This window comes from Microcaecilia unicolor, chromosome 4 (genome assembly GCF_901765095.1).
Source record: "Microcaecilia unicolor chromosome 4, aMicUni1.1, whole genome shotgun sequence".
NCBI lineage: Eukaryota > Metazoa > Chordata > Amphibia > Gymnophiona > Siphonopidae > Microcaecilia > Microcaecilia unicolor.
In genome coordinates this window covers 37,756,561-37,900,739 of record NC_044034.1, presented here as the reverse complement: position 1 = coordinate 37,900,739, position 144,179 = coordinate 37,756,561, and the positions used below count along the sequence as shown (strand labels likewise).

Here is a 144,179-nt window from a genome sequence, read left to right as displayed (position 1 = left end):
GAATCCTATTATACAATACAATTGTACATGAAACAATGAAAAGGCTAATGATAAATGAATAACCAATTCAGGGGAGAATTAGTTGCTTGAGTTAGGGTTGTTCTTTGTAAGGGTCTGTTTGAAGAGGAATGATTTAAGGATCTTGCGGGATTTGGTGTATTCTTGTATGCGTCTTATTTTGGGCGATAAGGAGTTCCACCATTTGGTTCCTAGATATGAGAAGTCTGTAGAGTGAACTGTTATGTAGATCACTTTTTTTTAATTATAATTTTCAAATTTACATCCATGTTACACATGTGAAGGATATTAGAATTATTATACAGGATTACTCCAAGACATTAACAAAAATAAACTATTATTCTGCTTACATTGACCACAATAATTGGACAAGATACTAGGAATTAACCATCTTAAATTATGAGAGGAAAAAACTAGCTGATATTACTAGCATATTATTCTGTGTAAAGATTCAAGTGAGACCAACACCTCCATCCACCTCTTTAGAAATTACAAATTTCTGCATTTTCTCAGGATCAAGAAATACATAATTAACATCATTTAAAGATACAAAACATCTACATGGATACTTTAATACATAAGTTCCGCCTAATGCGAGTATTCTTGGTTTTAATACCATGAATTCTCGCCTTCTTTTTTGTGTTTCTTTATTCAAATCAGGAAAAATTTGTATCTTGGCTCCTAAGAATTGTGCATTCATATGTCTAAAATATAAACGAAAAATATTATTCCTATCTGGTTCCAATGCAAATGTCACTAGGAGAGTTGTACGTTGAGTTGTCACCTCCAAAGAACTTTCCAGGAATTCCGTAAGATTAAGTTCAGGTTGAGAACCTTGGGAGCGAGTTCTGATTCCAGTGATATATTGAGCTCTGACAATTGGTGGATAACCCTCTGTCGGAACTCCCAAACTTTTACCAAAATATTTCTTTAACATATCTATTGCAGGAATCAATGGTGACTTAGGAAAATTAAGAAATCTTAAATTATGTCTCCTTACTTGGTTATCAAGGTATTCTAGCTTCCTAGCTAGAATTGCCCTGTCTTTAATCATAGTTCCTGTTAAGTTCTGCAATTTTTTGGTCTCATCTCCCTAGTATTTCAGATTTTCTCTCATTTCCTTGTATTCTCCCAGATAGGAAATTCTGTTCTTGTTTTAAATCTAAAAGTTCAATTTTAATAGAATTTGTTACCTGGGTGAGTAGCATCCCACAGCGTCTCCAACGTAATTACAGCTGGTTTTAAACCCTCTCGACTTTCCTTAGAAGCAGCCTCCAGATCCAGGGGAAATACAGAGCAATCAGCCCTTGTATTACCAGGTTTAATCGATTCTGGGGTTGAGGTAGCGGCAGGGCCTCCTCCAGCCACTCGAGAATTCACCACTTCGGAAGATTTCTCTTGCGGTATCTCTGCCAATAGCAGGCTGCTTCTGGGTTGAGGGGGAGCTGTATTTTGAGGCGGGCTTAACGAAGCCGCCACTATGCTTTGGTCCGTCTGACCAGCATCGGGTCCCATCAGCGTTGGCGTTTTGTAGATCACTTTTTCACAATTTGGGAGATGTAGTCTGAAATAGTCTCTCACCTCATATTTAGCGTTTCTTTGAGGTAAGTTTATTAATGGTACCACATAGTCTGGAGCTGTGCCATTTAGCATTTGAAAGATAGAGATACATAATTTGAAGGTGATTCTCGCTTTGATGGGAAGCCAGTGTAATTTGATTAATAAAGGGGAGGCACTTTCAAAATGAGAGATTTTGTATATGAGCCTGGCTAAAGTGTTTTGAGCTATTTGGAGTTTTAATTTTTGTTTAACAGGTGCAGCCGGCATATATGTCATTGCAATAGTCAAATTAGGATAAGATTAAAGATTGCACCAATAATTTGAATGTTACTGATGAGAAATAGGATCTGATCCTTTTCAGTTTCCAAAGAGACCTGAAAGATTTTGTGATTACTGAGGAAACTTGAGAATCAAAGGTTAAATATTTGTTTATAATTACGCCTATAATTTTCAGAGTATTGTCGATAGAGAATGAAGTGTCATCTATTGTGAAACTGTTGTAGTCGGTTTGGTCAAATAGGTTGTTGATGACCATGAATTTAGTTATCTTTCCCCCTAAACCAACCTCTCCTCTTCCCCCATTCTCTATTTCTGTGGATAACACTCCCATCCTTCCTGTCTCATCAGCTCCTAACCTTGGGGTCATCTTCGACTCCTCCCTCTCCTTCTCTGAACATATTCAGCAGCCTGCTAAAACCAGTCATTTCTTTCTCTATAATATCACCAAAATTCGCCCTTTCCTTTCTGAGCACACTGCCAGAACCCTCATCCACACTCTTATCACCTCTTGCTTAGAGTATTGCAACTTGCTTCTCACAGGTCTCCCACTTAGCCATCTCTCTCCTCTTCAATCTGTTCAAATTTCTGCCGCACGACTTATATTCTGCCAGTGTCGCTATCCTCATATTAGCCTTCTCCTCAAGTCAATTCACTGGCTCCCTATCCGTTTCCGCATACAGTTCAAACTCCTCTTATTGACCTATAATTGCATTCACTCTGCAGCTCCTCAGTACCTCTCCACCCTCATCTCTCCCTACACTTCTCCCCGGGAACCCCGTTCACTGGGTAAATCTCTCTTATCTGCACCCTTCTCCTCCACCGCTAACTCCAGACTCTGTTCCTTTGATCTTGCTGCACCATATGCCTGGAATAAACTTCCTGAGGTGGTCCGTCAAGCTGCATCTCTGGCCATCTTCAAACCTAGGCTAAAAGCCCACCTTTTTGATGCTGCTTTTAACTCCTAACCCTTGTTCACTTGTTCAGTACCCTTATTTTATCATCACCACTTTAGTAATTTCCTTATCTCTTATTTGTCCTGTTTGTCTGTCCTAATTAGATTGTAAGCTCTGTCGAGCAGGGACTGTCTCTTCATGTTCAAGTGTACAGCGCTGCATGTATCTAGTAGCGCTATAGAAATGATTTGTCTTTATTTAGTTTTAGTTTGAATTCTGAGGTCCAGGTTTCTATCAAAGTTAGGCCAAGTTTTGCCTTTTGTAAGATTATTATTATTATTATTAGCATTTGTATAGTGCTACCAGACGCAAGCAGCGCTGAACACCTGACACAGAGAGACAGTCCCTGCTCGATAGAGCTTACAATCTAAAAATACAGACAGACAAGACAATTAAGGGCGAGGGAAGTACTGGGTGAGAAGGAACAAGGGGAGGGCAACTGAGTAGTGGCTAGGAGCCAAAAACAGTGGTGAAAAGGTGGGTTTTCAGCTTAGATTTGAAAACAGGTAGAGATGGAGCTAGACGTACAGGCTCAGGAAGTCTATTCCAGGCATAAGGTGCCGCGAGGGAAAAGGAACGAAGTCTGGAGTTAGCAGTGGAGGAGAAGGGGGATGACAAGAGAAATTTGTCCAGTGAGCGGAGTTCACGGGGAGGAATGTAGGGATACCTTGGATGTTCTTTTTAAAGGATAAATATATGGGGGGAAAAAACCCCTACTGCTCACACGTTACCCAACAACATTAAAAAAAAAAAGAATAATGATCCATTAAAGTACATAATACCCCTGCAACAGTGGCCTGGGAGGGCCTGAGCTCATTAGATCTCAAAAACTAAAGGGCTCTTTTACCAAACGGCAGTAAAAAGTGGCCTTAGCGTGTGCTTAAGCGGCTCATTTCTGCACACTGAGGCCATTTGTACTGTGTGGGTAAAATGCCCAATTTTTCTATTTTTTTGAATTGATGGCTGTGTGCTAATTTTCCCATTAGTGTGTAGCAATTAGCACATGGATCCCTACCACCACCACCTATTTTGCAGGGGGAAAGGGCTTACGTGCTAACCACATGCTAATCGGTTAGCATGTGGCAATGTAGCCTACTCTCCACCCCAGATCCACTTCTAGTGTTTAAAAAATGTATTTTTTAGTACCTGGCTAGTGTGCGTACATGGAAAAATTACCAGAGGACTCCTGAGCACGCCGCTCGCGGTAAGCCCCTTTTCGCTGCAGTAAGCATACATTAGTGCTTACCATAGTTCAGGAAAAGGCCCCTAAGAAAGATTGTACTTGGATTGTGGTGTGGGCTGCAACCTGTATCGATTTCTGGCAAGAAAGGTCACAAACACCATGGTGGGACTCTGATTGCTTTTTTTTAAATTTGTACCCTGTGCTTTCTTACTCATGGCAGGCTTAGGTATTTATTTGTACCTGGGGTGATGGAGGGTTAAGTGACTTGCCCAGAGTCACAAGGAGCTGCCTGTGCCTGCAGTGGGAATTGAACCCAGTTCCCCAGGATCAAAGTCCACCACTCTAACCACTAGGCCACTCCTCCACTCCTAACCTAAAGGCCTAGCTGGTCTGTGTAAATATCAAGATGTTCAAAGTGCGTACAAAACGCAAGAGTTACATAAGAAATGCAGTCAACCCAAAACAAAACCAAAAGCATCACAACTACAAGATCCATACTGCAGACATAAGTACATAAGGGTTGCCATATTGGGAAAGACCAAAGGTCCATTGAGCCCAGCATCCTGTTTCCAACAGTGGCCAATCCAGGTCACAGATACCCGGCAAGATCCCAAAAATGTACAAAACATTTTATACTGCTTACACCAGAAATAGTGGATTTTCTCCAAGTCCATTTAATAACGGTCTATGGACTTTTCCTTTAGGAAGCCGTCCATACCTTTTTTTTAACTCTGCTAAGCTAACCGCCTTTACCACATTCTCTGGCAACGAATTCCAGAGTTTAATTACACGTTGAGTGAAGAAAAGTTTTCTCCGATTCGTTTTAAATTTACTATATTGTAGCTTCATCGCATGCCCCCTAGTCCTAGTATTTTTGGAAAGCGTGAACAGACACTTCACATCTACCCGTTCAACTCCACTCATTATTTTATAGACCTCTATCATATCTTCCCTCAGGCTCAGCCATCTTTTCTCCAAGCTGAAGAGCCCTAGCCACTTTACCCTTTCCTCATAGGGAAGTCGTCCCATCCCCTTTATCATTTTCGTCACCCTTCTCTGCACCTTTTCTAATTCCACTATATCTTTTTTGAGATGCGGCGACCAGAATTGAGCACAATATTTGAGGTGCGGTCGCACCATGGAGCGATACAAAGGCATTATGACATCCTCATTTTTGTTTTCATTCCTTTCCTAATAATACCTAACATTCTATTTGCTTTCTTAGCCGCAGCAGCACACTGTGCAGAAGGTTTCAACGTATTATCGATGATACCGAGATCCCTTTCTTGGTCCGTGACTCCTAACGTGGAACCTTGCATGACATAACTATAATTCGGGTTCCTCTTTCCCACATGCATCACTTTGCACTTGCTCACATTAAACGTCACCTGCCATTTAGACGCCCAGTCTCCTAGTCTCGTAAGGTCCGCTTGCAATTTTTCACAATCCTCCCATGATTTAACGACTTTGAACAACTTTGTGTCATCAGCAAATATAATTACCTCACTAGTTATTCCCATCTCTAGGTCATTTATAAATATGTTAAAAAGCAGTGGTCCCAGCACAGAGCCCTGGGGAACCCCACTAACTACAATTCTCCATTGAGAATACTGACCATTTAACCCTACTCTCTGTTTTCTATCTTTTAACCTTACAGGCTCGATTTTCCAGGCCTGAATTCAAACCCATTTAATTTTGGACAAACAGCAACAAACCTCCAGCAAATTACATTTAACAATAAACCCTGTTCATGAGGCTTTCTCACACTTCAGTGCACTTTGGACAAATAACTACCACTTAAGTCTGTAACTATTTCCAAGGAAGTTTTCATCCATCATCAACCAAACCAGGGGTCAGGAATGTAAAGTGTAACAGGCAGCCTCGGTGATCTAACAGATTTTCTGTCATAGCTGGAGACAGCCTAGACACAAATTTCACCGCTGCTCACTTTTCTTTGCCTACAAGTCTACATCTTTCCCACAGGGCAAAAATGGGTACTGAGAATTGTATAATCACACTTGAGCAGTAGAAACGGAACTAAGGAGCCGATGATCAAAGGCAGTGCGTTTTTTTTCTAGCAAAAAAGGTGCCAGTACTCAAATGCTAAGCCACCCTTCAGGAGTGGGGTGATCACTGAGGGACCCACTCCCACAATGGCCAGTCCCCCAGCAACCAGCCACAGAATCTATGACAAGGCAGAATTGGTGTGTAGAGCCTGAGCTCTTTCATTAAAACTCGGAGTCCATGGGTCAATTTTAGCAGACAATGGAAAAGGTGCCGGTACTCAGTACCTCCCCCCCAAGTACCACCTAAAAAAAAGCCCTGATCAAAGGTAAATGCAGGCACTAGAGTCCAATAGTGCCGGACTAGCCCCCATTTACCTTCTCACCTATGATCAGAGCTCTGTGGTATTTTGCCCCTATGATCAGAAAACAGCGCTCTGATCATAGGGGCAGAATAACACCTTAACCCTACAACAGCTCAGAGTTGATGTTAGGTTTATGGCTCCCTCAACTTCTGCCCCTCCCCCCGTCAGTTAGGCAGCCCGGGCTGTCACTGTCAGCCTGGGCTCCCACCGGGTCCTGGGGGGTCCATTGGCCACCCCAGAGCCCCCCCAATCGATGAGGCCCTGGTGGCCTAGTGCCCCCTAAGCCCCCCCAGACAGCGATACAGGGCTTACAGCCACTTCGTAAAAGACCCTCTCCGTAAATAGATGGCGATAAGGGCTCCTGTGGTAATTGCCACGTGCTAATTGGGAAATTAGCACGTGATCATAAAAGGAACATATTCAAATGTGGCCATTTTATCGCCGTGCTAAAAGTGGTCACAGCGCATGTGAAACAGCGCTAGCCCCTTTTGATCGCGGCTTAGTAAAAGGGCCCCTTAGCTAGTATTCTGTAATGGCAGTTGGATGCACAACTGCCATTATAGAATTCACGCTTCGCGTGTATCATCCCTGGTGCCTAAATCTCAGCAAACCTTTGAGAATTAACCCCTAACTGCTTAATGCACTTTAGTAAAAGGGCCTCCTATGTTAACACTTTACAGATAGCAAAAATAATCCACAAGAAATTTTTCTGTCAGCTCCACGTTATGCAGATGTGCGTACCTTCTCTTAGATTAAAAAAAACCTCGAAACTTAAAGAGCCTGGGGAACTGAGGAACTGAGTTCGATTCCCGGCACAGGCAGCTCCTTGTGACTCTGGGCAAGTCACTTAACCCTCCATTGCCTGCCGCATTGAGCCTGCCATGAGTGGGAAAGCGCGGGGTACAAATGTAACAAAAATAAAATAGATACTATTGGAGATTCTACATGGAATGTTGCTACTATTGGAGATTCTACTTGGAATGTTGCTATTCCACTAGCAACATTCCATGTAGAAGGCTGTGCAGGCTTCTGTTTTTGTGAGTCTGACGTCCTGCAGGACGTGCAGGACGTCAGGCTCACAGAAACAGAAGCCTGCACGGCCACATTGGTGATCCTTCTACATGGAATGTTGCTACTATTGGAGATTCTACATGGAATGTTGCTACTATTCCACTAGCAACATTCCATGTAGAAGGCTGTGCAGGCTTCTGTTTCTGTGAGTCTGACGTCCTGCACGTACCTGCAGGACGTCAGGCTCACAGAAACAGAAGCCTGCACGGCCACATTGGTGATCCTTCTACATGGAATGTTGCTACTATTGGAGATTCTACATGGAATGTTGCTATTCCACTAGCAACATTCCATGTAGAAGGCTGCGCAGGCTTCTGTTTCTGTGAGTCTGACGTCCTGCACGTACCTGCAGGACGTCAGGCTCACAGAAACAGAAGCCTGCACGGCCACATTGGTGATCCTTCTACATGGAATGTTGCTACTATTGGAGATTCTACATGGAATGTTGCTATTCCACTAGCAACATTCCATGTAGAAGGCTGCGCAGGCTTCTGTTTCTGTGAGTCTGACGTCCTGCACGTACGTGCAGGACGTCAGACTCACAGAAGCAGAAGCCTGTGCGGCCACATTGGTGTGACTCTGGGCAAGTCACTTAACCCTCCATTGCCCCATGTAAGCCGCATTGAGCCTGCCATGAGTGGGAAAGCGCGGGGTACAAATGTAACTAAACTAAAAATAAAATAAATAAAAGACGATTTCTCCTTGAAATTCCAAAAGCATCAGTGGACTAATGAAGAGTGGTTCAACCTTAAAAAAATATCGGCTCATAAATAATGGAGCAAGATGCTTTCTCTTTCCAACAGTCACGGGTACCCTGCTAAAATTCACAGGGCTGCCATAAAAATGCCTATTAAATCTCCTTTAAACTCCTAAATAAACAGAAGTACAAGGAATGCTGTAGCTTAAACAATGTGTCCTAGAGCTTGCTTTCAGTCAGGTTTGATTTGTTGGGGATTGCATCTGACAGGCACTTTGAGACATTTTTTTTTTTTTTTTAATTCCTGTCCATATCAACAGCCTTTGTTTGACCTCCAACACATCCCTTGCTGTTCCACAGGGTTGCTTGGTAATTGGGGTATCCAGTAACAGCTGCAGTCTGTAACACATTCTGAAGACTGAAGCAGGATCCTTTGCTCTTACTTGTAATCTGCACTTACCGGTACATTTGTCTGGAATGAGAAGCAGGGTTGTCTGCTCTATTTGCTGTCAACTTTCTTGCACAGTCGTTGGCCTGTCATTCTAGAAATGTGATATGAAAAGTTAACAAGCAGTGCAGTGGTATAATTTTTTTTCAAAACAGAAAAACTTGCAAAACAGAAAATGTGACAGGTTCTGCTCTAATGGCCTTCAGGACAGATGTCTTCTCTTTAAAAGTATTCTCCCTTTTATTCTAAAATCTTTTGCAGATTTTTTCCAGTTTCTTCTCTTGCCCCCTTTTCTGTATATTATATTCTCAGTCTGATCAGTAAACTACATAGAGTTCTTTTATCTCTTGAAAATCATATCCCCTCTATCAACTTCAATGCTTTGCATATAATTACATTAATTTTACTCTTAGATAATTATAAATAATCTATGCAAAGCATTGAAGTTGATAGAGGGATATGATTTTCAAGAGATTACTTAATTATGTTGCAGAAAATTAGAATAACTGCATGGCTAATAAAGCAATTTGTTTTAAAGGACTTTTAAATTTAAAGCAACAAAAATCTTTATATAGCGTTCATAAACTATGCAGCAACGTTGTGTCTTTACCTGTTAAGAAGTGTATCTGAAATTTGCTGGTCATGTTCTACTTGTTCAGTAAAGACTGTAATTTCACATTCAGTCTAAGAGCTGCCAGATTATTTTGTATTTATGGATGGCACTCGCAGCTTTTCCTTTCAGAAATGTTCCTTATGGTAGGGGTGTTTGTCAGGTGTATGTGAGGTAGGGATAGACTTAGGGGTCCTTTAACTAAGGTGTGCTGAAAAATGGCTTACGGGAGTGTAGGCGCGGGTTTTGGGCACGCCAATCCATTTTTCAGCGCGCCTGTTATAAAGGACTTTTATTTTGCTGAACATGGATGTGTGGCAAAATCAAAATTGAGACCTTACTGCCAGTCATTGACCAAATTGTGAAGAATTCGGGCGGTAATGACCTACTTGCGTCAAATGCCACTTGGTGCGCATCCATTGCGGGCGCCCAAAAATAAAAAATATTTTTCAGATACACGTATCAGACACATGCCAAAAATGAATTTACCACAAGAGTCATGCGGTAGTTGGGTGGAAACTCCATTTTGGCATGTGTTGGGCGCATGTAGATGCTTACAAGGCTTAGTAAAAGGGCCCGTTAATGAATGCTTGTTCAGTCCATACAAGCTGTCTCCTGTTCTTTGATCTTATCCAAAAGAAAGGGGGGAAAAACCCTAGTCGACAAAGTACAAAACACAACCAAAAAAGAAGAAAGGGTGGACCAGTGGTTCCAATGAAGGATATTTATTAAAAGATCAGTAAAATGACAATGATGACGCATTCTGCGTTTCGGTGCAACAATGCGCCTGCATCAGGAGTCAAAACAATGTCAATGAATATTATAAGTCCAAAAATGCCCGAGTACGATGCCCAGTAAACAAATAATACTGCATCAATACGCCGAAAGTGTTGTGCATGCGACGCTCAAGCCAAGCCTCGTCAATGGTGAAATAAAATAAATACCCTTCGTTGGAACCACTGGTCCACCTCGTTCTTCTTTCACCTTATCCAACAGCATAAATTAAATACCGGTATTCTGACTATGACACAGACATGGGAGAGGAAGGAGAGACAGTTAACTTGACTCAGTGTTGCGCACCAGGCTATAATTTTCTTCATCAACCTAGATTATCTGACTGTGGGGGGAAGGTAGCAACAATATTGGTCAATGCACTCTCGATTTGACAGTTTTTGCACAAAGACAATTGCAGAACACTGAGGGGAGCATTCTATAAATGGTGCCCAAAGGTAAGTGCTGGGAAGATCTGCACTGAACTAGTAATCTGCAAAGGAGGTTCTGTGCAGAGCCTCCTTTATAATATAGTAGCTTAGGGTCCCTTTTACTAAAGGCTTGCCGTGTGGCAACCCAGAACTGCCACTGGCCCAAAGCGGGTGTCGACGGTAATTCCACCTCCCCCCCCCCCCCAGTGTGCATCATTTCCAGCACTAGCGGAAATATTTGAAAACTATTTCCGCAGGGTGTTACCCAGCGGTAATCAGGCAGTGCCACGCGCTGCCTGGTAACCACCGGGTTAGCGTGGGAGCCCCTATGGCCACTTCAATGGGAGGCGGTAAGTGCTCCCTCCGAAATGGCCGTGTGGCAAGTACGAACTTACCACACGTCCATTTCTTTTTTTCTGGCTTTTTACCCACTGCGGAAAAAGGGGCCCTGGTGCACAGCAAAAATGGACACTGTCACTAGCGTAGAGTCCTTTTTACCGCAGCTTAGTAAAAGGGTCCCTTACTGCAGATCTCGCCCTAACTTTGGACATGGCATTTATGCCTTCTGAAACCTGGTATAAATAAATGCTAGCGCTACAACTATTGTCGACTGGGGGCTTATGTAACCCTATTCTATAATGTTGTGCCTAATTTCTGGGAATGCCCCGACCTGCCCATGCCACTCCCATGGCCACGCCCCCATTGAGTTGCGCATGATAAAATGTAGGGCAGATCCACGCATGTACATAAACCCAATTGAGTGCCAATGAACACTAATTAGTTAGTTTGCACGTGGACCTGGGATCCACACCTAAATTTGGGCTCCCAAAGTTTGGTGACCTATATAGAATCCAAAGTCTAAGTACTACAGGAACCACATAAAAAATCAGTAATAACATTAACACCCAGAATCACCTTGTTATAAATGAAATGATCTTAGGTCCGGAAAATAATTCTTTCAATCTCCAATTTTAATTCAATTCTTTCTTCATTACAAATATTTATATACAACTTTATATATCAACTTTTTTATTTTTAATTGTAGAATGTGCTTAGAAATCAACAGAGGAGTTCATCGTTATCCAACCAGACCATCATCAAATCAATGTATCTCCATAACTGATATGCCGAGTCAATGTTTTGAAGATGGAATTGCTGCCACCCCAACATGGATCCACGTTTCACCTTTATCAGCTTCCTCAGGGGGAAAAGTATTGATGCAAAGTAGACAAAATCAATATAAATTCATTAATATTAATATGTTTCCAAAAATTCAATGCCATGTACAAATATAAGTTAGAAAGATATCATGGCTTACAGGGAGGGTATTTCTTTACTTCAAAATAAAAAATGCCAAGCCTCACTTTGACTCCATTAAATAAACATATTGATGTCAGACACCTGACACCAAAGCACAAGTGTTATCTCTTACAGATATATTAATATGCCATGAAATAAAATACAAGGTGGCTAATGATGGATGAATTTCAAGGAACAGAAATTAATATTTCAATTAGATTCCGTGACATCAATGTATCTAATGAAGAGTTGGAGTGGATGGAGCAAGTTTAAAGAGCTGGATCAGCTTTATGTCATTCTAATGTGAAATAGATGTCAGCTGACTTGAATATAAAAGTAGTCAGGAACATGCTGCCGCCATTTTGAAACAAGGAGAAAAATGGATGAACTGCTCACTAACTAATATATGATGTTTATAGAGTAATTTACTGTGTCTCTGAACATCTGGACTTGGAAGATTGGAGTCTTGGGCTGAATGTGTCTTTGCAGGCACCTCATCCCTGACGCAGATTGTCAAAACATGATATCATGTGTTGGGGTGTTGCATCTGTACGGACACTATTAAGATAAACCGCGTAGTCATCATTGATGGCTCCATTTACGGTATATCAATCGCTGTACATAAAAATATATATATAAAGATAAGTGCGCATTGTGAAATATTTCATGGAAACGCTGCAAGTGGAATTAAGTCATGTTCAATTAAAGTTTAAGTAAAGTTGTATGAAAAAAATTTATAAAATGGTCCTATGAGAAATATGGTGATTGGCTGACATAGTTGATTGGTTAAGCCCATGGTCTGAGGCTCCAGTCTAAAAATAACCTACTTCTTTCAAGGGGAATTATTATAACATGTTCTAAGGGTGATCTCTCCTGTATGAAACTATAGTTGTTGTACCACATATACCACAGCTGATAGCGATATTTTATATCATATTCATATCATATGCTATGATATATCTCAGAGGAGGAGGGGAACATTGATAGCGAGTAAAATGCTATGGTTTGTGGCATTGTTGGATTGTTGGTTTAATCAAGAATTGACAAAATTATAAAACCACTCTTCCAAGTCTGAATGAAATATAATTATGAATTTTTGGTTGGTTTTGTGGCAAATTGCAACTGCCCTATCTGTGATGCCAGTATTTGATCTTGAAGAACTGTATCCTGCACGAAGTGGCAGGTGCAACTCTGGCCCCTCTTCTTGATGTCAACCAAGGAGAGGACAAAATACTCCAGAATCCACTATGATTGCAAAGCTTTATTTCAGCATCCAGAAGGAAATCAGATTGACCTGACATGGCCATGTTTTGGCATAATATGCCAGCATTATGGGTCAAATTATTTGATTTTTTCACCTTTTAAATGTCTAGAAATGATCAATAGCTTGGTTGCTACTTTGCTTCAAACATTGGGTGCAGTAATCACTTTTTTGTGATTGCATTTCTCTGCTAAGACCAGTCTTCTTTTCTTGTCATCTTGGGATCTTGCGGTTAGACATGGGAGGGAATGGCTTCTGGCTATGATCTAAAAAAAGGGAATCTTGCATACTCAGCTATCCAAGACAGTCAAGTATGACTGAGGAATACACCAGAAACCATCTTCAGTAAGGAATGATATACTATAGGCAGTCACGCTCTGTGGCTAGAAGCTGGAATGCATCTTAGGTACAGTTGTGTAGCTAGGTGGGGCGCAGGGGGAGCAGTTGCTCCCCCAAACAGATTTTTAGAAAAAATGGTGCCTATGCGCATCATGCCAATATCTTTCTCTGCCCCCTCTCCCCCTCCCACGCAAGTCTTGCATATTTTCCTGTCTCTTCTGCCCGCTCTTTCCTGTCCACGTGGTCGGATTTACTGCCCTAAAGCGTTCTCCCTTTGGCACCAATGATTGACATAGTCAGCCTTCTGCCAGCGTCGGGGCCTCTCCTCAGGCGCGTTCCACCTCTGCGGAAAACAGGAAGTTGCAATAGAGTAGGCAAGACGCGCCTGAGGAGAGTCCCTGATGCTGGCAGAAGGCTGACTGTGAATCGCCGGTGCCAGAGGGAGAATTCTTCAGGGCAGTAAAAATAACATAGTAGATGACGGCAGAGAAAGACCTGCACGGTCCATCCAGTCTGCCCAACAAGATAACTCATATTTGCTGCTTTTTGTGTATACCCTACTTTGATTTGTACCTGTGCTCTTCAGGGCACAGACTGTATAAGTCTGCCCAGCACTATCCCCGCCTCCCAACCACCAGCCCCTCCTCCCAACTATACGGTCTGTGCCAGAGCCGGTGGTTGGGAGGAGGGGCTGGTGGTTGGGAGGCAGGGATAGTGCTGGACAGACTTGTACGGTCTGTGCCAGAGCCGGTGGTTGGGAGGTGAGGATAGTGCTGGGCAGACTTATACAGTCTGTGCCAGAGCCGGTGGTTGGGCGGAGGGGCTGGTGGTTGGGAGGCGGGGATAGTGCTGGGCAGACTTATACGGTCTGTGCTCTGAAGAGCACAGGTACAAATCAAAGTAGGGTACGCACAAAAAGCAGCAAATATGAGTTATCTTGTTGGGCAGACTGGATGGACCGTGCAGGTCTTTCTCTGCCGTCAACTACTATGTTACTATGTTACTTTTACTGCCCTGAAGAATTCTCCCTCTGGCACCGGCGATTCACAGTCAGCCTTCTGCCAGCATCAGGGACTCTCCTCAGGCGCGTCTTGCCTACTCTAATGCAACTTCCTGTTTTCCGCAGAGGTGGAACGCGCCTGAGGAGATGCCCCGACGCTGGCAGAAGGCTGACTATGTCAATCATTGGTGCCGAAGGGAGAACGCTTTAGGGCAGTAAATCTGACCACGTGGATTTACTGCCCTAAAGCGTTCTCTCCCCTCGGCACCAATGATTGACATAGTCAGCCTTCTGCCGGCGTCGGGGCCTCTCCTCAGGCACGTTCCACCTCTGCGGAAAACAGGAAGTTGCATTAGAGTAGGCAAGAAGCGCCTGAGGAGAGTCCACGTGGACGGTACTGTGGACAAGAATTACTGGGCACACCGAATGATTCAGTCAAGTATTTATCTGGCACCCTCTATTAAATCATTTAGTAGAAGCATCACCCAAGACACAGCAAGAAAAATTAGTGTTATAAAACAGGTTTCACCTATTAGCTAGTTCTATATTACCAGTACAGATTTCTGTATCTTAAAACCTGTTTTAACCTCATCATACTAACTCTCCAAAACTAAGGGTCACATTTCAGTTCGTGCATCACTGCTAGAAACAAGATAGGATAAGGGGGCATGAAATAACAGCCTTAAGGTCAAGTCTATGGTGTTAGAGGGCCTAAACTGCCAGCGTGTGTTTAGTGTTCCTCTTCTAAAATCAATAAAGCCTGTGATCGTGCAGACTGTCCGTCACACAGAGCTGATGTTGTGCCAGATACAGGGAGTGGTGTCTGATTTCAGAACTAATACCTGTTAAACCCACACACAGTCATGAAGATGTGAACACGCAAAGGGGAAATTCAGCTCTTTTACTGGCAGTAGCGGGACAGAATACCATTTAGCAGCCAATAAAAACAACAATAAAAATTGAATCGAGACATTTAAAAAAAAAGGTCTAAAAAAAGTTTTTGCAAAGTCAAAGATCTTGGCTTGAAGATAATCGTCTCCATACTCATTTTTTTTGAAGATTACCAATAGGACAAAAATAGATTTATTCATGATTCTTCCATAAAAGTGACCCTCTCCCCCCCCCCAACCCAACACCTTTCATGTAATTTGTCGAACATATCTTTATAGTTCCTGAACACTTTGGGGTCAAACTGCCTGTAATATTACTGTGAAGCTAGAGCAAAAGGGTATCTGAGCAAAACAGCAAATGAATACCAGACAAATCATCTTTAGAATACGAGCAGGGCTGTAACTAACAACAGATGTCTCGCTCAAATGTCCTACCCAACGGGTAATGTACATTCTATCCAATCCCAATTACACACAGAAGAGCAGTGTTGCAGACACGACATGCTGAGTGTGCATCATATTGCTATATGAGACACCCTTCCCATATTACTACATCATGCACCTGTCTAAGTACCGAATTCTACTGCTACTCAATAGCACCAGTGAAATCAGCCCTGCTCTCCGCCTGCAGTCATGTCCAGCAAGTGCAAAGCAGGCATAACCAACACAATATCACTTGTCTCTCAGAGTGTAAAAACTCATGTAACCTAGGTGCTTGATTATCCCAGTACATAAAAATCCTCATTAAAAAATATAATGGGCCAATCATGAAAAGCACTTATCCAGATAGTGCACTTGAAAACTGATGGATAGGTCACTTATGTGTGTCTGGAAAGTGGTGGCCACTATCTGGATAGTGCTGCAGAGCAAATAATTAGTAACATATATAGTAATATAGCAGATGATGGCAAATAAAGACCTGTACGGTCCATTCAGTCTGCTCAACAAGATAAACTCATTATATGCGATGCTTTATATGCATACCTGACCTTGATTTGTCCTGACCACCCCAGCACTATCCAGACAGCGCCAGGGTGAAGTGGGAAAGCAGTATGGGCATTGTACCTAACTATGGGGTCTTTTTACCAAGCTGTGGTAAAAGGGAGCCTGTGGTAGCATCAGTGTGTGGTTTTTCGTACACTGAGGTCCCATTTTACCGCGGCGGGTAAAAGGCTGTCTTTTTTTCTGGAAAATAAATGGCTGTGCGGTAAGTGAACCACTTGCTGTGTGGCCATTTTGGGAGGGAGCACTTACCGCCATCTATTGAGGTGGTGATAAGGGCTCCCGCGCTAACCCAGCGGTAACCAAACAGCACGCAGCGCTGCCTGAGTATTGCCAAGTAAGCACCAACACTACAAAAATAGAAAATGGTACAAGCTGGGGGTGGGAACTACCCCCGGGCTTCTGTGGTAGTCCGGTGACAGTTCCGGATTGGCACGCAGCAAGCCTGTTTGCCGCATGTCAACCTTGTAGTAAAAGGGCCACTATATGCAGAATGGCAATATTCAGTCCACTATCCATAAAGATATCTGGATAAATTAAGGTCAACGAAAATGTTGTACTAAATTTAACAGGATAGTTATATGGATAGCAGGTCTAGTATCGCTGCTTTCTGTATAGTGGTGGTGCACACTGCTCTATATCTATGTAGATACGGATAGTGATGTCTAGTATTGCTGCTCTCTGTATAGTGGTGGTGCACACTGCTCTATATCTATGTAGATGCGGATAAATGTTTATATTACTAACACTCTTCCACTACTCATGATGTATTGTAAGCCACTTTGAGCCTGCAAAGAGGTGGGATAAGGTGGGATACAAATGCAACAAATAAATAAATAAATAAATAAATAGTGTCGCTGCTTTCTGTATAGTGGTGATGCCCTCTGTATCTATGTAGATGCGGATACTGATGTCTAGTATCGCTGCTCTCTGTATAGTGGTGGTGCACACTGCTCTATATCTATGTAGATGCGGATAGTGATATCTAGTATCGCTGCTTTCTGTAAAGTGGTGATGCCCTCTGTATCTATGTAGATGCGGATACTGATGTCTAGTATCGCTGCTTTCTGTATAGTGGTGGTGCACACTGCTCTATATCTATGTAGATACGGATAGTGATGTCTAGTATTGCTGCTCTCTGTATAGTGGTGGTGCACACTGCTCTATATCTATGTAGATGCGGATAAATGTTTATATTACTAACACTCTTCCACTACTCATGATGTATTGTAAGCCACTTTGAGCCTGCAAAGAGGTGGGATAAGGTGGGATACAAATGCAACAAATAAATAAATAAATAAATAAATAGTGTCGCTGCTCTCTGTATAGTGGTGGTGCACACTGGTCTATATCTATGTAGATGCAGATAGTGATGTCTAGTATCGCTGCTCTCTGTATAGTGGTGGTGCACACTGTGCTATGTCTATGTATGTGCGGTTAGTGATATCTAGTATCGCTGCTCTCTGTATAGTGGTGGTGCACACTGGTCTATATCTATGTAGATGCGGATAGTGATATCTAGTATCGCTGCTTTCTGTATAGTGGTGGTGCACACTGGTCTATATCTATGTAGATGCGGATAGTGATATCTAGTATCACTGCTTTCTGTATAGTGGTGGTGCCCTCTGTATCTATGTAGATGCGGATAGTGATGTCTAGTATCTCTGTATAGTGGTGGTGCACACTGCTCTGTATCTATGTATATGCGGATAGTGATATCTAGTATCGCTGCTTTCTGTATAGTGGTGGTGCACACTGGTCTATATCTATGTAGATGCGGATAGTGATATCTAGTATCACTGCTTTCTGTATAGTGGTGGTGCCCTCTGTATCTATGTAGATGCGGATAGTGATGTCTAGTATCTCTGTATAGTGGTGGTGCACACTGCTCTGTATCTATGTATATGCGGATAGTGATGTCTAGTATCGCTGCTCTCTGTATAGTGGTGGTGCACACTGCTCTTTGTCTATGTAAATGCAGATAGTGATGTTAAATATGTATTGCAGAGGTTTGCTATCCCGCCAATTGCACAAATGCCACAGAGCAACTTACTATCCAAACTATGAGATATCAGAGAAAGATAGAAATTACAGGAACCATCAAGGGAAAGACAATGAAAAAGTGAAAGAAAAAGAGATTTTGGTAAGGCAGGAGGAAGCGAGAGGGGAAAGAAGGGGACAGCAAGTAAGGAAGAGAAAGAGGAAGGAAAGCACTGCTGAAGAGATGGGGACTATCCAAAGGTCAGCTGAAACAGCTAGGTTTTTTTTTCCCTTTAAAGTATAAATTATATTGTATACTAACATAATAAAACAGACATAACTGCACCAGTACAATAGTACAACCTTCTCACACATCAATAAATCAACATCAGTTGTTTGAGAAAGCAACATACTATACAGCATGTACAAACTCGATCCCCTCCCCATCCCCCTCCTTTCCCCATCCAACAGGCATAAACGTATGAGGTACAAACTAAAAATGTATAACATCTGTAGGGCTGCGAGAGATATCCTGGTAAACCATATACAACCCCTCCCCCCACTTCCCCCTTAGGATGAGAGCCCTCTGCAGGATTGATAAGGATTTCCATAAGGAGCCCATGGAGTCATGTTTCAAAGCAATTAACTTAGACATCAAGCAAACTGAAAGAGACAGGTTTGGGCTCAAGCTAGTTGTCCAGAGGGAAAAGAATTCCAGACCTGGGGGCCAGAGAGCAAAAGGCTCATGTTTAAATATTGACCGGATAGAATATTGTCCACTGTCTAAAAGTTTTCTTTTGCTGATCATGAACAAGAACAGAAGTTGTCTGTAACTCACCAATACCTAACATGTACATGATGGGATGAGAGAGATTATTTCAGAGGCCAAGAAGCGAGAAGTTATTATCAAACAGTAAAAAGAGAGGAGTATAACAAGTCAGAAAAAGTAATAAATCTGTTTACAGAAGCGAAAGCGTATCAGATATTATCAGAATAAAAACAGGTACAGGAAATAGGACCTGAAGTATGACACCTAGAAGAAAACAAGCTGAAATAAACTGCTGACTACACCCCTCATAGACCTGATTAACTTGTTGTTAGAAAGAAGAAAGATACCAGGGATCTAGAGTAAAGCAGATGGATCCTCAGGAGCTTAGTCAAGATCGGGAGGCGGGGCTGGTGGTTGGGAGGCGGGGATAGTGCTGGGCAGACTTATACGGTCTGTGCCAGAGTCGGTGGTGGGAAGCGGGACTGGTGGTTGGGAGGCAGGGATAGTGCTGGGCAGACTTATACGGTCTGTGCCAGAGCCGGTGGTGGGAGGCAGGGATAGTGCTGGGCAGACTTATACAGTCTGTGCCAGAGCCGGTGGTGGGAGGCGGGGCTGGTGGTTGAGAGGTGGGGATAGTGCTTGGCAGACTTATACGGTCTGTGCCAGAGCCGGTGGTTGGGAGGCGGGGATAGTGCTGGGCAGACTTATACGGTCTGTGCCCTGAAGAACACAGGTACAAATCAAAGTAGGGTATACACAAAATTAGCACATATGAGTTATCTTGTTGGGTAGACTGGATGGACCGTGCAGGTCTTTTTCTGCCGTCACCTACTATGTTACTATCCAGCTTATAATTGAAAAAGAAAAACGCCTATACTGCGACCCAAATCGGGAGATAGACGTTTATCTCACAAAAACAAATAAAGCGGTATAATCGAAAGCCGAATTTGGACGTTTTCAACTGCACTCCGTCGCGGATGCGGACAAAGTTGATGGGGGCGTGTCGAAGGCGTGGTGAAGGCGGAACTGGGGCGTGGTTATCGGGCGATCAGAGATGGGCGCCTTTCGCCAATAATGGAAGAAATGCGTTTTTAGCGAGAATTTAGGGCACTTTTCCTGGACCCTGTTTTTCCACGAATAAGGCCCCAAAAAGTGCCCTAAATGACCAGATGACCACTGGAGGGAATCGGGGATGACCTCCCCTGACTCCCCCAGTGGTCACAAACCCCCTCCCACCACAAAATATGCCGTTTCACAACTTTTTATTTTCACCTTCAAATGTCATACCCACCTCCCTGGCAGCAGTATGCAGGTCACTGGAGCAGTTATTAGGAGGTGCAGTGGACGTCAGGCAGGTGGACCCAGGCCCATCCCCCCCCACCTGTTACACTTGTGCTGGTAAATGGGAGCCCTCCAAACCGCCCCCCAAACCCACTGTACCCACATGTAGGTGCCCCCCTTCACCCCTTAGGGCTATAGTAATGGTGTAGACTTGTGGGCAGTGGGTTTTGAGGGGGATTTGGGGGGCTCAACACACAAGGGAAGGGTGCTATGCACCTGGGAGCTCTTTTACCTTTTTTTTTGTTTTTGTAAAAGTGCCCCCTAGGGTGCCCGGTTGGTGTCCTGGCATGTGAGGGGGACCAGTGCACTACGAACCCTGGCCCCTCCCACAAACAAATGCCTTGGATTTATTCATTTTTGAGCTGGGCGCTTTCATTTTCCATTATCACTGAAAAACAAAAACGCCCAGCTCACAAATTGTTGAATAAAACATGGACGTCTATTTTTTTCGAAAATACGGTTCGGTCCGCCCCTTCACGGACCCGTTCTCGGAGATAAACGCCCATGGAGGTAGACGTTTTTGTTCAATTATGCCCCTCCATGTTAGTCACATTTCACAAAAGTGAGAACAAAGAGGTGACAGGTAATTACAAACCTGAGAGCCTAATTTCAAAAGATGTCAAAGTTATGGAAATAATACTAGAGAAAAGGATAGTGTAGTATTTTTTTTTTTTGGGGGGGGGGGGGTGGAAAGGAAATGACAGAATCCTGAACAACATGGTTTTACTGGTTTGACAGCTTCTCAAAGAAACATGATCACAATCATTGAGGACACAGTTAAGTAGTAGATCAGCCAATATCCACTACATCGCCTATCTGGCCTTCAGTACGGTCTTTGACACAATGTTCCATAAAGAAGAATGACCAATATGAAAACAGGACAGAAAATTGTTAACAGGGTATGAAACTAGCATGAAAACTAAGTGTGTAGGGGGAGGGGGAGGGAGTTATCAAGGTGCACCTTTGATTTACCACAGGAGTCACATACCCATGGTATCTCTGTACTACAGATTAGTGACTCCTGTGGTAAAGGACTAAGGCTGCCAGCAAGCCATCTCACAAACAGCATTAATCCAGAGGTCCAGGAATATCAGGCTGCTAAGCCATGAGCCAATGCTCTCAGGCCGGAATAGGGCCCACTCCAAACCTATTGCCCTTCCAGGGCATTCCCTTCCACATAAGACCTTCCACCCCCAAAGTTACCCCCAAACTGACTAGTTCCCCCTAGTGAAGGGGCTCTGGCAGAAGTGCTCCCCAGCCACCCGAACCCCTCCCCCACCCTCCAAAGGCCTCCCCTGGTCCTACCTTAATAATGGTTAGTAGTGTGGGCAAAAGCAATAGCCACCCACCCACTTCTGCCTTCATTAGCACCAAAGCAAAAATGGCACTGGTGACTTCTAGCGGTAGACTCATGGTACTACACCAGGGATCATGTTTCTGCATAAGGGCATGCTGAGGTGTGCTATTCACATAACCCCCAATATTCAGCCAGCAATAGTCAACATTTTTTAAAAATGCTTACCGTCACCATCTAAATTAGCCCTCAATATTCAGTGTTGGGTCATCTCCAGACACTGGCACTGAATATTGGGGGCTAATTTTGGGCGAGCTGGGAACTGGAGCTTATGAGGGCCTGGTTGATATTCAGCTGGGGCCTGCATAAGAGAGTTATGCAGGTCTCAGCTGAATAGAGGCCAGGACCCGCATAACTTTGTTTTTTTGTTTTTCTGACCCCTGATCTCCCCCAAAAGCCCCCTCTCCTCTCTTCCCCTCTCCCAGCCCATGAGTCAGCTACTCCTCCCACCCCCATCCTGGGAATGACCCCCCACCCCCACGGTTAAGTAGAATCCCCTCAGGCCTACTTTTCCTCCCTGGTGATCCAGTGGGATCTTTTTACTCTTACAAAAAGTAGAAAGATGAGGGGACACTCAAGGAGGTTGCATGGTACTACTTTTAAAACAAACAGGAGGGAATATTTTTTTCACTCAGTGAAAGCTCTGGAACTCATTGCCAGAGGATGAGATAATAACGGTTAGTGTATCTGGGTTTAAAAAAGGTTTAGACAAGTTTCTGGAGAAAAAGTTCAAAATATGCTATTGAGATAGACATGAGGGAAGCCATTGTTTGCTCTGGGATTGTTGCTACTATTTGGGTTTCTGCCAGGTACTTAGGACTTGGATTGGACACTGTTGGAAGGATACTGGGCTAGATGGACCATTGGTCTGACCCATTATGGCTATTCTTATTTATTTATTTATTTATTTATTTATTTATTTATTGCATTTGTATCCCACATTTCCCACCTCTTTGCAGGCTCAATGTGGCTTACATTACATCATGAATAGTGGAAATATGTAAGGAAATATACATTTAGTATTGCATAAGGATCTTGGGTAACATGATAATGATAAAGCAGGATGGTAGAATAACAAGCAAATATCGTGAGGCAGTTCTGGATATATGTGTAAGGGTTCATATTTGTTGATCTTTGTGGTATGCCTTGTCAAAGAGATGGGTCTTCAGTAGTCTGCGGAAGTTGGTTAGTTCATAGATCGTTTTTAAGTTGCGCGGCAGCGTGTTCCAGAATTGAGTGCTCAAGTAGGAAAAGGTTGACGCATGCATTAGTTTGTATTTTAGACCTTTGCAATTGGGGAAGTGAAGATTAAGGAATGTGCGGGATGACTTTTTAGCGTTCCTGGGTGGTAAGTCTATCAGGTCTGACATGTAGGCTGGAGCGTCTCCATGAATGATTTTGTGAACTAGGGTACATATTTTGAACATGATGCGTTCTTTAAGTGGTAGCCAGTGTAGTTTTTCTCGTAGGGGTTTAGCACTTTCATATTTTGTTTTTCCGAATATGAGTCTAGCTGCAGTGTTCTGGGCTGTCTGAAGTTTCTTGATTATTTGCTCTTTGCAGCCAGCAGAGAGTGCGTGCAATAGTCTAAATGGCTGAGTACCATTGATTGTATCAGGTTGCGGAAGACGGTCCTTGGGAAGAAAGGTCTTACTCTTTTTAATTTCCACATTGAGTGGAACATCTCTTTCGGTCTCCTTTCTTCCCTTCTAGCTTCTACTCCTGCTTTCCAGTCTCCAGGGGTAGCCATGAACATCAAGAGCCTTTGCTCATAATTAACATCCAAAAAAACCATCCATCTTTCAGTCATTTTCAAACAGGAAATATGTTGGGGTTTCCTGTTTGGAAACAAATAAGAATGTCCAAAATGAACAGTGATTTTACAAACTGAAACATCCAAATTATGAACACCAAAAATCCAGGGACAAAAATGTCTGTTTGGCAGCATTTACAGAAATGGCCACACAGACATCGTTGTAGAGCAGAGGGGCAGCTTAGTGGTCAGTGCAGTGGACTATAAATCAGGGCTCCCAGGTTCATATCCCCCTAAATGCTGAGCCCTCCAGGAACAGGGAAATACCTACTGTATGTGACTCTACACCACTTCAATAGCCTTCAGGCTTGCAGGTGTCATAAATATTTAGGTGCTGTAAGTATATATCTATTTCTGGAAGGCTCACAATTTGAAAGAAAAAAAAAGAGAGTTTTACAGTCTACTGCATTGACCACTAGGCTACTCCTCAGACCTGTTTTCTGTGTTGTTCAGAATACCAATAATATCTGATGCTGTCCTAGAGCCTGGTATTCCTTTCTGGTTTCACTTTCAGGGGAGACGGAGGAGGGCAGCAACCACTGGGGGATTCATGAGGGTGTATATTCCTTCCTATGCTAGGCCTGTTACTAAGGCCTACGCCTGACATTGCTCTGTTTGGTTCTCACATGTTAGCCTAATAACTCTACATATTTGTAACAATCAGTGCTTTCTCAGGAGCTGAGAACAGACACTTCAAAGATGCACATTTGGCTGGCGCTGAGTATGCCTTTCATATATGCTGGATATAACCTTGGGACGTGGTGAGAGACTGAGGAGGATACAGTGAGCCTAAGGAATGTTTCAGTCTTGGGGTGCGAGGACACAAGGGTATTGTTATATGTATTTTTTTGCTCTGTGACTACAGACACGCAGAACTGATGGCTGATTAGCCAATGGCCACCGACTGTCCACGTGCAAACACGTCAGGAGAGACTGGAAGAATACAGGAACAATCCAAATATGGCACAGGCTACTTTCTGCTTTGCTGCTTCTAGTTTAGGGGAAATATTTTTTCACTCAATGAATAGTTAAGCTCTGGAACTCTTTGCCAAAGGATGTGGTAACAGCGGTTAGCATATCTGGGTTTAAAAAGGTTTGGACAAATTCCTGGAGGAAATGTCCATAGTCTGCTGTTGAGACAGACATGGGAAGCAACTGCTTGTCCTGGGATTTGTAGTATGGAGTGTTGCCACGATTTTGATTTCTGCCAGGTACTTGTGACCTGGCTTGGCCACTGTTTGGAAAACAGGATACTGTGCTCCAGTATGGCCACTCATATGTTCTTATGTACACCAATGCAAAAGTGGCATAAGTACCAGCACATAGATTTAGACACAGAGGGGCATATTCTATAACAGTGCACATACATTTTAGAATGCTCATGAAATGCCCATTTCCCCACCCCCTTTTTTGGCTCCACGCATTAGAATTTAGGCACTGTGCGTTACAGAATAGGCTTAACGAGTTATGTGCCTAAATTATAATTATTGCCAATTAGTGCTCATTATTGTTCATTAAGTGCTGTTAAAAACTCTGATTGGCTTGTTAAGCCAATTAAGTTGTGCACGCTTTTATAGAATACGCTTGAATTTCATCGTAGAACACTAGGCGCGATATATAGAATCCCGGGGAGAATGTGTGAAATTTGCACTAGAAGGCATATATTCATAAGGTATATGATATCCAGTGAAAAATAAATTTCTTATGTTGGCTAGAATTCTTGAAAATTAAAACTTGCATTTATCTAGAGAACAGCTTTTCATCCTTAACAGGCTTTGGAACTCACTTCTTCAATTGCTCCAATATATGTAAGGCATATAAATCAGTTTCATATTCTCTGCTCCCCATACTATGAGCCTTTTAATCCTCGGGTGCTGTAAAGCACTACTGCAAAAGGTTCTATTGGGACAGCAAACTGTAAACACAGTAAGAAACAGCCTGACCTAGCTCCTTCATAAAAGAGCAAACACATCCACATCAGCTGACTGTAAATATTGCTGATATGGGTTTAATATATATTAATTACCAAAGTTATGTAACAAGAAGAAGCTCTATCATGTGATCAGTTGAATAATGACTGTTTATTCAAGTCTCCTGATCCAGCAGTTCCCTCCTGATCTTTTGTACTTGGAGCTCAATTGATCCAGAGCTGGCTTCTGGTATTACAAGCTCTCATTTGCGACTTTATCCCCCAAATTCTATAAAAGTCACCAAAAATTGCACATTCAAATTTGGGTGTGGGCAATTTAATTGAATAACGAGCTAATTAGTGCCAATAATTGACTTTACAAGCAATTACTGGCACTAATTAAATTCGATTGCATTTTACGCAGGTAAATTTAGGCGCGGTATCCTCGCTTAAATTTTACGCATGAATCAAAAAAGGGGTGGGAAAATGGGTGGGGCATGGGCAGAACGGGGGTGTTACTAGCATTTACACATGTTGTTATAGAATAAGGGGGGTTATGTGCCTAATTTAGGTGAACCTTTTTATACCATATTTCACACGGTGCAAATGGCTGTGCTTAAAGTTAGGTGTGACTCCTGGGCATAAGTGCTATTCTATAAACCACACCTAACTTTAAGCATGGCTTATAGAATAGCGCTTTTTCAGCACAGATTTTTTAGGCACCATATATGGAATCTAGCCCTGTGTGTCCTTCTCCTACCTAGAGCAATGGAACCCTGGGCAATATAGTGTAAGATGGCACCCCTTCCCTCTGCTTTCTCAACAAATTCTCTAGTCCTTCTTCCCATCTCAACAAGGCAAATCTTCTCTGTCCTTCCCCTCCCTTCACTCCATTCTCTCCCCTTCTCTCACCTCCCTTCCCTCCAAACATACTTCCACCTCATATCACCTCCCTTCTCTTCAAGCATTCCCTCATTTTTTCAGGGTTAGTGGCAGTGGGAGCTTTGCAGACTTTCCTGGGCCCCCAGGAAGCACTTTTGTGGGTTTACTTGGGACCTCCCTCCTACCTTTGCACAATTGCCAAATGGCTTCTCCTTCTACATACAGAAGAGGATGAAACATGACTCCCTTCTTCCTCCTTACCTCTGACCATGACTATTGTCCCTTTACTCAATCACAGCCCCTGCTAGCTGCTATTTCTCTTGTGCAGTTGCACTGGTGGTCACTGGTGACAGTCCTCTTGGCTTTTTGGCCTAGGCTGTTATCCCACTCCTCCTTGCAGCCACCTTTTCTCCTTGCACCACTAAGGAACAGTGGGAAAATATGATCATGTAACCCCACTTCTTAAATCTGCACACTTATTGACTTCAAGATACTGCTCTTAGGGGGTCTTTTACTAAAGCTTAGCTTGAGTTATCTGCAGCAGGGCCCATTTTATTCCTGTGGGCCCTGCTGCAGATAACTCGAGCTAAGCTTTAGTGAAAGACCACCTTAGCCTTCAAGATGCACATTGCAGGAGAGCCCAAGATTCTTGCTTGTCATTTGACGCCCTATTGTCCTTCCAGATCCCTCAGATCCTTGCAATGTTTACTTCAAATTCCCTCCATTCATGCCTCTCTCATGCCACCATTAGGCGCTCTGTCTTTTCTGTGCATGGTCCTGAATTATGTTTCTCTCTCCAGGAATTTGCCTCTGCACTCAGGACCTTTCATTTTTCTGATGTCTCTGGTCCATAATTGCATGCTGTCACTGTACTGGTAGCAATCCTGAACTGCACATCCGCTGTCTCAAGTATCATCCCCCCACTCGATCACCTGTGGCGCACCTTTAAAGGTAGGACCAGGGAGGGCTGTAGTGTGCGGCGGGCATCCAGGCAGAGCCTCTGGGCCCTTGGGCACTGCCCGATTTCCCGAATGGTCAGTCCGCCCCTGCTCAGGGGCCAGGTCAACGGCAGCAGCAAAAGCAGCATTTCCTTTCTTTTGGCTTCTCTCCTTCTCCTGTACCCTCTGAAATACAGCACCCTGGCAAAGCCCCAATCACCCCACCCTACTTCCAGCCCTGCACTTAGCATAAAAACTGTAATTTTTTTTTAAAAAATGCAACCAACTTGCAAAATACAATGGTTTTCAACACTGTGGATTTCTAAAACAGTTTTGGATTTGGATCTTAGATTTAATTATCTACCTTTTCCAAATCTGAGTTCAAGGTGAGTTACAGACAGGTACCAAGGTTTGTCTAACTGGGAAAGCAAAATGAGGTGGGGGTGGGTTTTATTCATTTTCCTAGGACACTGGCTGCCATGGGAGCAATGCAAATACATCAAACATTTCAAAGCACATGGAACCTTACTTCATCTACTGGTAGCCAGCTTTAAGTCAATGTACATAAGCTGCAGGGCTCTGCTTGGAGCTGTCAGCTGGCAGACCTCCACATCCTTGTCTCATCTGTGTTTTCAGTAATGCTCCGCTATCATGAGTGAACTGTTTTCATTTCTTTCCTTTTTCATAAACAATCATTTATTTAAAACATCTGCCAAAGTTACACAACGTTATTTGGTCAGTTTTCAAGCCGTGCTACCAGTGTTACATTTCAAAAAGGTATACTTTATATACAGTCAAAAATCAAAATAAAAAGGAGATTTTAATAATTTGATTTCTAGTGACTGATCCACCCTACCTGTTGGTTGAAGTGGCTTTTTGTTTTTTCTGTTCCTGTGCCATAGGGCAGAAGAAAACCTTAAACGGAAATCTGGAGAAGAATGGTGGAATGATGATGCAGATGATGCTGGAGGAGTGGCTTAGTGGTTAGGATGGTGGACTTTGGTCCTGAGGAACTGAGTTCAATTCCCACTTCAGGCACAGGCAGCTCCTTGTGACTCTGGGCAAGTCACTTAACCCTCCATTGTCCCATGTAAGGCGCATTGAGCCTGCCATGAGTGGGAAAGCGCGGGGTACAAATGTAACAAAAATAAAATAGATACTATTGGAGATTCTACATGGAATGTTGCTACTATTGGAGATTCTACATGGAATGTTGCTAGTGGAATAGCAACATTCCATGTAGAATCTCAAATAGTAGCAACAGTGGAGGAGTGGCCTAGTGGTTAGGGTGGTGGACTTTGGTCCTGAGGAACTGAGCTTGATTCCCACTTCAGGCACAGGCAGCTCCTTGTGACTCTGGGCAAGTCACTTAACCCTCCATTGCCCCATGTAAGCCGCATTGAGCCTGCCATGAGTGGGAAAGTGCAGGGTACAAATGTAACAAAAATAAATAGATACTATTGGAGATTCTACATGGAATGTTGCTATTCCACTAGCAACATTCCATGTAGAAGGCTGCGCAGGCTTCTGTTTCTGTGAGTCTGACGTCCTGCACGTACGTGCAGGACGTCAGACTCACAGAAGCAGAAGCCTGCGCAGCCACATTGGTGATCCATGTAGAATGTCAAATAGTAGCAACAGTGGAGGAGTGGCCTAGTGGTTAGGGTGGTGGACTTTGGTCCTGGGGAACTGAGAAACTGAGTTCAATTCCCACTTCAGGCACAGGCAGCTACTTGTGACTCTGGGCAAGTCACTTAACCCTCCATTGCCCTATGTAAGCCTCATTGAGCCTGCCATGAGTGGGAAAGCGCGGGGTACAAATGTAGCAAAAAAAAAAGTGTAAATTCAGAGCAAAAGCTAAATAACTAAATTATAAAATAATGAGTGGAGTGGAACAGGTGGATGTGAAGCGTCTGTTCACGCTTTCCAAAAATACTAGGACTAGGGGGCATGCGATGAAACTACAGTGTAGTAAATTTAAAACAAATTGGAGAAACTTTTTCGTCACCCAACGCATAATTAAACTCTGGAATTTGTTGCCGGAGAACGTGGTGAAGGCGGTTGGCTTGGCAGAGTTTAAAAAGGGGTTAGTCGGTTTCCTAAAGGGCAAGTCCATAAACCACTACTAAATGGCTTGGGAAAAATCCACAATTCCAGGAATAACATGTATAGAATGTTTGTACGTTTGGGAAGCTCGCCAGGTGCCCTTGGCCTGGATTGGCCGCTGTCGTGGACAGGATGCTGGACTCGATGGACCCTTGGTCTTTTCCCAGTGTGGCATTACTTATGTACAGATGCAAAGTGGGCAGGAGAATGGGTTGTTATTCCCCTGGATTGCCAATGACAGACAGAGGTCAGACAATTAAAATGCTGGACTGAATGCCGGACTTTTCTATACCAGAAATTTTATTTTGCATGTAATATACTTGTTTTCAGCATATTACTCTGGTATTGAAGGTTTTTCATTGGCTGCATGTGGAGAAAAGAATTCCTTTCAAGACTTCGCTTTTAATTCATAAGGCCATGAAACAAGAATCTGACTTTTATTTGGGGACAGTTCTTAAGATCTGTCCGTCTAATAGGATCCTGAGGTCTTCAGGGACTTGTTAGTTAACTGTTCCAGCTTTGAGAAAGATTCATTTTGAAGACACCAGGCAAAGGGCTTTACCTGTACAAATTAAGATAATGAATGATAAACTCAATTTTAAAAAACTGCTAAAGACACATTTGTTTTGTGAATCTTTTTAAAATTGATTTTTGTAACGTTTTCCCGGTTTATTGAGCAGATGAGTCAAATGGCAGAAGTTCTTTTAAGAAATGGTTTATTTTATGTATAAGAATGAATGTTTTTTGTTTTATTGTTTTTGTTAATAAGATGCGATTCATGATTATGCATGTGATTTTGTTATTTATATAGTTAATTATGCGGAATATAAATTAATATACTAAACTAAACTAAAACATAAATGATGTAGGGCAGTGGCGTACCAAGGGGGGGCGGTGGGGGCGGTCCGCCCCAGGTGCACGCCGCTGGGGGGGGGGGTTCCGCACGCCTGTCGGCTCTTCGTTTTCATGCTCCCTTTGCCCCGGAACAGGTTACTTCCTGTTCTGGGGCAGAGGGAGCATGAAAACGAAGAGCCGGCAGGCGCGCGGCACCCCCTCCAGCGGCGTGCACCCGGGGGGGGGGGGTCCTTCGCTGGGGGATCGGGGATTCTTTCGCCGGGGGGGGCATTGCTCTGTTCCGGGGGGGGTGCTGCACCCGGGGGGGGGGGGCGGGGCGCATCGGCGATCCGCCACGGGTGTCAGCCCCCCTAGGAACGCCACTGAGTGGAGGAGTGGCCTAGTGGTTAGGGTGGTGGATTTTGGTCCTAGGGAACTGAGGAACTGAATTCAATTCCCACTTCAGGCACAGGCAGCTCCTTGTGACTCTGGGCAAGTCACCCAACCCTCCATTGCCCCATGTAAGCCGCATTGAGCCTGCCATGAGTGGGAAAGTGCAGGGTACAAATGTAACAAAAATAAAATAGATACTATTGGAGATTCTACATGGAATGTTGCTACTATTGGAGATTCTACATGGAATGTTGCTATTCTACTAGCAACATTCCATGTAGAAGGCTGCACAGGCTTCTATTTCTGTGAGTCTGACGTCCTGCACGTATGTGCAGGACGTCAGACTCACAGACGCAGAAGCCTGTGCGGCCACATTGCTGACCTGCAAGGGCCAACTTCTACATGGAATGTTGCTAGTGGAATAGCAACATTCCATGTAGAATCTCAAATAGTAGCAACAGTGGAGGAGTGGCCTAGTGGTTAGGGTGGTGGACTTTGGTCCTGAGGAACTGAGTTTGATTCCCACTTCAGGCACAGGCAGCTCCTTGTGACTCTGGGCAAGTCACTTAACCCTCCATTGCCCCATGTAAGCCGCATTGAGCCTGCCATGAGTGGGAAAGCGTGGGGTACAAATGTAACAAAAATAAAATAGATACTATTGGAGATTCTACATGGAATGTTGCTACTATTGGAGATTCTACATGGAATGTTGCTATTCCACTAGCAACATTCCATGTAGAAGGCTGCGCAGGCTTCTGTTTCTGTGAGTCTGACGTCCTGCACGTACGTGCAGGACATCAGACTCACAGAAGCAGAAGCCTGCGCGGCCACATTGGTGATCTGCAAGGGCCGACTTCTACATGGAATGTTGCTAGTGGAATAGCAACATTCCATGTAAAATCTCCAATAGTAGCACCAGTGGAGGAGGAGTGGCCTAGTGGTTAGGTTGGTGGACTTTGGTCCTGGGGAACTGAGGAACTGAATTCGATTCCCACTTCAGGCACAGGCAGCTCCTTGTAACTCTTGGCAAGTTACTTAACCCTCCGTTGCCCCATGTAAGCCGCATGCGAGCCTGCCATGAGTGGGAAAGCGCGGGGTACAAATGTAACAAAAATAAAATAAAATGTAGGGGGGAAAGGCAGTGTATAAGCAAAAGAATAAAATGGAATCTAACCGGCTACACAACATCAATCAAGAAAAAGCATGATCAGTATTCCTCTTATTGTAACCTTCTGACATTTGAAGGGGCATTGGTTTCCTAGCATAAATCTTGACAGTATCAATAATTTCAGTATCACAAGAAACTGGTAATGGAAGATTACGACCATCTCAGACTGATTTCTAAGAAGCAATTGTATTTATTTGTGTTTGCTTAACTCTTTATGCAGCTCAATAACCTACACCTTTTGTACATCCCTGTTTCTAGGGAAACTCATAGAACAGTCTGCGTTCAACTTAATGAATGGCTAGAAAACAGTAACTGGCTAGATCCATGCCAATCTGGATTCAGACCCAGTTATGGTCCTCGTATCCCTGCTAGATGATCTTCACAGAAACCGAGACAAGGGATTCGCCTCGATGTTAGTACTGCTAGATTTCTCAGCAGCTTTTGACACTGTGGATCATGATATCTTGCTAGCACGACTGACAGAAACAGGTATCAATGGAACAGTATTTGCCTGGTTCAGATCCTATCTATCAGACAGGCAACAATCCATAATGTTTGGCAGCAACTCATCACCACCATGGACACTGACCTGCGGGGTACCACAAGGATCGATACTGTCACCTATTCTGTTCAATATCTACCTCAAGCCACTAGCTGAGCTGATTCGGTCAATGGACACTCAGTTCTAATCTATGCGGATGATGTGCAGCTACTCATACCCATTGAACCTGACTTACCTACAGCCTTGAATAAACAGATTTCTTGTCTAACATCAATTCAAGAATGGGCTAAACACAACAATCTTTGCCTGAACCCAAGTAAAACCAAGCTTCTCTGGGTTCCTAATACAAATGGATACATACCTGACATCAAAATCCATTTTGGGAAGTATGAACTCCCTCTCAAATCACAAGTCAGGAACCTTGGAATACAGTTAGATTCAATGCTTACTATGATTCCCCAAATCCAAGCAACCTTCAAGAGCTGCTTCTACTATTTGCGACAGCTACGCTGCCTCTCTCCTTACAATGAGAAGGTAAATCTTATCCCAGTTCTGCATGCCATGGTAACATCAAGACTGGATTACTGCAATGCATTATACAATGGTCTGACTACAAAGGGCCTGCACCAGCTCCAGTTGATTCAGAATGCAGCAGCAAGACTCATAGAAGGTTGCAAGCGACGTGACCACATCACACCATTTTTGCAAAAACTTCATTGGCTACCAGTGTAATAAAGGGCTAAATTTAAAACTCTATGTCTGATCTTCAAGGCCCTGAAAGGAAATGGCCCAAGTATCTGAAGAATAGGATGATCCTCCACACACCACCAAGGACACTAAGGTCCTCCCAAGGACTTTCACTAACTACATCCGCTCCAAAAGACATTACACGATGTGATACCCGCAAGCGAGCCTTCTCTGGAGTAGCCCCCGCACTCTGGAATGCATTGCCTGGAAAGCTCTGCTTAACACAAGACTATCTCTACTTCAGGAAGCAGGTGAAAGCTTGGCTCTTCAGCCAAGCCTTTAATGAAAGAAGTAACTAACTTGTTAGTCTCACTCACATACACAAGAATTGACTCGGACTGCACAAACTGCAGCGGGACATGTTTATCCACTCCTACCCTAGCTGAGATAATATTTAACCATCTCTCTGACCTCATGTGCAACTTTCTTCAAATCAGCCACCTTACTTTCTAATTCTTCCTACTTTCTTACTCATCTATATGTTACAACTTTGCCTTACTCTTCACTACCAATTATAATGTTCTATTATGTATTGTGTTGTCATTGCAAATAATATACCATCTCTCTTTCTATACATATACTAGATGGTGATAGAATATTCATCTCACAGCATGAGGATATTTATCTATTTATTTATTTATTGCACTTGTATCCCACATTTTCCCACCTGTTTCATCTCACAGCATGTGAATATTACATAGTAACATAGTAGATGACGGCAGAAAAAGACCTGCACGGTCCATCTAGTCTGCCCACGATAAACTCATATGTGTATACCTTACCTTGATTTGTACCTGTCTTATTCAGGGCACAGACCGTATAAGTCTGTCCAGCAGTATTTCCCGCCTCCCAACCACCAGTCCCGCCTCCCATCACCGGCTCTGGCACAGACCCTGTATAAGTCTGCCCTCCCCTATCCTAGCCTCTAAACCACCAACCCCTCTTCCCCCCGCCACCCAATTTCAGCTAAGCTTCTGTGGATCCATTCCTTCTGCACAGGATTCCTTTATGCCTATCCCACGCATGTTTGAATTCCGTTACCGTTTTCATGTCCACCACCTCCCGCTGGAGGGCATTCCAAGCGTTCACCACCCTCTCCGTGAAGAAATACTTCCTGACATCTTTCCTGAGTCTGCCCCCCTTCAATCTCATTTCATGTCCTCTCGTTCTACCGCCTTCCCATCTCCGGAAAAGATTTGTTTGCGGATTAATACCTTTCAAATATTTGAACGTCTGTATCATATCACCCCTGTTCCTCCTTTCCTCCAGAGTATACATGTTCAGGTCAGCAAGTCTCTCTTCATACGTCTTGGAACGCAACTCCCATACCATCCTCGTAGCTTTTCTTTGTACCGCTTCCATTTTTTTAAACATCCTTCGCAAGGTACGGCCTCCAAAACTGAACACAATACTCCAGGTGGGGCCTCACCAACGTCTTATACAGGGGCATTAAAACCTCCTTTCTTCTGCTGGTCACACCTCTCTCTATACAGCATGTGAATATTGATCATTAATTATCAACCCAATACTACAAACACATGATCTGTTCAAAGAACAGAAGTTAATGGTATCCTACACTGGAAATACCAATATACAAGACACAATATGTAAATCAGACGTGTGGAGTAAGTGGAAGACGACAAAAAGATATAACAGCAAATGTGGAAAATGTTGCATATGTTCCAGCATAATAGAAGGCACAGTACTGACATGGCAGCATGGCAAGCAGCGTATTGAAGTGAAGGGCAACACAAATTGTGACTCTATAAATGTCATATATGCATGCAGCAAAAGCTATTTAGGGCATACATCTCGAAAATGTAAAACGAGAGTAATAGAACATAAACATGGTATTACAAATAAGAAATCAGAAGCACCAATGGCACAACATTGTGTAGATGAGGGACACACATTTGATGAAGTGGGCTTCATGATAATAGACAAGATATAGCAGGGCAAGAGAGGGGGTGATATTAAAAAACATCTATGGCAAAAAGAGCAAAGACTTATTTTCCAATATAAAACAATAGTACCGAATGGCCTGAATAAAAATGTAGAGTAGAAGACATTCTATTGAGAGATATTGGCCCTTTAAGAGCCTCCAATGTTGGTATTGGCCATTGATTTGGGCAGCGTCCGTTTAAATACCGGGGTCATATTGGAGCGGGAAATTGCATTAGTAGAAAAACTCTTCCTGAAGCAGCAATAACAATTGCGAAACAAGACGTTCTTGTAGAAGAAAAAGCAATAAAAGGAGATTATGAACAAGATGTGAAACAAAATTATAGGAGTAAAGACTGAACTGCATCGAAAGAATGCATCAACCGGTTGGAAGGACTGAATAGTGGTGGGAGGAGAGAATACCTTAAGCCACAATACAGCAAGGCTTATGAGCCAATAAGATAAGCGCATAGCTGGGAGTGGGGCATGAGTATGCTGTTCAATTAGAAAATATTAAATAAAAAAGAAATAAAATTATAAAAAATTGTCACAGAATATAATACGTTAGATTTTAATGCAGTAATTTGGAAGATATTCCTCTCACAATGTGGGTGTTTTTAGTGGCGGGTTGACCACTTAACCTTTGTTTTTTCTCCTTAAAGAGTTTTTTACATTGGTTGGTAGTGCTCCCGTCACAATGAAATAAAATAAAAAGAATAAGGACCGATGATAGGTACATGGCTCCAATGATAAAGCAGTGGTCCTCTTAAAAACTAAGAAGGAAAGAGCAAGTATTCTATATTGAATAGCCAAGCTTGGTAGTGTTGAGGTCCTGGCTTGATAAATTAATGATCAATATTTGCATGTTGTGAGATGAATATCCTATCACCATCTGGTATATGTATAGAAAGAGAGATAGTTAACCAGTGGTCCCCAATAAATTAAGTCTGAACAATCAAAAGTAGTATACCACGCCATACTTTGTATTGTTACTTAAATATTTTTACTGCTGTAATTGCCTATTGCTCATGTTTAATCTATTCTTACTGTACATCGCCTCAAGTGAATTCCTTCAAAAAGGCGGTAAATAAATCCTAATAAATAAATAAATCACTACAGATAATCTTGTTGTTTGTGAAGTGGATTAATTTTTGGCACTCAACTGTTTAATTCATTGTACAGTATGATCCCTCTTCAATTTATTTTGTGGATTTAAAGGTTATAAAGTGAATGTTGATTTTATCTTGACTATTTTTTGTATGGTGGCAGATAAAAATTCAGTATTACATCACATCAGTCAACATCTGAGGCATCTTATTTGGCAACTTGACTCCTAGTGATACTATGAGATTACTGCTAAGGGTTAAGACACCATTTTGAACCCAGCATAGCAATGAACAAGAGTGACTAGAGATCACTTACAATGTTCCCTCTAAGCTGTGTAGGAGTCCTCCACCTACATTCCTACCCATGTCAGTGCTGTTTCAATATCACATCTTCAATAGCAAGGGGCAAGCAAGTTCTGCAGAACTCCAGAGGAGCTGGCTGTCCCTGCTGATTGAAAACATGATGCTGAAGAATCTCCATTGGGAGAAAAGGAGGAAAGGAGAAACAGGGGTGATATGATACAGACGTTCAAATATTTGAAAGGTATTAATCCGCAAACGAATCTTTTCCGGAGATGGGAAGGTGGTAGAATGAGAGGACATGAAATGAGATTGAAGGAGGGCAGACTCAAGAAAAATGTCAGGAAGTATTTTTTCACGGAGAGAGTAGTGGATGGAAATGAAAATGGTAACGGAATTCAAACATGCGTGGGATAAGCATAAAGGAATCCTGTGCCGAAGGAATGGATCCTCAGGAGCTTAGTCAAGATCGGGAGGCGGGGCTGGTGGTTGGGAGGCGGGGATAGGGCTGGGCAGACTTATACGGTCTGTGCCAGAGCCGGTGGTGGGAAGCGAGACTGGTGGTTGGGAGGCGGGGATAGTGCTGGACAGACTTGTACGGTCTGTGCCAGAGCCGGGGTTGGGAGGCAGGGCTGGGGAGGTGAGGATAGTGCTGGGCAGACTTATACGGTCTGTGCCTGTGCCAGAGCCGGTGGTTGGGAGGTGGGGCTGGTGGTTGGTAGGCGGGGATAGTGCGGGGCAGATTTATACGGTCTGTGCCCTGAAGAGCATAGGTACAAATCAAAGTAGGGTATACACAAAAAGCAGCAAATATGAGTTATCTTGTTGGGCAGACTGGATGGACCGTGCAGGTCTTTTTCTGCCGTCATCTACTATGTTACTATGTAAGTGGTTGTGCTTCAAATGACGACAACCAAGACTGAACTAGTTTAGCAGCTTAAAGGAGGGCCCCCTGTAAATGCAGTGCAGGGTCCAGACAAAAAAACAAACAAACAAAGTGGAGTGGAGGAGTGGCCTAGTGGTTAGAGTGGTGGACTTTGGTCCTGAGGAACTGAGTTCAATTCCCGGTACAGGCAGCTCCTTGTGACTCTGGGCAAGTCACTTAATCCTCCGTTGCCCACCACATTGAGCCTGCAATGAGTGGGAAAGCACGGGGTACAAATGTAACAACAACAAAAAAAAAACCCTGAAATGATTTGCAAGCACATGCCAATGTAGTTTAAAAATATGAGTAACTTGATTGCCCATATGAAACTAACACACAGGACAAACAAATTTATTAATCTCTTCTTTGGATTGATCCAATCATAAGATCTATGAGCAAACCCAAGCCTGTATGTAGGCTCTATAGGATAACTTGTGAGGGGTATGTCCTTGTCAGAAACTCTATATTGGATGCACCACTAGACCTATTAAGATCAGACTAAATTAATACAAAAGTAGAAAGAACATTCAAGTTTTCTCTGCCTCTTTAGTGTCACAATGGCGGGGGGGCCAGAGCCCGAGGTGAGGGGCACACTTTAGCCCCCCCCCCCCCCCGCAGCACCGCCGACACGCTCCCCGCCATTACCAACCCCCCCACTATTGCCGACCCCCCCCCCCGCCACCGACAACTTTGACGACCCCTGCCGACGACCCTCTCGACCCCCCCTCCAGACCTCCCCCGTCGTCGCCATGGGCTACCTTTGCTGGCGGGGGACCCCAATCCCCGCCAGCCGAGGCGGTCCTCTTCTTCCTCCGAAGGCTTTGTTCTGTTTCTGACGTCCTGCACGTTGTACGTGCAGGACGTCAGACTCACAAAAACAGAACGAAGCCTTGCAGATCAGGACGTCAGAAACAGAGCGAAGCCTTCGGAGGAAGAAGAGGACCTCCTCAGGTGGCGGGGATTGTGGTCGCCCGCCAGCAAAGGCAGCCCACGGCAACGGCGGGGGAGGGTTGGTGGCGGTAGGGGGGTCGAGAGAGTCGTCGGCCGGGGGGTCGAGGGCGAAATCTACGGGGGCCCAGGCCCCCTGGCCCCATGTAGCTACGCCACTGCTTTCTATACAGTGCCACCATGTTTTGGGTGACTTTAGATGGTTTGTGATTGCACATGATGAATTTTTATACAGGGTGGCAATTGTGCAGCTATGCCAAGATCCTGACTTCAGGGATTAAATGATTGTATTGAATGGAATGCGATCATGTGAACATTGTCACAAGGCTCTGATGAAAATGGGAGGGTTTGATGGGTCCTTCTGAACTATTCCAGATTCAGTACAGAGTATTTTAATTACATTCCAGTTACAGCCATGTTTTGATAGAATTGTACTATATTTATTCATTTTGTAGACTGTGAGTAAATGCAAAGATCATTTTGCCGTTATGATGCTTCTAGGTAAGGGAATTAACTGGAAACTTTCCCACTTTCCAGTGGTGCATTTTCCAAAATAAATATTTAGTAAACTGTGGGAGTGCATATCATGTGAACATTCTGATTCAAATAATACCATAATTCAGTTTGCAGAGGTCTGGAATATCTCTGGGCTAAAGTTTGTAATTTTTGATTCTTTCATAGAGCCCTTGCCCTCAGCAGCAGAGTTAGTGATACTCTGGCTCTCTCTCTCTCACTTTCCCATGTAGAAAGTAGTATAACATATGCATTATCATTCTACCTTCCTGCAGCACAAATCTCAGTCCCAAAATGTTTTGCCTTTTCCACCTAACCTGTGTAAACCTCTCCAGGGCCGCCGTCCTCTCAGGTTGGTGTCTCTGCTCCTTTGTCTGTATATGGTTCTTTCCTCAGCCTCCTTGTGTTTCTTTCTTCTCAGCCTATATGTGTGTGTGTGTCTCTCTATTCTCAGTATGTAGAACACAGATGTTTTTGAAAATTAGATGGCTTTCTCCGAATTCCCTTGATTGGTCCGTAATATCTAATCACATCATTGCTCACTTTGGTAATTAGTGGGTAGTTATTATGGTGTGGTAAAAGCTCAGTACAGCAGGTTAGTGACTCCTAGTTTGCACTGCTTATGATCAAGCTCAGAAGCAGTGCAATTCATACCTCCCAGGAGCATTGAACCGCTGACCTGTGGCCCAATGTACTTAGGCTTAATCTTAAACTGCTGGGCAATAGTAATCTCACCCTTTTCCCCAAGGCCCATCCACAAACACATTCTCCCCACTGTAGATCCGCTATCACAAAGTCCCTCTTGAAACCACATCACAGTTTCCTCCGAAGATACCCATCATAAACACCCCCCTCTCAAAGAGCCCCTTCTGTCCTCCAAAGAACACCCACCCTCCCATAGTCTGGGCTTATCTGTAGAAATTCCTGCTGTCTAGTGGATATGGGGCTGGAGTGAGTTCTGGTCACTCCTGCCCCTGCCAGTGCTGGGTGCAACATGGCAATGGTGACCCCCCTGCTGTAGTCTTGTGGTACTACCATTAGGAGTGATGACAGTAGATAAAGACCTGAATGGTCCATTGAATCTGCCCAACAGTTACATTCATTATCAGTTCATGATTAAACCAACAATGAAGGTGGTATTAAATACATATACTTGATTCTGATCTTTGTCATTTTCGGGACTCAGACCATAGAAGTCCATATGTTCCATTGTCCATATGTTCCAACTACTGAAGGTGCAGTCAAAGCTCACTCCAGCCCAACCTGATCTGTCTTGCCATATATGGGACACAGATTATAGAAGTCTGCGCAGCACTGGCCTTAGTTCCTCACGGATGATGATGAATGTGTCAAGACAATGGACAGAAAATAAATTGGCTAGTCTGTGTTTTACCCTTATCCATTTCAGCCAAATCTGTGAAAAGGCCATCTATAAAGACAGATGTTTTTAAAGGTATCCCTATGATTGCTTTCAGAATAGGAAGGAACCTCAGAGAGGATGTAGCTTCAGCCTATCTGAGACCATTGTGTGGGAGCTACTTTCATCTTCTGATCTTGTGTGGCTAGAGGCCACCTGAATGTGGGCAATTGCTCTGTCTGTAACCCTTATTTCACATATGAATCCTTATATTTCTTCAGAATGTTTCAGCACTTCTAATTTACTGCTGTGGTTTGTATGATTCTTTGTCCTTGTGCCAAAATATACACAGGGAAAGCGAAACGGATGCTGAAGAGACAGATCATCAGGTCTAGCCTTTCTTGTATAGCACTGTGTCAAGAGAGCTCACTGTTTTCAGAACCTCAGATTCTGTGTCCTTGGTAGACTCGAATTGAGTATTAAGGTTGGAGATAATCAATTTGTCCATTAGATTGGAATGAAAATAGATTTTTCAGTTGATTTGGGAGGTATAATTTTAGAACAAAGAACCTATAAAATTTTGATTCAAACATGCCTATTTTATGCCTGTGGTACAAAGGATACATGTGTGTACTGTTTTTATAAAAGAGGCTCTTAGAACTAGCCCCAGTGGCACACACATGCTCTCATACAAAGATCCACTTGCTCCCAAGTAGGTGCAACTATGTGCATGTACTCTCTGGGGGTATGCGCTGTGATAGGGAACAGAACTTGCCCCAGGACAGCCATGGAGCCCAAGAGAAGAAAGTTTTGACTCAACTGAGATTCGTGGAAAAAAGGAGCATGCATATAGCTCTTTAAAGGTTGGGGGAGGGGAAGAATGCACTATCTCATATCCAGGACAAGTAAGCTAGCTTGGTACATGAAGCAAGACTGGGTAGAGTTAGGTTCTCCTTATCACATGATCCAGAGATTAGCCAACTGGGTGGCCCTGACAAGCAGGGTAAAGAGAAATGGTAGCTCCCCGATGGGACTAGTGAAGGGGAGGAGTCCCAGAGCCTGAGAGGAACTGCTCAAGAATAAAGGAGGAAAGCCAAGCCTGGAAAGATTATGGCAGAGAAGCTCTGTGAAGAAGCATGTTTCCCTAGAACCAAGGTAGACATTTGGAACTGATACAAAGTGGAAAAGAACAAGGTACTGTTTTTCCAAAGTCAAAAGTTTCATTGATGGAGGAAACCAGCAAGAGGCATTGGCTGGCCTTAGACTGAACTGAAAATAGCCAGGGGTGGAGGATAGGAACCAGTGTGCCTAAATGTGTGTGTGTGTGAGAGAGAGAGAGAGAGAGAGAGAGAGAGAGAGAGAGAGAGAGAGAGAGAGAGAGAGAGAGAGAGAGAGAGAGAGAGAGACCTATTAAACCCAGTTGTGAGAGAAGAGTTTGATGAGATGAACTGGTCTGCCTATTCCCTAGCTCCTGCTATAGGTGTGGAGGAGTAGCCTAATGGTTAGTGCAGTGGACTTTGATCCTGGCAATCTGCATTCGAGTCCTACTGCAGCTCCTTGTGATCTTGGGCAAGTCACTTAACTTAACCCTCCATTGATAATTTGCATAAATAACTGCCTGATGGGAAAGTTGTTCTTTGTTACAGGAAACTGGAAAATAAAGTTAATCCATATATAAAGATACACGTAAAGGAAGCTGGTGTGACACTGGTTTTAGGATACTGTACCGCTGTAAGAAATATTAGCTTGTTTTTTTTATTCACCCTGAGTGCATCCGCATAAATATGAAAATCCACCCCCTTACCAATCAACACATCACAAAGGGGACAAAGATACGAATTAAACAATATAGATGATAATGTTCACCCCCCTGGGGGACTCTGCATCCAGAGGTTTCCAGTCAGAAAGACCTTCTGCAATACAAACATGCTCTCTCCGACCCACTGAATAAGAATAACGCCATATAAAAGCCTAATCCCATATTATTCTAAACAATTAAGCACACTGCATGGCTCACTATATCAAAAGCAGCAGAGATATCAAGGAACACAAGCAAATAACCCCTGCTCTGCATCAAACCACAGTGGACAAAAATCATGCTGGTGATCAAACCAGTGGCGTAGCCACAGGTGGGCCTGGGTGAGCCAGGGCCCACCCACTTAGGGTTCAGGCCCACCCATCAGTAACACATGTTTAGCGGTAGCTGGTGGGGATCCCAAGCTATGCCAGCTGAAGACTTCCCCCTGATGGTAATGAAAACGCTACTCTCCATGATACCGGCATCTGCACATGCTCAGTTTTCAGCGCATGCCTGCTGCAGACTGCCAAGGAGGAAAGAAGCGTTTTCCCGCTAGCTGGTGGGAGAGGGGGAGAACACTTGCTGCCCACCCACTTGCCTAGGCCCACCCAAAATTTGTTGTCTGGCTACGCCCCTGGATCAAACACATCCATAATCCCCTGCAACTGCAAGAACTGCACACTAAAGGCTAGATAGTATATATGGCACTCAAAATTGCGTGTGCAAATTTGAGCGTGTGCCCAATTTACACATGCGATTTAATTGATTAATGAGCCAATTAGTGCTAATAATTGGGCCCTAGCAATCAACTATTGGCATTAATTGGCAAAAATTTGGATTCGTGCACGCGTCTTACTAAGTGCTATTCTATAAAGTTGCGTGTGTAAATCCTTTAGTGCACAAATGAAAAGGGGGTGTGGCCTTGGGAGAGGCATGGGTGGAGTAGGGGCATTCACTAGAGATGCACACAGTATTATAGAACTTGGGGGATCCATGCCTAATTTACATGCCAGGATTTACACCAGCTTTCAGTTGGTGTAAATGCTTGCACCTAAAAGTTGGGCATAGATCTTGAAGGTAAGCATTATTCTATAAACAGTGCCCAACTCAGAGCACCATTTATAGAATAGCACTGAGTGTGGTGTTTGTTGGGTGCCCAAATGTGGGCGCCATTTTTAGAAGCTCTCCCTAAATAACCTTATAAAGAAAAAGTAAATTCATAATAGGGCAGTAACAGAGAACCAGACTAGAGTCCAGATTCAGCTTCTTGACCGCACTTTTTAAACACTCTGGTAATCAACTTTCCACAAAAGTCATATTAACCAGTCTACAAAGATGTTGAACCATCTGAGCACCTAGGGACCAAACATCTAGTAGACACCGACAGTCTTGAGAGTACCCCCTCAACATCTCCTTCTGTGACAGGTGTGAAGGAAGTCCACAACACCTTGGATCAGTTATCAAAATAAGATGAGTGCCATTGCACCCACGACCGGTATTATCATTAGGTAAACCAGGTGGTTATCTAGAGCACCAGATTCTGGGGGATAGCAAACTAGCTGACAAAGTTGCAGACCACAGCAGCAGGCTTCCAGGGATTCACTGGACCCATCAGCTGAAGAGGTTGTGGTGTTGGCAGTGATCTCCAGGCTCAACCAGCCAAAGATGCATCAAGATGTGATGGCCTGTGACCACACTTTTATAATGTGGTTAAAGGCAGTGCCAGCACTGAAGATCGGGAAGAGTGATCAGAAGCCATGGAACAACCTTCTGGTGCTCAGTTACACTAAAGAGAGATATGGTAATGGCCAGATGCTATGTGGTGAAGGCAAATGCAGTTGTATCGCTATTTCCTTCTGGGCCTCCTTAATCTAGCTGTGTCCCAGGCTTTCATACTTCCTGGAGCATGCCCTCCTATCTCCATCCCTTCCGTGTCACTTCCCCCTTGGGCAGGACTATGGGTTTTGAGGTGGCTCTGACACTGTGAGGGAGTATCCTTAAGGGGAAGTGGCAGCATCCTATAGATTCCCTCACAGACCCCAAAAGGTCACTAGAGGCCATTTTCTATCGTAGGTCTAGAAACACCATTGTAGCAAAATCGCACTTTATAAAACAATTCAAAATAAGGTGTTGCTCCCCCCCCCCCCCCCCCCCCCCCCCCCGAACATTTTTTTGAAAATATATATCACAGTTCATTCATAATATCAAATTTACCCAAATGGTCTTATCTGGCCAAACTTTCATGAATATTCATAGTACAAATCTTTATCTTATTCCCAACAGGGGACCCCCATTTAGATGCCCAGACTCCCAGTTTCGTAAGGTCCTCTTGTAATTTTTCACAATCCTCCAGCGATTTAACGACTGAATAAATTTGTGTCATCAGCAAATTTAATTACCTCACTAGTTACTCCCATCTCTAGGTCATTTACAAATATGTTAAAAAGCAGCGGTCCAAGCACAGACCCCTGGGGAAGTGAAGTCTCATAACATCGCTGCATCCTCCAATTCATCATCATTCTCAACTTCATAAACTATTTTAAAATGTTTCACATCTAACCCCAATAGGCTCCCTTCTTTGATAGAGGCTTGATCTAAAACATCCTACGCACGTGATCAGACTGAGGCACTGGCCTGGCTGCCAGTATAACAGGAGCATTCTTCTCATTCAAGCCTCTGGGCATAAAAATTAAATTAAGTGTATCACCATGAAGGTGAGTCATCTCTTACAATCAATACAAAGCCAACAGTCTCCATAGCATGAAGTAAATCTTTCATCTTTGCAGACAAAGGCATCTACATGGAGGTTAAAATCTCCCTCTATTAAACATTTAGGGCCTCTTTTACAAAGCCACGCTACTGATTCTCGGTGCGGCAAATGAGAGGAAGTGCATTCAATTCCTATGGGCCTCCTCTCATTTGCCACGTGGGAATCGCTAGCACGGCTTTGTAAAAGAAGCTCTTAGATCAATATCCAAATCCATCAGAACCTCCAGGAGTCATGGGATCAGCAGCCCTCCCCTCTAGCAGTATGTAGAATACACTGAAGTAAACTGAAGCCACAGAAACTAACAAAAATTAAAATCCAAAACACCCTCCACAACTCTGCATCCTTCTTTCTAAGCACCATAACCCCCTCTATCTCCTACTCCATCCTGAGCTTGGTGAATTACATTGTACTGAGCACAACAAAGCTATTACTGAGAAACCAAATCTGTTTCTGCTAGCCAAGTCTCAATAATACAGTCGGCCAGTGGCTCAAACTCATTGACCAAATCAAACAATACTGGCACCTTGCTCCTAACTGACCATGCATTGACCATCATAACTGATAACTTCGGTGATCCACCACTTCAATTATTCGATCTTCACATTACTCCCTCTCATTCATTTCAATACTTAGGCATTACAATTGGCTCTAACTTATCACTAAAGGAACAAATTTCAGGGGTATTCAAAAAGGGTATCCCTCCTTAAGTCGAATTAGGTTTCTACGTAGCATTCTTGATTTTCCATTACTATACACACTTACACGTGCTTTTCTTGTTTTCTTGATTTGATTTCTATTTTTACTGAGGGATGCATGTTCACATGTCTTCTTGCTAAGGGATGGCTTACCATTTTCTTTTCAACCAGATTTTTACAATTGCATTTTATTTCATTATGACCACATAGATATCATATTTCATTATTTTAGCATGATTTTAGATGTTCCAGCCATTTTGAGATGTTTTAGAAATGTTTCACTTATGTTTAAGTTTAATTTCTTTTATTGATGTTTGATACAGATACCATCAAGAGCTCACAACATAAGAACAAGTAACATTTTACAAAGTAAGGCAATATCGTAGCTCACATGTAAGAAGCAGCAATCTACATTCAGAATCAAATTAAGTGAAAACAAGAGAGAGGGAGGAAAGAGGAAAAGAAGAGGGAAAGGGGAGGGGGGCTGGAGAATACAAATCAAAGTGTAAAGCATGCACATGTCAAAAAACACACATCAAATTTAGTACTTATCATTGTACCGTATCAAAATAAGCAACAAGTGGTAGCCATTTTTCCCTATATGAAGCAAAACGAGAAGATTTCTTTGCAAGGTGTGATTCGAATTTGTACATTTGGAGCACTAAGTTCCACCATTCCTGGTAGGTAGCCTAATGTAAAGACTTCCAATGGGAGAAGATGACCTTCAATGCTAAAGAAACCAGGGTGCTAACAAGAGCCCCTTCACTAGGAGTCAGCAGACTCTTGTAATACTGATCCCTGAGAATCACAAATTGATAAGTGAGTGAGCCAGGAAGGTGAAAAATATCTACTTATGTTTAATGGGTTCTTGTACACTTTGAGAGTTCTTAAATGGTTAGAAAGCATTGATGACATCAGTGGAAGGGCTTTTGAGGTGTTGTTTTTTAAGCAATTTTTGTGGTTATGGAATTGCTAGCATCTCAAGATGTTTTTTGAGCACTTTGTGTGTGCATATAGAGATTTTTTAACCCAGTGTCAGCACTGCCAGTTCTGTGTCACCACAGACCTTTTTTTTTTTTTTTTTTTACAATAGATAGCATTATTTTAAATAATGTTTGGACCTGTACATTACATGCTTTAACTTTCTGCCACAATCTGTTGAGTTGTATTTATTGAAAACCTGATATCCGGAACAAGAATGATTTTAACTGTTCAAGTACAAAGAAGACATACTTTATACCTAGGTACTTAATAACATATTTACAAGGGTAATTTAATAAAGAAGCTCCTAAATCTTTAACTCGCTGTCATAGAGAAAGAAAAGCTTTCCTCCTTTCTTGTGTTGTTTTAGACACATTTAAACAAATCCAGACTTTCTGCCCATAAAATAAATTACTGGGGGTTTCTTTTACAAAGATACATTAGCGTTTTTAGTGCAAGCTAAAAATAAGCATGCATTTAACACTAGAGACACCCATAGGAATATATGAGTGTCTCTTGCGTTTAGTGCACCTTTGTAAAAGACCTCCTGGATTTCCTAAAATACAACCTCATCATAGCACTTAAATCTTGCTCAAAAATAGGCATAACCAACAAGGTTGCTCTCTCTATCACTTCAACCATAGTGGTTTCTAAAAAGGCAGACAGATTATTTAAGTTCAAATCTATATTTTTCTTTGCCCCTTCAATGTTCTTAGTTCAAAGTTCTTTTTGCTCAACTCCAGCTTCTTTGCTTACAGGACAGGGGCGTAGCCACACATCCAATTTTGGGTGGGCCGGGGCCTAAGAACTCTGCCTTGTACCACAAGTGATTTGGTCTCTCTCTCTCTTGCATGCATGCCATATGGTCTCTCAAACATCCTCCCCTCTCGTGCAAACCTTTTAAATAGCAGATTTTCATCGACAGCAAGCAGTAACTAATACACACTGCTCATGTTGGCCCCACAGCCTTCCCTCTGATGAAACTTCCTGTTTTCCCATAGGTGGGAACACATCAGAGGGAAGGCTGTGGGGCCGCTGCGAGCAGTATATATCAGTCGCCGCTCACTGCAGGCGAAGATCTGCTATTTACAAGTTATGCAGGAGGGACAGTTGTTGGGCGTTTTCAGCTGGTGGGGCTTGGGGATTCCTGCCAACCACAGCTTAGGCGTGCTGTTACTGGGTGAGCCTGGGCCCACCCAGGCCCACCCTTGGCTATGCCACTGTTACAGGAATTTCACCAGGTGGTTTACTTGACGAATTAGGCAAATAATGGACCCTATTAACCGGGGGGGGGGGGGGGGGGGGGGAATATGTTCAGAGGAATAATGCAGAATTTCAATCAAATATGTCTTAAAAGCATTACTTGGAGTCATACCCACAAACTTAGGGGAAATTCATCAAACGCACATTTAAGTGACGATTATAATTCTCAAAATTTTCCATCTTTTTGTGGATCAGAATATTATCCTTCACCAAAGAAGCTGTTTGATCTTGCACAGATTTACCATCCTTTGTAGCCTGTTGAATTTGCATTAAAAAATCCAACTTGACAGTCTCCACATTTTTAGATATAACATCGATCCGCTCAGAAGCGTGGACAAGTCAGCTGAAGTCTTGATTAAAGAAACGTCCATTCTCTGTAGCATCTGTCACACATCTTCCAAGGTTACCCCACCGGGGGCAACAGATGTAAAGTTGCCTCGACCAAGGGTAATCCCAGCAGTGATGGAACCCCAATGGCAGCGACCACATCTTGCAACTTCTTGGCAGTGCCTTCCGCATTCAAGTCAGACGCGGTCAAGCCCTTTGACTCCACTGGGCAGGAAGGTAGGTTACAGAATGGAGGAGATAAAGGTGTTTCCAGGCTCAAGTTCTCAGGCTCTCCCATGCTAACAGGAACAGTGAGCTCTCTGACTCCGTCATTTGCAGGGGTCCCAATGGTATATCGAACAATGGACTGCTGCACCAGGGTGGATGTAAGGGTCCCAGAGGCAGCGACCTTTACTACCCCTTTTTGCTTCATATGAGGCATATAGTTAAGTGGAAAAGAAAGCAAGACAAATGCTAACTTTAGCTCTCACAAAGAACGCCACTAGCAATCATGCCATTATCTTGGCTCCATGATGGGTGCTATAATTTTAAAAATCTTGTGTAGCAACTTTTTATGTGTAGCTTTAAAATGGCTTTAAATGTAATTAATTTAAGTAATATTTTAAGCCCAAATTCAGTGACCCAAGGTTCTGTTTTGATACGCACCTTTGTGAGACCTTCTGGTGTAACTTTTTAACAAGAGGCCTCCAAGCTTTATATAGCTTAGGGCCTCACTGGTGCCAGGCATATCATAAAGACATGCTGAACCCTGCAAAAAGCTCAGTCATACTATAGCAAACATGTACTCTAAGAGCATTAATGGAGCTCAAACTGCATCACTCTTATTTATGAAAAGATTGCACCACAAAATATTACAGGCTGGCCCTAGAACACCAATACACCTATTCTAATAATATTTAAAGTCACAGAAAATCACAAAGATCAGAAAAATAATTAACCAGATGGCCTCCCATTCCTCCATAAGGAGAATAGGGAGCTTGGTGGACACCTCCCCCCCTTCCCAACACACACATAAGGACTGTGATGACAGAGTTCGGCAGCGTGCAAACTAAAGAATCATGGGAGTTTAGTGACCCCCATCCCAACTCAGCAGCCCCAAAAATTCCCCTCTCCTCAAACAATATAATATAGCCTAGACCATGTCAACAATCTGCACAAGTCTTACCTCCACAGTCAGAGCATGGCAGAGCTCGGTCCATAGTCCATCTGAGTCCAGGGCATGGGCCGGGACTGGAACTATATCCGGGAGGCCAGAGAGGTCAACATAACTTACTGTCTGGTTGTGTAAAATAAACAATAATTCACACCACACCAAAGTGTAACCAAAAAAGCTTTATGGTAACAGTTGAAACAAAATAACACGATCAGGAATGCTCACAAGATGGCTTGAACTATATGCATTTGTACATGTAATCCCCCATTATAATGGGGATTACTAAAAATCGTGAGAGAACTCTCCACAGTTTGAGGGGAAGGTTCTGAGGCTGTGGGTGGTAAAGGATCCCGCCAAGGGGGTGGGTTCCTGGATAAGTTGCAGAGGGAAATATTTCTGATTGTTGAATGACAGTAGCGAAGGAGTTAGAAGCTAATAAATGTTAGTGTTGGGTTTGCACAATGTCTTTTTTTGCTTCTACCCCCGTGAGGACCTGTGAGGAGAAGGGGTGTCCTGGAAAGGCCAAATAAGCTAAGATTAATCTGAAAGGAGGAGTTATTGTCAGTCAAAGGCAGTAACTTGAAGAGTGGAGTGCTCTGTGTGGGTAAACCCATCCCAAGAGCAGCAACAGGGAAGTCTGTTCAAGGCCAGATGGTGCAGCTCTGGGAATGCAGACCAAGGGTGGAAAAAGAACAAATCCAAAATATCAGCCCTGGGAAGTCAAGGAGGTTAGATAAAACAGGAGACAACACGTGATGTCAAAACGTTGAAACCAATTAGGTCAATCTCTGTTTCCCCTTCCCTGCACAGCCGTCATTGCCCTACTCTCAAAACAAAGCAAACAAACCTATGAGCTACTGAATCTACATTGTCATTCTTTATTGTTGGTAGAATTTTTATTTAATCTCACTTATATTTTCAAGCATGCCAGCTAATAATAATTATGGAATAATTTTTCATAGGTAAAGTAGTAATTTATTATAAATCATAATTATTGTGTCATTTGAAGAGCTGGTTATAGGGACCCCTAGCACTGTTATATTTGTGCAGAGATTTTTTTTCTCCTGGTAAGGGGCCACTAAAATAGACATCATGTTATGAGAATCAGCTGCTCAACATTAGAGTTTCTATCTATTTATTTATTTACTTATTTATGACATTTATATCATAGATTAAACATGAATTAAGTTGAAATCTGGGAGCATAAAAAATATTTCCTATGTCTACATCAAAAGAAAAAGATGGCATGTGGAAACTTGCTTCTTTTGTTTTATGGATCGCAGTGGTATATTATAAAAATGAACTTGATATTTTTTTTTATTACTACTACTATTTAAGAGACAGATATTGAATAATGAGGGCAGAGCTACCTTCATGTAGAAGTCCAGAGTCAGTCTAAATGTGCCAACAATGTCCAGTTCCACCAAGTTCATACAAAGTTAATTATGTTCAGTGGAAAATAAATCTGTTGGCTCAGGCTGCCTGCTATGTGAATATTCCATCATTGTTTTATTATTACTACTACCCCTATTACATATTATGGGCATTTGTTTTAAACTTTGATTGTTTTAATTTGTTTATCCAGATTTTACATGCACATGGTTTTGCTTTTTAAACTCAAAGGTGAATCCTAAGTGTGGTTGAACTTGTTTTGGAGTGCTTTGGGTCTTGCTGAGCTGTACATCTGCTGTCTGGAATTTTGGAAGGTGGAAATAAGAAAATAAGAATTACGTTTTGTATGTACTCTGTAGAAGTTGTTGTTTACTTTTGCAATGTGATGAATGCCTGTTCTGGTGTGTGCATGTGATAATCTTTGAATAACTGCCTATATTTATGGCTATGATTTCTGAACATGTGGCATCATCAAAGGACAGACTTTTAAATGCCCAGTTGGGTATATATGCTACTCTCAACTTTGTTAAATGTTTCAGACATATCCATCTACTTGCTCCCATGATATAACTGAAGTCTATTATTCTCTCAAAAAATTTTCAAATGTAAGCCACATTGAACCCGACTTTACTTGGGAAAATGTGTAATATAAATGTAAAAAAATAAATAAATTATCCTCCACCTTTTAAGACACTGCCTACCCACTGACAAGCCCTCCCGTCTGTCAGAGAGAGCAGACAGATCCAGGCAGTGCTCTACTTCCACTCTTCCCAGCAACCAGTTGCATTATTGTGGGCCTCCTCTCCCCCTTCTACTGTACTGGTAACACGGGGGAAATTTCCAACCTGAATACCCACAGGAGGAAATTCCCCTTGTGTTACGATAATAAACAGCATACTCACTGCTTTCTAATGTACTCAGCACGTAACATATGGAAAATTTCCAGCTTGAATACCCACAGGAGAAAATTCTCCTTGTGTTATAATAATAAACAGCATATTCATTGCTTTCTAATGTACTCAACATGCTTGAGATACATGGGCTTGCAAACTGGAGGTGCTGATTTTGTATAGACTAACAAGGGGCCTCTACAAGTATGTAGTTGGGGTCTGTGTGTGACTAAATGTAAGGGTATGTTGTGACTGAACAAATGGATGGCTAATCTGTGGCTAGGTGCAGTGTATTTGAATGGGTACAGTATGTGTCACCCTCTTTACGATGTTCATTCCCTTTCTCTTCTACCTACTGTCATTCTCCTCTACCCCCTTTCTCTCTCCACTTACCTATTTTTCCATCAGCTCTCACAATATCTTGATCCAGCTCTTCCAGACTTAACTCTTCACCTTCACCATCCTTCACACTTAACTACTGATCCATTCCTCCACCCCCACAAGTATCACTCCCTCGTGCTCCTATAATCCCCCGTTATATGGGGATTACTGAGTGGTGTTGATCTTTCCCTGGAGTCACTGGGAGAAATGTATGGGATGTCCATGGGTGGGAGGGAACCCCAGCCCAAGGGGTGTGTTGTGAAATAACTTGCAAAGAGAAAGTGGGTTTGTTATATGATTGACAGTAGAGATGGAGTTTGAAGATACTAAAAGTTCTGGTTTGCTTAGGCACATGGTCTTTGGTTGCCTTCACCCCCGCCAGGACCCTAGGAGGAGAGTGGGCATCCTGGAAAGTCAGAATAAACTGAGGCTGAATTAAGGAAGAGTTCATGCTCCTAAAAGCAGTAACTGTGAGGGTAAAATGAGTTCTGGGGGGGGGGGGGGGGAGGGGGAAGGGGAACCCAGCCTTGGAGCGAGATTTGGAGCAGGGGAAGCCTGCTCAAGGACAGGGTGTAGCCTGGAGAGGTACATTACTGGAAGGAGAACAGACAGGGAGGTCTGATCCTGAGGGAAACAGATGGTGAGCAAAGACATCAGGAGCAACCTCAGATTATAAAGCCCGAAGGGATGGGTGATGGACTGGAGGAGGTGTAAAGCTGTACATAGTTCTGGATTGTGGAAAACACAAATTTTTTCATAGTGGATAAGACTGTACCAAATAGTCTTGGCTGGAGTTAAAACAAGAAACCTCTTAAACCAAATGCTGACTGTATGTAAAAAGTTTGAAGTTTGGATTTACTGCCATTGCAGAGTTCAGTAAATTGTGCATAAAATCACAGCTCCTTGGTGTGCTGAGTATTCGTTTGAGAGAGAGAGAGAGGGGGAGAGAGAGAGATTGAGAGAGAGAGAGAGAGAGAGAGAGAGAGAGAGAGAGAGAGAGAGTAAAGAGTTACTTCTGTACAGTGAGAGGGTACTCAGAAATAAACCCAGCTTAACATCCTACAGCCTTCCAGATCTTTATCCGGCCCTCGCCTGGGCCAAACCTCGAACACAGAGGACTAAAAGAGGAAAAAGGATTGAGTGACCAAGGATGTTCTTTTGCTGTGACCAGAGAACAGAGCTGTCGGTGAGACCCGGGTTACACACTTATCAGGCTCATACCTCATCCTCAAATGTACTTCCCAAATTTATCCTCTTTCTCATCTACCAGTACACCTCATTTTTTCCTCCTGACTCGTCCTCTTTTAACACTTCCAGGATCATCTCAGCCAGACTGGACCACTCATCCACTCTTCCCTCACCCATGCTTATCCCCAGTACATCCTATCTCTCCACCCATGTGTATCCCCTCACTTTCTGCTCCCATCCCTGACTCAATTATGCACTTTTTTTTTTTTACTTCCCTAGAGTCATCCTCCCCAGACTCATTCCCTATTTTTATTCTCCACCCCCACCCCCCATATCTCAACATTCATTCTCCTCTCCAGGCTTTTAGCCTCAGCTTCTTCTGTCTCTTTAAAAATAAAACACTACTCTTTTCAAATCAGAGCTAGAAGGAGGAAATAGTGGAGAGGGCTGAGCTGATTGAACTCTCTATGGGTGTTATTTCAAGTCTTATCAAAGCTCATACTGCCTTGGAATGACCATTTTTTAGTAGATTATTGGGAGAGTCTTTGATGGCTATCACGTTTTGTGGGCCTCTATTGCAGAAATGATGCTACTTTAAACAGGTTTTACAAGGATTATAGGTAAAAGAACTAGATTTGTTGAATGTTGATTCAGATTTTAGTAGAGCAATTGGTGATTGACAGCCCAGGACACTGAAAATTATGGCTGTTGCTCCCCCTTTGTTTCACACATTCAAGACTGAGGGAAAGCAGCTAGAGTGGTTTTTGGCTGAAAACACCATTTGATGTTGATAAATTGAGCTGTAGGGAGCATAGACTTCTTTACAAGAGTGAAATTACAGAAGCCAGGAAGTGTTACTATGCTGGGTTGATGAAGGAGGCTGGGAGTGCAGCCAAAATATTTTTAGTATCACTCATGATTTGCCGTTGGTTGAGAGAATGGAGGGAAGGGTTTTAGTAGATCTGGACAGTGAACCCTTTGCCTGCGCTTTCCTTCAGAAGGCTGCAGGTTTGCAGGCAATACTGGTACAGGATATGAGCAACTTTTCCTCTGACGCTTTGATGGGGGATACCTTTGAGGGACTTTGTTTGGATTGGTCACAGGAAAGACTAGTTTTTGCTTGTTTTCATCCAGTTACTGATGCGGAAATGTTAAAGATTTTTGCTTCATTATACGCTTCGTATTGTGTCTTGGACAGTCCTCCAAACTCAATTCTTTTTTGCTTGAGGGTTTCCTTCCTGCTGCCTTGAAGTAGGCAGCAATGTGGCCAATCTTAAAAAGCTCGGATCAGATTCAGCAGTTGTGGTTATTTATAGACCTACATCTAACTTTCCATTTCTGAGCAACATGATTGAAAAAGCAATATTGCTACAGATCCAGCATTTTGTGAAGGCTCAGATACTCTAGTTTTTTGTTAATCTGGGTTTAGATCATGCTACGGGATGAAGACCCTGTTGATTGCTTTGATTGATCGCAACAATTCGTAAAGGTTCCACAGCAGCTGTAATATATTTATTTATATATAATTTTTGTACCCATTTTTTGATAAAAGCATGTTATTGTGGGCGTTCAGGGTTCACTACCAGTTACTTTAGGCATACATGTAGATTTTGGGAGATTACTTTTGAGTTGGTTTGCCTCATTTCTGAACAATTGGCAGTAATTTGTAGTTATGGGTCACTTTTGTCAGTCATTTTTTAATGTTTATCTCCAGCCTTTGGTTGATGTGATTGAGGAATATTTTATAGGTTATTACACATATGCTGAAGATATTCAGCTATTTCAGACGATGAATTCAGGTGATCAGGGGACTTTGAAGGGGGTTAATACTAGGCTGGCACTTATAATTTATTTATTTGTTGCATTTGTATCCCACATTTTCCCACCTATTTGCAGGCTCAATGTGGCTTACATAGTACCGTGATGGCGAACGCCAATTCTGGTGTCAGTAATACAGAGTGGTAATTGTGTTAAAGTTTATGAGTAACAGATAGGCATATTTTCAAAGCACTTAGGCTTCCAAAGTTCCATAGAAACCTATGGAACTTTGGAAGGCTAAGTGCTTTGAAAATATGCCTCAGAGTATCATTAGGTAGTTGAGGAGGGAGAATTAAGTGTCCTGTTCTGGTACAAGTTTCGTTGTGTTGCAGGGTTCGGGTGTTTAGGTTGGATCGTTGTGGTAGGCCTTCTTGAACAGATTGGTCTTTAATGATTTCCGAAGGGTTGTTAGGTCATGCATTGTTTTCGTGATGTTTAGTAGTGCATTCCATGTTTGTGTGCTTATATAGGAGAAGCTGGATGCATATGTTGATTTGTATTTTAGTCCTTTGCAGCTTGGGTAGTGGAGATTTAGGAATGTGCGTGCTGATCTGTTTGTGTTTCTGGTTGGTAAGTCTATGAAGTCTGCCATAATGGCTTGGGTGACTATCAATGATCTAAGACTGAACCCAGATAAGTACAAAGTTCTAGCAGTCTAGAGATTCTCTATTATTTGTCAAAGGAACCTTGATACCAATGAAGTAGGAGGTGTGTAGCCTTGGTGTCTATCTGGATTCCAATCTGGAGATGTATTCTCATTACTAGAACTACCAGAAGTGGTTTGGGGTTTTTCCCCCCAGCTTCATTTAGTATGGTAATTGAAATCTGTTTTGGAGAAATCAGATTTGTCAACATCAGCATTTCCCAAACTGTGTGCTGGTGCGTCGCAGCAAATTACGGATAGAGATGCAAAATAAGCGTGTGCACACGCCTCCAGGCAGGCACCCAGGCAGAAGGCTGATTGGTCTCCAGCTCCTATGTGCCAGGACCAGGGCTATCGCGTGTTAACACATTAACTCTGCTCTGCCACCAGCCACAGGTCAGGTGCTGCCCTTCCTCCTGCCTCGTCCCGCCTTCTGTGTGAATTACTTCCTGTTTCCACATAGGCGGGAGGAGACAGAGCAGGAAGAAGAACCAGAGCCGTGGCTGGTGGCAGAGCAGAGTTAACACGTTAACCCGGGTCCCAGCACACAGGAGCAGGAGACAGACTGAAGGAGCACAGCAGAGACAGTAAGAGCTACTGGCACGGGGCCATGGCAGCAGCCGAACAAGCCGATAGCAGAAAGCAGACAAAAGGGTAAGTACAAGGCAGCTTTTTCTTTGCACAAGGAATTAAAGGCGCACCCCCATTACAACTTTTTTCCCAGAATACCTTTTTTGTGTTAAATTCATTTTCCTATAATGTGAAGTCAGTGTCTTTGAATCTGTGCCCCCCTCCTTAGTGCGTGGACAGTAATGAATAATTCGAGCATGCTGTTGAGCTGGTGTGATGGGGTCCAGGGAAGAAAGATGGCAGGAAGCATCCTCCACACTTCAGGCTGGACATGCTGATTGGGCAAAAAGGAGAAGGAGGGGAGGTTGGATTTAGACTTATTACTTGCATTGTGGTTATTTAAGAATAAAATATTATTTTTCTTTCAATTTAATTGTTTCTTTCAACCTAACTACTTAATAAGCAGAACTGTTAGGTATTTCTTTTGACTCAGGGGTGCCGTGAAATAATTACTATCCAATTAAGTAGACCTATGCTATTCCAAGTGTGGGGACTTAATTCAAAAATATCCCAATCTTCCCAAACACTGTTAACTTAAATAATAAATTAATGGTGTCCCAGTGCTTCAACTCAACACAATTTTTTCATATATTTCATTATTTTCCAGAACGGGGGTCTTCAGATTGAAACTTTCCCGCCATTCGGAACAATTAGTTCCTTATATCGGCGTCACATACATCTTCATTAGTCCACCCGTGATGGAATTTTTCCTTTTATTTAGTGCTTTACTTATATTTGTATAGATATATATGCTTCCTAGCAGTTTTATATTCAAAATTTTTTTAAAACTTAGCTTTCTAATCGCCATTCAACAGCATTTTTCTCCCGAAGCCAACCTCTGCCGACATGGCCAGGTTTCGATATACTTCTTCAGGGAAGAGGTGTGCTGAAAAGAAATTACATCTATTAAAATAATAATAGTCTTCTTCTTCTCTATATTTTCAAATTCGTAAGCAGTGAGATCCTACCAATTCAAGGTATAACCCATTGTATTATCTCCATTGAAAGGAAAAGAAAAAAATGGCTGCAGCATTCTAGGCAGCCTTTCCAACTTAAATAGGTTCCAGCTGATTAGGCCTATGTCCTTCTGATTGGACCATCAATCTGCACATCCTCCAATCAGATCAATGACCACCAGTCTATTTCTGAATTCAATCCCTGAGGTTGCAACATGTGCAAGGAGAAAATCCATCTTTGTTCCTTGTGATTTAATAAAGATTCAATCTCTAAATGTAGTATATGTAATCTTATGCCCGTGTCAGAAAATGTATGTGGGACGTTCAAGTCGTCCAATTAAAATCCGTTTGACGGAACATAAGTCCCGTATAAAACATAAAGTATTAACAGCTCCCATGGTACAACATTGGTTGGATAAAAATCATACTATAGAAGATCTACAATGGCGTATCTTGGACCATATACAGATGGGTTGGGAAGGTGGGAACATTGAATCTTTATTAAATCACAAGGAACAAAGATGGATTTTCTCCTTGCACACGTTGCAACCTCAGGGATTGAATTCAGAAATAGACTGGTGGTCATTGATCTGATTGGAGGATGTGCAGATTGATGGTCCAATCAGAAGGACATAGGCCTAATCAGCTGGAACCTATTTAAGTTGGAAAGGCTGCCTAGAATGCTGCAGCCATTTTTTTCTTTTCCTTTCAATGGAGATAATACAATGGGTTATACCTTGAATTGGTAGGATCTCACTGCTTACGAATTTGAAAATATAGAGAAGAAGAAGACTATTATTATTTTAATAGATGTAATTTCTTTTCAGCACACCTCTTCCCTGAAGAAGTATATCGAAACCTGGCCATGTCGGCAGAGGTTGGCTTCGGGAGAAAAATGCTGTTGAATGGCGATTAGAAAGCTAAGTTTTAAAAAAATTTTGAATATAAAACTGCTAGGAAGCATATATATCTATACAAATATAAGTAAAGCACTAAATAAAAGGAAAAATTCCATCACGGGTGGACTAATGAAGATGTATGTGACGCCGATATAAGGAACTAATTGTTCCGAATGGCGGGAAAGTTTCAATCTGAAGACCCCCGTTCTGGAAAATAATGAAATATATGAAAAAATTGTGTTGAGTTGAAGCACTGGGACACCATTAATTTATTATTTAAGTTAACAGTGTTTGGGAAGATTGGGATATTTGTGAAATAATTACTGGCACACTAAGGGTGCTTTGAACTTAGAACGCTTTGGGAAACACTGGTCTACATTATTCATGCTTCTATAACAGCCCATTTGAATTACTACAATGTGTTGTGTGCAAGGTTGCCAGATAAACTGATGTGCTGTTTGTAATTGGTTCAAAATGCAGCTGCCTGGCAAGCTGCGACAATATGGATCATTTACACCTCATTTGAGAAGGCCACACTAGCTGCCTGTCATTTATCCCCTCATTCTGTAGCAGGTTGACTAAAGTTAGGTGCCAGTTGCTTGTGTACCTTATAGAATACTAGCAAAGTGCAAAACTGTTACACTTACACGTGTAGTGTTAGTTGGGCACTAAGCTGTATACATGCATCTTACCTAGCATGTAAAAGCAAGGGTGTGTGTGTACAGGGGGAGGCATGGGCGGGTCCTACATTTACATATAGAATACTGTAAGTTACATACTGAATTGCACATTTAGGTGCGTGCATTTATGCCTGCTGTAGACATGGTGTATGTGGGCGTGCCTAAATGTTGACACATAAATGCTGCCAAAAGGAAGAGGGAAACCAAAGCACACAAAAAGAAAGCAACAAAAAAGAAAGCACCATGAGCCTTCAGAGCTGGGATAGCAAGTGAATCTATATTGAGAGACCCGACAAGGCCTGTGTTTCGGCATCTGCGCCTGCATCAGGGGTCTGCACGATTCGCTGTGAGTATAAGTCTGCCCAGTACTTGCCCCTAAGGGGGCTACTGGGATGATGAGCACTAAGGGCTAGATTCTATATATGGTGCCTAAAAAATCTGTACGGAATAAATTTCCACTTAAGCATATTCTATGAGCGGTGCCTAGATTAAGGCGTGGTATATAGAACATGCTTAGTTGATATTCCAGAGCCTAGAACTATGTGTATCCATTTACACCAAGGAAAATGTGGGATAATTACCAGCATGTAGATAGGCGCAGAGGGGCATATTCTCTAATAGTGTATGTAAATTTGGGAACGCCCACAAAATGCCCATTTCCCCGCCCATAACCATGCTTCTTTTGGCTCCAAGCATTAGAATTTCGGTACTGTTTATTACAGAATACACTTAGGGCCCTGTTTACTAAGGTGCAGGGGCGTAGCTGCTATGGAGCCACGGGGGCCTGTGCCCCCGTAGATTTGGGCCTGGACCCCCCTGCCGGCGACCCTCTCAACCCCCCTCCCGCCGCCAACCCGCCACCTGCTACCTTTGCTGGCGGGGGACCCCAACCCCCGCCAGCCGAAGTTGTCTTCCTTCGTTTGGTTTCTTCTGACTGAGTCTGACTACTACTACTACAAATCATTTCTATAGCGCTACCAGTCGTACGCAGCGCTTCACAATTTAACATGAAGAAAAGACAGTCCCTGCTCAAAAGAGCTTACAATCTAAATCAGGACAGACAGACAGGACAAATAAGGGATAAGGGTAGGACAGACAGATAGGACACATAGGGAAGGGACTATTGAAGAGAGGAAGACAAGATAAAGGTTACGAGCAGGTGACCAAGTTAGGAATTAAAAGCAGCATCAAACAGGTAGGCCTTTAGCCCGGATTTGAAGGCGGCCAGGGATGGAGCTTGACGTAATGGCTCAGGGAGTCTATTCCAGGCATAAGGTGCGGCAAGATAAAACGTCCTGCACGTTCACAGAAACAGAACGAAGCCCTGCAGATCGCAAGGCTTCGTTCTGTTTTTGTGAGTCTGACGTCCCGGATGTCAGACTAAGTCAGAAGAAACCAAACGAAGGAAGAAGACTTCGGCTGGCGGGGGATGGGGTCCCCGGCCAGCAAAGGTAGGCGATGGTGGGCAGGGGGTTCAGAGGGTCATCGGCAGGGGGGGGGTCAAAGTTGTTGGAGGTGTCGGCAATGGGCAATGGGCGGGGGGGGGGAGGTGTCGGCAATGGGGGTGGTCGGCGGTGCTGGGGGGGGGAGTAAAATGTGCCCCCTCACCTCGGCTCTGGACCCCCCTACCATTGAAGTCTGGCTACGCCCCTACTAAGGTGTGCTAGCATTTTTAGCACCTGTTTAAAATTGGCATGCATTAATGCTAGAGACACCCATATATTCTTATGGGTTTCTCTAGCATTAGCACGCACTAAAAGCAGCATGCCTTTAACAGGGCCCTTAAGTGAGTTGTGCTCATAAATTTTAATTATTGCCAACTAGTGCTCATTATTGCTTATTAAGTGCTGTTGAAATCACTGATTGGCTTGTTAATATCTTTGTGAGTGATATTGTGGAAGGCCTGTCTGGTAAGGTTTGTCTTTTTGCGGATGATACCAAAATCTGCAACAGGGTGGACACCCTGGAGGGTGTGGATGGCATGAGGAAGGATCTAGTGATGCTTGAAGAATGGTCTGAAAATTGGCAACTAAGATTTAATGCTAAGAAATGTAGGGTCGTGCACTTGGGTAACAGAAATCCAAGGGAACGGTACAATATAGGGAGTAAAGTGATTCTGTGTATGAAAGAAGAGCAGGACTTGGGGGGTGATTGTGTCCGAAGAACTTAAGGTGGCCAAGCAGGTAGAAAAGGCAACGGTCAAAGCCAGAAGAATGCTTGGGTACATAAGGAGAGGGATGACCAATAGGAAAAAAATAGGTGATAGTGCCCCCATATAAGTCTCTGGTGAGGCCCCATTTAGAGTACTGCGTGCAATTGTGGAGACTGCACCTACGGAAGGATATAAACAGGATGGAGTTGGTGCAGAGGGTGGCTACCAAACTGGTAAACCGTCTCTGTCATAAAACGTATAGGGACAGGCCTATGGACCTCAACATGTATACGCTGGAAGAGAGGTGGGAGAGAGGGGATATGATAGAGACTTTTAAATACTTTAATGGCGTCAACGTACAGGAGGTAAGCCTTTTCCAAATGAAGGAAAACTCTGGAATGAGAGGGCATTAGATGAAGTTAAGAGGAAATAAGCTTAGGAAGAATCTAAGAAATTACTCTTTCATGGAAAGAGTGGTGGATGTGTGGAATGGTCTCCAAGGTGGAGGTCATGGAGACGAGGACTATGTTGGAATTTAAGAACATGTGGGACAGGCACATGGGATCCCTTAGGAAAAGGAGGAGTTAGTGGTTACTGAAGAAGGGCAGACTGGATGGGCCATTTGGCCCTTATCTGCGTCATGATTCTATGTTTCTATGTGGAACAGGCACGTTTCTATGTGGGACAGGCACGTGGGATCCCTTTGGAAAAGGTAGAATTAGTGGTTACTGAGGAACGGCAGACTGGATGGGCCATTTGGCTCTTACCTGCTGTCATGATTCTATGTTTTTTATGTTTCTATGTTAAGCCAATTAAGTTATGCATATTGTTATAGAAGATGCTTGGATTTCTGCGTGGAATTCTAAGCGCAATATATAGAATCCAGCGGTAAAGGCAGTTCTGCACACAACTGTCTTTATAGAATACTAGCTTAAGTCATTTCCACATCTAACTTTAGGCTCAAGTATTTACACTTGCCAACGGCTCGTGTAAATGTTTGCACCTAACTACATCCTCTTAAGCAGGAAATGGAAGTATTGTATAATTCACCACCTAAATCCTGGGGACAACCATGACCTGCCCATGCCCCTCCCTTAGCCATACTCACTTTGGAATTGTACATGAGATAAATTAGGCAAACAGGTTATAGAACAGAGGCACCGAGCAGATATGCACGCAACCAGTAATTAGTGCCAATTAGCGCTTGTTAAGGCCAATTATTGGTTATTAACACCAATTTAGCCAATTACTTTGCATGTGCATCTGCGATCTGTGTCCAAAATTGCACACCTAACTTTAGGTGACTCATATAAAATTTGGGGGTAAGGGGGTAATTCTATAAAGTAGAAGCGATAAAGCTGGTGGTGGCCAAAAAAATGTCGACCACAGCTAGCCAAATAACTACTCTAAATTCCTTCAGCCATCTGGTTCCCAGTCTTCCACTCTCACAAGGTCTCACAATTGGCCTGTGATTTAACAACTTTGACTAATTTTCTGTTACCTACAAATTTGATCACCTTACTCATTGTTCCCATTTCCACATCATTTATGAATATGTTAGAAAGTAACTGTCCAAATACAGATCACTGGGCACTCCATTGATCACTTCTTTCCATTGAGAAAATTGATCATCCAAGTCTTGATACAAATAGTGGCCTAGTGGTTAGGGTGGTGGATTTTGGTCCTGAGGAACTGAGTTTGATTCCCAGCACAGGCAGCTCCTTGTGACTCTGGGCAAGTCACTGAACCCTCCATTGCTTGCCACATTGAGCCTGCCATGAGTAGGAAAGCGTGGGGTACAAATGTAATAAAAATATACCAGGTGTTGGCATCCTTCCCAACCTCTTTTGGTGCAAACACTTTCCAATGCTCTTTGCCCTCTTCATGTAATATTCTACTCGACTTTCTCTTCTGCCCCTGCAGGAGACGCTCTGCCTCTCTCCTCTGTTGCCATGATTCTCTATTGCCAACATTCATATTTCTTTCAACTGCAAACCCCTCCCCAGCTACTACGGCCATTCAAACCAATTGCTGTTGCTCTCTCCTCTCCTCTGCTAAACTAACCCTTAGTTCTCCACCTCACTATGGATCTGTTTACCAACTTGGAGCTGTGCAACACAAATTATTTCCAGGAATATGGAGGAACCGTCAGGTGAGGTGGCTTCAAGTTAGTAAACAGAAACCGGCAGTTGACAGCAGTGGGGAAGGATCCTTAGCGGCTGCACTGCCAGAGTCAGAAGAAGAGAAAGCAGTAGTGGTGAAAAGGATGGAATAGATGCATAGAAGGGATCTTCTGTTTACTCTTTCCAAAACTACTAGGATTAGGGGGGCATTCAATGAAGCTACAAAGTGGTAAATTTAAAATGAATCGGAGAAAATGTTTTTTCACTCGGCATGTAATTAAACTCTGGAATTTGTTGCCAGAGAATGTGGTAAAGGCAGTTATGTTAGCGGTGTTTAAAAAAGGTTTGGCTGGCTTCTTAAAGGAAAAGTCCGTACACCATTATTAAAAAGGACTCGGGGAAAATCCACTGCTTATTTGTGGGATAAGCAGCATAAAATGTTTTGTACTTTTTGGGGATCTTGCCCGGTATTTGTGACCTGGATTGGCCACTGTTGGAAACAGGATGCCGGGCTCCATAGACCTTTGGTCTGTCCCAGTATGGCAACACTTATGTAGAAGGAAAGAGAAAACAGACATAAAGGGAGAGAGGGATATATGGTGGGAGTAAAGATTAAACAGTGAGAGAACAGAAAGAAATGATAATGTAAAAAGGGAGAGGAAGAATGGAGAGAGAAGAGAACATGAGTGTGCAAGAAGGTAAGAAGAGTCAAGTGACAGACAATGACACTTATTTTAGAAGCTCTATTCATAGATGTCAAAAAACCCAGCATTTATGCATCCATATTACATGAACATCCAAACCCCAATTTTATAAAGCTGGGATACGGACATTGAAAACAGCAGTTTGTCCTTATGGCAAGGGAGCATGGTCTGGGTGTGTTTTGGAAGGTCTAGGGAGGGCCCAAAATATGGATGTACAACTTCGATTTCAGAAGGAGAAGGGACAGCCATGTCCAAAAAGATAGATGTTGGTATTTAGACCTGGTACCTAGTATGTCCAGGTGCTCCGATTGAGCAACGTTCCACTTGGAGGGATTAAGGTGTCCCAACACCACAAGCCCAGTAATACCACTGTGTACTCCTCCATCTACTGCACTCAGAGACCCAGCACCAGCACCCAGCAACACAAAGTCATCCTCTTAATTCCCCAACTGAGCTCTATGACATCTTTGGGAATTATGGAGGTTCATGTTACTAAAACTTTTTATTTTAAGTAATTTCTTATAAACCACCTGAAAGCCATCAAAGCAGTGTATAGTCAAGTACAATTGAAATTTTTCTGGCCCTGGAAGGCTCACAATCTAAGAGCCCCTTTTACTAAACCGCGTAGGCGCCTAAGCACATCCAATGCGTGCCAAAATGGATTTACCACCCGACTACTATGTGGTTCTTCCAGTAATTTCATTTTTGGCACGTGTCCACTATGCGCATCTGAAAAATATGTTTTTATTTTCTGGCGCACGTAGCAGATGAGCGCCAAACGGCATCTGGAGCACGTAGACCATTACCGCCCAAATTTTGTTCACATTAACTAGTATAATGAATCTGTTAATTTATGGAAATATGAGACACGGAGGGGGAATTTTTCATATGACGTTCAACTGGCAAAATGAACATTTACTGGAAAACATTTACAAAATGCAAGTCCATATTCAAAAATACACAAAAATAAAACATTTAGAAAGAGTGTATACTGCAAACATCATAGACATTCTGAGATAAAAGTCTCCGCCAATCGAAAATATACAACACAAAACATGCAACAGCTGCCCGTGTCAAGAAAATATCCATGGCAATAGCAGCACGTTCTCTCCAATCCAAAATGTGGAGGAGTAGCCTATGGGTTAGTGCAGTGGACTTTGAGCCTGGGGAACTGGGTTCAATTCCCACTGCAGCTCCTTGTGACTGTGGGTAAGTCACTTAACCCTCCATTGCCCCAGGTACAAAATAAGTACCTGAATTTATGTACACCACTTCAAATGTAGTTGGTAAAATACCACAGAAAGGTGGTATATCAAGTCCCATTTCCTTTTCCTTTCCCCATATATAAACTCCTGCAAGTGGAGGACACTCCTCAGTATACTTGGCATTGTCTCTGTGCAGGATGCCTAATTTTTCAGTGCCAGAAACAGAGCGCCTGGTGAGATACAGGAGAGAAATGTTTAAGCACCACCACCACCTGCCCCCCCCCCCCCCCCAAACACACACATACAATGTCTCCATGAGGGCATGGAAATCCATTAGAAGCAGCCTGGCAAGATAATTGTGAAGCAATGCTCCGCAGGATCACAGCCCCACCCATATGCAAGCACCATACATAGGCAGGGTCAGATACAGTGAGGTCCATTTTTTTTTTTGTTGCAATACATGTTATTGATTTTTCATAAGAAAGAATAGCAAAACATAGGTGAATATCCAATGACAAGTAATTATGGGGCCCCCTCCACTAACCATTCAATGCTGAAATGAGGGGCTGCATGTATCTGGACCCTCACCAGCCGAACTACCTATCCCAGCTTAACAGCAACTTTCTCAGTACTGGTCAAGCAACCGGGATCCGAGCAGGCGCGGATGGGACTCACGGACCCAAGGCCAGTGGATCTGCCTTGGAAACAGGTCCCTTGGGAGCAGGACGCACTGCCTTGCTGGGTGCTGTGCCCAGCAGCAACTCAGCCACAATGCCAGCCAGGTGACCTAATTTTCAGGGGGCAGTGGAAGCAGCTGCATCTGCTCATGCCTCTGAGGCCAGTGGCAGCCCCACAGCAGAGCACTCAGACACTGTGTTTGCTCCTACAAGGCCTGGACTGTCCCCTGCAGCTACAGAGAGGAGTGGAAGACGTAGCCCATAGAGGGGATGGAGAGGGGGACGGGAGGATAATAATAATAATAATTATTTGTTACATTTGTATCCCACATTTTCCCACATATTTGCAGGCTCAATGTGGCTTACATAATAACGTGAAAACTTTCGTCAAATCCGGTACGGGATAGGTACAAAATGTTGTATTGGGATAGGGAAGATAAGATTCAATCAAGTTGGGTTGAGGTAAAAGAGTTCATTAATGTCCAATACGATCTTTAATAGTGAAATGTTGCAGGGCTGAGTAATTTAAGTTGGGTCATTCGGATATGCCCTTCCGAATAGGTGGGTCTTTAAGGACTTTCTGAATTTTAGGTAATCATAAGTTGTTTTCACCACTTGTGGCAATGCATTCCACAAACGCGTGCCTATGTAAGAGAAGTGGGACGCATGGGTTGTCTTGTATTTTAGTCCTTTGCAATTTGGGTAATGGAGATTGAGGTAAGACCGTGATGAACTGGTACTATTTCTGATTGGGAGATTGACTAGGTCAATCATGTAATCTGGGACTACTCCATAGATAATCTTATGGACTAAGGTGCAGATTTTGAAAGAGATACGTTCTTTGATAGGAAGCCAGTGCAATTGTTCATGGAGTGGTGTGGCACTTTGGAATCGTGTCTTACCAAAAATCAATCTGGCTGCTGTGTTTTGTGCCATTTGGAGTTTCCTTGTGAGTTGTTCCTTACATGGCTGTGAGGCAAATACAGTACTGTTGTGTGTCCTCTGACAGGGGCTGTCGTCATTGCAGTGTAAAGTTGTGCAGCACGCAGCATGAATATCTTGGTGTCCTTTTCTGGGCTATACAGGAGCTCTCCTCCAAAATGGTTGAGCCATCTGAAACAGTTTTTGTGGCTCTTCTTATAATCCTCTTCCATCTGATTTTGGGGTTGTACAATGGGAATCATTAGCCAGGTTCGCTTGGGGTAGCCTCTGCCACCTGTGGGGAGCAGCAGGATTCACAGACATGGGTGTGTATTTGTATATGGACCTTGTGGAGCGTGGGTCCATGGCCAGCTGCCAGTGATCTCCCTTCGGTCAAACCTGCAGTAGATTCTAGAATGCTGCAGGATATATGCATCATGGGTGGACCCCGGGTTAGGGTTATCATATTTTGTCCCCCAAAAAGGAGGACACATGCCATGCCCCCTTTCACGCCCTCGCTCCGCTCCCTGTCACATTTTCCCCTCCTCCGTCACACACCCCGTCACTCCCTCTTCCCTTACCTTACTACTGCCCTGGTGGTCTAGTGACCTCTTCGGGGCAGGAAAGAGCCCCCTCTTTCCTGCCTGGAGCACTGCCCTACATGCATCCTTCCTGTTCGTGATCTCAGCGCCGATTCAAAATGGCCACCGAGAGTTGAAGTCTCGCGAGGTCACTTCAACTCTTGGAGGCCATTTTGAATTGGCGCCGAGATCAGGATGCATGCAGGGCAGCGCTTCGGGCAGGAAAGAGGGGACTCTTTCCTGCCCCAAAGGCGGAAGAGGTCATTAGACCACCAGGGCAGTAGTAAGTAAGGGGAGGGGAAGCTAGCAATCTGCCCGTTTGTCCGGATTTCTGGACAAACAGGCAGGCTGGCGGGCAGGCCGTCCTACAGAAATCCGGACAAAAGGAGAAGATTGGCAAAACCCGCCCAGTTGCCCGGACATGTCCTCAAAAAGAGAACATGTCCGGGTAAATCTGGACATATGGTAACCCTACCCCGGGTAGCAAGCACACATGTCCATAATCTCCCCCTGGGCATCACACGCGAACTGCATGTTCGTGGAGTGATATGATTTTCTGTTTCAATAGGTCTCCTCGGGTGTCTGGGGGGGGGTCTGAGTGCAACATGTGTGGTCTATGGCACAGAAGTGAGCCATATTGTTCTAGAGGACCTGGGAGGTAGTAGAGAATGTAATATAGTACGAAGTGTGGGTGAGCAAAGCATGGGGGAGCTGGGCAAGACAGTTGAGGATGGCGGGCTGGGTGAGGCCTGCATTGACAGCTAGCACTGACTGAAAAGTGCCAGTGGCAAGAATGACAAGGGAGGAGGCAGTGACCTTAAAATGGACTGGCACTGGATTATTCCTGTGTGTCCTGGCCTGGAGGAGGGGTTGTAGCTGGTCACAGAGGTGCTATATGGAAGCCCTATCAAAGCGGTACCTAGAAAGGCATTGCTGGTCACTGAGTTCCATGAAGTGGGTCCTGGGCCTAAATTCTGTGGGATTGGAGTATCTCCTCCTGGGCCTCCCCTTCAAACTCTCATCCACATCCAGCAAAGTGTTAGCCACAGTAGCATTCAGCGAACCCATTATGGACACGTAGGTGTCCCAACACCACAAGCCCAGTAATACCACTGTGTACTCCTCCACCTACTGCACGCAGAGACCCAGCACCAGCACCCAGCAACACAAAGCACACAGTCCTCACACAAACGGCAGCAACACAGAGCACAGTGACAACCTGGGAGTGGACAAACTGAGCAACAACAAGAGACAGAAGATAAACATGTAGGGGGTTTGAATGGGAGGTGTAGGAACTTGGGTACAGCGACGGTTTGGTGGGGGAAGGGGGTGAGGTACAGATCAAGGGATGGGTGTGGCTGGGGGGCTGGCGGGTGTGGGCAAGGAGTTGAGGAGGTGAGGCACAGAGGAGGCAAGGCAGGAAATGTGAGGGTCAAAAGATTCAGGCAGGAGCAAAGAAACAAGGGTTACAGACCACTCAGAAACTCTCCACTCTTTTTCAAAAACCAACAATTCCACCTTTACACTCTCCAATTCAGCAAAATCACAAATGGGTCCAAAGACAAGTTTGGTCTTGAGCTAGTCGCTTTCGAAGCATGTCTAATTCACACAATTTTTCTTTCCAGCATAAGGAAATCATTTTGCTATGCATTAACAAGCAAAAAAAAAAAAAAAAGTACATCACCCATCTCACACCCACTCTCAAAACATTTTTCTTTCGACAAATATCAGACTTAAACACTTTGTTTTTTGTTTGTTTGTTTGATTATATAGTTTAAACAGTTTTGTGTTAAAAACACATCCATCTGCCCCTTATGCCACGTTTTGCACTTTTTGCTCTTTTGAAAATGAGCTGCATAATCAGCACAGAATCTCAAACACCAAGAGATTTGGACAAGTTCCTGGAGAAAAAGTCAGCAGATTATTAAGGTAGATCTGGAGGTAAACAGTATAGGGGTCCATATTCAAAGTGATTTAACTGGGCATGATGAAAGGCTCCTGTCCAGTCCAATCGTTTGTGTGAGATCATCTGCTATCCTGCAGCAGCACTTAACCAGAAAATGCCACTGAAAAACAGCACTAATCAGTCAAAGCAAAACACTGTCCGCTGCCAGATAAATATTTATCCCATAAAATCTTGCTTCTCTTTGGGGTCCTGCCAGATATTTGTGACCCAGATTGGCCACTGTTGGAAGCAGGATACTGGGCTCGATGGATCTTCGGTCTGTCCCAGTATGGCAATTCTTATGTTTTAATACTCATAGTGTCAAACGTAAGTGTTTTGTGAATCTTACATATGACCCACATTTTGTGGACTGAAAGCGCTGGGAAAATGTGCAAGAGAAATTGCCACAGGCTATGTTAACCGATCTGCATTGCATCTTTATTTAGCACTCAGAAAATTGATTTCATGCCAGTATAAAGAAGCGATCTTTCTCACTGGGCAAATATTTTTTATTTGCAGCTCAATGCTAACTTATGCTGTAGAAATTTGAATAGGAAGAACTGACTTAAAAATAGCACGTGATATTTTATGTACTGAATCCTTTGAACATTCTCTTCAACAAACAGTTACCATTCTGAATATGTGCAGCAAAAGAAAGAGCATATGATGTTAACTTTGTGCCCATACGACTCAATAAGTATAAATATAACGTGAAAGAAAAAGTTCCGATTTGAAGAAACATCTTTGTCAGCTTGTACAATCAGTTAAATAAAACCTGAACCAACATGTAAGATTACTTCACCTTTGCCACTTGGAAACGGAGTCCTCCACTTTCTCCAGTTTTGAACTTGCAGCTAAATTCCACATTGGCCGGGGGGTGGGGTGGGATGATTTACACGGTGCAATGACAGATCACCAACTGGTACCCTACAAGATACGTCATTCATCTGCGAACAACAAACATTCTGAGTACCTTTATGTAACGAGGAACCAAAAATAAAATGGTTACATGAGCCTTGGAAGCCTCTTGTATGACTTTATTTTGGTCACTTGCGACAGCTGACAAGAAAGAAATGCAAAGGATAGAAGCATACCGTCTTGAAGGAGCGATCGTCTTGCTATGAAGAAATAAACCTGCTTAAGAATGCAGCCTTATATTTACATGTGTCATCCAAACCAGACAAAACATAAGCAACTAAAATGAGGCCTTACAATACAACCTGAAAATACGCCCTTTACAGTCAAATGTTCTTTAGTATGTTTAATTATGTGGGATGTTTTTCTGTTGGTTTGTTACTCTTTATTATTTTATGTGTTTTTATATTCACACTTGTTGTTTTTGCTCTATTCTCTTTGTTGTTGCACTTTTACTTCTTTTTTTAAATTGTTGTTCCCTATGTTGTTGCTAATGTGAAATTGATTGTTTAGTCTATGTGATTTTACAGCTTTGTAATAATGATGATTATGATATTATTTTGATTATTGTTTTCACATATTGTAATTTGGCCTGAATGATTTTACATTGGAGGACTACGGGCCCTTTTACTAAAGGGTGCTAGGAAATGGTCTTAGCACGCGGTAATGTAGGACTTTACTGAGCAATAAGCACATTTTTATCGTGGCCTTAAAATAGCTATTTTTCTATTATTTTGTTTTCAGGCCATGCGCTAATGTGAGCATTAGCATGCAGCGACTGAAAAAAAGAATAACCTGAAAGCAGTTACCACCTCCCATTTAGCAGATGCTAAGGGCTCCTCCATTAAGCCTGCGTAAACCAGTTTATGTGCAGTAATGTCAGTGTGCTAACTTCCATGCCCATTCTCTGGCCCCAGCCCCCCCCCCCCAAAAAAAGCTTGCAATTACTGCGCACTAATGTTCATGTTTATTAAGAATTTTCTATACTGCCTTTTCCAATGAACAGATCAAAGCAGCGCACAATCTAAGATTAAGTAAGAGTAACAACACAAGTTAAAAAGCAACACCAAATTATAATAGGAAAGAATACTTCATGCAGCAGCCACAAATAAGTAAACAAAAGACAGAGAGGACAGACACAAACGCACACACACAACAAAAAATAAAAAGTCAAACTATCTTTTTTTTTTTTTAAATGGCTATTTGCTAATGGCTTTTGTTTTAAAAATAGAAAAACTTCCATGTGAAAAACACACAAAATCAAGTCATTGGGATGTAGCAGGAGCCAGCATTCTTAATAGACTGGTCCCCCAGACATCCCAGGGGGCACTGCAGTAGACTTCAAATAAATGCTTCCAGGTACACATCTCACCATTGCTCCCTTATCCCTTATCTTGTTGGCCAAAATGGTAGAGACTATTATAAAGAACAAAATTACAGAGCATATTCAAAAGCATGGATTAATGAGACAAAGTCAACATGGATTTAGTGAAGGGAAATCGTGCCTCAACAATCTATTACATTTCTTTGAAGGGGTAAACAAACATGTGGATAAAGGTGAGCCGGTTGATATTGTGCATCTGGATTTTCAGAAGGTGTTTGACAAAGTACCTCATGAAAGACTCCAGAGGAAATTGGAGAGTCATGGGATAAGAAGTAGTGTTCTATTGTGGATTAAAAACTGGTTAAAAGATAGAAAACAGAGAGTAGGGTTAAATGGTCAGTATTCTCAATGGAGAAGGGTAGTTAGTGGGGTTCCCCAGGGGTCTGTACAGGGACCGCTGCTTTTTAACATTTATAAATGACCTAGACATGGGAGTAACTAGTGAGGTAATTAAATTTGCTGATGACACAAAGTTATTCAAAGTCGTTAAATCGCGAGAGGATTGTGAAAAATTACAAGAGGACCTTACGAGACTGAGAGACTGGCAGGCTTATTTTCGAAAGAGAAGGACGCACATCTTTCGACACAAATCGGGAGATGGGCGTCCTTCTCTCAAAGTCGTCCAAATTGGCATAATTGAAAGCCGATTTTTGAGCACTCTCAACTGCTTTCCGTCGTGGGGACGACCAAAGTTCATGTGGGCGTGTCGGCAGGGTAGCGAAGGTGGGACTGGGGCGTGATTAGGAGATGGGCGTCCTCGGCCGATAATGGAAAAAAGAAGGGCGTCTCTGACGAGCACTTGGACGACTTTACTTGGTCCATTTTTTTTCACGACCAATCCTCAAAAATGTGCCCGAACTGACCAGATGACCACAGGAGGGAATCGGGGATCACCTCTCCAGTGGTCACTAACCCCCTTCCACCATAAAAAAAGGTTACAAATTCTTTTTTTTCCAGCCTGTATGCCAGCCTCAAATGCCATACTCAGGTCCATCGCAGCAGTATACAGGTCCCTGAAGCAGTTGTAGTGGGTGCAGTGTACTTCAGACAGGCAGACCCAGGCCCATCCCCCCTACATGTTATACTTGTGGTGGTAAATGGGAACCCCCCAAAACCCACCAGAAACCCACTGTACCCACATGTAGGTGCCCCCCTTCATCCCTAAGGTCTATGGTAGTGGTGTACAGTGTGGGGAGTGGGTTTGGGGGGGGGTTCGGGGCTCAGCACCCAAGGTAAGGGAGCTATGTACCTGGGAGCAACTTGTGAAGTCCACTGCAGTGCCCCCTAAGGTGCCTGGTTGGTGTCCTGGCATGTGAGGGGGACCAGTGCATTACGAATGCTGGCTCCTCCCACGACCAAATGGCTTAGATTTGGACGTTTTTGAGATGGACGTCTTTGGTTTCCATTATCACTGAATACCAAGGACGACCATCTCTAAGGTCGACCTAAATTTCATGATTTGGGCGTTCCTGACCGTATTATCGAAACAAAAGATGGACATTCATCTTGTTTCAATAATAGACATTGCCCCGCCCCTTTACGGGGCCATCCTGCGAGGACACCCTCATGAAAACTTGGGCGCCCCATTCGATTATGCCCCTCTGGGCGTCTAAATGGCAAATGACGTTTAATGTGAGCAAGTGCAAAGTGATGCATGTGGGAAAGAGGAACCTGAATTATAGCTACGTCATGCAAGGTTCCACGTTAGGAGTCATGGACCAAGAAAGGGATCTAGGTGTCATCGTCGTTGATGATATGTTGAAACCTTCTTCTCAGTATGCTGCTGCGGCTAAGAAAGCAAATAGAATGTTAGGTATTATTAGGAAAGGAATGGAAAACAAAAAATGAGGATGTTATAATGCCTTTGTACCGCTCTATGGTGCGACCGCACCTCAAATATTCTGTTCAATTCTGGTCGCCGCATCTCAGAAAAGATATAGTGGATTAGAAAAGGTGCAGAGAAGGGCGACGAAAATGATAAAGGGGATTGGACGACTTCCCTATGAGGAAATGCTAAAGCGGCTAGGACTCTTCAGCTTGGAGTAAAGGCGGCTGAGGAGAGATATGATAGAGGTCTATAAAATAATGAGTGGAGTTGAACGTGTAGATGTGAAGCGTCTGTTTACGCTTTCCAAATATACTAGGACTAGGGGGCATGCGATGAAGCTACAATGTAGTAAATTTAAAACGAATCGGAGAAAATATTTCTTCACTCAACGTGTAATTAAACTCTGGAATTCGTTGCCAGAGAATGTGGTAAAGGCGGTTAGCTTAGCGGAGTTTAAAAAAGGGTTGGACGGCTTCCTAAAGGAAAAGTCCATAGACCGTTATTAAATGGACTTGGGGAAAATCCACTATTTCTGGGATAAGCAGTATAGAATGTTTTGTACTTTTTTGGGATCTTGCCAGGTATTTGTGACCTGGATTGGCCACTGTTGGAAACAGGATGCTGGGCTTGATGGACCTTTGGTCTTTCCCAGTATGGCAATACTTATGTACTTCCCAGGTACTGTTTAGACAGTATGCAGATGTTAGTAAGTGTTATATTCCATTTTCAGTTACCTGTTATTGTTTGCTGATTGCACATTTTTTGTTCATTGTTCCAGTGTGAGAGTAAACACATTTATTTGTTTGTTCTGTCAGTCTGGACTGATAAAGAATCCTTGTGATTTGTGTGTTGGGTCTGTGAGTGCTTTCTGGGAACTGTGGGATCACTGGGAGTGTGCCCCCAGTAACCTAGAAATCACTGAGGATAATTTGAGAGTGGGAGACTCGCCCAGAGGCAGCTGTGACCCAGTTGGTGGGAGGAGGGCACTAGTGTAGAGCACAAGCATCAGGTGCAGCCGGACCTGAGCTGTGCTGGGGATAGACCCTCTAAATGGCTGTGGGGTAACCCCAATTGGCTGACTAGGCGTTTTGTGACAGATGCATTAATGCTGGCATTCTTTAACCTGTATGCATAACTGCTGAACACACTCCTGACATGCCCATGGCCCTCCTAGATCCATGCCCCCTTTGAGCATGCAAATTATAGAATACCAACTAAGAGTAGTTACACACAGAACTGCCAATTAGTGCTAGTAAACACCAATGATAACTAGTAATTGGTTGTTAAGGCCAATTAGCATCTAATTATTAAGTTGTTACATGCACAACTGACACTATTCTATAAATTACACGCATAAAGTTGCATTCTAGTTGCATATTTGGGCATGTAATTTGAATTGGGGGTATGTAAGTTAAGTGAGTATTTGCAGAAAAGCAGTTACGCACCCTGGTGGCACTTTCCTGGGTAAGTGTACACTTACGCATATAAGTGCTAGTATTCTGGACATTTTTCATGCAAGGGGTGTGTAATTTGGGAAACAGGGGTGAAGCTACAATTGAGCAAGCCAAGCAAAATGCCCAAGGCCATCCAATGGTAGGAGCCAACTGAAGCTGCATGCATCTGCCCCCCCCCCCCCCACCTTTCCAGTGCCCTCGACCTCTCTCCATTTTCCCCTTCCTTTGTGCTCAGGTCTGGCATCGCTCCTGTTCCCTCCCCTCTTCCCTGCTGGTCCTTCACAAGGTGCAGCGAATCTCAGCAGACAGCGCCAAAAGCTCCCTATTTGGCAGTGGGACTTTTTCTGTGCCGCATTTTACCCCTCTCATACAACTTTCTGTGGGCAGGACATGGCAGAGGAGAGGCTCTGCCAGCCAGAGCCAGCTTTTGGCACTCTTTCAACCGCAATCCACTGCAGAATGTACACTGGTGGAGGGAGGGAGGGTGGAGAGATGCCAAACTGGCTGGGGGGGGGGGGGGGCAGAGGGGGAGAGATGCTAGACCAAGTCTGGGGGAAAAGAGATAAGAGAGAGAGAGAGAGACAGAGAGAGAGAGACCTGGAGCAAAGGGAGGGGGAAAAGAAGGAGTAGATACTGGACCAACAGAGGGAGGGAGGGAGGGAGGGAAAGAGATGCCAGACTATGGAGGATAGGGGAGGGGTTGGGGTGCAGGAAGAAGGGAAGAGAGAAGCTGCACATTGGGAGGGACAGGGACACAGAAGAGATACTGTCCATGGGGGAAGATAGGGACAGGGACACGGAGGCAAAACTGGACACAAACGCAAGGAAAGGGAAACAGAGGGGGATGTAGAACACAATAAGGGATACAGAGAAGAGAAACTGGACATGGAGGAGGATAGTGACAGGGACACAAAGGGGAGATGCTAGACAGGACAGATAGGGACACATAGAAAAGATGAATGCTGGACACAGAGACAGAAGAGATGCCAAAAAGACAGGAGACACAGGAGAAGTTAATATTTTTCTTTTACTCTCTCCAGTCTTTCCTGCCATTTTCCTGTGTGTCCCTACTAGAGAAAAGCAGAAAAGAGACATTAGGACCAGAGCAATGCTCAGACAACAAAGGTAGAAAAAAAAAAGTATTTTTTCTGAATTTATTAATTGTATTGTGCATCTCTACCTTGGGAGCAATGGTATTATAGGGGACCCATTTCAATTTTTTACACCTGGGGCCCATTCAGTCCTAGCTATGCCACTGTTGGGGAGCCTAGATTATAGAATTGTCCTTCTCATGGGTGGCAATTTCTGAATTGGGGAAAACATTATCTGGCCACATGAAAAATAAATCCAAATATTTCAAGGAGTTATAGCAAAACTGGAAAATCAGGAAAGGGAACTTAGCAATGTTAAATAAGGAACTGTGCCCTGGGGATTGCAAGGAGAGCAAACATATGTCTTATAGATTTTCCCAAGCTCCCTACCACACCATCCGTGGGAACGTTTAGATAATATTTGTTAGAAGTGCTACAGTTTACCCAGGAAATTATATTACTACCTGTATCCAAGATATATTGGGCCAGATATTCAAAGTAGTTTTTACGTTGTGTAGCAGCTGCTAAACCTACAGTATATTTCAGTGACAGAATACTGCCAATGCCATTGAAAAATCTCATTGACTGCCCCGGCCTTATCTGATTAGTGCTGGGGCAGGCGAAGGGCAAAACATGGGTGTTCTGCCAAAGTCTATAGATAGTTGGCAACATTCAGCTACTGTCTGAATTGCTGAACAGATCCACGTTAACTACTCAATAATGCAGATAATAGCTAATTCTAGAAAGTTGTGCACCCAAATTTCCGACTTGCGTGCAAATTTGCATGCACAATTTATAGAATAAGATCAGTTGCATATGCAAGTTAAAAAATTAATTAGATGCTAATTGGCCTTAAAAACCAACTATCGGCTATAATTGTTGCTAATTGACACTAAATGGCAGTAACACACAACTATAAGTTGTGTGCTGAAATTCTAGAGTGCACAACTCCATGGGGACCACGAAACTAGGAGAGGCATAGGTGGATCAGGAGCCTGTCAGGCAACTAAGCACGTGAGTTGTAGAATACTAGAATTTACAATTCAGGGGCGTAGCCAGACACCCAATTTTGGGTGGGCCTGGGCCCAAGATGGGTGGGCAGAAGAGCTCCACCTTGTCCCACAAGTGATTTGGTCCCTCCCTCTCTCACCTGCATGCCATATGGTTCTTAAACATACCCCCTCCCCTGCATACTTTTTAAATAGCAGATTTTCACACAAATCTGGCTGTGAATACACACTGCTCATGTTGGCCCCACAGCCTTCCGTCTGATGCAACTGGAGGGAATACATCTGAGGAAAGGCTTTGGGGCTAGTGCGAGCACTATGTATCAGTTGCTGCTCGCTGCAGGTGAAGATCTGCTATTTAAAAAGTATGCAGGAAGGACAATTGTTGGGAGTTTTCGGCTGGTGGGGCTTGGGGATCCCTGCCAGCCACATCATAGGTGTGCTGCTACTAGGTGGCCCTGAGCCCAAAGTGGGTGGGCCTAGGCCCACCCTTGGCTACGCCACTGATTTACATGCCTAAATGCCTAGATTTAGGCAAACACATGTATATCTACTCAAATTAGTTCCAGTCCTTTAGCATTTCAATTAATAATATCGCAGTGTAGCTATCAGACATTCTGTCTTAATAACCGGGGATCTTCAGATTTTCAGATCGTTTCCACCATACAGGGTTTTATCCCCAAATTCTAATGGTGTTCCTTTCATCTTCATGGATCAACCCGTTTTTTAGATTTTACTATTTTTTCATCTCATAAGGCCGGGGCAGTCAATGAAAAAATAGTAAAATCTAAAAAACGGGTTGATCCATGAAGATGAAAGGAACACCATTAGAATTTGGGGATAAAACCCTGTATGGTGGAAACGATCTGAAAATCTGAAGATCCCCGGTTATTAAGACAGAATGTCTGATAGCTACACTGCGATATTATCAATTGAAATGTTAAAGGACTGGAACTAATTTGAGTAGATATACATGTGTTTGCCTAAATCTAAATCTAGGCATTTAGGCATGTAAATCAGTGGCGTAGCCAAGGGTGGGCCCAGGCCCACCCACTTTGGGCTCAGGGCCACCTAGTAGCAGCACACCTATGATGTGTTTGGGAAAATATTGAATATAGACTGAAAAGACTCCCCACATTATAAGATAGGTCTACTTAATTAGATTTAGGCAAAAGCATTTATACCAGCCATTTGGCTGACATAAATGCTGTGGACTAAAGTTAGGTGCGTAAATACGGACTTACACTAGTATTCTATAATGTCAATTAAACGTGCAACTGCCATTATAGAACCCACACTTAGGGTCAGATTCTGTATGTGGTGCCTGGAAAATCTGCGTGGAAATCATTTTCACCTAAGCGCATTCTATAAGATTTAGGCACAGTATATAGAATACGCTTAGTTGATATCCCAGGGCTTAAAACTACCACCTCCATTTATACCAATGAACAAGTGGTTTAAATCCCTGCACGTAGATTTACATGGACTGAGCCATATTCTATAACAATGTGTGTAAATTTGGGAATGTCCACAAAACGCCCATTTCCCCACCCATAGTCATGCCCCTTTTGAACTGCATGCGTTAGAATTAAGGCAAATTCATTACAGCATACGCTTAGCGAGTTATGCACATAAATTCTAATTATTGCCAATTATTGCTTGTTAAGTGCTGTTAAAAATGCTGAAAGTCTTGTTAAGCCAATTAAGTTACGCGCGTTGTTATGGAAAACCCTTAGATTTAGGAAGGGAACGTTGGGCGTGATATATAGAAACCGGCAGTTAGCGTACATCATCCCAGTGCCTAACTTTAGGTGATCTATTGAAGAAAAAAAGATACAGTGGAATTAGAAAAGGTGCAGAGAAGGGCGACGAAAATGATAAATGAGGTGGGACGACTTCCCTATGAGGAAAGGCTAAAGCGGCTAGGGCTCTTCAGCTTTGTGAAAAGGCGGCTGAGGGGAGATATGATAGAGGTCTATAAAATAATGAGTGGAGTTGAACGGGTAGATGTGAAGCGTCTGTTTACACTTTCCAAAAATACTAGGACTAGGGGGCATGCGATGAAGCTACAATGTAGTAAATTTAAAACGAATCGGAGAAAATGTTTCTTCACTCAACGTGTAATTAAACTCTGGAATTCGTTGCCACAGAATGTGGTAAAGGCGGTTAGCTTAGCGGAGTTTTAAAAAGGTTTGGACGGCTTCCTAAAGGAAAAGTCCATAGACCATTATTAAATGGACTTGGGGGAAATCCACTATTTCTGGGATAAGCAGTATAACATGTTTTGTACTTTTTGGGGATCTTGCCAGGTATTTGTGACCTGGATTGGTCACTGCTGGAAACAGGATGCTGGACTTGGTGGACCTTTGGTCTTTCCCGGTATGGCAATACTTATAATTAGGTTGTAAGCTCTGTCGAGCAGGGACTGTCTCTTCATGTTCAAGCGTACAGCGCTGCGTACGTCTAGTAGCGCTTTAGAAATGATAAGTAGTAGTAGGTAGTAGTACTTAAGTACTTATAATTACCCTCTTGTGATGGCAGTTGTTGTTGTGTATTTATTCATTCATTCAGGGTCACCACCTTTGTGGGTAGCCCAACCAAATATGCATTTCAAAAATGCTGGTCATGGTGTTTAAATATTGACTTGGCTATAGCCTTTCATTACACACACACAAAAAAGTGCAGAATGATTCTTGGCAAGGACTCTCCACCTTGATGGAAATACTAGATGTAACTGGGTTTCTGGAAAAATGAGATCCTGACTTTTGTTTTGTCTACGAGGATCAGTAGCCTAGTGTTAAATTCCAGCCATGATCTGCTATTATAGAATTTCTTTACGTATCAGGAGAAAATTGGTTTAGAATCCAAGTAAACTATGCAATGAAAGCAAAAGTAATTTCTCCTATTAATTCCTGGGGTCCTGCAGACAGCGGCTCTCTTTCTTTCTTAAACATCCTTGTAAATGCATAGTGAAATCTCAGTATGTTAGGTATGTGTTTTTTTGTGCCCTTGCAGCTGACGACCACATGTTTAAGTAATAAAAGGGTTGCTAGTATGTTGAGAATTGGTCCTGGTTCAGAGGCAGCTTAACCATTAGGCAAAACTAGGCAGTCACCTGGAGTGGCAGCTTTTTAGGAAGGGAAAGATCAATAGCAAAACAAAATTAGAGATCCTGGCAGCCAGACAAACTCAAAGAATCATAGCCACCGAGAGGGGGGGGCAGGGGGGGGACAAAATTCCCCGGGAACGGGCCTCCAAGGGGGGCCCGGCGCTGCAGTCCCACCAGCCCTCCGTTGCCGACCGTCTGCCCCCTGCATTGAAATCGCAGTCTCACCTCCGTGAAAGCAGCGCTGCAGGCAGCAGAACGCCTCCCTTCGGCCCTCCTTCCCTCCCTGTGTCCCGCCCTCGTCTGACGTAACTTCCGCGAGGGCAGGACACAAGGAGGGAAGGAGGGCCGAAGGGAGACATTCTGCTGCCTGCAGCACTGCTTTCACGGAGGTGAGACTGCGATTTCAATGCAGGGGGCCTGGCCCGGTGGCGGACGGAGGGGGGAGCGGTGGCGACCTCGGGAGGGGGGATGGATGGGGGGAGCGGCGGCGGCGACCTCGGGGGCGTGGCTGAGGTCCGCCCCGGGCCTGGCCCAGTCTCTCGGCGGCCCTGCACCTTCTTTTACCTGCAAGGAAGGTGGGCATTTTCAGATAGGCCATGAAGGGGTACTTTTACTAAAATGATATTGATAAAGGGGATAGGACGACTTCCCTAGGAAGAAAGGCTAAAGCGGCTAGGGCTCTTCAGTTTGGAAAAGAGACAGCTGAGGGGAGATATGATAGAGGTCTATAAAATACCAAGTGGAGTGGAACGGGTAGAGGTAAATTGCTTGTTTAAGCTTTCCAAAAATACTAGGACTAGGGGGCATGCAATGAAGCTACTAAGTAGTACATTTATAACAAACCGGAGAAAATATTTCTTCACTCAACGTGTAATTAAAGTCTGGAATTTGTTACTACTACTACTACTACTACTTATCATTTCTATAGCACCGGAAAATATGGTAAAAGCAGTTAACTTAGCAGGGTATTAAAAAAGTTTGGATAGCTTCCTAAAAGAGAAATCCATAAGCCATTATTAAGATGGACTTGGGAAAATCCACTGCTTATTTCTAGGATAAGCAGCATAAATCTGTTTTACTGTTTTGGGATCTTACCAGGTACTTGTAACTTGGATTGGCCACTGTTGGAAACAGGATACTGGGCTTGATAGACCTTCAGTCTGTCCCAGTATGCAATGCTTAGTGCTTATAAATGGGTTTACCCCCGGAATCTGTATAGGTTGGGCATGTAAACTTGGACATAGATCATATATCTATTTGTAAACTAATTAGTTAACAAGTCATTAACAATCAATAAGTGGTGTTAGTTGACAGTCATCAGGATTTACACACAAATCAGCCATGCACGCTATTCTATAACATACACACCTAAAGATTATGGCGCGCAACCCCAAAGGGAGGGGCATGAGCTTGCCAGGGGTATTCCCAGGATTTAGGCACAATGTTATAAAATAATGTTATTTGTGCACTTAACTGCCATTAGTTAGGTGCAGGTATTTATACCAGTTTTTTGGAAGACATAAGTACCTGAAAAATCCACACCAAAAAAATACACCTAGGCATATTCTATAAAGTACGCCTAAATTTAGGCATACTTCTAAATTTCCACATGGTTTACAGAATACACTGAGCCCCCGTCCATGCGACTAAATTTTAGTCACGTTCAGTTACGCCAAATAAAACTTGGTGTAAATCACGATGCTGAAATTAGGCATAGACTGGGTAACCACGCTCACAGAGTTGAGAAACGCCCACAAAGTGGCCTAGTGGTTAGAGCACCAGTCTTGCAATTCAGAGATGGCCAGTTCAAATGCTGCTCCTTGTGATCTTGGGCAAGTCACTTAACCCTCCATTGCCTCAGGTACAAACTTAGATTGTCAGCCCTCCTGGGACAGAGAAATATCCAGAGTACCTGAATGTAACTCACCTTGAGCTACTACTGAAAAAGGTGTGAGCAAAATCCAAATAAATTATTTGAGATTCTGTTGCTACTATCTGAGATTTTACATGGAATGTTGCTATTCCACTAGCAACGCTCCATGTAGAAGCCTGCCCTTGCAGATCAGCAACACGGCCGCACAGGCTTCTGTTTATGTGAGTCTGACGTCCTGCATGTCAGACTCACAGAAACAGACGCCTGCGCGGCTGCATTGCTGATCTGCAAGGGCAGGCTTTTACATGGAATGTTGCTAGTGGAAGAGTAGCCTAGTGGTTAGTGCAGTGGAAAATCGAACGTTGCTACTATTTGAGATTCTACATGGACTGTTGCTATAGTGGAGGAGTGGCCTAGTGGTTAGAACACTGGTCTTGCAATCCAGAGGTGGCCAGTTCAAATCCTGCTGCTGCTTCTTGTGATCTTGGGCAAGTCACTTAACCCTCCATTACCTCAGCTACAAACTTAGATTGTGAGCCCTCCTGGGACAGAGAAATATCCAGAGTACCTGAATGTAACTCACCTTGAGCCACTACTGAAAAAGGTGTGAGCAAAATCTAAATAAATAAATAAACCTGCCCATTCCACATCCATGGCTACACCCCCTTTTCAACTATGGAGCTCATTTTCAAAAGAGAAAAACATCTAAAAAGTGGCATAAAACAGCATTTGGACATTTTTCTCACAAAAACATCCAAATTGATATTTGCAAAACCAATTTTTAGATGTTTTTCTATGAAGTCCATCAGAAGTGCGTTGAAAACACAAGCGGGCGTGTTAAGGGCGGGATTTGGGCGTTCCTAAGACTTGGACATTTTTCAGCCATAATGGAACAAAACAAAACCATCTAGGACTAAAACTAAGATGTTTTGAGCTAGACCAGGTTTTATAATGAATAAGGCACAAAAGGGCGCCCTAAATGACCAGATGACCATTAGAAGGAATCAGGGATGACCCCCCCCAATACCCCCCAGTGGTCACTGACCCCCAATTACTCCCCAAAAATGTGAATAAAATACGACTTACCAGCCTCTATGCCAGCCTCAGATGTTAGAGTCAGGTCTATTAGAGCAGGTCCCTGGAGTAGGGGACTCGGGTCCCTATCTCCCTCTACCTGACACATTTGTGGTGGAAACTCTGAGACCTCCAAAACTCACCAGAAACCCACTGTACCCACATATAGGTGCCCCATTCACCCATAAGGGTGTAGTGGTGTTGGCATTTGTTGGCATTTGGACGCCATGTGAAAGACAGGTGTAAATGTTGACATCTAGATGCACAACGTACAGTACTCTATAAGTTTGGCACCTAAGTGTGTGACCCGCCAATGCCATGTCCACATGCATGAGGAAAGGCTAAAGCAGCTAGGAAGAAAAGATGGCTGAGGGGAGATATGATAGAGGTCTATAAAATAATGAGTGTAGTGGAACGGGTAGACGTGAATCGCATGTTTACACTTTCCAAAAATACTAGGACTAGGAGGCACACAATGAAGCTACAAAGTAGTAAATTTAAAACAAATCAGAGAAAATATTTCTTCACTCAAGGTGTAATTAAACTCTGGAATTCATTGCCAGAGAATATGGTAAAAGCAGTTAGCTTAGCAGGGTTTAAAAAAAGCTTTGGCTAACTTCCTAAAAGTAAAGTCCATAAGCCATTATTAAGATGGACTTGGGGAAAATCCACTGCTTATTTGCAGCATAAAATGTATTGTACTGTTTTGGGATCTTGCCAGGTACTTGTAACCTGGACTGGCCACTGTTGCAAACAGGATGCCGGGCTTAATGAAACCTTCGGTCTTAGGTTATGTTCTTATGCCCCCTTGCAGCACTTAGGCATTAACTTATAGAATAGCACCATTTACCCTCATTTAGGTGTCTTCCTTCCATTTGAGCATCTAATTCTATATAGTGCGCCAGAAAGTTGGGGGTTAGTGCCGACACAGTCTGACCAGATTTTCAGCGGCATTATCCAGGTAAGTACTGCTGAAAATACAGGTATGACTCAGTGATCAAGGCTTATAATGGGTAGGAGCAACTTTTACCCGGATAAGTTCTGTTCAATATCGGGCCCAGTGTCTTTTATCAATTCTTCATAAAGTTAAGGCAAGAATAAAAATCCTTTACAATACATTTGAAAAGCCTAGAAGGCGTTCCTCTCCTTTGTCCCAGGGCAAACCGCCCACACAGCTTATGCAATCTCACCTCCCCATATTACTACACCATACAACAACCACTTTGCTTTGTATACAAACTCTCTAGCTGTATGTGGAGTCTCTTTAGCTGTTGTATGGGCTCCAGCTGTGCTTGTTTGCTGTGGCATTATTCACTCAGACAAAGTGCATAGGGAAAATCCTGCCGTATCAGATTGCACAGTTTGGTATGCCACCAGATTCCAGTAAGGGGTTTCTATTCACTCTCTGCCAATCAACTTGTGTTTCTGCCAGCTACAATGCAAATCCATGTCTTCCTTCTCTCTGTGGCCGGGGTGTTTTTAATCAGGTGGGTGATGGGAGAAACTGGCATGTAGAGCAGCTGTGTGTTTGGGTTTAATTTCTTCACTGCATTCACACCACCATCCTATCCTCCACATGCCAGTCACAGGAAGAAGCCCGACTCCACTGATCTGCCTCACCACCTCTATTATTCAGGGGCGTATCTGCGTGGGGCCTCAGGGGCCTGGGCCCCCGCAGATTTCGCCCTGGACCCCCATACCGCTGCCAACCCTCCCCCTCCGTTGCTGTCGCCTACCTTCGCTGGATGGGGGACCCCAACCCCCGCCAGCCGAGGTCCGCGTCCTCCTGCCGCTGCCGGCTGCCTGTAAAAGAATTCTGTCAGCTGGCGGGGGACCCCCAACCCCCGCCAGCCAAGCCGAGGTCCTTTCATTTCTTCCACTAAAGCTGGCGCCGAAAGTTTCTTCTGAGTCTGACGTCGCTGCATGTTGTACGTGCAGGACGTCAGACTCAGAAGAAACTTTCGGCGCCAGCTTTAGTGGAAGAAATGAAAGGACCTTGGCTTGGCTGGCGGGGGTTGGGGGTCCCCCGCCAGCTGACGGAATTCTTTTACAGGCAGCCGGCAGCGGCAGGAGGACGCGGACCTCGGCTGGCGGGGGTTGGGGTCCCCCGCCAGCGAAGGTAGGCGACAGCAACGGCGGGGGGAGATTGGCAATGGCAGCGGCTGGGGGGAGGGGGATCGGCGGCGGCGGCAGCAGGGGGGGCTATAATGTGCCCCCTCACTCTGGCCCTGGCCCCCCCTACCACCGCAGTTCAGATACGCCCCTGCTATTATTACTCCTAATCTGCCTCTCTGTGTATTAACCATCCTTCATATCAGGGGCGTAGCCAGACTTCGGCGGGAGGGGGGTCCAGAGCCCGAGGTGAGGGGGCACATTTTAGCTCCCCCCGCCACCGCCACCACCAACTTTGCCCCCCCTGCCGACGACCCTCTTGACCCCCCCTCCGGCGCCAACCTTCCTCCGCTGCCGCCGTTGCCTATCTTTGCTGGATGTTAGACTCATAGAAACAGAACGAAGCCTTGCGCCAGAAGAAAAGGACTTCGGCTGGCAGGGGTTGGGGTCCCCCGCCAGCAAAGGTAGGCGATGGCGGCGGCAGGGGAGGGTTGTCGGCAGAAGGGGGGTCTAGAGGGTCGTCGGCAGAGGGGTCCAGGGCCAAACCTACGGGGGCCCAGGCCCCCGTGGCCCCATATAGCTACGCCACTGCTTCATATAGATTTTGTCATGCTAAAATATGGCATTGCTATCATGGATCTTGTCATTACCCCAAAACATGTTGATATGCAGAAATAGGCAATATAACAAGACAAATCAATCACTTATGAATCAAGGAGTTGAATTATACAAATAGATAAATAATCAATTAAATAATATATCAAACCATAAAATGAAAATTTGTTTACTAGATAAGTGTTAGAAATGTGTATCAAGTCATAAAAAACATAAAAGAAGTCTACGGAGAGACGAAACAACATACAGTATTTCTCTTACGACCAGACGTTAATGCAAGAAATCAGCCTTAGATAAAAGTACAATGGAGTGATCATGCATATGCGTGATTATTACCAAAAGGACAAGAATAACAGAGTGTGGTGCAGTGCAAGCATTGCCTTTATTGAGGTCTTCATGCAAGAACTATGAATAACTTGACCTTTTGTGAATGAATTCTGAGAAATGTTTGTCAAAAGAGTTTGAACAAAAAGTATCCTGTAGACAACAAATGAACGGGGAAATGTCATAAGATGAATGTGCTTACTGCTTGCAAACATGGGACAAAAAAAAACAGTCCAAAATGCCCTGCTGCTCAAAATGTTTTAGTTTAGAGACACCAACATGAGAAAATGACTGTGACTTAAGAGGACTATGATGGGAAGTGCAGATGGCGCCGCCCATGCCGAATTAAGGAATACACTAGATAATCTCTTTGCTAGGGCATCTAAAAGGTGCACAGGGAATCAGGGGTGTAACCAGACCTCGATGTGGGAGGGGGCCAGAGTCCAAGGTGGGGGGGGGGGCACATTTTAGTTTGCCATCCCGCTGTCACCGCCCCCCTTACCTCGCCACCCACTCCGCCGCCTTGCCATCCTGCTCCTCGCTGTTAAATTGCCTTGGCTGGCAGGGGTCCCCAATCCCCACCAGCTGAAGCACCGCTGCCACAAATACATTTTAGCATGCTCAATTTCACTAAAAGGAGCATGCCGGATGTGCCGGACGTGAAGGGAAGAGAGAGCAGGGCAGGCAATGCAGTGGCGCTGGAGACCAATGCTGGACAAAGGCTTCAGTTGGTGGGGGTTGGGGACCCCCACCAGCTAAACCAGGGGCCCAGAGCAGTTTGGGGGGGGCCCAGACCCCCATGGCCCCACGTAGCTACGCCACTGCAGGAAATGCACAAAAAGCAATAAACCATTAATACTAAGAGGATAACATAATTATCACTACTCATTTATCTATCTATCTATCTATCTATCTATCTATCTATCTATCTATCTATCTATCTATCTATCTATCTATCTATCTATCTATCTATCTATCTGTTGAAACGAATGATTCCATTATCCAGCTTAACAATATATTTGGAAAATGCACAGGGATAATTTAAACCATCATCTTTGTCAAATATATCTGATAATGCAAATAACGTGGAGGGGCATAATCGAACGCGAACGCCTATCTCCATGGGCGTCTATGTCTGAAAATGGGTACATGAAGAGGCAGGACAGACTGTATTTTCAAAAAAAATGGACGTTTTTGAGCTGGGCGTTTGTTTTTTTTAGCGATAATGGAAACTAAAAACGCCCAGCTCAAAAACGTCCTAATCCGAGCCATTTGGTCATGGGAGGGGCCAGGATTCGTAGTACACTGGCCCCCCTGATATGCCAGGACACCAACTAGGCACCCTAGAGGTCAGTGCGGTGGACTTCAGAAAAAGCTCCCACATGCATAGCTCCCTTACCACGGGTGCTGAGCACCCAACCCCCTCCCCCAAAATCCACCACCCACAAATGTACAACACTACCATAGCTCTTAGGGGTGAAGGGGGCACCTACATGTGGGTACAGTGGGTTTTGGAGATCTCCCATTTACCAGCACAAGTGTTACAGGTAGGGAGGATGGGCCTGGGTCCACCTGGCTGAAGTGCACTGCGGTACCCACTAAAAGTGCTCCAGGGACCTGCATACACACAGGACTCTAGGACTTGTTGCTGCTATATAACATTGGCACACCAGTTGACACCTGAAGACTAATCTCTCCGAAAATGTCCTTTATTGGAATAAGCACGCTTACTCACAGTTAACTGCAGATCAGAGGTTGTGCCCCACTGGCAACGAGTCTCCCTGGTACTGAGATGAGCAGTAGGTTAGCGCTGGCAGAATGCTGTACAATGCCCTCTTTCAGCCACATTCAAGGTAAGAACTAAGTTCTGTAACGTGGCTAACACATGAAAGGGATCTAAAACTGGCTTACAAAAATGGCCACTACCTCATGGACTACCAGAAACAAAACAGGGCACACTCTGACCCAGTAAGCAGGGGGAAAAGCACCATGGGAGTAGAGCCTACCAACTACCAACATTGTGAGCATTTGCCACAAGCTAGTGGAATCACGGAGCCCAATACCCTACACCCACATAACAGAAAAGGTGTCACACTCACCCGAGAGCCACATCAGAACCAGGGAAAGGCTGTCACAGAATAGAACACATTCTGCTATCATGGAGGTGGGTACGGCATTTGAGGCTGGCATAGAGGCTGGAAAAAAAGTTTTTTAAGTGTTTTTTTTTTAGGTGGGATGGGGTTAGTGACCACTGGAGGAGTCCGGGGAGGTCATCCCGATTCCCTCCAGTGGTCATCTGGGCAGTTGGGGCACTTTTTTGGGACTTGTTCGTGAAAAAAAAGGGTCCAAAAAAAGTGACCCAAAATCGCGGTAAAAACGCCTTTTTTTTGATTATCAGCTAAAGACGCCCATCTCTCCTCGGCCGATAACCACGCCCCAGTTCCGCCTTCACCACGCCTCCAACACGCCCCCATCAACTTCACCCGTTTCCGCGACGGATTGCAGTTGGAAACGCCCAAAATCGGCTTTCGATTATACCGATTTGGGCGCCCACGGGAGAAAGACGCCCATCTCCCGATTTGGGTCGCAATATAGGCGTTTTTCTCTTTCAATTATAAGCAGGATAGTAACATAGTAAATGACAGCAGATAAAGAACTGAACGGTCCATCCAGTCTGCCCAACAAGATAAACTCATTTTACATTTATTTTACATTTTTACATTATTTTTATTTATTGCATTTGTATCCCACATTTTCCCACCTCTTTGCAGGCTCAATGTGGCTTACAATACATCATGAATGGTGGAAATATATTAGAAAATATACATTTAGTGTTATAGAAGAAGCTTGGGTAACATGATAATGATAAAACATAATAGTAATATAACAAGCAGATGTATACGATACTTTATATGTATACTCGAGTTTGATTTGTCCTTGCCGTTCTCAGGGCACAGACTGTAGAAGTCTGCCCAGCACTGCTCTTGTACTAAAAGTTCTGAAGCTAACGTCGAAGCCCCTTAAATTTACTCTCTAGCCCATCAGTATCTATTCAGTTACAATCAGGGCGTAGACCGTAGAAGTCTGCCCAGCATGGTATCTTCCGGCTCTAGTAACTGGAAAGTTATTCAAAAATTACAAAATCCATCGAGCAGCAATACAGAAAAGTGGGTGTGAGTGAAATATGCTGAAATCCATGGAGGTGGTAGAAAACCTACGAGTCAGACAAAAGAGGATGAACCCTAATAAACCCATTCCAGTATTAAAGTGCAAAAGTGGGTTGTTTAAAAAGGTGAATTATATCAATAGTTATTTGCTGAGATAATGAGGTATCACAAACTACTCACCAAGTGATACAAGAAACATTACATACTGTGAATTAGGACGTGAGGAAAGTAATGAAAGAAACAAAAGGCAGAATTGAAAATCAATCAAAAGGTGCCACCAACAGTACCGCTGATAAACCGTTAAAACAAGATATTATAAAAGATGTCTCAACACAGACTATTAACTCACCAAAGGAATATCCATCAATACTCTTATCAGCTGACCACTGTGTTTGACGAAAAATATGGGAACAGCAAAACACTGCATATGCAGAATCCATGTTATTAAATAGCCAATCTGAGCCTCATTCTGATTGTTTTGTATTTACTGAATAATGACAAACGGTACCACGGGGAAAGGTGAATGTGAAGGACATTGTGAAGTGAGAGTAAACCCATATTAAACAAATGCCTGGATGGTACTATAAAAAATATATAAAATGTGTAAACAGGGCACATAAAAAATGAAACACAATATGGTACAGAAAACATTGATGAACACCACGACTCCACATAATTGTATAAAACAGTGGACAGAATTCGTATAAAGAGATTGTGCTAAAAAGTGACAGGCAAAATCACCCTTCCATAATATGAAAATATTATCTATGTATCTTTTATAGAGGCAAATATTGTCTTTATATGGTTGCTTGTACAAGAAATTCTTCTCAAAGTTGGCTATGTAAAGATTGGCCAAATCTGGGACCATAGATGCCCCCACGGCCGTACCTTTGATTTGCTGGTAGAAAAACATCGCCATCACAAAAATAATTTTTAGTAAGTGATATAGAAACCAATGTAACAATCAGATGATTAGGAATGCATTTGTGGTGAGTACATCATTTGATATTGAGCAGGGCCTCTATCTGTGGGATATTTGTATATAATTAATCTATATCTAAGGCAATCATGATAATGTCTGTTAAGTCTCCATCGAATTGTTGCAAAAGATTGACCATGTGTGTGGAGTCCTACACATAAGATGGAATTTGAGGTATGTATCGGTGAACAAAAAAATCTACAAAAATTGACAAGGGTTTTAAAACGGAACCATTGCCTGATACTATTGGCCTACTAGGTGGATTACTGATTGACTTATGAAGTATAAAGATTGGGAATCACCAGGTTTTTCACTATGAGAAATATCCTTCTGAAGTTCTGAAGTGGGGTCAGATTGTAAAACTATGTAATACTGTTTATCATGCAGCTGTCTCTCAATTTCTGCTATATAATTTGATCTATTAAGGATGATGATGCCACCAACTTTGTCTGCTGGTTTGATGACAATCTGGTTGTTGTAACTGAGCTCTTTTACTGCCATTGTCTGGGATCCGGTGAAGTTATAAAAACGCAGCCTACCTCTGTGTTCAATCTTGTGAATATCTCTTTTAATACATTATTTAAAGACCTGTATGAGTGGATCTACCAGGCCTGGAGGAATCCACTTGGAATGATTTATTTACAGATGTATCAGCCACTGATGTGCTGGCCTGTTGAAAGGAGTCTTTTGAAAAAGAATGAATAATCTGTAATTTACATGTAAATTTGAAAAGATCAAAGACAGTTGGAACCAAAAAAGACCCTTCTGATGTTCCTCACTGGATATTGAACATGTGGTTGTGCTTTTGGAGCATCTTTCTGAAACCTGGTCTATAAAAATGTGTGATGGGCCTAGAGGAGGTGTTGTGTGTGCTCCTTCAGTTAATCGAGTGGAATATTTAATTCCTCCAAATGATATCCAATGCTATGGTAGTACCGCTTTACAACACTCTTCTCAAATTCCCTGCTGAATCTTTCAGCGATTAAAGCTGGCGTCAGACCCGACGCAGTCGCTGCATTTCACCAAAGTGTCATCAGGGGTTTAACTTATTGAAGATTCAAAACACTTTTTGGCTACACAATCAGAGCGGGCCTCCAACAGGTACAATGGCATTCCACTATCAAACGCCAGAGCATCAGAATATGCATGAAAAAGATTTTCATATAATGGAGGTGACAGATATGCAAATCTTTCTCATGCATATTAGGGATAACCCGACTGGACTGTGGACCCCTTTGAGTACCCCTGCCTTAATGGAAACAGGATGCTGATAAAATATCTCACTATTTAGTCACTGGACCTGGGACTCAAAAAAGAGGGTGTTATCGCCCCCTAAGCTTTATCATCTCTTAACCTTGTCACAACTTCCAAAACTGGTTTAGCCCCTTTTGTACCTCTATTTACAGCAAATGTTTTGGTCAAAATGGCATTTTGTTTTCATTTAGGATAGGGATAGCCAAGAATTGAGGTATTTTGGAATACCATTGCATAATCCAAAAAACGGGAAAAAAATATTATCCTTCATAAGTTACAAGACAACTCAGAAAGAGGTAAAAATACATGGAAAAGCAGAGTTGCTAGAAAAGCAGTTAGGAAAGCAAAGATACAAATTGAAGAAAAGATAGCCAGTACGGTAAAATTGAAGGACAAAGCATTTTTTAGATATGTGATAGGAGAAAGTGCCATAATTGCATTCTGACGCTCAAGGGTGAGAAGGAGGAATATGTGGAAGCTGATAAGGATAAAGCTGAACTGCTCAACAATTATTTCTGTTCTGTGTCCACGGATGAAAGGCCGGGGGTAGGATCACAGAAAACAAATGCTAATGGGGAAGGATGAATGGTAGACCAGGACAGATTCTCAGAAGACTGTGTTCGTGAGGAGCTAGCTAAACTAAAAATAGACAAAGCAATGGGGCCTGATGGGATACATCCAAGGGTACTCAAAGAATTTGGTTGGCTCTGTTGTCGGACCTCTTCAATGCTTCTTTAGAGTCTGGTTATGGTCCCAGAGGAGTGGTCCCAGAGGACTGGAGAAGGGCGTATGTGGTCCCTCTGCACAAGAGCAAAAATAAGGATGTTACGTGCAAATATGTAAACATACACAAATGGTAGGGGAATGATATACCTAAATCAGCCAAGGTACTTCTCGCATGCTCGCATATGAAAAATAATTGTCTATTACCCTGTCGATTCACTCAGCTTACATTCACACGCAAGAGAAAGTGAGGCACTCAGAGATATTCCCATTTCATAAGCACTAAAAGAAGTTTATTGCTAAGTAAATTCATATGAATTACACAAATAGATATTAGATGTAACAATATTACTCTATATTTCTCATAAATGCTGATAACAGTATACTTACAGGACTCTTTTCACTTTTTTTTCTCTCTCATTGTCGTCTGCCACTAATTACAGCTCACTCAGCAAGATCATTCAGTAGCCGAAAGCAAACTTCCGATTTCTCTCGTTCTCCTCAATTAATCACTCCCTCCCTTCTAGGTTGCCAGTCCTAGAATCTTCCCTGTGCAAGCTATGAGAAACACAACTTGTTTTCCCTCCTCATGAGATAAATGGTTCTTCTGATGCTTATCGTAGGCGTATGCCCAATGGTGTGTCCCTTATCAAGGAGGGTCAGTCTGACAAAATGTCTTATTTTCCAAAACTGTGTACTTGTCCCTGTTCCAAATTTGCGCAGACATCCAGTCTGGTTCTTTCCACTTAGGCAAATCTCAGGCCTAATTACTCCGGCTATACTAAAAAAAAAGTAGGTCAAGTTGTAGAAAACACTTATATTGCAATTAAAAATACCACCCTTCAATTTTAAACCTTAAGAAGGAGGAAGTTAGGAATTACAGACCTGTCAGTCTGACCTCAGTGGTGAGTAAACTAATGGAAACGCTTCTAACGCGTACGATTGTGAGGTTTCTTGAATCGAATGGAGTGCAGGACCCAAGGCTGCATAGTTTCACTAAAGGCAGGTCTTGTCAGACAAATCTGATTGATTTCCTTGACTGGGTAACCAAACAGTTGGACGTGGGAGGGATGCTAGATGAGGTGCACTTGGATCTTAGCAAAGCCTGTGACACAGTTCTGTACAGGCAACTGATAAATAAACTGAGTGCCCTTGGTTACTACTACTACTACTACTACTACTTATCACTTCTATAGCACTACAAGGCATACGCAGCGCTGTACACCATACATGAAAAGACAGTCCCTGCTTAAAGAGCTCATAATCTAAATATGGAATGTTGCTAGTGGAATAGCAACATTCCATGCAGAATCTCAAATAGTAGCAACATTCCATGTAGAATCTCAAGTAATAGCAACATTCCAGAATCTCAAATAGTAACAACATCCTATGTTCCACCGCACTAACCACTAGGCTATTCCTCCACTAGCATCATTCCATCTAGAAGCCTGCCCTTGCAGATCATCAATGCGGCCGCGCAGGCTTCTGTTTCTGTGAGTCTGACGTCCTGCACGTGCAGGACATCAGACTCACAGAAACAGAAGCCTGCGCGGCCGCATTGCTGATCTGCAAGGGCAGGCTTCTACATTACTACTACTACTTATCACTTCTATAGCGCTACAAGGCATACGCAGCGCTGTACACCATACATGAAAAGACAGTCCCTGCTCAAAGAGCTCACAATCTAAATAGGACAGGCAAGCAGACAGAACAACTAAGAGGTAAGGGAATTAAAGAGGTGGGGATAAAAGGGTACAGGGCAAGTGAGTAGTGATTAGGAGTCAAAAGCAGCGTTAAAGAGGTGGGCTTTTAGCCTGGATTTGAAAATGGCCAAAGACGGGGCTAGACGTACAGGCTCAGGAAGTCTATTCCAGGCGTGAGGTGCAGCGAGATAGAAGGAACGAAGTCTGGAATTAGCAGTAGAGGAGAAGGGGACAGACAAGAGAGATTTATCCACAGAACGGAGTACCCGAGGGGGGGGGGCGTAGGGAGAGACAAGAGTGGAGAGGTACTGGGGAGCGGTAGAGTGAATGCACTTATAGGTCAGTAAGAGAAGTTTGAATTGAATGCGGAAACGGATAGGGAACCAGTGAAGTGACTTGAGGAGAGGGCTAATGTGAGCATAGCGACTCTGGCGGAAAATGAGTCGCGCAGCAGAGATTTGGTTAAATCAAAGGAGAAAGAGGGTAGTGGTAAATGGAGTTTGCTCCAAGGAAAAGGATGTTATCAGTGATGTACAGCAGGGATCGGTCCTTGGGCCGGCTCTTTTTAACAGTTTGTGAGTGATATTGTGGAAGGACTGTCTGATAAGGTTTGTCTCTTTGTGGATGGTACCAAACTCTGTAATAGAGGGTATGGATAGCACGAGGAACGATCTAGTGAAGCTTGAAGAATGGTCCAACAGTTGTCAACAAAGAGTTAATGCTAAAAAATGCAGGGTCATGCACTTGGGTTACAAAAATCCAAAGGAATGGTACAGTACAGGGGGCAAAGTACTTCTGTATCCCAAAGAAGAGTGGGACTTAGGGGTGATTGTATCTGATGATCTTAAGGTGGCAAAACAGGTAGAAAAGATGATGGCCAAAGCCAGAAGGATGCTCGGATACATAGGGAGAAGGATGACCAGCAGGAAAAAAGAGGTGATAGTGCCTTTGTATATGTCTCTGGTGAGACCCCGTTTAGAATACTATAAGCAATTTTGGAGACCACATCTACAAAATGATATAAACAGGATGGAGTCAGTCCAGAGGGCGGCTATAAAATTAGTCAGTGGTTTGTGTCACAAAGCATATAGGGATAGGCTTATAGACCTCAACATGTGTACTCTGGAAGAAAGGCAGGAGAGAGGGAATATGGTAGAGATGTTTTTCTTCACTCAATGTGTAATTAAAATATGGAATTCGTTGCCAGAGAATGTAGTAAAAGCAGTTAGCTTAGCAAGGTTTTAAAATGATTTGGATGGCTTCCTAATGGAAAAGTCCTTAAACCATTATTAAAATGGAATTGAGGAAAATCCACTGCTTATTTCTAGGATATATCAAAAGAAAAAGAAATGGCTGAGCTCCACCTCAATGTTGTTGTAGCATACACAAATTGAAAAAGGAGAGCTAATTGACACAACAGAGATGTATTGGAAATATATATAAATATATATATATAGAATATAAGGAGCGTCTCATACAGTCACATAGACACTTATATGTGTCTGGCTTTTATTGAGCCCATGTATTCGTGACAAAAATGTAATCATGGACTGCCCCCAACCACCTGTGGTGCACAGGATTTGCTTATTGTGAAATTCCTTATCTGTGATTCTAAATATATGTGCTTTGATGTCTCATTGTGATCATCACACTTTTTTTTATTTTTAAATGTAATTTTTTCTCTCCGGTGCACTCACGGGGTTTTGAGTCTTTACCTTCAAAAGAACTTATTATGCTGTTGTAGTCAAACAAAGCAATATAGAAAGGATAAGTATATGTTTAACTTATCTCAATTTTCTTTGGAAGCTGCGGGTTACTGTGTTGCTTTCAATCCAACGATTGTTGTGCCCCTCGCGCTTCACTTGTAGAAACTTGATCAGATCTCCGAGATCAATGGGTGGGCATTGATCTCGGAGATCTGATCAAGTTTCTACAAGTGAAGCGCGAGGGGCACAACAATCGTTGGATTGAAAGCAACACAGTAACCCGCAGCTTCCAAAGAAAATTGAGATAAGTTAAACATATACTTATCCTTTCTATATTGCTTTGTTTGACTACAACAGCATAATAAGTTCTTTTGAAGGTAAAGACTCAAAACCCCGTGAGTGCACCGGAGAGAAAAAATTACATTTAAAAATAAAAAAAAGTGTGATGATCACAATGAGACATTAAAGCACAAATATTTAGAATCACAGATAAGGAATTTCACAATAAGCAAATCCTGTGCACCACAGGTGGTTGGGGACAGTCCATGATTACATTTTTGTCACGAATACATGGGCTCAATAAAAGCCAGACACATATAAGTGTCTATGTGACTGTATGAGACGCTCCTTATATTCTATATATATATATTTATATATATTTCCAATACATCTCTGTTGTGTCAATTAGCTCTCCTTTTTCAATTTGTATTTCTAGGATAAGCAGCATAAAATGTATTGTACTTTTTTGGGGATCTTGCCAGGTACTTGCGACCTGGATTGGCCACTGTTGGAAACAGGATGCTGGGCTTGATGGACCTTCGGTCTGTCCCAGTATGGCAATTCTTAAGTACTTATATACATGAGGGAAAAAAAAGCTTAATAAATTGGAGCTTTCTTTTGTTGCCTATGAAGTTGGAATGTGGAAGGGGGTTCAAGGGTGATATTTGTACATTATAATCTCTGTGATGTGCATTTTAACTGTATTATAATTGGAATGGAATAAACACCATGCTTCAGATTTTCTCTGCAGAACTATGCTCAAAAAAATGGTCAGCTTGTATATTGCATTTCTTTTCTTGTCCTTAAAAATACTGTTTCTCCAAACAGTATTTCTGAAATAGTGACATTTGTTTCTCGGAAAACTTTTTTTTGTCCTTTTATTCCATTTTGAATAAATACCTTGAAACTTCTCTAATATGAATGATCTAAATGTTACTTGGACCTCCTTTTTCTGTCTTACCCTGTACCCTTTCCAAATAAACTGCGTATAAAAGAGAAAAGAAACTGTTTCGTTTTGGCATGAGATGTGCCAAATTAAAAAAAAAATAATCAAATAAAAAAGCAAAGCTATCATCTAATTAGGGAGTCTGCTCATTTGCATTTGAAAATGAAAGTTCTTTGACAGCTCAAATGGTGACCTGCTTATTGTCGGCTTCAGGTCATTTGGTTCTCTGAATACATCCCAGGCAAATAATTACTTTTCTCATGTCTATTGACGGCATTTTCCCCACAGCAGTCTTTACTTTGATCAGTATAGATGGACCCATTATACATGTACTTCTACATACGCCTTTTAATATGCATGAGACATAGGAGAAAGTAATTACCCTATTTTGGGTACTGGATCACTGGTATGATCCGGCTCAGCTTCTCTTAATGCTTTTGTTTGGAGCAGGAATTCTTCGCAGTAGGTTTAGAGAACATTTCCAAAGCACATGTAGTTGTCATGAACCACTTAATTGCGCATAACTGTATTAGACTCGGAGAAAGCTAGAGTTTCCGCAGGTTGTAATATCCTTTATGGACTCGTAACAATTATGCAAAGACACCAGCTTTCTCACTCGCATTTAATTTAATTTCCCAGACTTCACACCTGTCTTTAACCAAAAACATCAATGTTATAATTTATCGTAGAAGAAATCTGGGCCAGGTTCTCGAATGCTTTCTTTTAAAATTAAATTGTACTGTGTCCTTTGAGTCTATGTAATTATTATTGCTGGCTTCTTTCTCAGGAACCAGACAGCTGTGTAACCTCCACTGGCATTCGCTGAAGGTCTCCTGACAGCAGAGTTCCTTAGAGTCCAAGTGAAACTCATGCCTGCTAGGGGTTTCTCCAGCTGGACTCAGTTCAACATCCTGAGTGGTTTCACCCTGATATGGCTGTGGCTTTGTCCTGCTTTAAAACTCCCTCTGGGTAGAAGAAGGTTCTCAGTGCAGTCCTGTCCTGTTCACAAATGCTTCCTTTATGCATCTGCAAACAAGCATTTTAGGATAGCGATATTTAATGATACCTTTCAACCTCTCGGCAGCTACAGAAAACACTCATTGCTCTCCTCCTAAGTCTTTCTCTATCTTCCATGGCCTCTTTCTTTGCTTTAAAGGTCACCACAATGACCCAAGTTTGTTAATTCCTAATCCTCAGAACCAAGTAACGCACCTGTTCTTCACCTCCTTTTTCTTTCACGCCTCTCACCTCTAATCTTATTTATACAGAGAAAAACTAAATGTCAGAGGCTGTGACAAAGACAATCAAATACTCAACAGGTGTAAATAATGAGGACCTATCTGAAAAAGATCTAGGTTGGCAAATAAAAAAAAAAAGAGTTATGCAGCTAGGTCCTCAAGGGTGGAAATTTCACCCCTCGGGGCACGGAGCAGCTAAAAGAACATACAGACTTTTGTAATATGTCTACTATATTCCATGTTCTAAAAAAGGAGGACGAAAGGCCAAACGATAGCCAGAATGCTTAAAGCCGGTAAAAGAATCAGTTGGACTGCTAGATAACTGAGAGATAAAAGGGGCACTCAGGGAAGACAAGGCTGTAGGGGAGAGATTAAATAAATTCTTTGCTTCGGTCTTCACCGAGGAAGATGTGGGAAGATCAATGCTGGTGAGGCAGAGAAACCGAAATAAATCTCTGTAACCCTGGAAGATATAATGGGGCAATTTGGCAAACTGAAAAGTAGCAAATCGTCTGGACTGAAAAAATGAACTTGCAGAGCTATTGTTAGTAATAGGTAATTTATCTTTAAAATCATGCATGATTGGAGGGTGGCCAATTTTTTAAAAGAGTTCCAGAGGTGATCCGGGAAATTATAGACCGGTGAACCTGACGTCTGTGCTGGGCAAAATGGTAGACTACAACGCATATACATAAGCATGGATTAATGAGACAAAGCCAACATGGATTTAGTCAAGGGAAATCTTGCCTCACCAACCTACTACATTTCAAAGGGTAAATAAACATGTGGATAAAGGTGAGCCAGTCGATATGGTGTATCTGGATTTTCAAAAGGCATGAAAGACTTCTGAGGAAATTAGAAAGTAGGTAATGTCCTATTGCGGATTAAAAACTGGTTAAAATATAGAAAACAGAGAGTAGAGTTAAATGGTCAGTATTCTCAATGGAGAAAGGTAGATGGGGGGGTTCCCCAGGGGGTCTGTGCTGGGATCACTGATTTTAACATATTTATAAATGATCTAGAGATGGGAATAACTAATGAGGTAATTAAATTTGCTGATGACACAAAGTTATTCAATGTTTTTAAACCACAAGAGGATTGTGAAAAATTACAAGAGGACCTTACGAGACTGGAAGACTGGGCATCCAAATGGCAGATAACGTTTAATGTGAGCAAGTGCAAAGTGATGTATGTTGGAAAGAAGAACCCAAATTATAGTTACGTGATACAAGGTTCCATATTAGGAGTCACCGCCAGGAAAAGGATCTAGGTGTCATCATTGATGAAATGTTGAAACTCTCTGCTCAGTGTGCAGCAGTGGCTAAGAAAGCAAAAAGAATGCAGATTAGCACAGTCCCAAAAATAAGTGAAGGAAGGACTCCAGAATAAAAAGTTTTAATGCAATTCAAAATAAAACATCAAACCAAGGGATATATTATAATTGTATAAATAATAAAGGTCCTCCATATAAAATAATTATGTCACAAAAAAGGGGGGGGGGGGGCCACTCCAGAATAAAGGGAAATGGGACTTGATATACTGCCTTTCTGAAGTTTTTTTTTGCAACTACATTCAAAGTGGTTTACATATATTCAGGTACTTATTTTGTACCAGGGGCAATGGAGGGTTAAGTGACTTGCCCAGAGTCACAAGGAGCTGCAGTGGGAACTAAACTCAGTTTGCCAGGATCAAAGTCCACTGCACTAACCACTAGGCTACTCCTCCACTAGCAACATTCCATGTAGAAGCCTGCCCTTGCAGATCAGCAACGCGGCCACGCAGGCTTCTGTTTCTGTGAGTCTGACGTCCTGCAAGTACGTGCAGGATGTCAGACTCACAGAAACAAAAGCCTGCGCGGCCGCGTTGTTGATCTGCAAGGGCAGGCTTCTATATGGAATGTTGCTAGTGGAATAGCAAACATATAAAGAGGAATCCAATAAAATTTATATGGAAATATGTTTGATTTTAACAAAATATTTCTAAAAAGCAAGGAAAAGACCTCAAAACGCCCGACCGCTTACGTTCAGTTTTCAGCGGCTTTAACTGGGGGCGTGGTGTTCATCACTGGTCATAAAAACCTTGCTTGGAAAGAATTATTTTAACTTTTTAATTTATTTCCAAATAGATTTTAACAATTTTGCTCTTTTTACAAGAAAATCTTTTTAAATATATTGACAATATCAATGCTAACTTCAAATTTTCTTTGGTTCATAAAAACCTTCACTGATTCTCATGAAGTGCTCTAAAGCAGCTTTACAAAGATAAAGTAAAGTCGAGCACTTATCTGTTGCCCGACGGTGGCCCCATCCGTTTCGCTTGTGGGCTTTTTCAAGGGCTGTGCTTCGACAGGGAAAGCATTGAGAAAATTTTTTTCCTCTCTCTCGATCTGACCATAACTTAGTGCTGCAACATTCCATCTAGAATCTCCAATAGTAGCAACATTCCATGTAGAATGTCAAATAGGGAATGGGAAATGGGACTTGATATACCGCCTTTGAGGTTTTTGCAATATTGGAGCCCCACCTCTCACTTGTAGCAGTGCAGTTGGAAGACGCCTGCTCAGCTTAGAGGGAACAGTGATTGCAACCAGTGTTTTTCCCAAAAGAAAGGAGTAACATAGTCATAATTTCTCTATCCATTTCACTTCACTGCTGACCCTGTTTTCTAACTGTGCATGTAATTGGGTGCCTGTCTTTAGATGCCATTTATAGAATCTGGGCGCTAGTACATATGGCTCAATGTTATGAAAAAAGGCAGTTTAAATTCTGCAATGATCAGGGTCAGCCCTGTGGCTCATCTGTTGTGCATTGGCACAGCAGGCTGGAACATGGGCAGGGCTTGGGCATGTGACTGGCATGATGTGCTTGAGCTCTAATGAGGACAGGCAGCGGTCAGTGTGGCAGGGACCCCCGTTGGCACAGGAGTGGCACTAAGGCATTTGATTTCACATGATATTTCTGCTCCTGCCATCAGAAGATTGTTTAGCTGCTTTGGCAGTCATGAGGAGTGAAAGTGGGCATGGAGGAAAAGTCACACAATAATCACCAAACATGAAGAGGGAAAATGGAAATCCAGGGGTATTTTGGCACACCTACTACTATTATTTATCATTTCTATAGCGCTACTAGACGTACACAGCCCTGTGCACTTGAACATGAAAAGACAGTCCCTACTCCACAGAGCTTACAATCTAATCAGGAGAGACAAATGGGACAAATAAGGGATAAGGACAAAGAGTAGCAAGATTCCAGAATCCCAAAGTGTAGCAAGATTCCTGCATAGCAAGATTCCAGAATCCCAAAGACAACTACTACTACTTATCATTTCTATAGCGCTACTAGACGTACACAGCGTTGTACACTTGAACATGAAGAGACAGACCCTGCTCAACAATCTAATCAGGACAGACAAACAGGACAAATAAGGGATGGCAAAGAGTAGCAAGATTCCGGAATCCCAAAGTGTAGCAAGATTCTGTGCAGAAAGAGTAGCAAGATTCCGGAATCCCAAAGACGACTACTACTACTTATCATTTCTATAGCGCTACTAGACGTACACAGCGTTGTACACTTGAACATGAAGAGACAGTCCCTGCTCAACAATCTAATCAGGACAGACAAACAGGACAAATAAGGGATGGCAAAGAGTAGCAAGATTCTGGAATCCCAAAGTGTAGCAAGATTCTGTGCAGAAAGAGTAGCAAGATTCCGGAATCCCAAAGACGACTACTACTACTTATCATTTCTATAGCGCTACTAGACGTACACAGCGTTGTACACTTGAACATGAAGAGACAGACCCTGCTCAACAATCTAATCAGGACAGACAAACAGGACAAATAAGGGATGGCAAAGAGTAGCAAGATTCCGGAATCCCAAAGTGTAGCAAGATTCTGTGCAGAAAGAGTAGCAAGATTCCGGAATCCCAAAGACGACTACTACTACTTATCATTTCTATAGCGCTACTAGACGTACACAGCGTTGTACACTTGAACATAAAGAGACAGACCCTGCTCAACAATCTAATCAGGACAGACAAACAGGACAAATAAGGGATGGCAAAGAGTAGCAAGATTCCGGAATCCCAAAGTGTAGCAAGATTCTGTGCAGAAAGAGTAGCAAGATTCCGGAATCCCAAAGACGACTACTACTACTTATCATTTCTATAGCGCTACTAGATGTACACAGCGCTGTACACTTGAACATGAAGAGACAGTCCCTGTTCGACAGAGTTTACAATCTACACCTACCTAAAGGACTGGAGTTATCATATTAAACAACCGTATTCAGAATCAAATCATTCAATTCTCATTTGCAGATAGGAATGCAAACACATTAATTGCATGAAACTTTGTGGAGAGTTTGTTTTTCATATCTGCTGATAATAAAATCTTATAATTCAGGGCCAAATCCACCAATGATTTTTTTTCCCTTAAACACAAAGGGCCCTATTTACTAAGCCGCGCTGTATGCGTGCTAACTTTTCAGGTTGCACTAAAAATTAACACGTGCTAGTGATAGAGACACCCATTATATTCCTATGGGTATCTCTAGCATTAGCCTGTGCTAATTTTTCGTGCACACTAAAAGGTTTGTGCGCCAACAGCACGACTTAGTAGACAGGGCCCAAAGGGAAATTCTACAAAGGTCACCAAAAGATAGGTACAAAATCACTGGACGCCACAGCTGGATTCCATATATGGTGCCCAAAATATCAGTACTGAAAAAAAGCAATATTTTATAAGCTGTGCTTAAAGTTTGACCAGGTTTACAGAATAGCGCTTATGCCCAGGAATTGTGCCGCATAAATTTTAGGAATGCCCCGGTTACGCCCATGACCTGCCCATTTCCACACCCCCTTTGTCAGATCACGTATAAATTTTAAGTGCAGATCCTGTGCCTAAATTTTTATGTGTAAATGCCAATTAAATCTAATTAGTGTCAGCAATTGCTTGTTAAAAAAGCCAATTATTGGTACTAATTCAGTTGTTATTCAAATAAATTGTGCGCACAAATCGGGCACATGCCCAAATTTGCATGCACGTTTTTCAACAACTTTTATAGAATTAGGGGGTAAGCGGGAATTCTACATTATATGTTATTGCTGTTATAAAATACTAGTGTAAATGCATATTTTCATGACTAACTTTAGGCTCACCAAACCAGAATGCCCAGCTCCAAACAAATTGAAGATTTGTCTTACAGAATACAATTATATTTAGTAGCACTATTGGATCTATCGGATGCGTATGACACCACTACTATGGCTCAGATTATCAAGCCAAGCATTTCTTAGAGTGGGCATGTATTCGTCATTGATCCAAAATTTTACTACTTTTTATATTTTTACTTATAGATTATTATTTTTTTATCAAAAAACTCATATTCTTCAACATTAAAGTACTTAGCTTGAAAGTTTAGAAGCTTCTTCCTCTTTAGTTCATAGTTCTCTACATGTTATACCAGTGGCATAGCTATGTGGGGCCACGGGGGCCTGGACCCCCGTAGATTTGTCCCTAGACCTCCCCCTGCCGATGACCCACTCGACCCCACCTCCTGCTGCCAACCCTCCCCTGCCGCCGCCATCACCGTTGGCTACCTTTACTGGCGGGGGACCCCAACTCCGCCAACCGAGGTCCTCTTCTTCCAGCGCAAGGCTTCGTTCTGTTTCTGTGAGTCTGACGTCCTGCATGACCCTCCCCCACCAGCAAAGGTAGGCAACGGCGACGGCGGGGGAGGGTTGGTGGCGGGAGGGGGGGTCGAGACTCTCGGCAGGGTCGTCAGCAGAGGGGGGTCAAAATTGGTGGTGGCAGCGGTGGCCAGCAGCACCGGGGGGGGGGGGGCTAAATTGTGCCCCATCACCTCGGGCTCTGGTCCCCCCTCTTGCCGAAGTCTGGCTAGGCCCCTGTGTTATACTGAAGGAGACTTCTCATGCCAACATGAATCCATGTATCAAGGACTGTCTCCACTATAAGACAGACTGGATCTTCATCTCCCACGAGTACAACTTAATTAACAAGCCAACCTGCGCCAATAATTGGTACTTAACAACAAATTAATGGCACTAATCGGCTTTAATTAGGATTTACGGGCACACCGTTCTAGACGTATTCTATAACGTAAATTCTAATGCACACAGCCAAAAAGGGGTGTGGCCACGGGCATGGTATGGGCGGGTTGTGGGTGTCTCAAAAAACTATGCGTATTATTATAGAATATACCCGATCCGTGCCTAAGTTAGGCGCAGTTATTTAGGCCTGGTTTTAGGTGGCCTAAATGGGTTCCCCTTAAAATTTAGTCACAAGAACAGCACCTGCGCATATTCTGTAAAATATGCCTAACTTTAGGCATACTTTATAGAATTGCACTAAACGTGTGGTTTTCAGGCGCCATTTAGAGAATTTGGTCCTAAGTATAGAATAGGGGCTTACATCAGTTATATGTAATATACGCAGGATGCAAAGAGCAACTTCTAAAGAAACTCCAAACCGCCCAGAATACTGCAGCCAGATTAATCTATGGAAAATCAAAATTTGACAGTTCTAGACCGCTTCGCATGAAACTACATTGGCTTCCAGTAAAGGAACGAATTACTTTTAAAATTTGCACCCTGGTCCATAAAATTATTCATGGTGAAGCCCCAGGTTACATGGCTACCCTTATCAATCATCCCACTCATATTTAAACCTCCATCATCCTACCTGTAATGGTCTCGAATATAAATCCACTTACGCTTCCACCTTTTCCTTTATTAGCACTCAACTATGGAACGCATTACCTAAATCTGTGAAAATTATTCATGATCATCTGAACTTCAAAAAAATCTCTTAAGACCAGCTTATTTGGAAAGGCTTACCTTAATGGACCCGTCTTAAATCCATAATTCCGGGAACACAACTAATTTATGGACCTCATGGACTCTATTACCCTCCCCCTCTTTCCCCTCATCCTTTGTAATTACAATCCTTGCTGTTTACCTTTACTATACTTCGTTTGTTTGTTTACCTGATTGTCAATTGCCTTTACGGTCTGATGTTAGCCACATTGAGCCTGCTGGTGGCTGGGAAAATGTGGGGTATAAATGCTATAAATAAAAATAAAATTAAAATATGCATAACTACAAATTACTGCTTGTTAAGGCTGGTTATTGGTGCTTATTCTATAACTTAGGTGCCCAATTGTGCACCTAACTTTGGGCACCATATATAGAATTTAGGGATAAATGGAAAAAAAATCCTTTAATATTTATTTATTTATTTGTAGCATTTGTATCCCACATTTGCCCACCGATTTGCAGGCTCAATGTGGCTTACATTTGCCGTAATGGCGGTTGCCATTTCCCGGTAACAGAATTACAAAAGGCCTTGCATTAAGGTGCTTATATACATGGTAAAGAAGAATACGTTATGGTATTGCATATTGGTTCGCGAATGATAGATTGGGTTGTAACATACATTAGGTCATCGACTATAGAGAGATCATATTCGACATGAGGATTAAAGTGGTAATGCTTGTTCCTTAGTAACAAAGTTGTTAATCAGTCAAGTGATAAGAGTTCGGTTTTCCTAGTTCATGTGCAGTCTTATTGTTTAGTATTTAGGATGGATGTTATTGGTATGCCTTGTTAAACAGTTCAGTTTTCAGTAGCCTTCGGAAGATAGTTAGGTCTTACGTTGTTTTTATGGTCTTCGGTAGTGCGTTCCATAGTTGCGTGCAAATGTAGGAGAAACTGGTTGCGTATGTGGATTTATATTTTAGTCCTTTACAGTTGGGGTAGTGGAGATTGAGGAATGTGCGAGCTGATCTTTTTGCGTTCCTAGTAGGCAAGTCTATAAGGTCTCACATATAGGTCGGTGCTTCCCCGTGAACCCCTAAAACATCCGGCCAATAGAGACTAATTAAAGTTGTGGTCATGCTAAGGGCAATTTTGAAACGATACCATTGGAAAACCATCTACTTCCTGATGGGTCCAATATGGATCACTGGCTCAGTGAAGTGCTCTGGGGATGGATAGAAGGGAGGAGAGAGAGAGAGGGAGAGATAAAGGAATAAATGTTGCTGGGGAGATGAGGAGAAGTGGAGGTAGAAAGGATATTGGGTAGGGGAAGAGATGGGGACAGTTACTTTGGCAGGAGCTGGGAGGCGGGAAGAGAAGGAGAGGATTGTCAAACAGATGGTAGACAAGGGATGAGAGAGGAGTAGAGAAAAGAGAAATTAAAAGAATGGAATAAAAAAAATCTTGTACATGGCATGAAGTCAGAAAAAGGGGGGGGGGGGGGGAGGCAAAACCAAACTACGACTAAAGGAAGATTTTGAAATGTCACACAGCTAAAGATAAAAAGTATTTAAAAAATCAAAAAATTATAAAATGGCTGAGAAAAAAATCAAAAGGGGAATAAAAATGAAGAAAGATGGAAGATGAATAGTAGAGAATAGAAGAAAATCTAAATAAAATATTGAAAAACAGAAGAAAAATGAGACCATTATTACATTGTAAGCTCTTTGAGCAGGGACTGTCTTTCTTCTATGTTTGTGCAGCGCTGCGTACGCCTTGTAGCGCTATAGAAATGCTAAATAGTAGTAGTAGTAGTAGACCATAGGAAAGAAAAATAAAAAAAATATTGTCAAATAAGTATAAAAAAATGCAAGCACTTAAAATTGTATTTTACAGAACATATTGTTAAATGACAGGGTCAAAGGTGCAAAAAGCTAACAGTATGATGAGTGTGCGTGACAAACCTTGGGTTTCAGTGTGGACTACAAACCAGCAAGTTAGTATAATTAGTTCCCAAATTCCAATTTTTGACACTAATACGTTATTACACTGCAGTCTGACGCTCCACTCAGATTTCAAGTGGAAGAGCCAAAAGAGTCATTAACTGGGATTATGTCAGCACAAATACTTTCCACTGCAGTATTACCACAAGATTAGGGGCACTGCAGAGAAACAGTGCCTTAGGGGGAACCTTCAGCCTTGCGCCCTTCAATTAATTTCCTGAGATTTTGATACACTCAAAAATTATGATCAATCACCTCTATACCACCACTCCTACCCCTAAAACAATCCTGTAAAAATACACAAATATGTAAAGAACACGCTAATGGATCTTTGAGTTTCTGTGACAATCAGGACTACTTGTTTTGCTTTTACTATAGCTGTTCTTTGCCACCTGTCGCAAACTGCTGCCCTAGGCAACTGCCTAGTTTGCCTCATGGTCAAGTTGGCCCTGTGGAAAGACATAGGTGTCGTTACAGGGTGACATGAGGTGGCAAGTGCCACCCTCAAAAAAATAGCGTGTCACCCCTTTGCCCTCCCAACCAGACCAAGCAGTACTGTAAACCGGTCTGGTTGGAGCTGAAGCCCTGGTATGGGTCCTCTGACTTACAAAGGTTCTGCCTTCTTCCTTCCTATAGCTGCCGGGCCTGCCTACATAGGGCTCTGTAGTCATAAAACCCCACAGTTCAAACACAGATTTCAATTGTGCATGCCCAGCAGCTGTAGGGAGGAAGAAAGAGGGACCTCTACAAATCTGCGACCCATGGCTGACACCAGGGCTGCAGCTCCAACCAGACCAGCTAAACCAGCTGTTGGGCTAAGTGTGTAACCATGGAGGGCCCCTGCATCTGGCATGTCCATATAACTATGGCGGACAGTGGTGGCAAAACTCAGCAGAAAGCCCGGTAATTAAAACAAGAGCACAGCATGGGCCTCAGCCTCTATGTGCGCTGAAGGCAGGCCACGTCCCCACCCACTCCACGCAGACTTCCTGTTACAGAGTGGCCTACACACAGAGGTTGAGGCCCAGATTGTGCTCTTGTTTTAACTGGCAGCCTCCCTGGAAAGTAGCAGCCAGGGGCAGACTGAGGGTGATCTGGGCACCCGGGCACTAAGAGTGCCACTGCAGCCGATGCCCCCGCTGCCCCGGTCCTACCTGAGGGGTCCTGGTGGTCCGGTGGCCTTCTCTCCCCCAATAGCTGATTTTTAAGGCCAACTGAATTTTGGTTTCAGTTTCTGTTACAGCACCGAAACCAGCCCAAAATCCTTTTTCTGCCCAGTTTCGGTTTTGACAGATAGGTTATTTTAATTTTCAATTAAGGTTTTCGTTTTAGACAAAAATGACCATGTGTTTTTGGTGGAAGTTTCAAAATGGCTGCTGCAACTGGGGTAGCCCTACCTACACCACCAGGGAATGTAACGTAGTCCTGGGGGAGGCAGTGGCGTAACCACTGGTGGGTCCACATGGGCACAAGCCCACCCACTTTGAGTTCAGGCCCATCCACCCAGCAGAGCTGGTTTGTGGCTGGTGGAGATCCCCAAGCTGCTCCAGTTGAAGACTCCTGGTGATCCAGTGTCTCTTGGCTTGTGGCTGGTGGAGATCCCCAAGCTGCTCCAGCTGAAGACTCCTGGTGATCCAGTGTCTCTTGGCTTCCTTCCCCACCCTACCCCCTGGTGCCTTCAGTGCTGGGCCTGCAGCAGCAGCCCTGAGCCTTCCCTTTGATGCAACTTCCTGTTCGTGGACCAATAAGTTGCATCAGAGGGAAGACTCAGGGCTAGTGGGAGAAGGGAGGGAATTGGGACTTGATATACAGCCTTTCTGTGATTTTTACAACTACATTTAATGCAGTTTATTTAGTATATACAGGTATATACTAAATACAGTCACAAGGAGCTGCAGTGGGAATCAAATCCAGTTCCTTAGGGTGAAAGTCCACTGCACTAGCCACTAGGCTACTCCTCCACTCTGAAGAAGCTGGTATGAGTCGCTGCTCTCTGCCAGCCCAGCACTGAAGGATTTAAAATTTACCGGGTGGAGGGCAGGGGGGGGGGGGGGGGGGGGGGAGTTGGGGAAGTTGAGAGATGCCAGATTGTCTTTCAAAGGAAAAATCATGGGAAATCCTCTCTTCAGTCACCCCCCCAACAGGTCTTCCGAGTTGGCGTTAGGTTTTCAGTAGTAAAGGCGGCTTTGTTTTGTGCGCTGTTCTTTGAGCATTGGAAGGGAATAGGAAATGACCTCATTAACATCCATTTAACTATATTTGCATGATATTTGCCCGACGTTTTGGCAATCACATTGTCTCCTGTGCCAGAGCCCTCTGGGGTCCTTTTACTAAGCTGAGGTAAAAAGTGGCCTGAAGTAGCAGTGGCATAGCCAAGGGTGGGCTCGGGTGGGCCCAGGCCCACCCATTTTGGGCTCAGGCCCACCCAGTAGCAGCACATCTATGATGTGGCTAGCAGGGATTCCCCAAGCCCCACCAGCCGAAAAACTCCCAACTGTCCCTCCTGCATACCCTGTAAATACCAGATCTTCGCCTGCAGTGAGCAGCGACTGATACATACTGCTCGCACCAGCCCCACAGCCTTCCCTCTGATGTATTCCCGCCTATGCGGAAACAGGAAGTTACATCAGAGGGAAGGCTGTGGGGCTGGTGCAAGCAGTATGTATCAGTCGCTGCTCACTGCAGGCGAAGATCTGGTATTTACAGGGTATGCAGGAGGGACAGTAATTTCTCTCCAAATTACTTGAGCGTGCTGTTCACCGCCGCTGCCTTGATTTTCTCTCCTCACATGCTATTCTTGACCCACTACAATCTGGTTTTCGCCCTCTCCACTCAACCGAAACTGCGCTTACTAAAGTCTCCAATGACCTATTACTGGCTAAATCCAGAGGTCAATATTCCATCCTCATTCTTCTTGATCTTTCTGCTGCTTTTGACACTGTCGATCACAGCATACTTCTCGATACCCTGTCCTCACTTGGATTCCAGGGCTCTGTCCTTTCCTGGTTCTCTTCCTACCTCTCCCTCCGCACCTTTAGTGTTCACTCTGGTGGATCCTCTTCTACTTCTATCCCTCTGCCTGTCGGCGTACCTCAGGGTTCTGTTCTTGGTCCCCTCCTCTTTTCTATCTACACTTCTTCCCTTGGTTCATTAATCTCATCCCATGGCTTTTCCTACCATCTCTATGCTGATGACTCCCAAATCTACCTTTCTACCCCTGATATCTCACCTTGCATCCAAACCAAAGTTTCAGCGTGCTTGTCTGACATTGCTGTCTGGATGTCTCAACGCCACCTGAAATTAAATATGACCAAAACCGAGCTTCTCATTTCCCCCCCTAAACCCACCTCCCCGCTCCCCCCGTTTTCTATTTCTGTTGATGGCTCTCTCATTCTCCCTGTCTCCTCAGCTCGAAACCTTGGGGTCATCTTTGACTCTTCTCTCTCCTTCTCTGCTCATATCCAGCAGATTGCCAAGACCTGTCGTTTCTTTCTTTACAACATCCGTAAAATCCGCCCCTTTCTTTCCGAGCACTCTACCAAAACCCTCATCCACACCCTTGTCACCTCTCGTTTAGACTACTGCAATAAGCTTCTTGCTGGCCTCCCACTTAGTCACCTCTCCCCTCTCCAGTCGGTTCAAAACTCTGCTGCCCGTCTCGTCTTCCGCCAGGGTCGCTTTACTCATACTACCCCTCTCCTCAAGACCCTTCACTGGCTCCCTATCCGTTTTCGCATCCTGTTCAAACTTCTTCTACTAACCTATAAATGTACTCACTCTGCTGCTCCCCAGTATCTCTCCACACTCGTCCTTCCCTACACCCCTTCCCGTGCACGCCGCTCCATGGATAAATCCTTCTTATCTGTTCCCTTCTCCACTACTGCCAACTCCAGACTTCGCGCCTTCTGTCTCGCTGCACCCTACGCCTGGAATAAACTTCCTGAGCCCCTACGTCTTGCCCCATCCTTGGCCACCTTTAAATCTAGACTGAAAGCCCACCTCTTTAACATTGCTTTTGACTCGTAACCACTTGTAACCACTCGCCTCCACCTACCCTCCTCTCTTCCTTCCCATTCACATTAATTGATTTGATTTGCTTACTTTATTTATTTTTTGTCTATTAGATTGTAAGCTCTTTGAGCAGGGACTGTCTTTCTTCTATGTTTGTGCAGCACTGCGTACGCCTTGTAGCACTATAGAAATGCTAAATAGTAGTAGTAGTAGTAGTAGTAGTAGGGGCCAATATGAGCAGTGTGTATAAGTTGCTGCTCACTGTCAGTGAAAATCTGCTATTAAAAAGGTATGCTGTGGAGGGGGTGATGTTTGAGAGACCATATGGCATGCAGGTGAGAGAGGGAGAGACCAAATCACTTGTAGAGTACTTCTGCCCACCCATCTTGGGCCCAGGCCCACCCAGAATTGGGTGTCTGGCTACGCCCCTGGTGTGGGTGCATCTTTTAGGCACAAACTGCGCCATTTTTTACCGCGTTCGGGAAAAAGGGCCTTTTTTAATTGGCCGAGCAATGGGCGTGCACTGAAATTAAAACTAGCGCACGCCTATTTACAGCCTGAGCCCTTACCGCCACCCATTGACCTCATGGTAAAGGCTCACGCGCTACCCTTGCGGTAACCACACAGCACGTGCCAACTGCCGATTACCGCCAGGAATGTCCCCTGCGGTAGAGAGTAGAAAATAATTTTCTACAGTGGATTTTGGCGTGCGCAAAATTCAGAATTACCACCGGGCACATACGCTAGCCTGGCAGTAGTGGTTTAGTGCGTGCTAGCCCTCCCATTGCCCCTCTGTGCTCATTGCGTCTAGCGCCAGCGTTAGGTTTTGAGCATCGGCCCACAACAAAGTTCCTACAAGTCAGGGGCGTAGCTACGTGGGGCCACGGGGGCCTGGGCCCCCGTAGATTTGGCCCTGGACCCCCCTCCCAATCACCCTCTCGATCCCCCTCCCACCGCCAACCCGCCGTTGCCTACCTTTGCTGGTGGGGCACCCCCAACCCCCGCCAGCAAAGGTAGGTGACGGCAACGGAGGGTTGGCGGGGGGAGGGGGGTCAAAGTTGTTGTTGGTGGTGGCGCCGGGTGGGTGTCAGCAATGGCCGGGGGGGGGTCGGCGGGGGGGGGGCTAAAATGTGCCCCCTCACCTCGAGCTCTGGACCCCACCTCCCGCCGAAGTCTGGCTACGCCCCTGCAAAGTGAATCTCATTTAGCAAGGTGCAACTTTACTTCCAGCACCCTCCCCTCCCACATAACCTGCAGGGAACTGGAGCAGAGGAAACACCGTTGGAGCGGATAGTTTGGGATTTCACACATACTTAGTACCTCCCCTCCCAGGCTGCCAGAAATAAATATACAATTTTTAAAAAAAACGGAGAAAACTGGCAAGCACCAGGAGGACAGTTACTGGGTATAGAGAGAAATGGACAAGATTTTCTGGAGCCTGCTCTCCCCACGAACTGCAGCAGCTATAGGCACAAACGTACAAACTTAGAATCGGATAAGGACTGTCATGTACACAAACAAGCTCGTTAGCTATCTTTACGTCAACTAGCACATGGCAACTACACGACTCTCCCTGTACACAGGCTGGGGAGGGGAGGTTGCTCCAAAGTTGACAAATAAATACAGATCCAAGATTGCACGCTAAAGCCCCCAAATCTAAAAACAGATTGTGTAAAGTGTGAGACTGTGCAAAGTTAACTCCTTCCCACCCCCACCTACAATATCACAACCACCTCTCCCACCTCCTGCACGCTCTGAGTCCAAGACCTCCTCTACTGCCTGTTTTGTAAGAGCTGTAAAGCCCTCCCCTCCTTTACTCCGATTGGCTACGGTTCCATTTGCTCTTTTCCTATTGGATCCCGGCAATGAGAGTCTGACTCGCAGCTCTCCCGGTTAGACCTGACAGGCACTGGAAAAACTTCAGACCACTGAGCGCAGGAGCTGTAGGAGCATCAGGAGCACTTTGTGGGTTCCCTCCCTCCCCCCTCAAGAACTTTGCTTTGCAAGATCTGGACCCGATTGCCTTAATTTCAAATAATCAAGAGGAATACAAATTAAAACTAAAGTTTTCAAAAGACAGCTCTTCCCTGTTTCCAGGCTCTCTGGCTCTGCTGCCTTGCACAGAGAGGACCTGCTGCAGCTGATCTCGCCTCCTTGCAAGATGGGGCTCGGGCTGCAGCTCCGGATCCTCGGGCTCTGCTGTCTGCTGGCAGGGAGGGCGCTCGGATTCGGGGACGAAGAAGAAAGGCGCTGTGATCCCATTAAGATTTCCATGTGCCAGAATTTGGGTTACAATGTGACCAAGATGCCCAATTTGGTGGGGCATGAACTGCAGACGGACGCCGAGCTGCAGCTGACCACGTTTACGCCTCTCATTCAGTACGGCTGCTCCAGCCAGCTGCAGGTCAGTACCGAGCTCCAGCTGCAAATTTTGCTTGGCTCGCTTAAGTGCACATTCCTAAAAAGATGCAACTTGATAACTGTTACTAAGTAAGCAGAGCCTTATCTCGGGGTGGGGGGATGGAGTGTGGAATGGCAAAGCTGGCAGAAAGTGTAATGCACTTAGGTGTGTGACTGTGTCAGGAGTTCGTAAATGTCACATCCAAGGTTTTTTTTTTTTTTCTGCTTAAATTGCAGATAAGGCAGTGGTTTTAAATATCCTGGGCTGTTTGTTGTAAGCTTCAGGTTGAAACTATTTCAGTTGCCTTGGGAGGGACATGGGTGCCAGCTCCGTGGGTGTAATATGTTCTTTCTTGATGCTTGAATACCCCCCACAGCATTAAAGAAAGTGCTTTGCTGTGTCCACGGAGTTAACCCTCCAGATCCTGTTTTGAAAAGTTGGTTCTGTTAGGTGCTGGAATTAGTGCACGAGTTCAGAACCTGATGATGGTAAATCGCAAACTGATGCTTCTTCCATTCTTGGTGTGATCTGATGCATAAGAGGTACTGAACCCCCCCCCCCCCCCCCAATATTGAGCAAGCTCTTTCATTGGTGTCCAGGGAGGGGCAATTTTGTATTGTGCATGGCACCCCCTCCCCCCCCCCCAATGATTTGGCGCCTGTGATCTTATGTGGCTAGTGATTGTTGGGTATTTTAGCACTCTTGGGGGGGGGGGGAGGGGGGTTCTGTTACAACAAGTGAAAGTGACAACTCTGCTGCTTGTGTCACTTTCTCCCATTGCAGTGGGGAGAGGAGCTGAAGCTTTCCTTAGCTGCCAAAGGGAGAAAGGGGCGGGAGGGGGGGGGGGGGGGAGAGGTGCTTAGCAGGACAGGTCAGGTTGTGATTTAATTTCCCAGTTTGGGTGCAAAACTCCAAAACGGTTAAAGGATCTTGAAAGAGTTGCAGCGTAAAGAGCCTGCAAAGAGGTGGGAAAATGTGGGATACAAATGCAATAAAGAAATAAGCAAGATCCGCTCGGATGGAAAGTTTCTGCGGATTGTCTCTTAGCTCTGGGTGGGAATAAGGAAACAGGATCATTCGTCAGCACTTAACGTCTCTGTTTCACCTATTAAAGCCGGATAGTGCTGTAACCCAAGAACGTTGTGACAAAGCCTAGCTTAATGGTCCCGAACGGTTTGGTTTGCGGAGTGAGCTGCAGTTTAATCGGAATAATTTCCTTCTGGGCTTGGGTTCAACTCTCTGGTTTAGTAAAGGTTAGAAATGAATTTAAAATTGTGTTTCGAGGCTGGGGAAGCAGAAAGTATAATATGTAGAATCTTTATATCTTTACTCTTACATTAATAAAGAAAAAAAAAAAAAAAGGAAGCAGAGATTGTACCGTTTCAAGGACACACTGTTTTACAGTGTAAACATTGGCAAACAGACCAACTTACAGTATTTACAACAGATAAATAGAGTGCCCAGGAGCTTTGCAGAATCGGACTGAATGCCACAGCTTTTGCAGTTCCTCTGTATTGGATCCCTGCTAAGAGTTGTGTTTTTCCAAGAAGCCAGCTACCGTTTTTCATGAAAGAAAACCAAGACATTCCCCATTATATCATAATATTGCACATTTTTGCTACCCTGTTTCCCCGAAAATAAGACCTAGTAGAGGTTTTGCTGAATTGCTAAATATAAGGCCTCCCCCGAAAGTAAGACCTAGCAAAGTTTTTGTTTGGCCCTGATGGGACATGGACACAGAAACCTTCATTTTTTTCGCTGCAACCCAAAGACGAAATAACATAAAAGAAATGCAAGAAACAAGACTGAGGTGGAAAATCTATCGTCCAGCGGACTCCTACCATCCTCCTTCACGCTTTTGTGAAGATCAACTACCGGTAAGTGAGCCCGGAAAGAAAAGAAACATCCCCCTTGCAGAAATAATAAAAGAAAAGAAATGAGTAACTGAGCCCTTTCGGCGCTGCTCCATCGCCCAAGGGCTAAGTCAGACTAGAAGGATGGAAAGTGTTGTGAATGTACAGGAGGAGCGCATAAAGCGCCACCAACGGGAAACGGAGCTACCGTAGTTTTTTTTTAACGTTTGTAATACGGTAGGGATGATCCTGTGCCCTAAGCCCTCTCACAACCTCCCGAGACCCCCAGCCAGAGCAGCCCGACTCTACATTCCATTACCTTCCCTAGTTCATAGCCCTCCTCCATTCCCAGCCCGTCCAGGGCGGCTCTGCTCCGCTCGAGTCCTGCGGTCACTGTGGGCAGATAGGCGAACCACGGTCTACTCCTGCAGGATACCGCCCCCCACTTCAATACTGTTCCCGACCGCCACAGTCCCTCTACTACTCCCGAATAAGAGATCCCCTGAAAATAAGACCTAGCGCATCTTTGGGAGCAAAAATTAATATAAGACACTGTCTTATTTTCGGGGAAACACGGTAACCTGCTTTTAATAGACAGTGAATTCCTTGCCCAGATAGTTAATACGGACCAGTTACTGTGTCTACCTGACTTTTATGTATAGCATTACTAGGAGTATATAAAACCTGCCTTGTATCCTATTAGAAACAGTGGGATCCTCTGCTTTCCTAGCTACTATGTTAACCAAATCATCGTTCAAACGTAAACCACACCAGTCTGTTTTACTAAAAGTTCACACTCGGTTCTTACTGTAACTATATTCCTAAAAAGATTGCAGCCCAGTCTTCTAATTGAATTTGTTTTAGAACATGATATTGAAGCAAACGTTAGGACAGATCATTTTTATAATGTTATTATTGGTTGTGTGATCCATTTGCTGAAAAAAAAAAACCCTTTTACAGTATTCAGAGTATCTTCTGTTTAGGGTACAAATAATTTCATTTCTCTTCCTTTTTTTTTTTTTTTCTTGTAGTTTTTCCTGTGCTCCGTCTATGTTCCGATGTGCACGGAGAAGATTAACATCCCCATCGGTCCCTGCGGTGGAATGTGTCTGTCTGTCAAACGGAGATGTGAGCCCGTCCTGAGAGAATTTGGCTTTTCCTGGCCAGATAGCCTGAACTGCAGTAAGTTCCCGCCACAGAATGACCATAACCACATGTGCATGGAAGGACCAGGGGACGATGAAATCCCCCTGCACAACAAGGTAACCCTGGGAGAGGAGTGTCAGTCCCTGGGTCCTAACTCTGACCAGTACGTCTGGGTGAAGAGAAACGTAAACTGCGTTCTTAAGTGCGGCTACGACGCCGGGCTGTACAGCAGGACTGCTAAGGAGTTCACAGACGTATGGATGGCAGTGTGGGCTAGTCTTTGCTTCATATCCACCGCCTTTACCGTCTTGACTTTCCTCATCGACTCTTCCCGATTTTCGTACCCGGAACGGCCCATCATATTTTTGAGCATGTGCTATAATATTTATAGCATTGCTTATATTGTGAGGCTGACCGTGGGCCGGGAGAGGATATCCTGTGATTTTGAAGAAGGGGAGCCTGTTCTTATCCAAGAAGGTCTTAAGAACACAGGATGTGCTATTATCTTTTTACTGATGTACTTCTTCGGAATGGCAAGCTCCATCTGGTGGGTTGTCTTGACGTTGACTTGGCTTTTGGCAGCCGGACTGAAGTGGGGCCATGAGGCCATTGAGATGCACAGCTCGTATTTCCACATCGCAGCCTGGGCGATCCCTGCCATAAAGACCATCGTCATCCTGATCATGCGATTGGTCGACGCTGATGAGCTCACGGGCCTGTGCTACGTTGGCAGTCAGAATATAGATGCCCTCACGGGCTTCGTGGTGGCCCCACTTTTCACCTACCTAGTGATCGGAACTCTGTTCATAGCAGCGGGTTTGGTGGCTCTTTTCAAAATCCGATCCAATCTCCAAAAGGATGGAACAAAGACAGACAAGCTTGAGAGGCTGATGGTCAAAATCGGTGTTTTTTCCGTCTTGTACACGGTACCAGCCACGTGCGTCATAGCTTGCTACTTCTATGAAATATCTAACTGGAACAATTTCCAATTTCCTGCGGACGATTCCAACATGGCAGTGGAAATGCTTAAAATCTTCATGTCTTTGCTGGTGGGAATCACATCGGGCATGTGGATTTGGTCGGCCAAAACGTGCCACACCTGGCAGAAGTGCTCCAACAGGCTGGTGAACTCGGGGAAGGTAAAACGGGACAAACGAGCAGATGACTGGGGAAAGCCAGGAAAGGGGAACGAAACCGTGGTATAGCCAGAACCTCCGAGCTGACCTTTCTTATATTCCGAGCAGGATCGGCAGCTGGACAGTCCACTGACGTGAGGGAAAAAAGGGAGTAATCTGAGTGAAACAAAGCCTTCAAAAGCAGGAAACTGTCGAGTAATCCCACTGCAAATATCGCAGCGGTCAGAAGCAGTGCTGTATCGGACTAAACGGTGCAAGAAGGGATTATTGAAAAGCTGTGAAAAGTCAGAAAATCATGATCTTTTTTACAGATTGGAATGCGCATTGCGGAAGTATCGGAAAGTCTCGGGACCTCATTTCATAGTTAGTTGGATGCTGTTGTCCCCTGTGGCCTTAGGTCACAGCTGCATGTTGGCGTTTGCAGAAGAAGATGGTATCTTTAATTAAACATAAATATACGATGCCTGGGATTTAAAACTTAAAAAAAAAAACAACAACCACTAAACACTGGATGATGTGGGTAAAGTTAAAAAGGTGAATGATGCGCTGTTTACTGCCAGAATCGATGCTCATAATAGACCACGTGCTGTGCCTTTTGTATTGAAAACACAGAAATCTAAGCACAAAGGCGTGCCTTCGGATCTCCTCTCCACGCTAATTCTGGACACCGCAAAAGGCGTCCGGAGAGCTTATCTATTTTTGTTAGCTATCATTTTATATTGCAATATGTAGCTGACCAAAGGCAAGCATGGTCATCTCTGACTATCCTGTCCTTCAGAGCAAGGCCAGCTTTGTGAAGGGTGCTTATCTCACTCACCCCAAAGACCTATCACTCTAAGCGATGAAGGCTTAATGAGCTGTTCCACTAGGTTTGTGGAGAGAGCTGTCTGAAAACAAGACGCCACCTTTTTGGGCAGCTTTGTCTGTATAGAAGCCAGTTGTACAAATGTCCACCCGTGAATTCAGTGACAGCGACGTTGGTGGCATCCCCGGTGAACAGGGCTTCGAATGCCTGGATGGGCCCTTTGTTTGTTATTTGCTTTCATGTTCTATGTTTCATGTTCTGTGTTTTGCTTATTCATAACCCCGTTTATGAAAATGTCGGCTGACGTTTAGTCTTGAGAATTGGGGAAAATCGTTTTTCCATTTCTTGAAAGGATAGTGTTCAGCGAAGTTCCCTTAGTTTCTTCCTTGGGGGGGGTCTGCCTTGTTTTTCACACAAGTTTCTCTGGAAGGATGTTGTGGGCTGCATTAAAGGTGGAGAGTTTGTCTAGTTAAATAAATGCTTATCATTTGCATAGTTCTTCTGGGCATATATGACACTGTATAGTAGAGTGCAACCGAAATCAGGATTTTGTGTTTCTGCCAAAACCAAATCTATGGCCGAAATTGGCTGCTCAGTTTTGAGCCTAAAATGAAGCCGAAAACGAAACTAGCCCCACCCTGGCTCCCGCACTCATTCTTTCCATCATCCCCCTCCCCCCCCCCCGCCCACAAAGGCACAAAGAGCTTTCTCCTGGATTCCCTCATAGGTGGCAGCCCCCTTCCTGACTCACCTATCAACAGCAGCCCCCCCCCCCCTCCTGGGCCTATCTTGTCATTTGTGGCTAGAGGGGGCAGGAGTGACCCCATTCGCTTTTGCCTGCACCGGCTCCTGCATCAAAATGGCTTCTGGGACCTCCAGCAGCAATCTCTTTCTGGTCGGAGAGAGAGGAGGGAAAGGATGGGGGGCTGTGCAGCACAGTTTCATTTCAGCCAAAAATGCACCAACATTTTTGACTGACACCGAAAAAAAAAAACTGAACACACATTTTGGGCCAGATTCGGTTGGCCTCTACTTTATAGTATTCTGGTACAATGTGTCCCTGCCCTAAAGAGCTTACAATCTAATTAGGTACCTGACAGTGGGAGATAATGTGACTTGCTCAGGGTCACAGGAAATATTGGTGGTAGAAGCAAGATTTAAACCCTGACTTCCTTGGTGCTCAGGCTAACCAGGGGCCACTCTCTCTCCATACTGCTTCTATAGTTCATGGTGAAAAACATACTGTAAAAATAAAGAATTGATGCAGTAAAGCATAGCAGAGGCACAGAACAAGAAAGACTGATGACTAGAATGAGAGCCCTCTTAATGATCAAGCTTGTGTGGCAGACAGCTAGGAGATATCCTTAGCTAAAGCGGTGTAGTCAGAGCAATAGGACAAACAGCTATTACTTGGCTGATGTTTTTGTTTTGTTTTTTTGTTTTATTTATTTACAATATTTTGGCAATTATTTTTTGTTTTTTGTTTTATTTATTTACAATTTTTTGGCAATTTTTTTTTTTTTTTTTTGCAATCATTAATGCAGCATCAGATACATTGCAATAAAAATGATTGGTTACATAAAAGTTATAACTAGTTAATTACTATGTTATGAGATATGAGATATCAAGAAGGATTCCTTGAAACTATATTTGTGTTTCACTTTTTGGTGCCTTACAGCAGAGTCAGAGTGCTTAACTTTTCATATTTTGACCTCCACACTATGTAGCTTTGCAATGTTAAAATATTCCTCAGCTCCCAAAGGAAGAGACTGTTAACAGGCAAGAGTTTTTATTGTATTGAGTTTGATAAGGAAACAGTAATTGCCAAATCTTTCAAATCACCGATCCTGCTAGCTGAGCAGACCCGACCCCAGGCTGCTCTACTAGAAGCTGGAGCGGAATCAACAGTTCTATCCACCTGCCTCCTTAACGTTTAATGGGTCACCTGTGTGCTGGTTGCACTGTAAGTCTTAGCTTTTCCCACCTGCCAGGGATCAGGCAGGGGTGTAGCCAGACCTCGGCAGGAGGGGGGGGGTTCAGAGCCCAAGGTGGGGGGGGGACATTTTAGCCCGCCTCCCCCAGCCGCTGACCCCCCCCCCCCCCCCGCTGCCACCACCAACCCTCCCCCGCTACTTTCAACCCCCCCCTGCTGTCGCTGCCACCGCAAGGTACCTTTGCTAGCGGGGGTCCCCAACCCCTGCCAGCCTTAGTCTCCGGCGCGTTCGCTGATCTGTGCTGTGAGTCCTGACGTTGGAGACCCCCGCCAACAAAGGTACCTTGCGGCTGCGGGGGGATCAAAAGTGGCGGGGGAGGGTCAGTGGGGGGGTCGAAAGTAGAGGGGGCCAGGACTAAATCTGTGGGGCCCATGCCCCTGAGGCCCCACCTAACTATGCCCCTGGGATCAGGTAGCAGCCTTAATCTTTACTCAGCTACTGATCCCATTGTTTCTTGGCTAAGGTGAAACTAGTCACTATCCCCCGGGCTTGTATAAAAGTTGCCCAAATTTGGGCACAGATCCCAGATCCATGTGCAAACTAATTCATTAATGAGCCGTTAACAATCAATTATTAATGTTAATTGGCACTAATTAGAACTTGTGCACGGATCTGCCTATGCTTTATTCTATAGCGTTGTGTGCCTAAATTGTTTGTGCAACTGAACAGGGCGTGGCCAGGGGAGGGGCATTGGCAGGTCAGGGGTGTTCCCAAAATTTAGGCACAGCGTTATAGAATTGGGTCATTTATGCAGTCAACTGCCTTTAGTTGCATGCCAGCATTTATACCTGGTTTCAGCAGGCATAAGTACTTGTGCCCAAATTTGGGTGCATGAATCTGTGCTAAGCGCTATTCTATAAAAGTTGCTTAACGCTAAGGGACCTTTATGGAACTGGCGTTTAGGTGGATCTTAACAGTGCCTTAGTTTAGTGCCATTTACTGAATGAGCCAGTCCTCCAAACATTAACTTGCCCGCTTTCTTTAATCTCTTGCAAGTTGCTTCCTTTTTCATTCCTGTTCCTGGTTCGCCTCTCTTTTCTACCCTTATTTCATGGTATGTGTCTGTGTGTGTCTTTTATAAAGTTATAAACTAGTCTTGTAATACAAAACTTTTATTATCAAAGTTCAAAATATCATCTTGAATCCAAACATTATAAGAATGGAACTTTAAATGCTAAGTAGAGCTTTCACATCGGATTAGATTACTCAATGAATTTTCAAAGCGCCTGCTCAAGCCTAAATAATAGGCACAATTATATAGTTAAAAATGAAGATCTGTAAATCCGACAGGACCCGTTTCGCCGATTCATAAGGCTTCATCAGGGTCAAAACAGGCATTTAATTGAAAGATCCTGTGTATGGCTTGGAGATAACTTAAAGATTTGGGTCTTAAGATGATGTATAGAAAGTCCAAATTTATTGATGAGGCCAAACCAAAGAGACTCGACATGGCCGTGTTTCGGCCAACCGGCCTGCCTCAGGAGCCTTTACGTTCTTTTGTAATGGTTTGTAGGAACAACTGTATCTGTCAATTTATTTTCAGAAAGAAACCTCATTTTGTGGAGCTCAGTGCTCAAAACGCTACATTGTACAGGATCGGCAGTGAAATGTTGCCTGTTCTAGACAGTTGACCGAAACATGGCCATGTCGAGCCTCTGAGGTATTGGTTTGGACTCATCAATAAATTTGGACTTTCTACACATCGTCTTAAGATCCAATTCTTTTGTCATCTTCGCTGTGTTCTTTGTTGTTTTGCGTTTGCGAAGACTGTGTTCTTCTGTGTTTATATCGATTGGAGATAACTTAGCCATACTCGGGATCTTTCAATTAGATGCCTGTTCTGAATTTGACCCTGACGAAGCCTTATGAATTGGCGAAACGGGTCCCGTCGGATTTGCAGAACTTTATTTTGAACTATATAAATGTGCCTATTATTTAGGTTTGAGCAGGTGCTTTGAAAAATTCATCGAGTGATATAACCTGATGTGAAAGCTCTTGCATTTAAAGTTCCATTCATATAATAAGTTTGGATTAAAGAGGATATTTTGAACTTTGATAATAAAATTTTTGTATTACAAGACTAGTTTTATTTGTCAGAAACCTCTTTTTTGCTATTGTGTTCATTAATGGTTTCTCTACATCCTACAATTTGTGGTAAAATTTTTATAAAGTTAATGCCAACTTGTTTTTCAGTCACTTCCAGTTGTGTGCAGTTTTCCGACATGTCAGACTACATTTAGACACCCAACCAAAGTGCAAGAACCGTAATTACTGCCTGACAAGTGCATTAGCAAAAGAATATGTCTCAGATCTTTGTCGTCCTCCATCGCTGTTCTATTGCAAGTCAACGATGAGAGATTTGTCTGTGAACCGACAGGTTTCTGAAACCCTTAACAATCACACACAGGTACAAGTCATATTTGCTCATGTCAAACCAATGTGAACTTCGGAATGGCTGAGGAATGGACACTGAATTATACTTTTTTTTTAATTTTTAATGACGTCTTGCAAAAACCATATGTCTTCATTGAGACATGTATGTACTGTAAATGTCTAAATTATCATTGTTAAAACCTTTGCTATTTAATTTTTTTATTAAAAGGAAAAATAAAACATTTGATTTATTAACTGTGTGAATGTTTTGAGAGTTTTGAGTGTTCTTTCTTTGTTGTCGGATGCTGGAGCCTCTTCTCAGCCCATGTCAGCAGAATAGGCTAGTACTGCCCAGGATTTACTGTTTTGCATGGATGAGTTTGTACTTCTAACTTTATTGGAGAAATAACTGGGGAAAAGTCAGAAATACAAAACTAGGCACCTGAAGGGCAGCGGAATGAGTTGGCCCACTGGGGCCATGATTCTACCAATATTTTGTCCAACACAGCAGTTGCAACTACAGAGCTTGAGGCGTGGGGCTGGAGATTAGTTCATTTGTCCTCTCTAACCAAAAAGATGTTCCACTGCCCCAGAACACTTTACAACAGTGGTTCCCAAGCCTGTCTTATGAATATTCATTGTGGCTATCCTGAAAACCTGATTGGCTGGGGAACCCCCGCAAGATAGATTTAGGAACCACAGTGGCGTACCAAGGGGGGGGGGGGCGGTGGGGGCGGTCCGCCCCGGGTGCACGCCGCTAGGGGGTGCCGCGGTGCGCGCCTGCTCCAAGTTCGCTAAACTTCGTCGTTCGTTCGCTGCAGCTCCCTCTGCCCTGGAACAGGTTACTTCCTGTTCCAGGGCAGAGGGAGCTGCAGCGAAGCAAAGTTTAGCGAACTCGGAGCAGGCGCGCCGCGGCACCCCCCCAGCGGCATGCACCTGGGGGGGTGTCATTTCGGTGGAGGGGGGGTGAAGGTGTCATTTAGCGGGGGGAGGGCGCATTGGCGCTCCGCCCCAGGTGCCATCCAGGCCAGGAACGCCACTGGGGAACCACTGCTTAATAAAGATTGGGAGACCTTTTTTCAAAGTCCTGATGGTTCTATGCATAGTAAATATGATTGCTGATGTGGTAGAAACCAGCAACACTATGGTAAGAATAAAAATCCACACAGACAAATGCGTAAGAAGTGGGAAAAGCATATGAATTTGAATTCCAGAGTCCAGCTGCAGTAACACAGGCATCTGCTGTAGATTCAGAACTGTAGAGGTTACAGTTAGCTTGCATGCCTTCACGGTGCCTCAGCTCTGAGGCAGAAAATCTTTTAAACAAACATTTAGGTGAAATGTGTGATCGATGACTGAGGAGTCTTTTCTGCACTTTTTTAATAGAGACAGAGAAAATACACAGTTTTTGCTGGTGGGGGGGGGGGGGGGGGGGGGGGGGGGGGGAGGGAGAATAACACCCTACTACTCGGGTCCAATGAAGATGTGGTGAATTTAGGACCATAGCTAAAGCTATAGCATTGTCTTTAAAATGGAGGAGTATCCTAATGGTTAGTGCAGTGGCCTGAGAACCAAGGGAACCGGATTCAATTCCCACCGCTGCTCCTTGCAACTGTGGGCAAGTCACTCAACCCTCCATTTCCCTGCATACAAAATAAGTAGCTGTACATAATATGTAAAAATGCTTCAAATGTGGCAGTATATCAAATCCCATCCTCTTTCCCCTAAAAAAAAAAAGTAATTTCATCATTTTGTGGGTGATAGGTGACACCTAGTGGTAGCAGTGTGCATAGCACCTTTAAATTAGCTTGATGTTTTAGCCTAATTTCCAAAGAAGGTTTGTGTCACCACAGTGAGTGTTTGTGTGTTTCCTCGACTTTTTCATTTAGCATGCTGTGCAAGCCAAATTTTTATTATTTGTCAGGAAATTCAAAAGGATCCTGACCAATGTATTTTTTTTTCATCCCGATATTTGAATGGATATGTGTGCATGGTCCCCAGAAAATAGCGCTATTTATTATGTGTGAAACTTTTTGTTATGTTAGACTCTCTGGTGAAGGTGTGTAATGCTGAAAAGCTAGCCACAAATGTATTAATTTATTGCAGTAGAAAGCACTCACCTACAACTTGTCTTTTAATCTTTATTTTAATTTCTAGGAGATACCAACATCTAATATTGTAAGTATCAGATATCCTACAAATACATGACAGTTGTTAAAAGAAAACTCCTGTTATGAGGCGTGGAATGGTTCCAGCGCATATCTCTTATCTAGTAACCAAAAGCAAGAGAGAAGTCGGGCTGCTACTGTACCTTCTTCTTGATTTCAACCCCTTCTTCTGCCTCACTCTTTCCTTTTCTTCCTTTTGAAGTTTACTCCATCTACCTTTTTACTTCAATACCTCTCCAGGTAGCGACCATATAATCCCTTTCTTTCTCACTTCGACTCCTGGCTTTCCTTCTTTCTTGAAATATCTTCCCCTTCCCTCACTCATGCGGACTAACATTCATGCTGATGATCTCTCTGACCCTTATACCGCTTCATTCAGTCATAGTAACATAGTAGATGACGGCAGAAAAAGACCTGCATGGTCCATCCAGTCTGCCCGACAAGATAAACTCATATGTGTATACCTTACCTTGATTTGTACCTGCCTTTTTCAGGGCACAGACCGTACAAGTCTGCCCAGCAATATTTCCCGCCTCCCAGCCACCAGTCCCGCCTCCCATCTCCGGCTCTGGCACAGACCGTATAAGTCTGCCCTCCACTATCCTCGCCTCCCAACTACCAACCTCTCTTCCCCCACCTGCTCCGCCACCCAATTTCGGCTAAGCTTCTGAGGATCCATTCCTACTGCACAGGATTCCTTTATGTACATCCCACGCATGTTTGAATTCCGTTACCGTTTTCATCACCACCTCCCGCAGGAGGGCATTCCAAGCATCCACCACCCTCTCCGTGAAAAAATACTTCCTGACATCTTTTTTGAGTCTGCCCCCCTTCAATCTCATTTCATGTCCTCTCGTTCTACCGCCTTCCCATCTCTGGAAAAGATTTTTTTGCGGATTAATACCTTTCTAGTTATGTTCCACTAACCTTACTCACCAGTATGTCCACAACTTCAATCTTGTCTTTTTCTCCAACTGCTTACACTCAGTCTTCCTCTGACCATCTTGGAAAGTCGATGCCTACCCGAAGGTGTAGGCCGAGTTCTCCAGCTGCCACCTACCCAATGATGTTGGACAAATCCTCTTATGACTAGTCACCACCTACCCGAAGGTGTAGCCCAGGTCCTCCAGCCTCCGCCTACCCGAAAGTGTAGCCCGAGTCCTCCAGCCTCCGCCTACCCGAAGGTGTAGGCCAAATCCTTCTATAACCACTTACCTGAAGGTATAGGCTCCCCTTTCCCCTATGATAGGATGTACACCCCATCACAAATTTCTCCCCTATTTGAGATCTTTGATTCCTCCTCCACCATGCCACCCCTCTCCCTTATAAGGAAGTCAGCATTCAGATGTCCCATTCTCACCCAGTGCTCCACTGATACCATTTGATCAGTCTGGCATTATGATTTCTCATTAGATATAACCATTTGAGTGGAGCATGGTCAGTAACAAAGGTGAAGTGTCTCCCTAAAAGGTAGTATCATAGGGATTCCACTGCCCACTTTACTGCCAAGAATTCTTTCTCTGTTGTGGAATACCTTTGCTCTACTTTTGTTAATTTCCTGCTAAAATAGATTACGGAATATTCATTCTCTCCCACTCCCTGGCTTAGTACAGCCCCTAAGCTGACTCCTGAACATCAGTTCTTAGAATAAACTGTCAATCAAAATCTACATTCTGCAGCACTGGATCTTTGCATAGGGCCTACTTCAGTTTGGTAAAGGCATGGTCTGCCACTCTATCCCACCTTAACTTATTCAGCTGGGATTTTCATAGTAGGTCCTTAAGATTCGCAGCCAGCTCTGCAAATTTGCGTATACATTTCTATAATACCTGATCAGTCCTAGAAAGGCCCTCAGCTGTTTCTTGGTTTGAGGAAATTTTTACATTTTGAATGGCTTCTATTTTGGATGGCATGGGTCATATCCTACCTCCCCCTACACAACGACCTAGATACTGCACTTAACTCTGGACTAGTGCACATTTTTTGAGGGTGGCTGTAAGCCCTTTCTGCCTAAGTTCCTCACAGACCGCCCGCAATTGGGTCAAGTGTTCCTCCCATGTACTAGAGAATAAAACAACATTGTCTAGATAGTCCCGGGCATATGCCTGGTGTGGCTTCAGTATTTGGTTTATGACCTTTTAAACATAGCCGGAGCTCCATGGAGTCCGAAGGGTAACATTTTAAAGTGATATAGACCCTGGTGTGTTATTAACATGGTTTTCTCCCTTGACTCCTTTTCTAGCGGAATCTGCCAGTAGCCTTTGGTGAGGTCAATAGTGAACAAGTAGTGTGCTCTCCCTAGTTTTTCCACCAAGTCATCCACATGAGGCATAGGATAGACATTGAATTGTGACACCCTATTGACCCTCCCCCCCCTAAAGTCCACATAGAACCGGGTGCTCCCATCTGGTTTGGGGACTTAAACAATGGGGCTAGCCCATTCACTGGTAGACGACTCAATTATCCCCATTTTTAACATCTCGGTCACCTCCCTTTCCATTTCTTTCTTTTTGGCCTGAGGTATTCAGAATAGGTTTTGTGTTATTATCTTGCCTGGCATAGTTATTATTTGATGGGTTCCTACATGGGTACGACTGGGTAGTGGGACAAATATTCTTGAAATTGATGTATTAAGGCCTGCAGTTGTAACTTCTGTTGGGGTTGTAGTGATTCCCCAGTCTGGACAGGGTGCTCCTCTTTCATCTCTCCTGGATCAGGTCCTAAATCTCCAACATCCTCCCCTACTATCTCCCCAGTCAGCCACTCTCTTTCTACGCAAGGCTTTAACAGATTAATGTGATACACTTGAGTCTTCTCTCGACCCTGGTTAACCTCATAAGTTAATGGATCTCGTTGGGTTATCAAAAAGGTGCCTTTCCATTTTGCTAACAATTTGTTTGCCAAGGTCGGGAGCAGTATCAATAACTTATCCTGAGGCTTAAACTCCCTCTCTTTGGCCTTCCGATCATAATAAGCCTTCTGCTCTCCCTGGGATTGTTTCAAATTTTCTTTCTTATCGTTACTAGTTTTCTTCTCAGTGCATTTTTTCTAGCAAAAAAGGTGCCGGTACTCAAATGTCAGGCCACTCTTCAGGGGTGGGGTGATCACTGGTGTGTAGAGCCTGAGCTCTTTCATTAAAACTTGGTGTCCATGGGTCAATTTTAGCAGACAATGGAAAAGGTGCCGGTACTCAGTACCCCCAAGTACCCCCTCAAAAAAAGCCCTGTTTCTTCTTAATTTCTGCACATATTCGGGCACCAAACTGATTTCTTGGTCCTCTCCCACTCAGACATCTTTAACCACATCTGGGAGAAAATCCTACCGATGCTTGGGCCACTTCCTGATATACAAATAATACATAAGGAATGATCACTTCCCAATCATTAACATCCCCCCTCCTACATTTATTTATCATACAGATTAAAGTTTGGTTAAATCTCTCCATGAAGCCATCCTTTTGGGGGTGATAGCCATTCTGATATGCTAAATCCCAAACAGTCTAAACACTCCATCTAATGTTCGGGATAGAAAATTAGTTCCTCTGTCCATCAGGACTTCCCTTGGAAATCCCTCTTGGCAAAAACTCCCAACTAACTCTCAGGCTATGCCCTGGGCTGTGGTCTTCCTAATGGGAACCACCCACGGATATCTGGTGGCATAGTTCATTACCACTAAGATGTACTGGAACCCATTGGTACTGTGTTCCAGAGGTCCCATGATATCCACTATCCAATATCCCTATCTAGGAGTTGTCACCTTTGCATTGGAGCCTGACAGGAACCAAATTTTTGTGTATTTACTTTGGTTATTTAAATGAAGCTTTTTTGGGGTCACAAATTCGTATTTTTCCTGATTTATCAAGAGTTACGTAGAAGAGACGCCAGGAGTTCTTGGCTTTAAGACCTAAAACTCTGGAAGTTGGAGCAAACTTGTGTTTGTTTAGTTGTTTTGATGGTAAATCTTTTCCATTTTTTTGATCCAATGCAACATCTCAATTTTCTTAAGTTAAAAGAGAGTCCACTTGCTAGGGAGTCCATACCAGAGAACTGAGCACTGTTAGGTTGGCTGAAATGTCTAGTAGTCTAATGGCTGTAGTCTAACTCATTGATTATTTTGTAATTATTACCTATGTTAATTTAGTTGATGACTTCTTTTATTGTAGTGGTCGAAGTTTTTTCTTTACTAGTGGTTTGGTATACTTTTTTATTTTGAATATTTGTGCATATTTCTTTGTTCACTTTTTAAATTGTGAATTTGATCTTTAATACAGAAATAACAAGTATTTAAAAAAATACAAAGCTAGGATATACATGTCTCCAAACCAAGTACATACAAATGGAAAAGGGGCGTGTTTTTGGCAGGACAAGGGCATGGCAAGTTGATAGATTTTGGGAGTTACACCTGCTATCAAGCAGATTTTGGATTTGGTAAGCAGCTTCTATTGAGCAGCGCTCCACCAAAGGATTAGGGGAGGTTGTCTCTCAATTTCCCAATGGTTCTCATTCCTCCCAGATGTCAAACTGGCAAGGGATACAAGTGTCTGTAACAGTGCTGGGAAAATACAAGATTATTTTTCTAAAATGGCAATCATAAATCTCTATGTGCCAGCATATACATGTTTATGTACTGGTTTTTACCCCATTGGGTCGCCATGATTCTACTATTCGAGTACTGCATCTAGCATGGTGGTGTAATATACTTTCAGGCAATGGTTTTAGACCATATATATAACTCCTGTATTAAAGTCATTGCATTGGTTACTAGTGACTCAATGATTCAGTCAAAATTTGTTCATTGATTTTTAATGTGTTGGCCAGGATGGGACCTGCTTATCTGTCACAGAGCTTGGAAGATTATTAACCAGGGAGAATTTTACAATCACTTAATGACAGTTTGCTAGAAGTTCTCTCTCTAAAAATGATCGGGTGATCTTGTGTGCATAATGCTGTCTTTTTGCAGATCCATGAATTTGGAATTCTTTGCATCACCATATAAGAATAAAATCTAATTACTTACAGTTTCACCCAAAATTGAAAGCATTCCTTGGGGTGACAGCATGTTTTAAGGATGTCTAGATATGTCCATTTTTACAACTGTTCTGTTGTATGCTGCATTGAATTAGACGCTGACTGAAACAGGTATTTTGGGTTTTGCCAAAACCGAATCTGAGGCTGAAACTGAAGCCCAAATCAGCCTGGCCCTGGCCCTGAACAGCACCAACTCCCTCCCCCCCCCCCCCCCCCCCCCACAATAACAAGACAGAGCCTCCCTTTCCCCTCCCATTACCAGAAATCTCCCCCCCCCCCCCCATCCTACCTTAAACTCTGGTGGTTTAGTAGCCTAACTGGGGCAGGAGCAAACCCCAGTCTCTCCTGCCTCTGCCAACTCTACCATCAAAATGGCTGCCAAGATCTCCAGCGGCAGCTATTTTGAGATTGAAGCCAGCATAGGTAGTCACTCCTTCCTGTGGAGATGGCAGGGGCAGGAGTAACTGGGGATCACTCCTGCCTTGGTTAAGCCACAAGACCACAAGGGCTTCTAAGGTAGGCCCAGGAAGGTCCTACTGGTGGTGGGAGGGAGGTGCTCTTCCCTGGGGGTCAGAGAGTAGACAGCTCTTTTGGTTGGGGAGGGGGGAGTTTTAGTCTCAGCAGAAAATGCACCGGCTTACTGCTGAAATCAAAACATGGCCAAATCTGAATTTCAAGACAGTTTCGGCACAGAAGCCGAAAAAAAAAAATTAGGTTGGCCTCTACATTGAATAGCATCGTGCTAGTTTTACTATAATCTTGCACACACAGTTTTGAACTTAGTGTGAAAAATTGCATGCACAGGTTATAGAATAGTGCCAGTTATGAATATAAATTAATTGGCAAATTAGCCGCTAATTGGGACTAACAACCAATAATCATTGATACATGGAGTTAATTGGTGCTAATTGACACTGATTTGCAGTTACACATGTAACCGCATTTAGTCACTATTCTAGAAAGTTAGATGCTCATTTTCAAAGCAGAAGAAGATCTCAAAAGGCCCAGATAGGAACTTTTCTGCTGAATCCACCCAAATTGCCACAATCAAACACACATAGAGAAAACATCCAAGCGGGTGAGCCACACAGAAATATATGTTCAGAGAAGAGCTGTTTTGGGGGCTTATCAGGGACGTGTCATGGGCAGTGTTACGGGATGGACGTTTTCTAACAATAAGATAGCAGGGCGATGTCCTGGGGTGGAAATGAAAATGACCCAATTTAGACCTGCTAAAAATGCGAATGACTGAAGCCACAACTTGCCTTTGGACCCATTTGTGGTTTTGCTGAGATGGAGAGTGGAGAGGTGGATTTGGTCGCAGTTGGAAGGAAAGTTGGTTTGTTTGCTCTCTTTGTCGTCCTCAGTCTGAAACCTTTGTCCCCCACAATTTCCTGCCTTGCCTCTTCTCTCACTTTCTGAACCCTTTCACCACACCATCCAGCCCCACTCACACCCGTCCCTTGCTGTCTCTCAGGCCCCTTGCACCCTTTGCTCTGTCCCTTGCCTAAATCCTCGTACTTGCTTCTACTGATTCCCTCCCGTTCCTCTATATTTGTTCATTCCCAGTTTGTCAGTGTGCTGTGTGCAGGTGCTGTGTTGCTGAGTGCTATGTGCTATGTGCTAGTGCTCAATGAGTGAGTGCTGTGCTGGTGCTGTTGGGGTGGGTCAGTGTCTCACTAGGCAGTGCTTAGCTCTGCAGTAGGTGGAGGTGTGCACGGTGGTGTAAGAAAGTGGTGTAGATTGCACCTGTTGTGGTGGGACACCTGCACATGAAGCATGGATCTGCCGAACGCTCTTGCACTTGTGGCTTTGCTGGATATGGCTGAGAGTCTGGAAGGGAGGGCTAGGAGGAGATACCCCTATCAGAGATTTTTTCAGACCCAGGACCCAGTTTCTGGACCTCAGTGTCCAGGAGTGCCTTACCATGTACCATTTTGAGAGGCTTGCCATACAGCACCTCTGTCAGCAGCTAGGGCCCCAAATCCAGGCCAGGACATGCAGGGATAATCCATTGCACTTTAAGGTTACAGCCTCCCTCACCTTTCTTGACACTGGTACCTTTCAGACAATGCTGGCAGTCATTGTAGGCCTCACCCAGTCCTCCATCTCTAACTGTCTGGCCCAGTTTCTTGATGCCTTCCTCACCCACACCTCACAGTGCATCTCCTTCCCTAGAACTGTTCAGGCCCACCAGAACAACATGGCCCAGTTCTACTCCATAGTCTGCTTCCCCTCAGTCATGGGGGTCATCAACCCCCCCCCCCCCCCAGGCATAGGAGGAAGCCTATAGGAATAGGAAATCCTATCACTCCATGAACATGCAGGTCATGTGTGATGCCCAGGGAAAGATAGTGGACATGTGTGCTTGGTAGCCAGGCTCCTGACATGATGCGCACATACTACAGCACTCAGGGATTTAGCAGCAGTTTGACCAAGGGGAGATCACTGGCGGCTGGCTCTTAGGTAAGCAGCACTGGGATTCCTTTCCCAGTGGACCCCTCCCTCCAAAGCTGACCACACCAGCTTCCCCATGACGTTCCCTGCCCCAGACCCATTTCCCATCTCCAAGGTGACCATACCAGGAGATACATACTCATATCTGTGATTGTCCCCCCCCCCCCCCCAAGATAACACAGGTTACCCCCAGTGAACCTGGCTCATGATCCCCATCATACACCTCCAAAATGTGACACATAAGCACTACAACAAAGCCCATAAGACCACCCATTCCACAGAAGCTTAGCTGAAATTGGGTGGCGGGGGGAAGAGGGGTTGGTGGTTGAGAGGCTAGGATGGGGGAGGGCAGACTTATACGGGGTCTGTGCCGGAGCCGGTGATGGGAGGCGGGACTGGTGGTTGGGAGGCGGGAAATACTGCTGCACAGACTTATATGGTCTGTGCCCTGAAAAAGACAGGTACAAATCAAGGTAAGGTATACACATGAGTTTATCGTGGGCAGACTAGATGGACCGTGCAGGTCTTTTTCTGCCGTCATCTACTATGTTACTATGTTACTATATAGAAAAGACCTTTGGCCATCTTAAAAATAGGTTTTCATGCCTCAACCATTCGGGGGGGTGGGGGGGGGGGGGGGAGGATCCTCTACATCCTAGAGATTACTATAATCTTCATGGCATGCTGCATGTTGCACAACTTTGCCCATCAAAGAAGGCAGTTCCTGCCAGAGCCTACCTAGCAGCAGCAGCAGGCAGAACCAGAAGAAGAGGAAGAGAACCTTCCCCCCTCCCAAGAGCAGACCAGGTACCACACCAGCTGAGGGTGCAAGCATTTTCTGTGACAGTGAGTGCTACATTTATTTCCAAACAGAAATGTGACAACCCCACCAGCACCCCCCACGGAAGAGACTCCTCAGCAGAAACATTTGGCTCTCTCCTGAGGGACATGTTGAGACAGAATGGAAAACGCTGTTTCATGTGCAGCACCCTATATAGTATACGTGGAAGGGCCGTCCTAATGGTAGACATTTTTTCAGCATAGGACAATTTCTGCATGCAGATGTTTTCCAAGGGTTAGACACGACTATCTGGTGATGTCTATGTCAGTCTGTGGTACGTCTTAACTCTGAATGGTTTTTTGGTGTTTTTTTCGAACATTGGAAGATGTCTTTCTTGATGATTCGTTATACCTGTGCTTTTCTGGAGGTTTTGAGATAGTCATTTACTTGGACATCATATCGAATATGCCCATCTTAGTGCATTTCAGTGGCGTAGCTATGTGGGGCCTGGGGGGGCCTGGGCCCCAGTAGATTTGACCCTGGACCTCCCTGCCGATGACCCTCTCGACCCACCTCCCGCCGCCAACCCGCCGTCGCCTGCCTATGCTGGCGAGGGACCCCAACCCTGCCAGCCGAGGTCCTCTTCTTCCCACAAAAGGCTTCCTTCTGTTTCTGACGTCCTGCATGTACACGTGTGGCACCGGCGGCACCTCCTGTGCTAGCCTCCAGCATTCTCTGCGGGGGGGGGGGGGGGGGGCGGATCAGCTGTGAGTCGTTTTTTTTTAATCCTTTTGCGAGGGTTCTGTTGCTGTTGTCATAATGCGTATGCTGACGTCAGGCTGTGCTACGGAGCCTAGCAAACCAACACCGAAGAAGTCACGAACACAGGCAGCAAGACCAATAGAATGTTGGAGGTGAGAATTATTATATAGGATTATATATATTTTATTGTAAACCATATAGATCTTTTGGATACTACGGTATATAAATTTGTAAATAAATAAGTAAAAATAAATGATAGTAGTAGGTCTGCAGTTTCATTTTTGAGGGTTTTTTATTTTTAATGCTCTGAGGTTTATAGCATTCAGTCCAGGTGATTTGCTACTCTTTATAGCTAGAAGAGTATCTTTGAAGAAATGGAAAATGAATCAAAATAAAGAAAATAGGAGACAACATAAGCACTGGCGAAATCAGCAGCGCAGCACCTTCTGTGTGAAAGCGGCAGATCGCCTCGGGCGGGCCTTCCCTCACTGTGTTCCACCCTCTTCTGATGTAACTTCCTATTTCCGCAAGGGCAGGACACAGTGAGGGAAGGCCCGCCCGAGGCGATCTGCCGCTTTCACAAGAAGGTGCTGCGCTGCCGATTTCAAGATTTTTTTTTTTTTAAATGAAGGGGGTCAGATGACAGACAGAAATTTGCTGAGGGAAGGTAAGTGGAGACTGGGGACTATGGTGCCGGTGGCCTGGGAGCAGGAGAGGGAGGTGACAGCAGTAGAGATTGGGGGGAAGCGGAGGCGACGATCCTTGGGGTGGGGGTGGGGACGGCCTTACCCCGGGCCCGACTCAGTCTCTCGGTGGCCCTGGCTCCAGCACAGTCTCCAGTGGTGGGTCCCAGGCTTTGTGCCTCTATGCCGTGACCTGCATCAGTGGAATCAGGACTGGCCTAATCACTAGGCAAAAAGGCATCCACCTAGGGTGGCACAATTTGGAGGGTAGCATTAATGTGGCTGGTGCAGAGCCCTGAGCATCCATGCATGCTCAAAGCCTGCTGGCTACTGCCCATCCAAAAACAGGAAGATTGAAGGGGATTGGATCTGGCAGGCTCAAGGCACCACGATAGCTGCTATTAATCTTCTATAGACACACTGCCGGCTGTACTTGTTCTACCCCTACCCCAGAAGGGAGAAGAAAGCTAGGGATACTGCTGAATGCTTCATATAGGGAGGGGGAGTATGATGCTAACACCTGCAGAAGGGAAGGGGAGAGATGCTGGACACCATGAGGGAAGGGGATGTAGAGAAGAAAAGAAATGCTTGACTATGGAAGGGGAGGTAATGGACATGAAAAGGGAGGACTTTGATCCAACTTTGACAGGGTGGGGGCCTAGGCCAAACATTTGCCTAGGATGTCAGAGACCCTTGGGCCCAGGTTCCCCACCACCATGCCACTTCTGCCTTGGCTTTCATTTCATCCACCAGCTGAAAAATAATGAGCTAGATTTTCAGTGGGAGCTGGCTGGTGGATAAAATTAAACACTAGTGCTTAACTTTATCCTTATATTCAGTGACACTATTGGTTTAACACTGATGAATATAGGTATAACTGCCAGTGGCAAATACCTATATTTGAGTACACAATTTAAGCCTAATATTGCTATGGTCTAACTTGTGTACATGTTATAGAGAGAGCAAATGAATTTTGTGAATCTGCTTTTACCTTTCGTCCTGTTCTCAGCATTTCTCCAGATCCTCCTCCTCAAATATGCAAAACTTTTCTGCATACAAAGGACAATCAAAAAACTAGGTGTCTGAGGTTAGACGCCCCTTTGTGCATGAATATGCACCTAACAGTAGCACTTAATTAACATAAGTGCCCTGAGAACTATTGTAGAAAAGTATGCATAAGTGCAATAGCATGCAAATGCAAGGGGCTTACACGTGGGCGGCGCATTGCCGGTACATAGGTATGTCTCCCAGTGTTTTATACTAGTCTTTTTACCACCTCCCCAAATTAGTACTTACCAACCACCCACAATTTAGAGAGATAAAAGACTAGGAAGGCCATGCGTATGAGAAAAGCAATTCTTTTTATTACTTACCAAGATACAGATACAAATTGGTATTTTCTCATATGGGAAAGCAGCACTGTTACATAGAAATGTAATTTGTGACTGTCTCTTCCAACGTACTGCTCTGGTACAGCTGTTTTTATACCTTTTGTGTTAAGCAATGCTTCACATTACTTCAGCACTTATCTTCCTCAGAGATCATTCTGTTCTCTGTTCTCACCATCTATTTTCCCTTAAGTTGCTAAATCACATTCTTCTGTCCATCCATAATTGCACCTTTCCCATGCCAGCTTGCCCGTAAGGGTATCATAATAGATCATAAAGTCCTGAGTTTACACAGGCTCATGTTCTTTAATAAATTACAGGCTTCTCAATTTCTGATAGATTCCAGAGTCGCACCGGCTTGTTAGCCTCTGCCCTTTTTGACCTGTGCTGGGGTGCTGACCTGTGCTCATGATTCTACACCAGTTATACATACAACTTATAGAATACTACAAGATATTTGCCTCATATAGGCACATTCAGTTACCTCACCTCTGAGGCCACCCTCAGCTTGTGTATTATCATTCACATTAATGCACATTAATAGGTGCTGACTCCTAATGTGGACCCTAACATCAGGTAACTATGATTCAGATTATTCTTCCCAATGTGCATCAATTTTCATTTGTCCACATTAAATTTCATCTGTCATTTGGATGCTCAGTCTTCTAATTTCTTAAGGTCTTCCTGCAGTTTTTCACATCAGCTGGCACATCTTTATCAAAATGTTTATTCATACCTTCAAAAAAAATGAATCAAATTGGTAAGGCAAGACTTCCCTTGGAAGAACCCATGGTCCATTAAACCATGTTTGTCTATGTGTTCTGTAATTTTATTCTTTATAATATTTTCCACTGTTTTGCCCAGCACTGAAGTCTGGCTTACCGGTCTGTAATTTCCCGGATCACCCCTAGAACTCTTTTTAAAAATCAGCGTTACATTGGCCACCCTACAATCTTCAGGTACTATGGATGCTTTTAACGACAGGTTACAGATCACTAACAGCAGATAGTGATCAGCAATTTCATGTTTGAGTTCTTTCAGTACCCTGGGATAACATCTAGTCCAGGTGATTTATCACTCTTTAATGTGTCAATTTCGCTCAGTATGTCTTTCAGTTCCTCTGCATTGTCATTGTGGTATAATTTGTACCCTGATAACACAGTGTCCCGTTGATTGTCTTCTTTCCACCAGGTCTCACAGATGCCTATTGTATCTACCTCTTCATTTAGTGCTATATATTCCAACTCTCCCATCTTATTTTTTAGGTTTCTAGCATTTGTATGTAGACACTTCAAACAGTATCTTTTCCTTGCATCTATAAGCTGCGGGGAAAATTTGCATCTTTTACTCGGTTCTTCCATTAAACACTCCTGGCTTTCTTTCATTATTATTGAAACATCTCTATTGGAATTCCCTAAAGATCCTGTTTCAATAAAATCCTTCAAGGATACACCACACTGAACCATGCGCTCCTGGATGACTGTCAGCTCCCCCCAACCCCAGTTTCTCCTTTTTAAATGTTAGCACCAGCAACCTGGTTTCATCCTGGTTAAGGTAGAGCCTATCCTTTTGCAACAGTCTCCCCCTTTCCCAGAATGTTGCCCAGTTCCTAAGAAATCTAAATCCCTCACCCCTGCACTACCATCTCAACCACTCATTGAGACTCCGAAAGTCTGTCTGCTTCTTGAGTCTTGCATGTGGAACAGGGAACATTTCAGAAAACGCTGCCCTGGAGGACCTGGATTTCAGCTATCTACCTAAGAGCCTAAATTTGGCTCCCAGAACCTCCCTCCCACATTTTCCTATGTCATTGGTATCCACATGTACCATGACAGCTGGCTCCTTCCCCAGACCAATTAGAAAAAGAAAATGCCCAGACAACCAAAATAGAAAAGAAAAATATTATGATAAAAACTGGTTATTGAGATTATTTTTTCAGAATAGAGAGAAGAATTTCCTAGGATTGAGGATAAGTGTGTTTTCCTGACGTTACCAAAGATACGCAGAAGAGACGACAAAGATTCTTAATGATGAGACCCGGGGTAACCCAAATGGGGGCAACCTTCTTCCTCAGATACCCCTGCAAATGTGTTATTAAACATCAATCGAAGAAATATGTTTTCTTCGATCCCATTCCCATCTAAAGGAATTGTGACTGGAGAAAGATAATTGCTCTTTAGTAGTAATGGGTTTTTTTTCTCGGTATCATTTATGCTGCTCAGCTACATCGAATTCCCGAATAATATATTGTTCTTAAATTTGTTAATATCCATATCTGTATATCTTGAATCCCGATATGTGGACTTGAGTATTACCGTGTTTCACTGAAAATAAGACACTGTCTTATATTAATTTTGCTCCCCAAGACGCGCTAGGTCTTATTTTCAGGGGAAACATCGGGGTCACCTCCCCACCCGAGGTTGCCCCCCCCCACCCGAGGTCGCCGGGCCCCCCTCCACCCGCCCTCCGTCGCTCCCGGAACTAACCTTAAACGCCTCCTTTCACCTTCGCACTCGTCGCAGCAAGCAGCAGCAGGGCAGGCCACTCCTTCCTTCCGTGTCCTGCCCTCGCCTGACGTAACGTCTGCAAGGGCGGGGCATGGAAGGAAGGAGAGGTCTGCCCTGCTGCTGCTTGCTGTGAAGGTGAAAGGAGGCGCTTCAGGTTAGTTCCGGGAGCGACGGAGGGCAGCGATCTCGGGTGGGGGGCGACCTCGGGGGCGGCCTTATCCGGCTCTTGGCGGCCCTGCTTCAAAAGAAAAACTTTGCTAGGTCTTACTTTCGGGGGAGGCCTTATATTTTTCAATTGCAGCAAAACCTCTACTAGGTCTTATTTCTACTTTCTGAAACAAGTAGATGTTTGCTTGTGATTATATTGTAAATTTAATAAATAAATAAAAAAGAAAAGAAAAATATTATTTAATTCTATAATGATTGGATGTGTCAAATTTGAGAAATGTAGATCTTTTCTATTTTTGCATTTAGTAGCGTAGAGGAAAAAATGCATTTCATTTTTTTTTGTTTTGTTTTTATTTTTTTTTACCACTACTTTCACTGCTTATAGAGTCTGACTTCCTTGGGGAGGAGGTGTCTCCATTTCAGGTTTTATTTGCATGTTTTTTTGTGGTCCCCTCTCTTTTATCAGGTGAGGGTCTGTCCATGCTCTGCACATGTGATTGAAGTGAAGGATTCTGCTAACATGTATTATCTATATAGGAATCTGTAAGGGGTACAGCCAGACTTCAAGGTGGGAGGGGGCCAAGGTGAGGGGGCACATTTTGGTCCCCCTCCCCACCACCCCCCTCCGCCGCTGCTGCTACACATACCTTGGCTGGCGGAGATCCCCAACCCCCGCCAGCTGGAACATCGCCACCACCGCCACCGGACATGCCTTGGCTGGCAGGGGTTCCCAACCCCCGCCAGCTGGAACATCGCCACCACCGCCACCGGACATGCCTTGGCTGGCAGAGGTTCCCAACCCCCGCCAGCTGAAGTGCATTTTCCAGCCCTGGTCTCCAGCGCCACCGCATTTCCTGCCCTGCTCTCTCTTCCCCTTATGTCATATCCAGCATGCTGATTTTAATGAAATTGAGCATGTGCGCGTGCTCAGTTTCACTAAAACGAACATGCCGGATGTGAGGTGAAGAAAGAGCAGGGCAAGAAATGTGGCAGCGCCAGAGACCAGCGCTGGAAAAAAACGCTTCATTTGGTGGGGGTTGGGCACAGATCCAATTTTGGAGGGGGCCCAGGCCCCCGTGGCCCCCCATAGCTACGCCACTGCTGTAACAGCCCAGCTTGTTCTAGTTTCCCAGTAAAAAGTGTATTAGCTCTAGTACCCAGGATAATATTTCTAGCACTATCTTTCATATGAGAGTTGGAACTGTTATAGTTTGGTAAGTTTTCTATATAGGGTTTGAATGTTTTTTTTGCAGGGTTCTGTTTTATTTTACAAGTGTCTGGCCCTATTTGAAAGTAGGCCCTTGGCAGGCAAAGTAGGCTAATTGTCTCAACATCCAGTAGTCACCACACAAACAAAAAAAAACCCCGATTTATAAATGGTGTTTGGCAGTGGAAGGAGTGTGTGCTGTTCCTGAGGTGATAATCAAAATCTGAATATTTTTTGTGTAATGTGTTGCAAAAGGGATAGCTCTATTGTTGAGAATTATGAAGTTTATGATACCGAACCGGAGGTGCAGGGTTTATTTTGAGATTCTGTCCAATCCTATAAAAACTCCAGACTTCACTCCCAACTGAAAAATTTGTTGAATGATGCTATCAGTTATAATGAGTTTTATCTGATAGTCCAAACATCCTGGAGGGGAGGGTTTCTTTATGTATTCAAGGCCCTGGTGTTGTATATTACATAGGAACATAAGAATAGCCATACTGGGTCAGGCCAATGTTCCATATAGTCCAGCATCCTGCTTCCAGCCGTGGCCAATCCAGGTCACAAGTACCTGATGGAAACCCAATTAGTAGCACCAATCCATGCTACCAGTCCCAGGGCAAGCAGTGGCTTCCCCCATGTCTATCTCAATAACAGACTATGGACTTTGCCTCCAGGAACTTGTCCAAACCTTTTTTTAAACCCAGATACGCTAACTGCCATTACCACATCCACCGTGGTGTGGGTGTATAAGGGAGGGAGAGAAGGAGATGCCAGTATGTTTTATTTTTTTTAAATGTCACTCTTCCTGTCAGTATCTAAGTCAATCATCACTCAGGCACTGACAGGAAAGGTGACATTTATCAATGAACTGTGCATTACTGCTGCGATTTTAACATGGCAGTAATTTGCATGTTCACTCATTATAGCTTACCCTGTTTTGTTTCCTTTTTTGTGGTATTTTGCTGTGGCTCTACTACAAGGCTTACTTCATCACCCCCTCTGTGTCCAGCATCTCTTCTCTCCTTCCCTACCCCAGTCTGTGTCCAGCATCTTATTTGTCCTTCACTTCCTCCCCCCTCCCATTTCAGGACCTGCTGCGGCCACCACCCTACAACCATCCAGGCCAGAACAAGGAGCAAATCAGCAGAGTTCAACACCTTCCAGCTCAGGCCTGCACTCCAGTGCAGCCATGTCCTGCCCCCTCTGGTGCCCCCCAAATGGCAGCACACGCTGGCACACTTACTTCATTTATACCGTTGCACCAACCCCGAGCAATCTAAGCCATTGATATTTTTAAAAAATGAGCCAGATTTGTAAACAGGATGATGGAAAGAGGAAAGTTGAGCGCCAATGGAAGTGGAGCATCTTAATTGCCAACCTTTGTATTGAAGACGACACTTGATGATGAAGAGGAGGAGAAGGAGAAAGAGGATGATACCAGATGATATTATGCAACCCTGGTATTCTAGGGGCATGACCAAGTATTTTGGTTTTTTTCTGAGTAACCAGCTTGTAATAGCGTGAGTGAGTGTCCTGGATATGGGCCTGTGGCAAAACCCTTCTGTCACAAAAAGGCCAGCTGGACCCAGAATCAGAGCAAAATAACTCTTTATTCAACAGCAGGACAAATAGAATGCCTGTCTTACCTTTTGTAGGTTTCACAAAACAATACAGTGTTTGTTTATACATATACAGTGTGGTATTCTCTCAGGACCTTCCTCCACCTGGTCTGGGCCTCCTCACTTGTCTCTGGGCCTGGGCTTTTAACATCCTCCCTCGGGTCCCATTTGCTGAGTCTGGTTCCACTGCTATGTTCCATGCTGGAATGTTGTCCCTTAGGGAGGCATGAGGGAATTCTCCTATATTCTCCTTCACACAGCTATTATTTATTTATTTTTGTTAAATTTGTACCCCGCACTTTCCCACTCATGGCAGGCTCAATGCGGCAGGCAATGGAGGGTTAAGTAACTTGCCCAGATTCACAAGGAGCTGCCTGTGCCGGGAATCAAACTCAGTTCCTCAGGAACTGAGCCCACCACCCTAACCACTAGGCCACTCCTCCACTCTATAACAAATCAATTTGGTTCTCATATTAAATGCATGCAAATCTATCTGCTGAATATTCATTGTGGATATCCTGAAAACTGATCTGTGTCTGGCTCCTGAGGGCTAATCTTTGTTCCGTATCTTCCTCCTTACTTGCATTGCATCATAAGCGATGATTATGCCATTAACCCTGTGGTTCCCAACCCAGTCCTCGGGGTGTACCTAGCCAGTCAGGTTTTCAGGATATCCACAATGAATATGCATGAGATGCTTTATAAAGCAGGTCATTTCTACTTAACTACTGCTATTAAATTTGGAAATAAATTATCACCTTTTTCAGACATAATACATCTGTCCACTAGATGTCCCTCTTGTTCAACACATAGCTGTTAGTACCAAACAGACATTCACAAAGCGGTATTGTGTATTTAACCAAAACCCATAGGTCACCTATGTATGCTTTCATCAGAAGAATCTTTGCATGGCATTTAAAAAATCACTGATGTGTAAGATCTTCAACGCAATGGAATTATTGAAAGGTTGACATCCGGTAGCTAGAGAAATGCGGTGGGGGGGGAGGGAAGGACATGAACAGAGACATGAGATAAGACAGTGAATTTAATTAACCTTTATAAACTTGAAGAGATACATGAAAATACGGTGATGGTATAAGGCTTGTGGGTGTGTTGGGGGAGGGTGGTTACCCTTGATGGCACATTTCAAGGGCAAAAGGATGGTTCACTGCCTATTCACATTGTTACAATGCATTTCTTTAGGCAATTACAGCTACTTAAGTATAATTTGCATATTTACTAAGGATATTCTCTGCAGAGGTCCGAAAAAAAGCGGGTCTTCAATACAGTGAAGTGATCATTTGATTGAAATATACTTCTAAAAATAATGGACAATGTAAAGCCTAGCAGGCAATCACAACGAAAGTGACACCAAGGATGATGTAAAACAAAAAGTCCAATGGACTCGAAGAGTTCACATCAGAAGTTTCGGCTGCAGAGGCCTGCTTCAGGAGTCCCTGTGAAGTGTAAATATTTAACTTCTCAGCGCTCTACAGGGTTTGAAAACAATGACCTAATCTCGGTAACGGAATTCAAACATGCGTGGGATATGTACATAAGTACATAAGTACATAAGTAGTGCCATACTGGGAAAGACCAAAGGTCCATCTAGCCCAGCATCCTGTCACCGACAGTGGCCAATCCAGGTCAAGGGCACCTGGCACGCTCCCCAAACGTAAAAACATTCCAGACAAGTTATACCTAAAAATGAGGAATTTTTCCAGTCCATTTAATAGCGGTCTATGGACTTGTCCTTTAGGAATCTATCTAACCCCTTTTTAAACTCCGTCAAGCTAACCGCCCGTACCACGTTCTCCGGCAATGAATTCCAGAGTCTAATTACACGTTGGGTGAAGAAAAATTTTCTCCGATTCGTTTTAAATTTACCACACTGTAGCTTCAACTCATGCCCTCTAGTCCTAGTATTTTTGGATAGCGTGAACAGTCGCTTCACATCCACCCGATCCATTCCACTCATTATTTTATACACTTCTATCATATCTCCCCTCAGCCGTCTCTTCTCCAAGCTGAAAAGCCCTAGCCTTCTCAGCCTCTCTTCATAGGAAAGTCGTCCCATCCCCACTATCATTTTCGTCGCCCTTCGCTGTACCTTTTCCAATTCTACTATATCTTTTTTGAGATACGGAGACCAGTACTGAACACAATACTCCAGGTGCGGTCGCACCATGGAGCGATACAACGGCATTATAACATCCGCACACCTGGACTCCATACCCTTCCTAATAACACCCAACATTCTATTCGCTTTCCTAGCCGCAGCAGCACACTGAGCAGAAGGTTTCAGCGTATCATCGACGACGACACCCAGATCCCTTTCTTGATCCGTAACTCCTAACGCGGAACCTTGCAAGACGTAGCTATAATTCGGGTTCCTCTTACCCACATGCATCACTTTGCACTTGTCAACATTGAACTTCATCTGCCACTTGCACGCCCATTCTCCCAGTCTCGCAAGGTCCTCCTGTAATCGTTCACATTCCTCCTGCGACTTGACGACCCTGAATAATTTTGTGTCATCGGCGAATTTAATTACCTCACTAGTTATTCCCATCTCTAGGTCATTTATAAATACATTAAAAAGCAACGGACCCAGCACAGACCCCTGCGGGACCCCACTAACTACCCTCCTCCACTGAGAATACTGGCCACGCAATCCTACTCTCTGCTTCCTATCTTTCAACCAGTTCTTAATCCATAATAATACCCTACCTCCGATTCCATGACTCTGCAATTTCTTCAGGAGTCTTTCGTGCGGCACTTTGTCAAACGCCTTCTGAAAATCCAGATATACAATATCAACCGGCTCCCCATTGTCCACATGTTTGCTTACCCCCTCAAAAAAAAATGCATTAGATTGGTGAGGCAAGACTTCCCTTCACTAAATCCGTGCTGACTTTGTCTCATCAGTCCATGTTTTTGTATATGCTCTGCAATTTTATTCTTAATAATAGCCTCCACCATCTTGCCCGGCACCGACGTCAGACTCACCGGTCTATAATTTCCCGGATCTCCTCTGGAACCTTTCTTAAAAATCGGAGTAACATTGGCTACCCTCCAGTCTTCCGGTATTACACTCGATTTTAGGGACAGATTGCATATTTCTAACAGTAGCTCCGCAAGTTCATTTTTTAGTTCTATTAATACTCTGGGATGAATACCATCAGGTCCCGGTGATTTACTACTCTTCAGCTTGCTGAACTGACCCATTACATCCTCCAAGGTTACAGAGAATTTGTTTAGTTTCTCCGACTCCCCCGCTTCAAATATTCTTTCCGGCACCGGTGTCCCCCCCAAATCCTCCTCGGTGAAGAC

The 144,179-nt window shown here is 43.8% G+C and overlaps 1 protein-coding gene across 3 annotated transcripts; it reads left to right on the top strand.

Moving 5' to 3' along the window:
• The first annotated feature begins 55,840 nt into the window (after window positions 1-55,840).
• FZD4 (frizzled class receptor 4) lies at window positions 55,841-118,449 on the top strand. 3 transcript variants are annotated; one of them, XM_030200156.1, is made up of 2 exons: window positions 55,841-55,980; window positions 115,654-118,449. In XM_030200156.1, exon 2 carries the CDS (start codon window positions 115,681-115,683, stop codon window positions 116,971-116,973), a length of 1,293 nt encoding a protein of 430 aa, XP_030056016.1. In that variant the 5' UTR covers window positions 55,841-55,980; window positions 115,654-115,680; the 3' UTR covers window positions 116,974-118,449. The 3 variants fall into 3 exon arrangements, with proteins under 3 accessions (XP_030056016.1, XP_030056014.1, XP_030056015.1); XM_030200154.1 differs by lacking the exon at window positions 55,841-55,980 and adding an exon at window positions 112,310-112,772 and having other exon boundaries at window positions 115,654-118,448; XM_030200155.1 differs by lacking the exon at window positions 55,841-55,980 and adding an exon at window positions 113,172-113,257.
• The last annotated feature ends 25,730 nt before the right edge of the window (window positions 118,450-144,179 follow it).

What these genes read in the sequence shown, in the direction of transcription:
- FZD4 (XM_030200154.1), top strand. Translation starts at nt 112,530, where the DNA reads ATGGGGCTCGGGCTGCAGCTCCGGATCCTCGGGCTCTGCTGTCTGCTG. An exon ending in GCTGCTCCAGCCAGCTGCAG is followed by an intron (nt 112,773 to 115,653) that starts GTCAGTACCGAG and finishes TTTTTCTTGTAG; the next exon opens with TTTTTCCTGTGCTCCGTCTA.